The sequence below is a fragment of the Accipiter gentilis genome, chromosome 4 (assembly GCF_929443795.1).
Source record: "Accipiter gentilis chromosome 4, bAccGen1.1, whole genome shotgun sequence".
In the NCBI taxonomy this organism is placed as follows: domain Eukaryota; kingdom Metazoa; phylum Chordata; class Aves; order Accipitriformes; family Accipitridae; genus Astur; species Astur gentilis.
Genome location: NC_064883.1, coordinates 7,285,124 through 7,429,302, shown reverse-complemented (window position 1 = coordinate 7,429,302; position 144,179 = coordinate 7,285,124). Strand labels below are relative to the sequence as shown.

The 144,179-nt window shown below is 40.8% G+C and overlaps 1 protein-coding gene and 1 long non-coding RNA gene across 7 annotated transcripts; one reads left to right on the top strand and one right to left on the bottom strand.

Annotated features, from left to right (window-relative positions):
• Positions 1-43,686: 43,686 nt before the first annotated feature.
• SATB1 (SATB homeobox 1) lies at positions 43,687-120,041 on the bottom strand. Of its 5 annotated transcripts, none has more exons than XM_049798072.1 (13): positions 118,303-120,041; positions 118,141-118,210; positions 115,193-115,428; positions 111,226-111,402; positions 110,295-110,421; positions 109,439-109,562; positions 91,440-91,551; positions 88,255-88,709; positions 79,508-79,720; positions 70,934-71,089; positions 48,624-48,827; positions 48,026-48,121; positions 43,687-45,360 (listed from the first exon to the last, which is right to left on the bottom strand). In XM_049798072.1, the coding sequence occupies exons 3-13, from the start codon at positions 115,401-115,403 to the stop codon at positions 44,878-44,880; spliced, it is 2,358 nt and encodes a 785-aa protein (XP_049654029.1). In that variant the 5' UTR covers positions 115,404-115,428; positions 118,141-118,210; positions 118,303-120,041; the 3' UTR covers positions 43,687-44,877. The 5 variants fall into 5 exon arrangements, 4 of the variants coding, with proteins under 4 accessions (XP_049654029.1, XP_049654027.1, XP_049654030.1 ...); XR_007505771.1 differs by lacking the exon at positions 118,141-118,210 and adding an exon at positions 46,016-46,203 and having other exon boundaries at positions 45,281-45,360; XM_049798070.1 differs by lacking the exon at positions 118,141-118,210.
• Positions 120,042-120,096: 55 nt separating this feature from the next.
• On the top strand, positions 120,097-122,785 carry LOC126037621 (uncharacterized). 2 transcript variants are annotated; one of them, XR_007505773.1, is made up of 2 exons: positions 120,097-120,213; positions 122,477-122,785. It is a non-coding gene; the product is annotated as an uncharacterized LOC126037621 (long non-coding RNA). The 2 variants fall into 2 exon arrangements; XR_007505772.1 differs by lacking the exon at positions 120,097-120,213 and adding an exon at positions 121,040-121,312.
• The last annotated feature ends 21,394 nt before the right edge of the window (positions 122,786-144,179 follow it).

Genomic DNA, 144,179 nt, shown 5'->3' with positions numbered 1-144,179 from the left:
TTTCCCCGTAGTCACAGGAACCTGTGGGAGACATTTTGTTTGGAGGGTGGTCGCAGAACATCCATTTTGTTTCACAAGCTGCAAAGCCTTTCCCTATATCCTCTATACTTATTTAAAGGCAACATCCACAAAACTGGAATGTGCCACAAGGAGATCAGGAGAGGACAGGGACATCACGAGTGCACTAGCCCATTGGGAATGCATTTCTTAAAAGAAAATACCTCTGGAGGAATCTATATCTTACTATCAGAGAAAGAAATAATTCCTCCCAATTCTCTAACATAGAGAAAAAAAAATCCTTCCTGACCACAGATCAAATTCAAATTCTAAATTATGTAAATAGTGAATTATGTAAATACAGCCTTGTGTGTCCCTTGTCAAAGTTATTTCCTTCGCCTTTCTTTACAACAAGAAGCAGAAAGGGTTTGAGGCTTACAGTATTTCAACATGCTTCATTTCAGTATTGTCTGGAATGAGGCTTATGCTCCTAGACCCTTGAATTTCATCAGCAGCAAAGGGTAAATTTTTGCTCTTAAGCATTTATCCTGACTATGGTCTAAACTGTCAGGCGCTCGGAGGAGAATAAATAGAATATAAGAACAATCTGATCACAGCCCCCTCCGGATCTGGGGTCCTATGGGAACAGTGCACAAAAGGGAGAAAATCTGGCAGCTCAGTGGGGCCAAATAATTTGCCCTTCAATTTCAGTTGTGAAATTTATTTATTGTCTATGGCTCACTGGCCCAATAGTCCAGGATTAGAGGTTTATCTCCTGAAAGTGGAATGTTTAATTCTAGTTTTGATTTTACCCCAAGACAAAGTCTCTCTGATTCTGGTTTTATGATTTATTGGCTGCAGTTTTCCCGAGATGAAAGTAGGAGTTCAGCAATCTGTTCTTGGAAATCCAGCATTTTGCAAGGATTCTCTGTCAGCAAACATGTGATAAGCAAAGACATTTTCTTGAGTTTCAGGCCAGTGGCTTATTCACAAGATATTTTCCTCTTTGAAAACAGGTCTTCGCTCTTGCTGTGTTGCTCTATTGATCAATCTGTTTTGAGAGAGAGCGAGAGCTCAGAAAAAGGAAGTTTCTTTTTTACCACATTAAATCCACTGAATTTGCCTGAGCCAGACATGATTATTCTCCAAATGGAAAGGGTTTTACCCTAAGTATCTTGTAAGCTTTTCTGGATGCTCCTGCAACACACAGGGAAATGAATAAGCTAAGCTACCAGAGACTAACAACTTTGTGGAACAACTCCCTGTGGCAGAGGGAACACATTGCCTCCTGCCATAAGTCTTTACCCACATAACTGAATATCTTGTGTCTGTACTGGGAAGGGAAGTAGGGAAAATGACTGGGTTTTGCCAAGCCTGAAGCAAATGGAGTATGTGAAATACACAGCCTTCAGAGCGATCCCAGGGCTATTGCAGCCTTGTATTGCTGTCCGCATACATGGGCATGTTTATTCCCACAGCACTCAGACTAAGTGCCTACCCTTCAGTGGGGCAGGAATAGGGCTGGAAAGTTTTTTCTTCATCTATTTTTCCCAAGGAAATGACTTTGTAAAGGATTTTCAAGTCCTTGAGGCCTTCTGTGGAAAATTGATCCACATACAGAAATTTCCTGTAGGAATGTGGTATATGGCAATGGTGAAAGAACATTTTTAGCTCTGAGCTGTCCTCAGCTTCTTCTGGACTTTTGCAAAAGTTCATCTTTTTGTATCTTGCTTGTCCACACAGAATTAAAGCCACATTCATTTTTCATCCTGCTTGTGTCCATCGGCCTCTCTGGGGCTAAGGACTGAGAACTTTGAACAAATCTTTTCTTTGTTCTAGTTTAAAGAATTGCTTGATAGCTAGCCCGTGACTGCAAATGTAATAGCTTTGGTCTGTGGCCTCTAGCAGAGGTGCATAACATTGGAATTCTGGTAAAAATCCCCACTCACAGTGACAGTGCAAACGAAATAATTTAGTTTCCCACCTTACTCTTCAGTAACTCTGGTGTTCAGTACTAGCAAAAATCTTGCTAGTAATAGAGAAAAATCAGAAGAATTTTGATGCTTACAGAAGCCAGAGGTGCATTACCAAAACCTACTTGATCTTCAAAATAGTAATAGGACTATTTCAAGAACAGGATGCTTTTATGAGACTGGCAGGAGTTCTTTTTGCCCTCTGGGCTGGAAACACTAAACCAGTCGTACCTCTTTGTGCACTGGACAGCAACAGAAAGTCCAGAGACTTTCTGGGAGAAAGAATGGTGGTAGGGAAAAGCATGCTTTTAATCTTCCCTCCCCATTACCATTCACAATCCCCAGAATAACTAAAACTAAAACTAAATTTTCTACATTTAAAATTTTGTGTCCTATTTTCCCATACTACATTTTATCAACCACAGATTTATTTTTTTTTTTCCCTCCAAATTCCCAAGGCAGAAAAAGTAGGAGAGAATTAAATGCACTTGAGTATGTTTTTTTGGTTCAGCTTGCAATCCTGAACAGATTATTCTATTTGCTGTACTTCAACTTTCACTCTTGTGAAAATCAGAAAGAAGAGCTATTTACTGCAATTATTTCCCTACCCTCCATTCATGTCTAAAACAGTGACAAAAACATAATGGATCACTTTGTTCATTGAATAAACAACCCACAAATGCAACTTTATAAGGTACATTCCCAGGAAACAGATCTATAAACCTGGTAAATGCACCAAGACCCCATCAGGGATGTTTGAACTAAATCTTAATTTGTCATTCATGAACACTTCACATGCCCCTCTAAATGAGTTATGTACTGCATCATCGACAGGAAATATAACAGACTGCACATTGGAGATACCAAAAAGGGCTTGTGGGAGTGTTTTATTGAGCATTGCACAGGTGTTAACAATAGAGTGGGTAACACAGATCAAAGGATTGTGCAGAAGCCACTTGATAAGTTATAAACTGTTCTTCACCTACCTTGTCTGATAATAAACCTCATGTCCACTCTGGCTCCTCTGTTCACCCTGTGAGTGGTACCTCAACAGAATAGAGGTGAACAGCAATGATATCATTGCAAATGACTCCACAGCTTCAATCCCAGATGTTTTTTATGACAACTTAGAGCAAGTTTGAGGCTGACCTAAACTGTGCTGATGACAAGCCTGGCAAAAAAAAAAATAAGCCTGCTCTAAACCAAACCCAATATTTCCCACTCTCATCAGGTCTTCTGCATGGTGGGGATGGCACAGTGCCAGTGGGAGATAGCCCAAATGGACAACATCTCAGCATCACGGTGAGACTGTGTACTCGGGTATCTGAAGGACCTCCTCAGCAATGCAAACCAGCTCAGGCAGAGGAGTAAGGAGGGAGTTGCTCAGTTTAGGAGGATTGTTTCCAGGCCTCCAAAGAACATCCTGTAGAAAAGCTGAACAGTAGTAAGTTAGTTTTCAGATGTGGACTTTTCTTTGTAACAGGCACTGATTTATAAGAGGAGGGAGATTTGAGGTTACTAGGTGGCTCACATGACACAGTGGTACCCTAATATCTGGACATTCACCTTCTCAATCTTCCCTCCCTCCTTTTCCATCCACACTGGAGTTGTATTACCTGTCCTGCTTGTCAAATGAGGGTGTGAAAAAACGAATGACTGGGATCATAGTGTCTAGTTTGGTAAGTTGTGTTAGAACTCTAATTTAATCTGCTCTGGTTTTGTTTCAGTTTACAGGCTCTGTCCTCAGTTTTATGTATGCTTGAGAGCTTTGCTTCAGATCAGTAGTCATGGTGGCAAGTGCTGGGCAGTGGGCTGAAACAATTTTATCTTGATGTGATAAAATAAAAGTGCATTACAAATGGCAGCAACAAGGTTTTAGTATTGGCAGTCTCACTGAAAAAAGGATGTGAAAAATGTCTGCCCACTGGGCCCAGAAGTTGTCACGGTACTGACTGTGCTATAGAGGCACTTGTGTTTTTTGAGACCAAAGAAACAGATGGAGCCAGAAACACTGATTTCCATGTATACATTCTGTTAACATCTTCTCAGCTTAAAGTTCGCTTCACGTCCTTGAGTTTTCCAAATAGCACAGTAATGAATATGGAAGAAAAGTGCATGTTTTTGACTCAGCATCGACAGAGTACAACTCAATAAGCTGAAAAGACAAGTACAGTGAAAGAGCTCTCCTCCTGAAGGTTATTATTTTTGTGTGAAGAACAGAGTCACATAGCAGGCAAGGCATACAGTCTAGTGTGGTAGGCACTGCACTGACAAACATTAGGGGCAATTCTTACTCTGAAGACCTTGCAGACAACTTGGGATTGTTTTGCTTGTTTTATAAATGAGCAACAGAGGCAAGTAATGATTGAGGGACTGCATCCCACTCCAGTGTCCAAACCATGGGAATCGTCCTCTTTCTCATAGCTCCCCCCTGTAGGAAGTATTGGCTGATTGCTGACTCCCAGTATCTGAGCTGGAAAGAGAGGTGTTTCATTTGGAAAAGCCCAACCTACTAACAGACAGGGCAAGAAAATGAAAACATTGCATCCAGGCACTTGCATTTTGAAGTTCTGAAAGTGGATTTTTTTTTTTTTTCCCCCCCAGTCTATTAATTTGTTCTTCCAATCAGTCAGTCCCACAAAGACGCAGCTCCCCAGGCACACACCCTGCTAGCAAACCTGCATCAGCAGAAGGTCCCTCCTTACGCTATATGCAAATCCTTCTGGAAGCTGGGACTCATTTGACTTATGAGGTTCCTGTCTCCTATACCCAAGTCATTCATCTAATTTACATGTATTCAGCTGCTTGTTTGTTTGCTTAGCATGCTAAGTATCAGTTTTTAGAGAGATTCACCATCTATATATGCTCTTTACAGGATGTGCTCCTATGTTACACAGAGGCTGTTTCGCTGTTTACCTCCTGCTGACTCCCTGGAGAGGATTGCGATGAGGTCTCCTATGCACCATGTGAAGACTTATTTCCATGCTGTATAGCATGTGTGATATAGTGTGCTTCTTTATCTACCCTTGCTGTTGGGCTGATCCCTTTGTTCTATGGTCTTCTCTCTATTCTTTTCTTGGCAAATGGGATACTGAGATTGTTTTGCATTCTTTATGTTCACCAAAATAAACAAATTATGAGCAGTATGCACTACAGCAGGGTGAGTGGGGCAGAGAATTGTCTTATACACTGTTAGGAATCACTGAAAGAATGGCTTCACAAATCCTTCCAGGGAAAACTGGTCTCCAGCCAGAGCTGTGGCATAACCTTTGGTGACATATAACTTTCAAACTCAAATTCAGTCAAACAGAAAGTTGCCCTTAAAAAAAACCTAACACACCATCTAGATGGAAATTAAAGACAGACTGTTTCCTCTTTTTTCTCATAAAGAATATTTTTCAAATTTTCAAACATGGTGCTTCATGAACACTTATTTGTACTTTGGCACCTTGAAAAATGTGGCTAGTCTTTCAGAGATGATGACTCAACTTTCCACTGATGATAACGGGGTTTGGATCTGGCCCTCTGTTTGTACATGCCTTGTAGGTAAACAGAAACTTTAACGTCTCTTGCTTGTAATCCTCTCGTACATGTAGAGAACAAAATTCACCATGTGAAGTAAGGAAGGAATAAAATAAACATACAGGTCATGCTTGCCAACAAAAGCAAACAGCAGGCCCTCCAAAGCAGCCTAAAAAACCTGCCTGTGAACAGTTCTGAAGTCTCAGTGCCGTTTTAACATAACAAACCCCTTCTGGGACTACCATGGTAATTGCTGCAAGAAAAATAATTTTCATCTGGTAGCTAACTACGCTGTATTTCAAGCCAGTGCCTAGATTATCCTTAAATACCTTTGACCCCAGGGAAATTTAAATTTAACTTTTTGTATCATTGCATTTGCCAGTTCCAAATTACCATTACCATTATTTTAAGTTACAAGTTTGATAGAGTGTGTGACCTAGTATAGATAAGATATAGTTGAGACTGGTCAAAAGTAAATGATTGTTTCACAAGCTGTTCTGGGAACTGATCAATGTGTTAATGTCGTATCTTGCAGAGTTGATTGATCAAGAGAAAAAAAAGAAGAACAAGAGAGGTTTTCATCCATCTGCTTTCCTAGGGCACCATTTCAGCCTGCACCCCACACTCCTCCCTATTTACAGATGTAGATGATTCCTGGCTGATGAGAGAGGGACAAAAGGCTTTCTCCTGAAGAAAAGTTACTCTGCATATTGAACTGTAGCACATTCAAGATGAAAAAGACATTATCCACTCACACCCCCTTGAGATGCAGAGGGCAAAAATGAATGGTTCTTATGGTGTCTCTCCAGCTACTGAGTAGCATGTCCGAAAGAGTGTTGTCCACAGCGTAAATGTTATTTTTCACAGTGCTTTTTGGAAAGCTGTAGTATAAACACCAGAGTAAGTTCAATTACACTCATATTGAGGGTAATGAGAACTGGAAGAAGAAGACCTACAGCTTACAAAAGCCTGGAGGAAAACCTACGAGTTGTGTAAAAAAAATGCTAGAATTAGTAAGAATCTCTATTTGCCCTTCAGCTGTCCTCTCTTTTTTCTATTAAAGATTTGGGAAAAAAAATGACAACATTTCATCTATTTTATTAACATCTTTTCTTCCCAGGAGAATTAGATGGGTGCAGACAGCAAGGATGGAGAGGATTATTTTAGGCTAGTACCTAGGGTATTAATTATATACCTAGGGTATAATTAGGGTATGGCTAAGAATCCTAGGATAATTATAGGAAATGGAAAACCGAGGCTGAATATTTGAAAAAAATTCTTTCTGTCTGTACTGAGCTGTAGAATAGTTGCCCAAGAGAAATGTTCATTGTTTTGCTTATGTAAAAAAGTGATGGACTATAAATTGGGAAATATATCTTATAAATGTCTTTGCTTTCAAAACATGCTTCTCATTTTAAGTTCCAGATGATCCACATCTGTTGGTGTCCTCTCTTTTTCACTTGTGCCTTGTTTATATCAGAAATAGGAGATCACAGGATTGAGGTTAAAGAGCTTTTCATGTGCTTGAAATCCTGAATCATTTGCTTTTCCATGCATCCCTTCTACTCTTGTTACTGTTTCAATGACAATTGCTCAGCTCTTTTCCCCACATAGTGTCTAACCTGTTGCTTAGAGAAAATGCAAGCTCTGCTGGGAACTACATCACAAGGAGCAACCTTTCCATGGAAAGAAGATGGACAGGATGCAGGAACATGTCTCTCCTAACTGAAACCTTGGGGATTATCTGAAAATGATAAGAAAAATTCAAGAGGAGGAACAGGAGGAGGAAAGGAATGAGTACCCCCACTTTAAGCATAAGAAGACCAGCCAAAATGAAGCCACTACTCATTTGGCTGTGAAAGAGGTTGTATTCTGGCATGCCATCTACCATCTTGCTCAGCCAGTAGCATGGACATAAGCAGAAACTCTTCCAATTGCATTAGCTACAGGGAGTGAGGACTTAGAGGAGCAATACCATGGCAGCTTGGGTAAGTGCTTCAGTGCCTCCTTTTGCTGAACACCAACTCCAGAGCCCAGCCTACCGGTAAACTTTGCAATCCACTGTCTATCTGAACACCTCTGAGGGCTTTCCACAGCATCTGCAATCATTCCTTAAAGGTGCTCAGGAGCTTGCAGGCTCCAATCTGCCCCAGAGTGTGAACAAGAGTATCCAGGTGAAGCACAGGCAAAAACGTTATTTGAAATGTCCTTTTAATGACCATGGGCCTTTGGACTGTGCCACTAGTATTGACCAAGACTGGATTATTTGTGTACCTTTTCCTCTGGTGGTACCTGGCAGTGCACGCCACTTGCTTAATCTGAGCTTCTTGAGGGCAGAGAAAAGGGAAGACTGAAAATTACAACTAGTATTTTGAACTGCAGGAGAGTGTCCCTGTTTTTTTCTTGTTCTTTGCAGGAAGTTAATTGCTGTCATCTTTCTAGGAGAAAGTGCCCTTACAATTGAATCTCAGGAGTTTTATAACATGTCTTAAAAATGGTTTGTTTATTATTTTGGGTTTTTTCCTGTTGTTCCTCCCCTCTCTCCACTGATTTGCTTCAGAGAAGCAGAGTCTACTGTACATAAACAGCTACAGCAAAAACTACTTTTTGGTTTCCTCCAGATTTTTACATACGTTTTTAATGACTTCCAATCAGAGACAATCTGTACTTGTAATAAAGCAATGGATGTTTATTATTATTGCTATTACATTATTATTATTATACTGTACACTATTATTATTGAATTGTAAACTTGAACTCTGTGATGCATTTTTACAATTTCCTGTGATTTGCAAGTGTTTGGGGGGATTGTTTACATATAACACAGAACTGATGGAGTTTTCATGCATCCTGCAGTGATTTTCACTTTGTAGATTTGTTTTAAAAGAGCAACGTCACTCATTTTTGATTACCTTAGTAATTTGCTCTGCCTCTAGTTGGTCACAATTTTAATTTAAGGAAAGGATTTGATGTCTCAGAGACACTGGCGGATCCTGCCAGTGAATCCCACTGCCTGTGGGAAGTGCTGATTGATATTCAGAGCTTTAACACTTCCCATTTTGCTGAAGGAGGAGCTTCATCACAGACATTCTAGCTCTTCGGGCCCTATTTTTCACTTTTTTACATCCCAACCACGTGTCTCGTGCTGTGCCACAGCTACAGTACTGAATTCCTCATCAGAGAGCTCTCTGAAAGCAAGATAATACTCCTGCAGTCTCAGCATGTACAATATCCTCTGGGAGGTAAAATATCAGTTGTGGGGATCAAGGGGACCTACATTCTCCTTGTTTTGCGCCATTTTCCTTGGTGCAACAAAAAAACCCCAAACTTTTCTTGAAGATAGGGCATTTGTTTAAGGTTGTACATTTTGCCATGCCCTGAGACAAATACTAGCTAATGAACAGACAGATTTCAAAGCCATCTGGACATCTGTATGGGTTCCTACATGGAGGGCAGCAATCATCCCTGCTTGCAATCCCGGGTCGGTAGTGATTTTGAAGAGTTTGCAGGCACACCCACACATCTGTAGGGTACAGCAAGTCACAAGGCACATACACAGGTTATGGTTCTAGACATGAAGCTGATGGTCCTGTTCTTTCAGCACTGGGTGACAGATAATCCATTTTACAGGCATTTGCTGAATGGGATCGGTCAAGAGGATGTTTGAAAGCCTGGGATGGTTTGACCTATGATTGTCACCGCTGTGAGGAATTTTGTCATTCTCAACTGCTCTCTTGCTGCTTTATCTGCCAGCTTTTTCTCTCCATGTCCTTTTTAGTTGGGTGAAGTTTATATGTTTCACCATACGGTACCCAGTCATTGCTTACCTTAAAATCTTGCTGCTGAGCTGCGCAGAAAGCCAGTTGTAAGCCCAGAAAGTAATGCATGGACTCTGCTTTTCCCTCCAGCACCACACAGAAACATTAGAAATGTCTCCATCATGCCTATGTTTTCAGCAGCTTCCCCCCAGCCAGCTAAAGGCTTAACCTCAAGTTTCCTTCTGAATATGGCTGACACAGGCCATGACGAATGTGGCACTGGAGCCGTGACAGTTTCTGATTATCTCAGCTTTTTTTTTTCCCCTAAAGAAAGAAATTTATTTGTATTTTATCTGCTTTTGGCAAAAGCAAGCAAACAAACAGACAAAACAGCCACCATGGAAAGGTGGGGCCCAAGGCCTGCAGGAGCACAGCAGCTTCTGGCAAAGAGCTTCAGAAAAAGCCCAGAGGCCCCAGGGGTGGGAGTGCTCTTTCAGCATTTTTTGGAGACTTGAAAAGGAAAGGACAATGGATTTAATCTCCAGGTAGGTTATTTCTATTAAAGCTCACAAGACAGTAAAGGTAGGGGTGGCTCTGCGAAAAGCTTGGCCAACTTCATTCCCCCATTGTCCCCAAGAGGAGAGGCCACCACAGCCTGATGCCGCACGTGTGCAGCCTTGAGGTGTGGGGAGGCAAACGGAGCCCTGAAACCGAGCTCATGTGAGTTAAAGCAGTAAAGTGAAGAATCGCATTTGCCAGGACGAATGCCTGGTGGATGACGTGCTAGCAGCACAGGGCTCCCAGGGAGCTGTGTGGTGGACCTTGTGGTGACAGCGACAGGTAGCAAATAAGGCAAGTAGCCATAGTGGGAGTGAGCAATGGGATCATGACCAGTGGTTTCTTGGCTGAGGCAGGGAAGCCTGACACCCAGAGCTGCAATAGCTGTGGAAGTGTTGCACCTCCATGAGGGTCAGGGGGGCAGAGGAGGAAAGCAGTGACTTGTCACCCCTGCTGTCACTCAGCCGTGCCGAGGGAAGGCTTGGACTATGGCCAGCATGCTCTGGAGGCTGGTAGTTAGCCATAGGAGATTATTAATACGGTCTTATTTTCCTTCTATTTTTTGTTCCCCTCTCCTTTTTCAATAGATGTTCTGTCATTTAAATCAATGTGTTTAACTCATGGCATGTGAGGGGGGGGGGGAAGAATGCTCCATGTGCACCCAAGCCATGGTTTTCTCAGATTTCTGGGTTTGGAGTTTATGCCAGGATTTAAACCTTTCAGGGAGAATTCCCTAGAGGCCCCTTGTGGCTGCCAAAAAGCATTCTGGCAGATGGGTTTGCAACTCCATGACTTGATGCAAGCGAGTGGGAGGACATGCCTGCTCAGTGTGTCACGGCCCTGACACCTCCCTGCACTTCCATGGCTCTTCAGCAGCAGCTGTGCTGCTGGACCCACCCTGCCCGGCAAGGGGAATGCTCCCAGAGATACTCTTCTTGCATGCAGCTATTGATCTCACCGAGTGTTGCCGTAAATGATCACTTACAGTGTGGTCTGTAATCAGGATGAAGCTGCGATTTATTGAAGTTCCCCTCCTCAAGGGCCAGGGGTATTTATCTGAATTCAGTGGGTCCCCATTTGCGTGATGACAGGACTGTGCAGATCCTCAATCACCACCTTTTTATTTTCACAGGAGCAGATTCTTTTCTTCTCGAAGACTAGGAGGGCAAAGCCCTCCAAAACAAAAACCCTCGTCAAGAGGTTAAAAAAGCCCAAAACACTAATTAAAATAAATAACTAGGGACATAGTGAGAATGTTTGCCTACAAGGCAGGTTCTTGCAAGCTGTATTTTTTAACATTCCAGAAAATAACCACTGAAAAATTCACTTTTTTTTTTTTTTTTTTTTTTTTTTTTTGCAAGCATCTACTTGCAAAGTCCTTTCAGTAGCATGGTAGTTTCTCTTAAACATTTAGCACGTTGCTGTCTGCAAAAAGGCAGTGAATATTTTCTTAGCACATTCTAAATTATTTGAAGCTTTTTGCTAAAATAACAAATTAGTGCTCACCTTAGCCAAACCCACAAATATTTGTACAATTAAACAGCAAGCTTTGTAGTCAGAGTAGGAAAAGCATTCTCTTGTATTTTGTGGCGCCAAGCAGATTTTTTTTGTCCCACTAGATTAAGTTAGATTAACCAATCAGATAAAAAGAGCAACACTGAATGTATTAAACAATAAACTAAAGCCTTCTTTTTTAGGAATGCTTAATTCATTAGCTTTGATATTTAGAAAGACTGAAATGTTGTGGAGGTGGGAAGGAGATAAGGTCTTATTTGGCAATTATAGCTATGGGTTTTAGAGGATTAGAGAGGGTAACTATAGCATGCAGGTGGGTCAAAACCAACTGAATAGAAAGAAAGCAAGGTGGCATGCTACTCTCAACTATGTCTCTTAGAAATGTCTCTTTTTTAGGCCTCGTGTAAGTTATTGTTATGTAAGTAACCTGCACTCAGTCTTCCTTGGTTTTGCTTCCTGTCCATTGTGGGCTGCTGGGAATAAGGTAGAGGTGAGAATAAAACAGGCTAAAAAGGGAAAGGAGAGAGATGAACTATTTCCTCAACCCAGAGCAGACCTGAGAAGAGCTCCAAAGGTGAGGGCACCATGCCAGCAGGGAAATTTCAAGAGAAGACTGATATGCCAAGAAGTGCCTTGTAGGGAAACAGCTTTTGTGCGAGGATGGGGATAGCATCCGCTGTAGGCACAGGGCAATGTGTGTGTGGACCCTGCCTCCCCTGGTGTCTTGGTTTAACCCCAGCCAGCAACTAAGCACCACGCAGCCGCTCAGTCACTCCCCCCCCACCCCCCCAGTAGGATGGGGGAGAAAATCGGGAAAAGAAGCAAAACTCGTGGGTTGAGACAAGAACGGTTTAATAGAACAGAAAAGAATAAACTAATAATGATAATGATAGCACTAATAAAATGACAACAGCAATAATAAAAGGATTGGAATGTACAAATGATGCGCAGGGCAATTGCTCACCACCCGCCGACCGACACCCAGCCAGTCCCCGAGCGGCGATTCCCTGCCCCCACTTCCCAGTTCCTATACTAGATGGGACGTCCCATGGTATGGAATACACCGTTGGCCAGTTTGGGTCAGGTGCCCTGGCTGTGTCCTGTGCCAACTTCTTGTGCCCCTCCAGCTTTCTCGTTGGCTGGGCTTGAGAAGCTGAAAAATCCTTGACTATAGTCTAAACACTACTGAGCACCAACTGAAAACATCAGTGTGTTATCAACATTCTTCGCATACTGAACTCAAAACATAGCACCGTACCAGCTACTAGGAAGACAGTTAGCTCTATCCCAGCTGAAACCAGGACACCTGGCCTGCAGGAAACTCCTTTGGCAAAGACCCTCCTCACTGGAGCAGGACAGCAGTGGGATTTAGGTTGTGTGTCAGTGCCCGCTTTCCTGTGATGACTGAGAGGTGGAAAAGGGGATCACTGACCATCAGAAGTGAATGTGCTATTTTATGTATGATACATCATCCCTTTATTGATAGACACAACTTGCTTACTCTCTGTGTAATTCACTAAGGACAAGTGAAGGCCAAATATTTCTAAAGTAGTTTTAAAGTGATGCACCTTGCTTATAAAAAGGGTGTAAACCCTCCCCTCCAAAAAACGGCCCCCAAAGAAATACTGCTATTTTGTGGAAAATGTTGACATACTAGAAACTATTCCATTGCTTTAATATAGAATTTCAGCCTTTCTGTTTCCAGGGATATTTTCATAAAGACGTGGTCTTTATTGCTTGAGAGATCATCTGCTCCTGCTGCTTATTCATCACTTGCAGCCATATAACACACAGTCCTCTGTGACATCATAATCATCTCCAGAGCAACTAATTATGATGCCACAATCACAGGAGTGACTTCAAGTGAGGAATAAGCAGCAGGAGCAAATGAACTTGCTAAGTAACAAATAGTCTGTTTTCAGGCAAATGTCCCTAGTAATAAAATAGGAGGAAGGGGGAAACCTACAGAAAACATGACACATGGCCAGAAATGTTCGTAAATAGAACATTTAACAAAGTTTTTCACAAACGCCTCTTTGATGTCACATGCTGTAACTAGCTTCTCTGGGCCAAATTCTGAAAAACTGGAATAACTCCAGGGATTTGAGTCACTTGTATTGGCAAGGAAAAAAAAATGCACCAAATTACTTCAGATTTGCCCCAGTCCAACTGTACCTACTATGGAAATAGAATTAAATCAACATCACAAGGGGCTTTTACATTCAGGCAAAATCAAGAAAATTGATCGGAAGTGATAATTCTCAAGCAACAATGGTTTTAAAACTGATTTAGTTAGAATCTGGCTTTGTAGAGTCAATGGTTATGGATACATAAGCATGGAAGAGAAACCATCCTTTCACCTCTGTTACGAGGCTACAATAATCTTGAAAAGATGGCCCTAAATAAGAAGATTAAAATGGTAATGGTGACTTTGGCAAGAAAATACTATGACAAAACTCAGGTTTCTTGACAATGCGCTTGGTTTCAAATAAAGGGGAAAAAAAAAGAAAAAGATTTTTTGGAAACTGAAGACTGGGTGAAGAAGTAGTGTGGTTGTTTATTTTTTTTAATTTACAGAAAGTATACTCTATATTGAACAACAACAGATGTCCTAGGAGTGAATGCAGGGCCATAATTCACTCTCAAGGCTCTGCTGCTGTTCATAAACTGCTCAGGAGCTGTCTGACATCGGCAGAGTCCCGCAAGTGAATTACAGTCCCCTACCCACACTGGGGCCATACATTACTAGATGCAACGGGCAGCCAAGACACAGTTGGCTCATGTCACCAACTGGTTTGCAGGCAGACTGGTAGTGAAGGAAAATTTTTTTCAGAGGTATTTTTTCTAAACACCTTTGTGACTTACGGGAATATCATCTGAAGCGAGTGTTGGTATTGCAAAGTTGGCTGCATTAACTTTAGGATTTGCTGCTAGAGTAGAAGCAAGGAGCTTTGAGGAGCATGTTAAACCTCCAGGAGAACATGACATCTGAATTTCATTCATTTCTGCCTGTGCGACACCATGAGAGAAGGAAAGGACATTAGTGCCCACAAAATGGTCTGGGGAACAGGTGTTACAGCCGATGGCAGGTTAAAATAGACCTGGAGGCTCCAAGAAATAGCCATTTCCCAACTACTAGAGAATAGCCCAGATGGTAGATATTCTGATATCAGTGAATCTTTAATACTATCTCATAAAGATTTAAAATGCAGTTCAATTTCAGCACAGATATAAACTCACATCTTACGGCCATATCAAAAGCTCCCTTAATACAATATGGCTGCTTGCACTGAAAGCAACTTAAGCTAAGGATCACCAGTAAATCATTTGTTTTATGCTCAATTTCTCTGAAAAAGTATTTCCCAGATGTAGTAACTTTGTTCTCAGCATTTTTCTTCTGGGATTTAAGTAACCCACAATCCCTTTTCATCTTACTAGATACCTAAAATGCTACATATTGCAAGAAAATTTGGCCAGAATTCTTCACTTGAAAGGAATATTCAGTTTATTTTAGAATCCTTAATAACTACAGAAAACCTCCCCCACCCCCCAAAAAAGCCTTTACTACCACTCCTGTCCCCAAGTCCTGTTGCCATATCTCCCATAATTACCACCTCCCCTAGGCTGAATTTGAAGCCATCTATCTGGAACAGGCACAGCTGAAGGGAGTGGGAGGAGAGCAGTGACTCAGCACTACAGACTACAGTGCAATTTGTTTATTTTATTTCCACTTCACCATTGAGAATTTAGTCAGAAAGGTTTAAATGAGGAACATGGCAAGAGTCAGGGCAAAAGTCAGAATTGCAATGAAAATCAATGATTTTTTTGTTGTTTACTTATTTTGCGGGGTTTTTTCTTTTGCAAAGCATTGGTGAAGGACTGGACTACAAAAGCCTACCTTTTAGGTGAACCTATTAATATGGGCCAGGTAGTCGCTAGGAATAAATTAAGGAAATCCTGTGATAGCTTTTATCAACATGTTGAAGAGTTATATTTTAACTACTTCTTTGTTTTCAACACAAAGGAGCTGGTGTTAGGCATCAAATTTGGAAGAGGAAAGAAATAGTATGCTAATGTAATTCATGGTCAGATGATACAAAGTCAAAAGAAGTTGCAAATCTGAGTGAAGATAGAAAAATTACAATAGGCTAGAGAGAGGCTAGAAGCATCGGCAAAAACAGCATAAAGGGATTCAGTGTGGAGAAAAACAGTAGCTTGGATCGAACAATAGAGGCAAGTGATCCAGAACATTGAAATTCAATGGAAAGCAAAAATATGGAAAGCAATTGCTCTGTAAAAAATACTGGGCAGTAATTAGATATGGTTTGAATTGCAAATAAATCAGCCAAAAAAAAAAAAAAAAAAAAAAGGAGGACAAGCGCAACATCAGGCTATGTATGTCAAAGTGCAACATGAGCAGAGACAGTGGTTCTTAAGAAACTGTGTTTGGGTTGACTCTTCCTTTCTCAATGTCATGCTAGCAAAGGGAAAAAAATCCTAGCAAGCCATTAACTTCTTTGAGTCTTTTGTGAGGAACTTCAGATTTGTTTTACCTTTTATCTTCCGATGCCTTACAATCAGTGAGGGACTATTCCACTCTGATTTGAAAAATGCTTTTGCCCAAATTGAGTCGAATAGAGGCAAATTTGTTGGACTACCCCAAGGCCTGACTCTCGCCATCCACATGCAAGTGTCAAGTGTTCTTCCAGGTACCTCTGTTATTAACTAGCCTATCTGCTGACATCCCCATACAAACCATTACTGTAGGTTTTTTTCTGTCTTGAAGAAATACACTAGTCTCAAACCAGTCATCTGCATGTTAAGCTGTATTTAGAGCAAATCATTTTAAAGCAAAACAACAACAAAAACAACAAAAGAGCCATGCTGATTTTTTTCTAGATTTTTAACAAAATGTTTGATGTTGTAGAGATTTCCAAACAATTAATGTGAAATTGGGGATTGTTTTTCCCATGATTTATTTACCATCTATAGAGAACTCAGCTGTGGTGTTGCTGCTATTGCTACTTTTCCCTCTGCATTTAGAGTTGAAAACTGGTAAGTTCTTTTCTGGGGCACGTTTACATCAAATTAAAGTGTGCTGGAACTGCAAGGTTCAAGCTATAGCAGTGTAAAACAGTTGTTTCAATAAAGCACATGCAGAAGAGGCTGGCTTGGGGTCTTTTTTGCTTCTTTCTCTCCCTAATACATTGTGTAACCTTGGCAAGGCCTAAAGAGTCATGCTTTTAAACATGACTTGCTTTTGTGGTAAGGAAGGTAGTGCTGTTCCCAAATCAGGAACAGGCAGATCATCTTTATCCAAAGGCTGTTGCTTGGGGTCACTCTTCTCCCTGCCTGTTCAACACTCCCCACTTGGAGTTAAACAACTCATCCTCAAAGGTCATTTCCTCTTGTAGGCTTCATGCCCTCCCCTCTAGAAAACTGCAGTAGCGAACTTGTGACATGCTCCATTTGTGTCTAAAAAGTGCAAACCAAACAAAGCAAGGCAAATACCTGATTTTCTTTGGAGCACTGTGCACTTGCTGTCAAAAATGGTGCTTTTCCACCAAGGAAGAAAATGTCCAGGTTGCAGCAGATGCAAGGAATAATTTGCAGGATAACCTGAACTTTTGTTCTGTATAGCTTAATACAAAAAGAGTTGTGCCATCAATGATGCATTTAAAGTGAGCTTTAGTAGTGGGGAATATTTTAGCGTCCCATCTTAGCTGGATTGCTGTAATTTTGCCCCAGTAAACCCATCTCAGCGGCAGACGGAGAGAGGGAGGGTGGTTGCAGGTCTGTTGCAGACCATGCTGACCCTCCACCCTCACCTCCAGCAGATGCCCCTGGGCCGCTTCAGGTAGTAAATCTTTGTCCTGGCTTAAGAGACTTCTTTGGTTACTAGTTTCCTTACAACATGATTCATACAGAACTGCAAATGTTGAGCTGTTTTCACTGGGCTTTCTTTTCAAAAAGGCAGATCTCAGAGGGCAGGGGTAGCTACCAGGCCCCATCTGCCTTCTGCTTGTTCCAGCCAGAGTCAGGCCTTCCCCGTCCATTTGCTTGATAAGCACTCAAATTACCAGATTTAGTCCCCTCTACACTTTGCCGGTTCCCCGAGAAGAATCGGTTGACTGGCTGGTTTCTATCTATATATAGGACAGAGGGAAGCGACGCAGAGATTTTTGGCAGAACTTGGGGGGAAGGAAGACATTTTGTTTGTCTGTGCTTTCCTCAGCTAGAAAAACATCTTCCTTTTTTTTTTTTTTTTTTTTTTTTTACCACTGCTACTAAGAGTCCTATTTCCCCTGTCTCTTGTTTTAATACTGTAGGGCTGCTTTTAATGGTGGCAATGTAGCCAGAATTAGATCTAATAACAGCAATCGTATAGAGAATCCTAGGTGCAGCGCCACATAAATAAACCAGACTGGGTATTCTACAAAATTGTAAAAATGAAATAAGGAAGGTGTGAAGTTAGGGGGTTGATTTATATGTGGAAAACTAGTGCCAAGAATATTGTTATGGGCCTGGCTCCTAGAGGCAAGATTTGTTAGCAGAAACTGTCTCTAAATATTTATGCTCAGCTAAATAATTGCTAAATAATTCCAGTTCTCAGCTGGAAATTCAGGATCAGGCCTAGCCCGAATGGGTGGCTGAGTAGGATGGTATATTGGTATTTTATACAGCAGTCCTCTTACTCAATGACACTTGTAACTTTCAGGATATAATTAATCTCCTTTTATAAAGTGCTCTTCATGGTCTGTCATTGGAACACTTCTTTTAGAAGTATTTCTTTAAAATAAATGAAGCACTTAAAAGCAATATATTTGGTGTTATGTATTTGGGAATTAGTGAGGAAAGTTGTGCTTTTCTGCTCTGATTGTGTACTCTGCTTTACATGAACTCTATTTTTGTCACTTAACAACTTTGTGTGTGAGAGTGAGATTATGCTATTACTGTCATTATTTAGGCTTCTGCAGCTTAGGGACAAGATTTTTTTTAATGTTCTTTTTACCATGTTGGCTAATACTTACTGTGCTCAAGATTAATGGTGGGCTCCCTGTAAGGAGTTTTTTATGGAGAGACTCTAGGAGAAATTACCTCTTATGAACATACAGGGAAGAGAGAGCCTCATCACTCAATGCAGCTGGGAGACAGACATCTACAGTACAATATTCTTGTATTTTCCTCATCTCAGAGCAGTGTTACAGTGATGTGGCAAAGGGGACTATTTTGAGTTTATGATCATGAAACAAAGAAACATTTTAAAGGGACCTTGTCAAGATTGGGAATTCTGATATTGGTACAGGCCCTCCAACGGACTGGCTTTTGGTTACCTCTGTCTTCTCCCCTAGACCATCCCCTCCTCCCCACAAGACACCTTCTGTAAATCTGTTGAAATAACCCACTGTCGGGATTTATAAAAAACCTGATTGCAGCAAAAGGGAAAAGGATTGCTTTTGGGCAGTTAGCACATGACTACCAGGGCCTGGGAAGGTGCAGTGGGCATCGCAGGCTATTCTACACATGTGTTGTGGAATCTGAGGACTAGGGGTACCAGATGGTGTGCTCTTGACACCAATGAGTCAATGTCTTAGCGTTTTCGAGAACTAAGCCCTTACCCTCAGAGTTGAAATGGCGTTGATCCCTCCCGAAAGTCAGGTGCTAGGAAGGAGATATATTTTTCCCAAATAGAGGCTGGGTGATTTGTCCAGGCTTTCGCATGCTTTGATCTGTGACTCACTGACACCACCAGATTTTTGGACAAACCTGCGATGGGTTGCCACAGTAGAACCAAAATCTTTCCTTGTCTTCGCTTCTCTCAGATCCCTTTTCTGGAGTGCTGTACTGCCAGAAGCACTCCCTTTCCAAAAGTGGGAGAGACAGTTCTGCAACATTAACAAATGACTGGTCAAAAAATGCACCCTAAAAATTTAAGACTCTTAATCTTCTGGACTCTAAGACATTATTGGATTCATGGAAGATATCTTGTATCTCTTACATGTACAAAGCAGCACCTATCTTCTGAACCAGATATATTTTGAAAATTTATGCAGAAACAGCTCCTTTATGCATTTTCAAATGTTCCTGATCTAGTTTAATCAATTAAAACAACATTAAATGCATTTGAATATCTCAGCTCTTTCTCTTATCAATATAATTCTCAAATGTTTTCTTTTCAGAGCCTAAGGTGATGAAAAATAGATTCATTTACTCTATTACTTCTTATAATTGTGGCTCCAAGAATTTTTTTCCCTAATTTTGAAGCCACAAGAAGACTTTATGTGGCTCTAAAACTGCTGTTGGTTTTCATACCACAATACTCAAGGGCATATCTCTCCTTCAGGCTGCTATTGTTTGCAATCTGGAGATAAAGGCACACTTGATAAAACTCTTTTAATGATGTTAATATTAATACTTTGGTGGAATACTTTATCCTCTAGTAATAGCTTTAAAGAGTTTGTTGAGATTTTGTCATCTCATACATTTTAATAGAAAATTAGGTTTGTGATTAACAAGAAAAATATATCTACCTGTTACTTTATTTTACTTACAGTGTCATATAACGGCTGCCAGTGGAATAATGTATACCTTGCACCATATGTAGCTCAGCACTCATGGTGAATACTTGATGCTTCAGACAGAAAGCGAGGTGCAAACTAGTTCTGAGCATTAGCATAGGCCACGCTGTTCACTGTCAGTCCCTTGGGAAACTGCACAGAGGTAACCTGCTCTGAGGTCAGGGCATGAAGTACTTTTGTCTGAAGGAGGGAAAGCTCCCAATCTCATAGGTAACACAGCTGCTCTGATACTCCCTTTGCAGGGAGAAGGTCATTTTCCTATCTGTAAGCCAGCAGCTCTGTGTAGGCTCTGGAGCTAAGCCAGGAACTTGTAGTTTGTCCCTCTCTGCTCCTTTGGAAAGTGTTTATGCTTGAGGAAGTAGGAACAGTGGCTTGAGAGCACTTAACTGCAGGGCCATGATGAGAAGGGCAGAGGAGTCCCCAGCTGTGGAGGGCTTTGTTGGCTGGAAACACCACTGGAACTGTGCGTGAGTGCAGTTGCTGAAGCTGCACAGTGCCTCCATGGAAGGTAGCTCAGGTTACTCCCTGGGCAGGGAGGTCCCACGCTGGCTTCAGCTCCTGAGAAGCTTAGGCTGCAGAGCATCCAGCACAGCATGACACCTGGATCATTGCAGTGGGGTCGGCTCCATAGAAGCCAGGGTATAAAAATGGTTCGGGGCTGCTCAGTGCTTAGGGACGTGCCTTTACTGCTGCATGTCTAACAGCCATGATGCACACTTTGCTGACTCCTTTGGCTCCCGTTTCTAACCCACTTTTGCCATATTTGTCATGGATTTCCTGAGTCTCAGCCAATCAGCCAACCTTTAGGCTTTAGGTTCAGGTAGTCACAGTCACATTCCCTACATTTCACTATCGCTTTAGAGACAAGAGTATTGATGACATTAGCTGTTGAATCTGCATCCAGTTCTCCAGCAAGTATACAAGCAGGCTAAAGCAAAGGCTTCCCTCAAGGAACTTAAGCCCCTACATGAGAAGTCAGTCCTCCTATGGGCTGTAGCACTGCTCACTAACAGCGTTTGTTAAGAAATGTGGAAGCAGACCTGCTTAAGGGAAATCTTATCTGGACATAGTCAGCGGTATCCAGTGCTATTGCTACCGAACAGGAGGGAGGCAGCATTTGCCAAATAGGCCGAATTTACTCACACGCGGGAGAGTAGGCGACCAACCTCCAGTCCCCTTGGTGGAGGGCAGCGCTGCTCTGCCCAGCATGGGGCTGCATCACAGTGATATGAGCGATATCACTATCCTTGCACGGGTCAATCGCTTCAGATGCTGTTGCACTCCCAGCTGCATAATTTATTGTGGCTGCCACGTGAGGGCTAGCGAAGACAGCCAGAATGAAGTGCTGTGCCAGTAACAGCCTTGGTAGATTAAGTAGTGATGGGCCTGAGCAGTAAGATTTTGATATGGATCTGAATTTTGAACAGCTCGAGTTCAAGGGAGCTGGGATCCTGGTTTTGGGCTCTGTCCCATTTAGAATTACAGCAAATGAATCCATCACCATTTTGAACCCAATGTTTCACACTGTGATAGTGGCTGTGGGAACACTTGATCAGCTGCTGTCAGTCAGAGCAATAAATTGGCCAGCTTTGTGTCAACTGATGAAAACGCTGCAGGAAAAAGTGCAGGCTTTAAATGTCCTTTGGTCTTTTTACTCTCAGGCCAAAAAACCAAAAGATCTTCGTAATAATATAAATAAGAATGAATTCCCCAGATTCCCCTCTCTTTCAAGCTGGTAAAACAATCATCTTCTCTTCTTGCAATGCTCATCAGAGCTCAATTCTTTGTGTCGCAGCCAAGTATAGCAAAGCCACTGCAAATCAGGGAAAATAAACATTCTCTTCTTGCTTGTCATTTGAGGTTATCTTAACCTGATTCTGGCTGAATGCCACTTTGCAGAGCCTCATTACACAGCCCAACTATTTCTTCACCTGAAGGAACTTGCCTCCTCCTGAAAAACTTCTCAGAGAGGAAGACGTTCTCATCCCTCACATATGAAAGGATTTTAATATTGATACTAGATGGCGTGCAGGATTCATGCTTCATAATGAGCTTCTTCCGTGAATCAGGATGGGACTTTAAACCTGTTAGGGGTGGTGTAATGTGTCAATGAAAGACAATCCTGCTTGGAGTTCCCTAAAAAGACCTGACAACTGTTGGGCAAGCCAGTAGAACTGACTGTGCTGGTAGTTCAGCAGGCTCAGTCTGTACGAGTCTTTGGGCTGTTCTGAGTGCATATTTTTATCTTCCAGATACATTATCCAGTCTGTAACTTCCAGGTGACACTTAAGTGGCACGTTTAGCCTGAGAATAAAGCTTCACTGCAAAATTCAGTGTATGTTGGTTACCTTGCAGGAGCTGTAGAGAAGGACTGCCAGGGAGGGTAGCGTGGCAGGAAGTCTTCAACTTTCATTAAGAAAATACAATATAGACAACATGGTAGCCTTCTTTTATTTAGTGAGGAGCTGCACTATTAGTTCCACTAAGCTTGACAATCTCAAGTATTAACAGTCTCCTTGACCCCTGTTAGATGTCCTATAGTTATGTACATGACTACTAGAAATATAGAGCTAGCAAAAATAAGTGATTCCTCGCTGAATGCCCAGTATTCATTACACTAACTTTTTCCTTCCTCTTTCTGCTGCCATAGGATTAATTAATACTATTTTCTAGGCCTCTATGGCCAGAGAAACTCTATCAGTTCATTTATTGTTTGATTTTGTTAGTTGAGATGTAATCATTATTCCTGGGATTTTTTTCTTTCTTTTCAATTTTTCTTCCAGCATCATTTCTCTTCCAGATAGTTCACATTGCCGAGTGTAACCTTGCTATCAAAGATAATGGACTTTCTGAAAGACTCTTTAAGTCCCTTCTTCTATGAATAATCCTAATTGCCTAAAGAGCCCATATGGTTTCCATGAGATTACTTGTTTAACTAATGGTTTCTCTCTCTTGCCTTACTGTCTCTTTCAATCCATCTGGTAATCCAAGGTTATAACTGGTCACAAATACTTTGTTAATTTGGTTTTTTGCAATTCAAAAATGAAAAAAAAACCCACTGAATAAATGGTTCTTCTTTTTTCACCTTGTAAGACTATCACTCTTCGACAATTCAAAATTCTAATGAAAAGCTCCAGCAAAATTTTGAAATATTTTCATCTTCTTTGCTCTTCTGACTAGTAATTTTTAACTCCATTTTCCTTATTCTAAACCTACTGGACTTATCTAATGCGTATGCATGGCATTAAGTCTGACAATATCAGGCTACTAATATGATTTAGTAAACATGGTTATTCTGAGGAGGGTATTTCTGTCTTGATAGTACCATCATGTATTGTGGTCCTTCACTGTCCTACAGTGCCTTTTAAGCAGTCGCCTTCTTCCAGTCTCGGGAGAACTTTTCAAGTGTGACGAGGTGATAATCTGTAATAGGATTTCTGCTTACAGAGTACTCACAGGGTTTTGAAGCTAATAACTTTAACTAAAGTTATTAAGCATTCTTGAAGGAAGCATGCCCAAAGAAAGAGTAATCTTAATTCCGACACAGAACAATAGATCACTAACTTAAAGGCTAAGTGATGAGTGCAGATGTTCAGGGATCATGGCTAATTACATCAAAAGCTGGCAACCACTGGATTCTAAGTACCATATGTTGTTTCTCAAAAATAAGTGGTGCTGCTCCTATCCAAGAGGCTGCCACCACTGTCAAGAAGCTAATAAAAGAGTTTGGGGTCTCAGTGGATCTGCATTGGAGCCAACGATGTAACTTTGAAGCTGCCACTTTACAGATACAGCCTAATGTTTGTGTGCCCGAGACCTAGACAGTAGTGCTCCAGTCACAAGTGTGAGAGTTTCTACCTGTTCTTCTTGAGAACAATCTTGTTTGCTAGTATTTGATGGGAAATTTGGTAGGGAAATAGGTGCCTATGGTAATGGTAAAATGTTACAACATTATTACAGGCATTCTGCAAATACTTTAACAGTCCACTGTTTGTTCTGTGAAACATATCACCAATCAAACCCTGGAAGAGTTTCATCTGTTTAGTCCATTATGCACAAATATTCAGGATGTAATTCTTCCTCCTGCAGCAGCAGGGAGTGGATCGGCTCTGTTGAGCTCTGTACTCTCATCTGTGCCTGTCTGCAGGCAGGACTTGCTCCTCCACGTAGTTTGAAACAGTGGTACCTGCCCCACTGCATGGTCATGGCTGATGTTTCAGCTCAGCCCAATTTTCTGCCCTCTCCAGGGGTGAGGTTTCCCCAGGCACAAGGGTGACTTGTCTCAGCCAAGGAGTTAGACAGGATGGGCAGGTGGAGAGTCTGAGCTGGAGCATTGAGCTGGCAGGACAGTGTAGATATGTTCATGCTAGATGAGTTCCCCTTTTTTTCAGTGAATCTTGGAATAGACACCTGGACACCTATGCAAACAAAGGCTTGTGGGTATTAGCTGTGAAGTTTTACATTAATTTTTTTCAAGCAGCGCAGTTGCAACGATCTGTATTCTGAGAGAACATTTGTGCAAGAAAAACTGCATATTTTATATAAAACAATGACCATTTTTATTGTTGGTTGGATGTTCTGCTTATCCACACTCACCTTTTTTTGCCTCTTATATCAAAACTGATCATAGAAATTAAGCACCTAGCAACTGTAGTGAAAAAAACGTAGGGGAAAAGAAGTGTGAGTGCTGAGGGCTCTGAAGTTTCAGTTCCTAAACACAAGACCTCATCTTCTGTTTCATTACAGTAAATGGCAACTTGACCAGCAATTTGGGCTACACAGCCATTATGAAATGCAATGTTAAACATCCATTTTTAAAAAGTCCATTCCGTGCAGTTTTTACGATACATTATTTTCTCTGAATTTCAAATGTGTCAGCTGTCTTATGAAGGAAACACTTTCTTTGAAATAGATCTAAATGGAGAATAAAAAAATGGGGTTTTAGCCAAGACCAGGCATTGTAGAAGTAACTATACTTACCATAATAAATACAGTCACAAAGTTTCAATGAAACAACATGTAATTTAGTACTTAAAAAGGCAACCCCTTTACCTGTTACAAATTATGACAGTAATTTCTAGCTCATAACACCTCACATAGCGATTGCTATCAAGAAAATCTTCATTTGGAGTGAGACATGCCTCATCAGGTGTGCTGGAGCACTTGCTACACTTGCACCTTCCTGAAATTGCCTATAACCATGACACTTACTATCCTGCTGTTTACTCACATTTAAGATTAAGAAATTATTCATTGTTTAATACATCATGTAATGCCTCCCCTAGAAAACACCTCCTTTGTGCAAACATACCATGTATTTATTATGAATGAAACTCATTAATAAGTACTGCAATCAATATTTGAGCTCCCACAAATATCAAATGCTAGAGGTTGCCGTTTGGCTGCTATTCGTCTTAATGTCAGGATTTGGAGAACAGGTTGTACTTCAGCAGAGGTATCAATTTCCATAAGTCAGAATCAGAAGTTGTGTCACCTGTTTTGCCATCTACCTACTAAATCTTTCATCTGTCTCTTACACACATGCACACATGCTTCAGTCACTAGTTATGGCTGCAATACTTACTGGCTTCATTTTTACAGGAGTGTTCCCCACCACTGTGTTTATGCCCGAGTCAGGAAGATCTTTTTCAAATGACCCCCCCATTCAATCTCTTTCTACTCAGATTGGTTTCCTCCTTCTTAACCAGACTCTCATTGCCATCCACACTTCATCACGTGCGAGGCACTTCAGTCTAGTCCAACTCCCAAAAACTTAGAAAAATTTGAAAATGTAAGTAGGACTCATAAACTTTTTCAGCATAAACCTCTGTGTATTCTTCTCTTGTCTGTTTTTCTTCTGTATTTTCTATTATGAACTCAGTGCACGGAGACTGCTTTGTACATCCAGACAAATCCAGACCTGATGAACAAGCGAGGCTGTAACGTGAGATGTGAGTGAAGTGAGTACGAGTAAATGACTAAATCTGTAGGAACTGAGAAATGATCCCACGGGCTGTGCTATTGGCAAGGTGTGAGATTTAGCGTAATTAGAGAATGATGCCTTTAAACCAGCTCAAGCCCTCTCTGAATGCGGCTAGGGGTCTCAAACACCAGGTATGGTCTGAGGACCCCTAGAGCTGCTTGCTCTAGGGGTCCTCAGACCTTACCTGGTCTTTGCAGGTCACTGTGCAGATTTTGGTCCTCGACACATGCCCTGCACCATAGGGCAAAGCAGCTCCTGTGATGAGCAGTCCTCTGCCTTCCCCGTCCTCTGTTCCCACATCATCCTGGCAGGGACGCTCACTGCTCTCCTCTGCCACTGCCCCCTGCAAGAGCCCGTCCTCCAGTGGGCTCACCACAAACGCCAAGTGCCTCGTCCAAAGACTTCTGCTGCCCTGTTTTTTCTGGTGTAACCTTTCATGAAGAAATATTCACCTAAATAAATAAGCTGTACACTTTGCAGAATGTTTCCCAAGTACAGCTCTCTTGTACTATGGTACAAGGAATACTGAATTCAATGCAAAATTAATTCAGCTGTTTTTCAGTGTTTCTTGCATTTCTCCTGACAGGTCTTTGGGCTTTGAGTGATACCCTTTTGGCACCCTAAAAGATTCCTTTTTGTAACTTCTTCTTAACATTTAGAAGACTGGATTTCTTTTCTTGAACATGACATTGCACATATTCTGTTCCTTTTTTGTTATTTATCCTTACATGAATTCTTTTAAAATGACTGTTCTACATCTCTTTGTCTTTTTTTCTGAGAGAAGAAAACCCACTGCAGCAAACCTTATTCTACATAAAGCTGGGCTGGAGCCACTCTACTATTTGTTAGGGCTGATCAGATTATTTATTTTATTCAGTTTATGAGCAATGTAATACCTGAGCCTTTCACAGACAGACATCCAGGCATCAGGCTTCATAGCCTCACTACAAGTAGATATATAATACAGTAAAAACTAAGAATGTAGCAAGATCAACAGTGTAAGAAGAGTTCATAATGTCCAGCTGAACTCATTACTTGTATGAAGACAGAGACCCCAAACCATGACAGGAATATATATGCATGCAATTTAATTGTTACTCAAATATTTTAAAATGTCATTATGGCACCTTCTAAACTGAAATTTCAGTCTTTTATTGTGGGGCTGTTAAGCAGTAAAGTACCTATGGGTTCCTATAGGAAACATAGGTACAGATTTCCTGACTCGTTTTCTGCTATAGATCTAGAAACCTTTCCCTCTCCTTATTTTTTCACACTTTTTTTTTCTTTAGGTATGTAAGAAGCACATTTGCACAGCAGTCCAATACAGCCTGTGTAAATCAGTGTCACTCCATCCAAACAAGCAGAGCTACACTGATTTACACCAGCTGAGGCACCACCTGAAGATGGTCGTAAATTTTGTGGTGTTTTTTAACTTTAGACTTCCTCTTTTTTCAAGGATATGTGTCATGGGATGTCTCATGTAGACCATGGACAAGTGCACTATGCCATTCCTTTTGAGGTAGTCACAGTCACATTCACTGCATTTCACTGTCGCTTTAGAGACAAGAGTATTGATGACATTAGCTGTTGAATCTGCATCCAGTTCTCCAGCAGGTATACAAGCAGGCTAAAGCAAAGGCTTCACTCAAAGAACTTAAGCCCCTACATGAGCCCCTACTCACTCCTCCTGTGTGAGTTTGTGCTACATATAACTCCTAAAGGTGTTTTTAACTGTCCTTGATTCTTCTTCTACAAAGTCTGCAGTTAAGCATAGCTCTGAAGAGACACGATTTTCTTACTCTGGCTCTAGTTTTCCATGGTTCTTTTTTTTGAATATTGACATCCTTAATGCATGACATGTTAATCAAATAAATACTACTTCAAGCAGTGCATAGCAGAACTTAATTTTTAAACAAGAATATTCTCCTCTCTTAAGCATCACTGAAGCTTATACACAGAAAACAGAACAGTATCTGCTGAACTGTATCAGCGTCCTCTGATATAGCGATCTTTAAAGCACTCCTTTGGGTAATAGTACTAATTAAATCCTGCAATGCTTATTCAGTCTTCTGTCCATAAAAACTCCCACTGATGGGATCTGAGAGTCCTCTGAAAAGCAGGGGTAACTTTATTTACGTGTATAGATATGGATTCAAATGCCTAACATTACACAGTCTGTTGGAAAATGTTGGCATCCATGCTCAAACACCACGGAATGAGAGAGTTCAGAGAGGCACTGACAATCAAATAAGGTCTTTGTCAGCCTCCTACCAGTATAAAGGTGCACGGTAAACTACAGTGTATACTGCTGGGTAGAATTTTTTTTCATTCAAGAAAAAAAAAAAAGAAGCATTGAAATGATAGAAAAGGAAATCAATAGTGACTGATTCTACAGTATAGAAGGAATTTGTGGGACATGAGTTCAAGGTAATGCACAATTATAAGAATAAACTATTTCAACTATTAATACATAATGTTGTGTTCTAAAACATTTGTAACTGCTCTAGAGAAAAGCTCTAAACAAAGCCACCAATACCAGAAAAAGCAGTATGTTGAAACATTGTTTTGATAAAAAACCACAGAAAAATTAACTATACGGTCATGTGAGTTGGTCCTATTGTATATTGATAAGTCCTTAAAATTTTGTCACAGTTGGGTGAATGGCACATGACACAATGGTGATTCTTCTGTTAGCTATGCCTTGATATCTAACCACCTGTCCTGTCCAAATTTCTGTGATTTGAGCAGCGGAGTCTTTTTCCTTACTGAATTAGATCTTGTTAGGAAGGGTTTTCTGATCTGCCTGGGTCTTACCAGGTTTTGGGGGTGATTCCTATATTCTCCATTGCTGTTTACATGCCAGGTCATTGTGAATGCGACCTTCTTCAAAATGTCTTGGCAATTCCACTTGACCTTGCCGGACCCTAGCACGTCTGTTTTTGAAAATCTAATGGAAAGTCGGTGGGACTGTGACTTCTAAGACACGGATTTTCAAAGCTACCTGTTTACATTTTCGTGATTTGGATTTCTAAGTCCTGAATGTTAACCATCTAAATCCCTTTGGCCTTGCAAAGCTAAAAGAGGACTGAAGAGAAATGGGGATGGTTTCTGTATAGCACTTGGAAGAATATCAGGTAGTTTATTTTTGCCTGTTCATCCAGCTGCTCAGCCATTTACCATCCTAATAAGTCTAAGTAGGCAACCTTCTGTTTCCCTAAGGAGTCTAGATTGCCTGTGGCTACGTGGGTTGGTCTCTAATAGACAAAATACACTATATGCAGAGGAGATCGTGCTGGTGCATTGACATTTGCTCAGGGAGGGGAATTTGCCATCACTGTCCATCTCCTCATCTGTTTTGCAGGCCACTTCTGTCCTTTCTGCAAAGGCTGTGGATCCTGCGTGTCAGCCCCCCACCACCCGCAGAGGGAAGCCTCTCCCCTCTGTGGGCGTGTGGGCACTGTCCTGTCCTGGGATGTGGGAACTCTGCACACCAGTGTGGGATCGGGGCTGATGTGGCTCAGGCATCGCCCCAGAAAGCTGCTTGGCATGCAGTGTGCCTGCTGCGCTTGGCAGCCCGGTGTTTTGTGGCTAATCAGCATGTGCTGGAGCACAGACAGCACAGTTTAGAGTGGAACTGACCCCCAAATGTCCCTTTTTGGAAAAAAAGCAAGGGTCAGATTAAAGTAAATCTCATGACTGAGGTGGCTAGGCTGGAAGCTCTCTTTAGTCTTGCTCCTGGCTCCAGATGGCCCCTAGCATGACAAAGGCCAGCTGGGAGACTGCCCAAAGAGAAGGGCAAGACCAGCTTTGGACACCCCTGGCAGCCAGGCCCCACGGCGACGTCACCCCTGTCCGCAGCTCCTCTGGGCTAGCCGGTGGGCTGGCAAGCCCACGGGATAAACCACGTTCACCCCTCGGCCTGCCACAGCAGGCATTTATCTGATGTCAGGTGTATCAGTTTGACATTAATATCTCCAGCAATTAGTGCTTTTACAAATCAGTCATGAACTGCAGTTTTAAACTGATTTTAACAACCAGAGCACACTGCCACTAGGAAATGAAAGCAAGTTTTTCAACAGCTATATTTTAATGAATTGGAAAGAGAAACAGACTGTACCTGCTGCTGAGTACTTTGTATTGTGTTTTAAAGAAAACGAGAGTTTTGTTGCATTTTCTTTTTTTTTTTCTTTCCTTAGTAGTAGAAGATCAATTTTTCTGGCTGGACACAACACAGGAGACAAACTCTCAGGCTTGTAATTCCCTCGAACAGGCAGTGAGCTTGAAAAACAATTATGGGCTTCTGTGAATTAGGATAAATAACCTCTCTGAACTGTGGTGTTGCTACATACAAAACCAAAGTATATCCTACAGCAATCTCTGCTGTGTTTTCATCTAGCTTGAACCTGCCAAAGACTAACTTGATATATGACTTTCTCATAAGCTTAGCAATGAGCAGACATATTCACAAAATTTCCAAACCACTAAAGCAATGCTTGCTCTTCCTAGTCCTAAGGTACAAGCAAGCTCAGTGGTGCTGCATTTTCCTGTGCGGGGTTTCCAAGGAGATACTGGTTTAGCATGATGTTGTGTTCTCACCAGCACCCAGAAGGAGCTGGACCTACGTCTGGGGATGGCGGGAGACTGGCCAAGAGCAAAGCAAGAGGACATCAAGGATTCCTTTTCCCAATGAAATTTTGAAGGAATTTTAGGAAGACAAAAACCAGTCTCAGTATTTCCAGGAAGTTGCCAGGGTATGTGCTTGACTGAAGGACCGCTTGGATTGTAGGGATGGGTGGGTGCCCAGACATCATATCCTTGATTGCTCTTTACCCGTGCGTCTATCATGACATTGCTTTTATTCCCTGGCACAGAAAGAGATGTGCCAGTATCCTTGTTCAGGCTTTTGGGGGATCTCAGTGGTAGGGGTAGGAGGAAGGAGCAGATCCTGTGCTTCAGTAGTCTTGAGGGGCTCCTGGCCTCCAGACAGTGACAAAAGGAAGCAGGAGAATTAAAGAAGGCAGGAGACAGGGAGCAACAGAGTGCTCCTTAATGCACAGCTTTTCTCCCAGGATCAGCCTCCAGCCCACTGCTGGGGCTGCTGGGGCTGTGTGGGAATCCTGCTGCCTGACCAGGGAGCTTCATCTGAGCCCTTGTCCACTTACCATCATTAAAGAAACCACAATCTTTGAAATGAGACGTGACTTAGCCATTACTTTCTGGTTATGTTCCAAATGAGTAATCATATTTTACACAGGTTGCACACTCTTTGGGGAGAGTTTTTGATCTATTCTTAGGATACTCACTATTAATAATGGGGACCTTTGCAGAGGTAGGTGATAACTCATTAACATTCTTCCCAGAACCTTCTATGTTTAGATGTTGTCATGATAATGCTGTCTTCTGGTACAAGTGCTCAGAAATAAAACTCTAATATAATCGGCAAATTAGCTGCAGAATAATAAGCTTCATTACAGCTAGCCAGCTACTCCAGCCTTCTGCTTTTATCAATGAATTAAAAGCTCTTCATCTGCAGTTATTACTGTAACATGACACGGCAGCAATGCTGAACAGTTGAGAAGGCGATTTTGCTGTGATAAGCATGGTCCCCCACAGACTCTGTGGTTCTGTAGCATGCATCCCTAGCCATGGGATTGTTCTCCATAATCAAAGATTTCATTTAAAAATAAAACTGCATTACAGCCAGTGTGCCTGTAAAGGCAGCTTTTAAAATAGTCCTCCAGTGTAGGACAGTGTCAGGATGTCAGTCTGAGTCTGCTGGCAGACAGGAAATTATCAAGCCTAATTCAGTCGCTGCAGTCCTCCATGTATTTTGTGCAGGGGACAATGAGAAAGTGCTCAGGTCCCTGCACAAAGAATAACCGTAGTAGTTAATGTTTAGGAAAACCCTAATTTCTCTTTGGACTTCTGGATTTCCCAGGGGCTCTTTGTGGAGCGTAGGGTCTTCACTGTTGTCAGTGTCCTTTTCTGAGGCATTTGTATTTGTCGTAGGTAAAGACTGTAACTTTCAACCCTTCTCCTTTCTGAGACTTAGAGATCTTTATGCTGACACTTTCTTTCCATTATATGTTTCCTGTGATGTTTGCTAGAATCCTATCTGGCCTTTTAGGGCTGGTATGACTAAACAAAGGTATGATGAAACACAGCTTCAAAAAGATTTTGAAAAATAATTTAAAAGTTGTCAGCTCAAAATCTGATTGGACATCCCTACTGATTTCGGCAGAAATTACCCCGGGCTTACATCTCCCAGGTACCTAACTACAACTTCGCTCATTTTGAAAGGGATCTTGTCACTCCCTGGTTTTGGCAATAGCCAAACGCTGTCTTTTCAAGGTGGAAAGTCCTTTGAATGGTGCTCACCAGGCACAAGGACACAGAAGAGAGATAAGAGAGGTGTTACGTTGAGGCTGGACTGCAGTCATCCTCTCCCCACTGAAACTTTTCTCAGGTATAAAAAAAGTAATTGCTAAGTAGCGTAATAGCACACCAAGCAAGCAGGCATACATAATCTTTTTCTGAAGAGGAATTTCTCTTAAAAGCCTCATTCTTCCACTCTATCTCTAATAACTAGTAACAATATTTTTGTTAGTCTTCCCCACCTTCTTTCCTAAACTCTTCTGAAAGTGTTCCTGCATGGTACATTAGCTGGGGCACTGGAAGCAGCCTGTGTTAGCTAAGTACAACTTCATACTCCCTGCTGGCACAAATGAAGGGTTGACACGAAAGTGCAAATGAATATCCAGCAGATGCTTTTTAGGCTGCATTACAGTTCAGGAAAAGTTGTATGTACTCATATGTTACAAATTTAAAACTGTGAAAAAGCCATCCCTTCGATACCTAGAAAGTCCTTCTTCCTTTTTGGAAGTTTCAAGCCTTTAAGCTTCTTTCTGCAAGGATAAGCATATGCACTGAGTGCACCCTATGGAGTCAAGAACTTGGAAGATTTTTACAAAGTCCCTAAATCTTTTTTAAAATGAAAAACCTGAAAGCAATCTCAGCCTGAGTCTCAGTGGCTTTTGAATGCTTTAGACATGACTACACAGTTCAGTATCTGGAAAAGAAGAGCTGCTTTTTTTTTTTTTTTACTGAATATTGTATCTCTGAAATAAATGCTTTTGCTGAATTTGATTTTGTGTGTGTGAGAAAAGCATCATTTTCCAATGAAAAAGTTCAGCTGCTGTGCAAGAATGCTCAAAGAAAAAAAATTTTTTTTTGAGTTTGCATGACTTTTTTGTGCATGTATTTTGAAATCCCAGTTCAAAATGAAATGCAATTTTGAATTTCTTCCAGACTTGCCATAGGAAAACAACATTTTTCTAACAAAACAATTATTTTTGCACTGAATTTTTTTGCATAAGAAAGTGTATGGGGGTTTTGTTGTGTTTTGTTTTGTTTTAATCAGCTTTAATAATGATTAATACCAGAAACCACTTTATACCAAGTCTTTATTGGCACATGCCACAGGTAGCGTGTATATTATATGTTGGCTCCAAAAATAACCAAATCAATCCAGGTAACATCAGCCTTTGCAGGTGCTGATGGAAGGTAGGACAGGAAAAGCTCTGCTCCTTGGACGACTCAGCTGCTCATTGCCAAGGAGCTGGTGCAGAAGGGGGCCTGGCCAACTAGCCAAACTTCTCCTCAGCTGAATAGGTAACACTGCTGATATGCCAGCATTGTGGGCTTCCAGGTTTTTGGTGGCCTCCCTGGTCACTGACATCCTATGCTGGATGAAGGCCAGCTATTTTCATCCGGACCAGGGCAATAGTTTTCCAAGGGATGGTCCATCCAAGAGCCAGTTAATAGCTATTGTATTAACTCCGTCAAGGAATTTTTATTCAGCTTCATTGGGGCTGAATGTTGGTTTGATTTCTGTTGCACATTCGTCTCCGTGTAAAGATGAGGCAGGACTATTTCTGCGCCAAGGAGAGGCCCATCATCGCAGGAGACAAGAGAACAAACATTCTCACAGTATAATCAATCTTATAGAGCAGATGGATACAGTAATTAGAGCAAAAACAATTTTGCCAAGAATATTAACATTTCAACAGTTTATCAGAAAGGGGGTGTTGACACCGGTCAATAATTTTCTGATTATTGCAAAAACATCTTAAGTTGTTGACTATTTTGTGCAAAACAGGACAGACTAATTTTGGCCTCCTGACCTTGTTTACAGCAATGGGAGGTAGCATTGCCACCAAAATATTTTTTTTAAAAAACAACCAAACAAACATGTGTTTTTCCATGATTTTAAGGTATTGTAGGCCATAAAGATGTATGGGGTTTCCAAAGAGCATATTTATTTATATTTTACTCAGTCTCATGATACTTGGGTGCATGTTGCAAAAAAAATTAAACAACTGTTGTCAACAGTTAGCACAAGTCAAGCCTACCCATTCCTCCCCCTCTTCCCATGCATGGATGGGAAAACATCATGCCTATGAGCCCAAAAGGAAGAATAATAATAAAAAAGAACTTAGAAGAATCCAGGTCCATCGAAGTTTAAAACACTCCCTTCACTGGGGAGGAAATAGCTTCCATTTGGTTTCTACCAGCTGACTGAAGAACTGGCAAATCTTTGTGAGACATGGGAGGAAATACTGGAATAAAACGAGTACAGATGAGGGGTGGGACATTTTAGTGCCGTTAGTGTATGTTTCAGTCATCTATTTGTCTTTTATTTCCTTTTTTTCCCCTCCTCTCTTTATTGTTTCTTCCATTTTTTTCAGTATCAAGGCAATCCTTCCCATTCACGTTTCCTCCCCTGCACTGTTCCTCACTTGTCTCTGATGCTGTTCTCCTGGAGCACTTTCAGTGGTGGGCCATTAACATGCTGTTACACAGCCCCAGTGGATTGGATCATTACACTGTGCTGAAGGACCCTCTCATCTGCCTGCTGGAAGGGATCCCTCCACAGGGCAGCAAGGTGCCTTGATATTAACTGTTGATTACACAGCTGGATGTGAACATTTGAGAGAAGTCAGCACAAATCCCCTGAAACAATTTCTGCCCCTACAGGCAGCCCTATAGCTCACATTCGGTTATTGTGAAAGGACTGGGGCTGAGGATATGAATTCGCTTTGTGTCTTGCTTTCCCTTAATGAATCACACAAGCTGGGCTCTGGCAGAGCCCAGGAAGGAGAAATCAGCAGAAGCAGGGAATTTCCTTGATGCTGGGAATGCCCTCCAGCTTACCTGCCAGACCCCAGTGCTGAAGAAGTGGATAAAAGACCATGTGGCTGGGCAAAAAAACGCAGTTACAGCTGCTCATCTTGTGGGTTGCGTACAACTTCTTACTAGCAGTGGTAACTCTTTGCAGATATAACTTCATAGCCCTAAACTATGGGGGTACAGATGGTTTGATACTGATTAGCAGCGCTTGCAGCAAAACCAAGGAGGTGTGGAGTAGTATGGCCTTAAATCATATTTTTTTAGCCCCAGTCTCAGTGTTGGGCAAATACAAGGCCAATTCCTACCTGTCCTGGTTTCAGCTGGGATAGAGTTAACTGTCTTCCTAGTAGCTGGTACAGTGCTGTGTTTTGAGTTCAGTATGAGAAGAATGTTGATAACACGCTGATGTTTTCAGTTCTTGCTAAGTAGTGTTTAGACTAAAGCCAAGGGTTTTTCAGCTTCTCAAGCCCAGCCAGCGAGAAAGCTGGAGGGGCACAAGAAGTTGGCACAGGACACAGCCAGGGCACCTGACCCAAACTGGCCAACGGTGTATTCCATACCATGGGACGTCACATCTAGTATAGGAACTGGGGGGAGTGGGGAGGGGGGGGGATCCCTGCTCCGGGATTGACTGGCTGTCGATCAACTGGTGGTGACCAATTGCACTGCGCATAATTTCTATATTCCAATCCTTTTATTCTTACTGCTGTCATTTTATTAGCGTTATCATTGTCATTATTAGTTGCTTCTTTTCTGTTCTATTAAACCGTTCTTGTCTCAACCCACGAGTTTTACTTCTTTTCCTGATTTTCTCCCCCATCCCACTGGGTGTGGGGGGGAAGTGAGTGAGCGGCTGTATGGTCCTTAGTTGCTGGCTGGGGTTAAACCACAACACTACCATAAGTCAGAGCAACACAACAACTGTTTCAAGTTTTGTTTGGTGGCTCGTGACCTAAGTGGGGCCACAGCAGAACAGAACTGAGGGCTCAGGTAGCTGAGCCAATGTGTTGGCCGCACACTTTTTTTTTGCCCAAACAAAATCTTATCCTTGAGAAGTGAGGTGAAGAGGTACAGCCCAGTGACCATGAGTATTTCTTGGAAAGGGTGAAGGTTGGTATCAGATTGCTTGATTGTCCTCAGTAGAATAACTATTTATGACATGTGGAACATTTGCTCCTGTGCTTTTCTTCTTGACATTATTCCAATGGGTTTGGTGAAGCCATGCCCCAAGGCAGCCAGTGAAGTTCAGGAGACGGGTTTGAAAGAGCCTGCCATAGACCCTCGCTCAGCAAATGAGTTGGAAGCCAGGAGCTGTAGGATCCCGAGTCTGAGACTGCTCCAGGTACCTTTAGGTTGTAGGAATATCTGCCCCAATGCCTCTTTAACAACAAACTGAGGTGTGAAAACTGACAGGCAGAAAGAGCTTTTCTGCCATGTCTTGTGCCTCTTTCTTACTCATCTGCTGTCTGGGTGCAAGGTAGAGCTGCCCCAGGCTACTCTACCATGACCACACTGGGTGGGAGCTGGCTGCGGTGTTTCGCCTCCTTTCTTACAGTAGCAGCGAGTTAAGCTTTTATACTGTGATGTCTAGAAAAAAAAAGTAGTTTTTCCCCTTGCCCTAGCAAAGTAGCCAGAGACCATCAGGAGAGCAGCTCAGCAGCTGCAGTAGAAAAGGGGCAGCTGCTACTCAGAGCTCTTGCAGCTGCTCCATGCTGGACCTGGTGGGTTAAAAGTCTGGACTTAAAAGTCCTTGTGAGAATAATTGTCCCACTAGCTGTCTGGCAGCGGTTGTGATCAACAGCTGACGTATTGATTAAACAGGGGAGACAGTGGGTAAGCAGATAGACTTGCAAAAATAAGAGCAAGCAAAATTGAAGCTAAATCACTGGAAATCTGCCCCTTTGAATCTTTAAAGGTCAGGAGTGTGGATCAAAGATCAAGTAGTGCAGGAAGCAGCAGGGGAATAAATGCCCTGAAGGCCCTGAAACAGCCTGAATTTCGGCCTTCAAAGTTTGTGCAAAGCATCTCCCAAAAGGAGGTGGAAAGGAGGAGGGCAATCTGAAGCCAAGCCCTAGGGCAGACGGTGGCAGATGCTGCACACTGGAGCAGTGCTCCATGGGACACGATGCCAGCCCGAGGGTCTGCCTGCACAGGAATGATACATTGGATTAGGCTATTCACCCTGGCTTCAGGAATGAGCTGTAGCAAACGTGAAATGCAATCACACTGCTTTGATCTGCTTTCCCACGGTGCTTTTTTTGTCCAACAACGTACTTGCAAGCAGTGTCGTGCTCGTGTGCTACGTGGCGCCCCGGGGAGGTACCCATGGCTGCAGTGACCATCCGTCTGCTCATGGCTCCCCAGAGTGTGTTGCAGAAGGCTCGGTGATGACTGGAGGAGACCTGGGGTCAAACCAGTACTTTCCCGTGATTCTTCTCCCAGCCATCCTGTAACGCACCCTAAAAAGCTTGGGAGCAATGTCTCATGAGGGGACGATGCAAATATACACATCTACTTTTGTTTCCAGTCATCCTGGAAGCCCTCAGTTATCTTTCCTGGGTTTGAACCTTTCCAGCGGGCTGTTTAAGAAGAGAAAGGAACAGGTCAGCTAAACCTGAATGAAAGTGGGATGTGCACAGGGGAGGCTGAAAGAAGGGTGGTACCACATGATAAAAAATGGCCCAGTTTTGTAGGCAAATGGGGTCAAAGGAGCCTTACTTTGTTCTTGCTGCAGTTAGAGCATAGCTGTGAATAGTGATTGCACTGGGACCATGGCAATGGCCAAAACGATTTGGGTATAAATTTTTATGCTGGTGTGTGTGGGAGGGAATGCTTTGTAAATATGGGGTGACCTACTCCTCAATGAAATTACTCAGATCAGTTGTTTTAAAATCTGATTATAAACAAGGTAGGGAATAAAGTACAGAAACTGCATTTAGCATACCTGACCAAGAAGACAGTGCAAATTTCAGCCCATTCAAATTCATCTCACTTCTGACTATGGAGGGCTAAGGCAACCATGTCCCTGGCTGGATGCTGGACACTGTCCACATGGATACCATCACTGGGTCACAGAAAAAAACCAGTACAGCGTAATCTTCACATGTTGTCCAGCAATGCAGAGTGGAAAGCAGTCCTTGGCCTCTTTCACAAATTCTTTGAACATTTTTTAAGCCGTTTGTGCTTTTGGTATGAAAGGGTGTGTATAGCAGTGAGTTCAGCAGGTAAATGCGCAGAAAACTGCTCCCTTTTGCTGTTTTGTAATCCTGCTAGTTGATAATTTCAAACATTGCCTCTAGTTTTGTTACAAGGAATTTTGAATTTTCTTTCTGTATTCGCCTTCCATGCACCACTTATGATTCTGCAGGTATTTGCTAAAGAAGCAAGCTGCCGCTATCTTTTTGCAAGCCTTCTCTATTTAATCTTTCCTCTGAAATAACTCTGTTTATGTGTCCACTCTTCCTGCATTTTTGCAGGACGGCCAGTATGTGAACCACAAAGTGCTCCTCACTTAGTTTATCCTGGTGCCTACCTCAGATCTCCTTCAATTTAAACTAGTCTTGCAATCCTCCAGTCATCTCTAGGCATGACTGCCCCCAGTTATATAGATATTTCTTCTCACCTTTCCTCCTTCTCTGTCTCCTTCAGTCTCTCAGCTGACATTAAATCCTTATTAGGCTGGGGATACAGCATTTTGCCTACTAAGGCAAGCCAACACCACCACCTGTATTTACTTCCCAGTCCAAGCTGTCATGCTGATAATGATAAAGAATCACTTTTCCTACACTTCCTATACTTTTACTACACTCGTTTCCCTGCTGTGGTTTGCTCTAAGGTAAGTTGTTTTCTAAATTGCTTTCCCCAGGTAAAAACTTTGACTGCAACATGAAAGGCCGTGTTTAGGTTGATGATGGGAGAGTAAGGAAGAGTGAAGCCATTTTGGGGCATGTTACATGCAGGGGAGCCCCCTCAAGATGGGGCAAGAAGGGACACACAGCTGCAGGCACTGCTGCTAGTTAGCAGGACGGTGTCCTGCTTTAGCATGGATGTGCAAGAGCAACAACAGTTCTAAGGTTGGTTGTGCAAAGATGGCTTATTTTGTAATGCGAATAACAAAACAGAGTGCTCTTTGCTTTAAATTCTGTTCTGGGAGAAAGTCCCCTGCAAAGTTAGTAGGACTGCATGAATTTTTCTGGCCCCAACAGTTTCAAATCATTGCAACTGATACTTTAGGATGACTACAGCAATACGAAATCTCTCTCTGAACCCTCTTGGGGCAACTTACTTGCTCAAGAACTTTAGAACTGTGTGTGCTTATATAACTCTGTGTGCCCGCAGAGGTCATGTTTTTTCTGTTCTCTTGCACTATGATAAACATCTGGGCCATACAACACATTCAATTTTATTTTTTTTTAACTCCTGGGGCACGTCTGATCTGAGCAGGAGCAGGGCTGTAGGAGACAGCTCAGAAAAGTAGGTTTGAGGCTGCAGACATACTGCTTGTGGTTGGATGTGATCCTGGAGGAAAATTAGAGGATTTACAGCCTGGATGTTGTTTAAGCACATTGTGTGGGTAAGCGAATAACCTGGAAAGAGAGTCCTAACTGCATCTGCCACGGTAGCTGTCAGTCGAAAAGACGGAAAAAATCCTGCGTGTCCTACACACAGGGACTGTACAAGAGGACAAACTGTTAGGGGACCTCTTTTGCCACGGACAGCTGAGGAGGCTTTTGTGCTACCCTAGAAATTGCCTGCCAGCGCAAATCCCATGATTGGAGACCATTGTACATTTCAGGTCGGGAACATTTTCCATGGAGTCTTGGCAGTACCTTGAAGTATTTCTGAGTATCGCTGTAGCATGGCTTGCAAAAAGAGCCCGTTCCTCCCTGCAAGGGTAGCTATTGTGACTTCACCGATGCTCCCGTCTTTCTCTGGCACCTTCTTCTCTCCTTTTCCTGCTCCCCTCTGGGATGTATGTCCCCTTGCCCCCTCTACTCCATCAACTCAGAAACTGCTTGCCTGCTGCAAACTGGGTTTGCTCCAGTTGTCACTCTCTTTCCAATGCAAGTGGCCTGTTCTAGCAACTCTGCAGGGCTCACAGCGTGAATGGTGATGATAAAGGATAGGTGACATCAGATACATACAGGCCTTGCTGCCTCATATTAAACTGTTGCACATACACCAAAGTGCTGGCACGTAACCAGGAGAGATGACATTTGGGCAAGATGACCCGGAGCGGGAAGGGTGCCCGGGCCAGGCCAACACGAAACAACTGGCGTGGGATAGCGGGCGGACTGCCAGCAGCAGACCGGGCGGGAAGGCTCCCGTATGAACCTGAAAGCAAACAAACTCACTGCCAAGTAGCGCTACTCCTGCTCCAAGGAGGATCACTTATTGCAGTTTGAATTATTAGCTCATTTGTTGTAGTAAAACACTGTGCGGACAAAAGGCGCTGTGAGGACACCAAACTAAAATTACATCTGTGTGCAAGAAAAGGCCCGGGAGTATATTTGTATGCCTGCTTTGCTATGGAACTGTTATTCAAAGCACAATATAAATCATTATGTAAAAATCAAAATACCTTTGGTGTCTGCAATGTACCGGACATCAAAGCACAAGTTCAGTAAGTTAAGCAGAATTGCTAATACTTGATGCTCAAGTAGATCTTCTGTAGTATCTAACTTATACTGCTCTTAACATATGGGGCATTTGCTTTGGCTATTGAACTTAGCAATGTTTTGTGCTTTCCCAGCACACAACCATTGTACTGGCTCAGTAAATCACCGAAACAAAATCAGTGCTTTAGGGGAACCTTCCCTTCTTTCTCCATTTGCTGCTCCTTCCAAACTTAAAGAAAAATTAAGTGGAATAATTTAACACCTGGACATTTTTTTCTGCATCATCTGACCAATTTAAAGTCGCTGTACAAAACACTAATCTAAAATCCTCCATTGTAGGATAGGGAGTCTTGGTAAGTAACGATAAGCAACCTTTTTATGTGTGACTGGGTCTTGAGACTGTCCCCAAGCCATGGACTTGTTGGAATCTGGGGCCTCTTTGGTTTTCTTTCAGGCTTGAAAAACACACACTGGGGACTCTAGCATATACACATAAATCTTGTCAGTTAAATACAGATTAACGGGAATCAGCAGGGAGTAAAAATACTTCATTTTTTATGGTAAACACCATAAAACATGAAATACTTCAGTTTTATAGCAAAAACTAAGTCCTACCATCCCCACCCAGCACTCGGTTCCTTCTTTTTTAGGCATTTGGCTTTCTTTGCAGCTTAAGTATTACTCCTAGTAAGCAATATTCTTTCCCCATACTTCCCTAACTATATACGAAATACTAAGTTCATACGCGCTCAGTGAAGTCCTACTCAGTGAGTTTTACTAACAACTTCCCAACTAATAGTGTTTTAATGTCTCAGTTTGTGTTCTTCGTTACAGAAGTCCAGTCTGATTTCTTAATCTTTGCAGAAATGGAAAGGGTTTTTTTTTTTTTGTAGGATTACACCAGATGGTGAGAAAAAGGAACACAAAAGGACATAAGGTAATTTTCTAGGTAGTCTAACCAGTCCGTAAGTCAAGGTGGCATATGCTTGTAGTAGCTTAACTCCTAACAACATAAATCTCTCGCATCCACATAAAGTTGGGATCCTTAATACCCATATCACCTTTGAAAATGCTGCGAAGGATTTAACAAAAATGCTTTTGGTCACTTAGGCCAAGTTAAAAGATTGTACTCGCAGCCCGCCCACCCACTGGGACACAAAAATGCACTGCTTCAAACCTCTGTGCAGGTAATATGTGACTACAGAGGCTGAACTACTTGGAAGATAACCTCAGCTATGCTAGGAGAAAGAAAAGCAAAGATAATGGAAAAGAAACAGCTATAATAACTAACTGTAAGCACACGTGGCCTCTACTTCAGCACCCATAAAACTTAAAAGGATAAAAGAAAAGGAAATTGCTTTCAAAATAGCAAAGACAATTTTATAAACATTTCTTCTTATCCTTTTATAGGGTGTTGGAGTTGTTGCCCTGTTTCTGGTATTAGGAGTGCTGTGTGTATTAGCTTTTAGCATGAAGAGAGGTATACTCCAGGAAAGTCTTTCCTTCACTTTCTTTTCTAGCGTGCATATGCCTGCGCAGCAAAAGCGTACATTTAAAAGTGGGTTTTGTTTGGTTTTTTTTCCTTAAGCAGCCCTACTGAAATGGTCACTCGGCTCTTCAACCAGCCCAAGGGTGCCCGTAGTATTGTCCTGCACATAAAACCAGCTTGCGCTGCCTGGGCTACATTTCATCCTGTCCCATGGCTATGAACAGGGGTCTGTCCTCGTTCTGAGCAGCTGTGTGGCTGTACAAAGCAATGATCCCATTTGAAATCAGTGAAGAAATCCAACAGTGACCACAGTGGCTTCCCTGGACCAGGCTTAGGTTTTGCCCTTTTGCAACCAGCATAGCTTTAGGCTATCAATAGCTTTATAGCTACTGCAAGTTACTTAAGCGAGGGCATAGTTTGACTGTCCTTCCCTTGGAATGCAATGCCCAGTTACACATCCGTGTCCCTCCTAAGGCTTGTTTCCCTCCCAGAGTGGTATTAAGGCTCTTTTCTTTTAACTGGATTGGATCCCAAACCCAGATCATGGTGCAGCCCCAACACATTCCCAGGAGGAGCCAAGAGGTGCCGCAGCTGGGAGCTGCTCGAGAAACCCCAAGGGCACTGCGGCACCTGCAGCAGTTTTAAACATGTGGAATGAAAACCTGCTTTGCTGCCTAATGTGTATCTTCTTAAAGAACTTAATGGAACTAAAAGGAGGAATTTGCTGCAACCTAAGAGTCATTTGTGCCTTTGAAACTCATCCCGAGTTTTGCAAACTTTTAGTCATTTTAGAAGAGCTGCACTCAATTCAAATCCTGAATTGCACTGGCTGTAAATTGTTTCTCTCCTAGGAAAAGAGAACAATGGTGTGTACTTCACAACTTTCAGCTGCAGACTTCACCCTGGCCTCAACATGAGCCTTGTATAAATTCAGAGCTCACCAATTGTTATGGCTTTATCAAGAACCTTATTAGTGATCATTAAAAATAATCTTGCTTAGAAGGGGGCTGCTGTGTGCAAAGCCCATCTTTCCTATTTACTTTGTGACTATTAATGTTTTTTTTTTAATGTTTATACATTAGTGCAAGGAATAGTGTTAGCATAATTCTAGTGTAAAATAAAACCAGCTGTATCCATTATAAGTGCATTACTGCCAGGAACTGTAAATATGTTTATGCCTGATAGCCTTTTGACTCAATAATATCCTGCTATCTCTGTTGGGCAGGCAAGTTTTTAAACCAAGAAAAGACAGGTTATGATTTTCATAACCAAACTGTGTTTCTTTTTGAAGTATGTTATCTAAATTCAAATTTTAAGAAGGTCATTAAAAAAATCTGTCTGTGATTTTAAAGGAGAACAATTGAAATGTCATCTTCAAAGTGGTGGCAAGAAGGTACAATGTGCACTAAGAACAAGTAATTCCTCCCAGATATACACATACGCAGACAAACCCTGCCATATCATACCATACAAACAATTTTAATTGTGTAGTTACAGTCAATAACCACTCCTAGTCAGAACATTTCTGCATAAAGAAAATTGTGATACACTTATAAAAACAGCCAGCTGTAACAAAATAACTGGTGTTTTCATAGCAATAAACTCATAAAAAAGAAATACACCTTTATACAGAAAATTTATACAGCTGTAGCTTTAAAATTGATTGTAAACCAAAGGAAGACACATTGCAAACATCAATTATTTTCACATTAATTGCATAAGTTTCTAAGGTGATCTATTAGTTTTATTTACCTAAGCTTATTTGCATGATAGTAAAAATTGCATACAACAATAAGAGTGAAGCTTATAGTATGAATTGCTTGGATAACATAGAGCACTTTTTATAGGCAACTGTGTAAAGCACATTTTCTCTATTTAAAACTTTTAAGACACTTTGTTTTACTGCCCATCAAAATACATTTATAAATAGAAAAAAAAAATCAGTATGATAACAAGAGAAGCAATATTACATTTAACGGAAACTTCCAAAAAAATTAATTACAACATGATGCTGCAGGATCTACAAATAAATAATGAGGACTAAATTGTGTTTCACATTTTCTTTTTCATTTTCTTTAAAACCATGTAACAATGAGAATGGAAAAAAAAAAAATACAGTGACCTTTATTTCCAAAAGAAAACAAATCTGAATTACGGCAGTGCCATATAATACAAGGCATTTGTTGGCATATGTTATCTTTAAACTGCATTCCACAGTCTATAGTTCTTTTGTAACATACAATAGAACAAGAGTAACAAACTCTTTTTATTTTAATTTTTTAAATAAATGTGAGTTTCCAAAGATCAAGTGTGGAGTGCTACAGTAATAATTAAAAAACGAGAACAAAACAGAAACAAAAAACAGTAAATCACAAAAGTTGTAATGCTTGTCTGAAGGCTCCAGAATCAAAATCACTGGTATCATGCTTATTGGGTACACTCACAGTGTATCCAGTGAACACAAATTAATATCAAACAATCCTCAACGCTTCATCTGTTGCTGCGAAGCAGTTTGTAAAACAGAGTAAAACATCTAGTGCAGTCTGCATTATCCTTTTTTTCAACTTTTGTGCAAGTTTTGGAAGATTCATTGGCCAAACAATGAATAATAAAGGTTTTCGACAGAACGCAAGATGGAATTTTCATTTCATTAGTAAATACCAGTGGCACTGTTGAAAGAAAATAATACTTTTAGATCAGTCTTTCAATTCAGCATTAATTTCTGTGTTCCCTTCTACCGATAACTCTTCTTCTAGTTTAACTGAAAAAAGCGTGTTTGCATTTTTGTCTTGGATGCTGTCTTCTAAATCCTTGAGCAACTCTTCTTCCTTGTACTCTGCAACATCCACCTCCAAACCAGAATTGTCCTTCAGCTTCCCATGGTGCTTGAGATAGTATCGCTGGTTCTGAAAGAACTTGATAATGGTGTACTTGGGCAGGTCAAGCTGAGCGGAGAGAGTCTGGATTGCTTCTTCATCTGGATACAGGCCTACATCTTGTATGAAACTCTGTAGAATCCCTAGGGCTTCAACAGAAATCTTTGTTCGCGGTCGGGGTTTCTGACGATTTTCATCCTCAGATTCAGCTGGTGATGCTACTGTCGGTTGCCTTGGGGGTAGTCTGGGACCTGGTTGCTGTTGCTGTTGCTGTTGCTGCTGTTGCTGTTGCTGTTGCTGCTGCTGCAAGACAAAGCACAGCAATTTTTTTGTACGTATATTCTTGCTCAGATTTTGTGTTACCAAAAAATCTGGGGCGGGGGGAGTGGGGAGGAATTGCAAAGCTATAAACAAAGGCTTAGTAAGTTTAAAGAACAAAAAAAAGGGGGGGGGGGGGGGGGGGGAGAAAAAGAAAAAAAGGCCCCATTATTGGTGAACCAGAATTAAAATATGAGTTAGAACTCTCTGCATACCTCGCATGTGTCTATATGTGTGTGAGCAGAGACAGGGGATAAAGGGACTGTGGGATACGGACAGAGAGGTGGAAGGAACACTCTGGCTTTGTCTGACTGAAAGCGCCGATGACGTGACATTGGTGTGGTTTAGCTGACAAATTTTAATGAACATGCTCCATGAGTCAAGTGCAGACAAGACAAAATGCTAAGTAGGTGACATAGTATAGGATTAACTTGACCAGCTTAGCCAGAACTGTAGCAAGGGCAAAGTGAGAAAAGTGCCAGATGAGGGCAAATGCACAGGAGCTCTGCCAGCAGCAGCAGCTGCTGCCCAAAAACAAGGGCTGCAAATCTCTAGCAATAGACAGGCTAAGGGACTGGGGCGATCAGGGAGAAGGAGAGCATTTTAGCTAAGTGCGGAAATATCCCACTGCTGATCTGACCTTAGCATGCACTGAAGTCTTGTCAAACTTGCAAACGATACGACAGAATGCGTTAGCTGGAAGCACCTAACGTCACGCTGTCAAACCCGGCCTCGGCAAGGACAAAGAGATCTGGAGGTAGGAAATCTGTATTTCCCCTTCTGGCTCTGACCCGTCTTGCCTGTGGTCTCAGAGAGGGTCTGTCTTGCCTGTGTTCAAGTATCCCAACGTATAAATAGGGAACAAACATATTTACCTGCTTCTGTGTTTGTGCTGGGGATTATTTAGTTAATATTTATAAAGTGCTAAGATGCAAAGCTCTAAGTAAGTTGCACTATTATTATTAGCAGGGAACATGCTGCATTCCAAAAACTCGGGCAATAAAAATGAGCCAGTATGCACATCAGAAGAATACGATAAAGCAAATCACAATGTAAATAATTAACAAGAGCTTAAAATGAAGTTTTGCAAGCATGGATTCAGAAATGTTCTTAAAAGGTGAGGCACTGAGCCCTAGGGACAGAAATGTTTTTCTCATCTACCACCGGAGTACAGTAGACTATACGATCATGTTTAAAATCAAAAGTAAATTTATCAGCTACTGTTTTTGTTGACAATTCTTTTGCTTCATAGCACAGGAAGCACTGGTTAGTAAGATATTTTGGATCAGCAAATTTCTTGTCATATGGTACAAACCACCAGTTATTATTAAAAAACAACAGCAGCAAAACAAGCAGTTGCTATCACTACATTTCATTTCCCTTTGCAAGTCTCCCCTCGACAATTTTTTTTTGTGTGTCGGTAGTGGTTTCCAAGCTTCCAGTTGCAGCTCACTTGCAGACCCTAAGAAGCACAAAATACTGTACAAGTAGTATAAATATTGGAGGAATTATAATTCTGTCCACTTTGCAGTACCACTCATAGTTGTGGAGACTTCACATAGGTCTCAACACCCGGTTTAGAAGCCACTGCTTTAAGTGATCTTCTTATTGTAAGGTCTGACACAAATGCTAGTGGAATTAAGGCTCTTGCCTCATCCCTATTCACATCCTTTCATGTTTTATGGTCTGTGAGCAGCCCCATTCAAGGCTTCGATCCCAAAGAGATTCAGGACTACTCCCAGCACATTAAATTCTTACAAGACTGGAGGCTTTGTACGTACAGTTTGAAAACTTGTGTCTTAGCTACATGTTTATGCATCTACAACAATTACCATGTAGAAGAGTAGAGACAAAACTCAGGCCCAATCTCCCAATCCTTACTCTCTACAAGTCATATTAAGAGATTACAATGCAACTGCTTATGTGAATAATATTTGCGAGATCAAACACACAACTTTTATCAACAAGGCAAGAAAATCTAAGTAAGTGGCATAGTGGTTGAATGTTTATACTGTGCATAACCTTCTCCTTTTATCCCCTTAAGAAGCGATTTTATTAAAAGCAATGTACATTTTCAGACAAGTGCTGTTTTATTACTTAATATAGATCTTTTTCTCTCTTTTTGCTAAATCAAACAGCAAGTTTCCAGGCGTTCACAATTATTTTTGTACTTGATATCCTAAGGGATTGTCTTACTCAGTTTGCTTTATCTTTAATATACACTCGTGTTGTTCCTGGCTGCAAGATAACTCTATCCTTCCTAGCTTTGTAAATATTTTTCTGTACAGGTAATACAAACGATACACTGGGTCTCAGCTGAGGTTGGGAAAGGACAGGGTAATATCTGCCCTTTAAGAGGGAGCAGTTGAAAGGCTGACCTCAGGTCTTTTGTGAAAGGGGATTAAAGAGTCCCCAGCTCAGAGAGACAGCAGTCCGCACTGCTGACCTGGGCTACAATATTTAGCAAAACAGCCAGCCGCGCTCCCGGTTCATGGTGCCCGTGTGAGCAAAGGGTGGGTGCAGCCCCCGGAGGAGGGGGGGCACTGCTGGGGCTGCCCCAGCGCGTGGGGCGGCCGTTTCCAAGCCCCGTGGCGTGGATCCTGCATCCCCTCCTCTCTCTCCCTGACACGGTGCCCTTGTGCCAGCTCACCTGCGGAGCAGCACCCAGCCAAGGTCCAGCGGTCAGCAGGCCTGGTAAGAAAGCGCCTCTATGCTCTCCTTTCCCAAGGGTGGTGGGAGAGGGGCTCTGAAGGAAAAACAAACAAACATTGACTCATCCCAGCCTCGACTGGGGTTAAAGTGGGATGAGGAATCCCCTTCCCTTCACTCCTACCCGGGTGCGCCGCCACTGTTGAGGGTTCGAGCTTAGCTTTTGAACAGCAGCACAACAAGGTCCTCCCACTTTGCTGGTAAGGTGTTTGACAATGGGTGCCAAACCCCTCTGCCTTTCGGTCTTGATGCCTGTCTGGCCAGGGACAGCCAGCACGGAGGCCTGCCCTGCCCGGCACGCAGCTGCCTCTGTGCCACCGCGTTCACGCACATTTGCGAAAAACCACCGAACCGAAACAAAAACCATGGGTGGTTGCACGCTCTCCTTTGAACTCTGGTGGCGGACGGCAGCGCGCTCTTATCTCGTACCGGGAGACCTGCATTTAGCCTGGCCGGGAGGAAAGAAACACTAATTTCCTTTGCTCCGTTTAAAGCTTTATTTACTTAGCGCTCTGCGGGATTGGCCAAGGTAAACTAACCTGAATCTGTTCTGCTGGCACATGGATAATGTGGGAAGGCCTGTCACCATGGTGATGAACTGCATTGCTTTCTTGTTCATAAATGGCATCGCGTTCAGGCTGAGGAAGACTGAGGAACCTTCGGATCATGGAGAGATTCTCCCAGAGGGTCCTGTTCTCTGGTGAGGGATCTTCTTTCCAACGTAACAGCTCACAGAGCCACCCCTTGAAGATAACACCAGCAAAACATTAGTTTTTTTCCTCACTTCACCAGGGGCAAAACGAGGGTGAAATGTGTATTTTAGAGGCGCTGCATTCTCTCACACTCTTCCCCAGTAGGAAAGGGCTTTCACTGTACAGGCTGGGCTTAAAGCAAACACCGATACGCTGAGAGGCTGCTGCGTTATTTCACAGACCCTTGCCAACCACCAGCGTTTTGGAACGCACCTTCCCCTTGGTCCTGCACCACAGCACTGTTGTTTGTTTGCTTAGAAACAAACTGGTTGATGAAGGCGGAATCCCTTACACGGTCCCCTCCGCAGGACAGGGGTTTCACTGATGCCAGCGTATTCTCTGTGCTGCCTATTTTCTTTTATGCAAGGCTACACCCATCCGAGGGCTTCAACACCGTGTTTCAGGAGCCAGTAGCCTGTGTGCTGAGCAATTTTTAAAATCCTGGTACTACTACTCAAAACGAGAAAGTACTTCAATTATCTGCCTTGACTGTAGGGCTGCCTAATGTCCATCATAGCAGTAGAGGAGCTCCCTAATGTCCTTTAAAAAGACAGGAATCCTTTGATTAGATGCAGTCAAGTAATACCTTCTTCCTATCTGCTACAAGTAGAAGTGTCTCTGCAGGTGAACTTACTTCAAGTGATAGATGATTACCCGTTTCAGGATTTTTCTCATGGAACCAGAAAAAAACAGTCTCTCGGTTTTATGTACACTATTACGGTGGGGGGGTGGGGGAGCAAGATACATCCAAGATTCTAATACACCCTTTATACCGTTTCCACATCACAGGACAGCAAGTTGCCCAAGAACTTACCTACTCTAATTCAGACAGGGTTTTGGGATACATATTATCAAGTCACCTACAGAGTCCGCTGCAAGAACTGCAGTGGTTGCTAATTTGCTTCTAGACAAGACATACAAGTTAATCTTGAAAATTTAACAATTGTTTTCTTACAATTTCTTAAAATTTAATTGAGGATTTTTTTCTTAATTGTGCACTGGTAGTTTTAAAAGAAGAGTACAAACACTCTAGCTAGCACTGTGTGCATCAGCAGTGCTTTCTGTATATTAAAATAATTTAGAAACAAAATATTACATGTGTAAAACATGCATACTTCCTTTCTTTTAGCTTCAAGGATCTCTTTTCAAAACTAGCTCCATGCAATTTTATTTCTTAATGCTGTAGGAAAGATAATTTGACATTTTATTGAATCAACAAATAATATAAATGTACAGAAGCTTTTAGATCCCTTTTATATGTACTGGTAGTTGAAAAATGGTTTAGCTGGACTAGTTTACTACTAGATACAATAGATACATAGATACAATATAGATATGTATTTTCTTGAAGACATTCATATCTTTAGCTAACAGTTAATAAATGCAGTGTAAAAATATTGCCACAATAGGAAGAGGTGAAAGTAAACAAATTATCTTAATGCATTCATATTGTATACGAAAATATTTAGTGAGGTGTGTATAAAAATTTGAAGTATGTTCTCCTGGATATAAGTGGAAAACTGAACAAATGACACAGGAGAAAATGCCCCCAAGAAACAGAACCAATCAAAATGACAAATGTTAGAGAGATGGTGGTAGCAGAGCTGAGAAAGCAAAAATTTAAACAGGGCCAAAATCCGCTGGGTGCTCACTAGGTGTGCTAGGAAGGGTGGGGAGAGGGATGAGAGCAGTGGCAGCAGAAGGGGCCCCCTGCACCCTGGGGATGGAGCACAGCCCATTCCTTGACCAAACATTGAGGGTGGGTGCCAGGTAGTGCCTCAGGGTTTAGCAAGCCGACTGGGAAACGTGGCCAAACACCTTCATACAGAGCACATAACTTACAGTCTGTCCTAGCTGGAATCATATGGCATATTTTTTAAACAGTAGCAAGGGTCTGTGGATTCTCCCTCCCCATCGTAAGGTACCCTGGGATGTCTTAGCAGGTTAATCTCCTTGACCCTAACAAAATCAACATGTTGCTCATGGTTCTCTGCCCACCTTGCTTCCACAGGGATACGTGCTGGATTAGGCTCAACAGCAGTATTAGTTTTCTGCAGTGAGTTAAAAGAGGTGCAATCAGAAGGCATAGGTAGTTTGTTGGGGATGGAGGAGAGAAGAAGATGAAGAGAAACAAATCTAGATCTTTTAATTGAAATGCAGTTCTAAAATTTTTGATTAAAAAAACCCCCAAACCCACAAACAAAACCCCAGCCTGCCCCCGAAGCATAAAAATTGTCCTTTGGCTGTCTGGAGTCTGCACTGCTTCACACTGAAACTGTTGGACCTCGTTCTAATGGTAGTGAAACAGAGAGCAGAGCTAACTATCACGGCAGTTCAGTGAATGTCAAAAAAAAAAAAGACAAGACAACCTGTTCTCTCCTATGGCACCTCCCTAAAGTATACAGATAGACTGGAAAAGAAATTGCATCATGCATTCAGAAGGTGCACATATTTTGTCTGGTGACCACAAGAATCGCAGATCTTTTTGGAAAAAGGACAGTAGAAACTCTTTTTAAATATCCAGTAGTAAAAATAATTCCTAACAATCACATTTTATAATGATTAAACTTATTTCACATGGTTTTTCTTAACTAAGAATTCCTTCTCCCCTTATTGACTTTTCTGTTTCTGTCTTTACTAGATCAGACCTTAGTTTTATTAATTACTGATGGTTAATGTATTTCCAGTATTTTTCTATCAACTTTTGCACTGACATAATACTTCCAATTCCTTATCTAAAAATGATTTGATTAGTTGTAACCTGAAGCATGTCTCTGCTAGCCTTTCAGGGAAGCAGTGATTTTGAGATCCCAAAATCACATGCTTCCAACACCTTACACAGAATAGACTGCTATTCTACTAAAATGTCTCCTTTCACTGGGTTCATCAAGTTTTTAAAGAAGCAGACATACTCTCGTGAAACATGTGATGGGCAACATGGAAACAACCAACTGAATTATTCTAAAATTACAAGGATAGGAATAATTTTTTGGTCTTCATGGTATATTTCTGAAAATATTTACGAAAGCTGATCTCCAAATATTCTCAGAAGAGATAGCGAATGGGCAGTAACAGAGGCTGTAGGGGTTTACTTAGTTAAGAGACTAAAAACTTTATACCAATATGCCTTCTTTTAGTTCAAAACAAACCAACCAACCCATATGTATTTCATTTAGTTTCAGGTTCAGAATTCTGCATATGACACAAACCTCATTCATAAAAGTCAGCTAAATGAGAATGTATGAAATGTTTTTGTAAATTTCAGGAAAAGTGATCATACAGACTTTTCCAATGGTGAATTTTAAGTTCTGTAAAACTTGTACGTTTTGTTTCTGTTTGATCTAAAGAAGTAGGAACTGCTGCAGTTAATGCAGTTGAATTTATAAGTGAACATAACAAGGTTGATTTTTCTCCTCTTACACTCATTTAAGTCTAGAGCAATTTCTGCCTAGTTCAAACAATTTATTCTGAAGGAGGGCTTGGGCCACTGTTTTGGGGGGTGTGTGTGTGTTTGTCTTTATAGTCTTACAGGAAGTGGAAAGGACCACAAAATAATAAGGAAATATTTATAACTCAGATTAGATCACAACTGGTTTATACAGCATATATAGTACATAGTTAAAAAAAACAGCCTTAAAATAATTAAGCTGATATATCTATGCAGCAAGGCAAACCCCCCAAAACTCTGTAATGACATTGGGAACAACCTTGATTTTAAAACAGAGTAAATTTGCCAGGCAACATTACACTGAATATAAAGAGAGTACAAAGCAAAATATAAACATTAGCCACATGTAAATATGTTTGGAGAACTTTCAGGATGTTACTACTTTTCAAACTGACAAAGTTTAATTTGACACCTTCTGTTCTAAAACCTTTGTTTCTATTCAAAATCACGCCTTTAGCTGCTATCAATCACTGTGCTCTCCCTATTACTTAAAATACTGGCATGGGCCCTGGATAAGCTGAAAATGCCATGCAGATGAATTCTGAGATAATATGTTCAAACCTGTTATATACAACACAAATCCTGTAAAGTTATGTATTGTAAACCTACATTTATTGGGAACTAAAAGTCTTAAATCCATCTGCTACAAAGAAAATACTGTTATGCACTTTCAAGTAACCAAGTACCATCTGCAAAGGTCTTGCTACAGTAAGCAAGAAAATGGTGAAAAAAAAAAGATGCTAAACCTAAGATATTTAAAATAAATAAGAGTCTTCTGTCTGGTTTTCTGATAGGGATTTAGTAAAGAAACATAAGACATTAGAGGAAAAAAAACTGTGAAAGCCGAACTGCCAAACTATTGCAGAAAAAGCGCAAAGAGGATAACTGCCAAACATTAGACTCTGCAAGACCCATGAGCATGCTTATTTTAAAGAAAGCATCTATGCATTTTATCTATGTATCCAAATGCTATTTTATTCAGTCTGACCTGTACTGTGTTTAAATAAAATAATCTGCTCTTTCACGTAGAGTCTCTAACAAACCATTTTTGCATCCTGGTATCTTTCTTATTAAAAGAAAAAAAAAAGATAATTGAAATCTGCACTTAAGGTGTAAATACCAACCCTAACTAGATCAAAGACGGCAGCATTACAGTCATGAAAGATGTTCTCTGGGCAAAGCTTTCCAAATCAGTAACAAACACATCTAGTTTGGGAAGAAAGGGCTTCAAGGTGGAGCAACTGAACTCTTTTGTTTGGTGAATTTGTTACAGTGATAAAAATTTGCCAAATGATGAATATTTCTTACAGAATAACTAACAAAGACGCCAACATTTTTTAGCAGAGCTGTAATTTGAATCTAAGAAGGCAAAACATTTTAGAGTATCAATGCTAAGATATGAACAGTTTTTCTTTGGTACAGTATCTCTAAGATTATTTTGTATCATTCTCTGGGGCATATAGTGTAATAAAAATATATGGTGTTAAAAGAAATCAGTCTAAATAAGGAGATATTTGATACAAACATTTTAGCAGAAAGTGTGAATTGCATTTCAGCATCTATTGTGAACAAAGACTAAGTACATAATCCATTAAACAGTACTTCTAACTCAAAAAAATGAGTATTGTAGACTAAAGTAGGCATTTTGAATGAACACATTTTCAGCAAGTAACTCTAAAGCTAGCAATTTATCATTCAGCAAATAATTTCCTACTTTTAAAAGAATCTGTAAGTGTTACTTATGCTAATGAAGACCGTTTTTAATCTGCCCACAAACATGCTAATAGAGGGCAATTTTTTTTTATTTACAATGCTGAAGGCACTCCAGTTTATAGAACAGAGATATGAAATTACACTTGGTAAAATGGGCTCTTAATTGTCTGAGCAACCCAAATCCTTCACCTTTAACACAAAATCTTATAGACAAAACAAAGGAAAGTACTCATGAACTAAACTTTAAATATTGACTTTTTTCCCCTTTCAAAAGTCATCCAACTTGCTTTACAAATCTCACTTTTGTTCCAAATGGCTGCGTTCATCACAGATATTTCCATTTCTTTTCAAAACAAAATCCATGTATAAAAGAGAAGAAAAAAGGCTGACATCACCACTACAGTATATGCATATAGTTTTAGTCTTTAGTATTAAACTTGTAAGCTGCTCATTGTACAGAAAGGTTGCTTTTGGAAAAGTCATAATACTTTGAACAAGATACATAATGGTAGCAAAGGAGTACTGAAAGCATTTTAAATTATTTACTAGGTTAAAAGGGTGAAATGGTACTTTAAATACATCAAATTTCATCATCTGGGCCATTTTTTGGTGGCAAAGTGGTATTGATCTTTCCAAATGCTTAAAATTAACTATTTCCAGAAGGTCATTATTTGATTAAAGGCATTAAAGTTGAGGGCAAGAAATGATGCACTTTGTCTTCTTTCCCATTCAAATAATAATGTAATTTAATCAGAACTATCCTTTCATGTCCTGTAATAAAAATGTTTGTCTTAAGATATTGTTCTTTACCTAACATATTAACCTTTAAATGTTATGAAGTTCTTAAGAATAATCTCTGCTTAGAGAAGATTCTTCCATAATGCAATGAAAGGATCTCCAGCATTTAAATTGATAAGGCCAAATTTCCCCTACACATTGATTGGAAAATGCATTCAACCCTTCAACTGAGATTTCTCACAGTGTTCAACAGGATCAAAAAATTCAGAGTTCTGAATCAGTAAGCTCATGCATTGAGAAGCAAAATAAACAAACGTCACTTCAGCACAAACAAATAAGACAAGTTTAAGTAACAATGGACGCTGCTTTAATTTATCTGGGAAATGCATTTTGCATTACATTTCTATTAGCTGGAAAAATACAGCAGGGAACACCCACCGCAAGGTAAAAACAGAACATTTAACTCAAAATTTGTTTTCAGGCTGAGATTACTTAAATTTGACTTCTTTCTGGGTGAAATACCTGTGGGTTCAGACATGGGAACAAGCCTAGATGACACAAGCAGTCCTTTTTAGCTTTAAATGTTCTTCTGGAATTTCCTGACTGCAGGAAAATTTATTCTGACTGCAGGTTTATCTTTCCTAAAATACAAAAATTGTCCTGGTTATCTCCTATGCAAAGCTGAGTAGACCTAAATGCTTCACAGAAGAACTGAAGTCTATTAAAAGAAAAGCTACTGGATATTTTTATAAAATTTTAGGAAAACTAATAATCTACCAGACTTAGTAGTTTTTGATACTGACCAACACATTTGTTAGTGAAAATCTTTTCAGTTGAGCTTATATTTTCAAGTAATTTTAAGCACTGACTTCTGTGAGGCACATACTTCTGAGTAATTTTAAAAACTGCTGTGAATGTTCAGTACTTTGAGTCCCCAAAACCCATGTATCTTTAATTCAAGAAGCAAAAGCTGGTTTTCGGCCTGTTCCAGAAGATGAGTAGAGATACCAAAACACGAGTGCCTCTTCTCGAGACGTGGCCTGAAGCGATAATAAATGTCCCCAGAAAGATGGTTGCCTTAGTATTTTATTTACACTAATCAGCCTTAAGTTTTGGGCTTTGCCTTTGAGCATTCCCCTAAATCAGGGAAAGTTTGAAACCTGAAGCTGTCCTTTATCTCCAGATTTTCTAGTTCATCTATTTTATTGGCTTTCATTACTAGAACATTGAAAGGGGAAGCCAGATGTGAATTTTAAGCAAATCTGTATCTGCCATCATAATAGATGAGATTTAGCAAAACAAACAAACTGAAAACCCCACAACCTCATAGGGCTTTTCAGAAGAAAGGTAAACCTCACTAGCAGGAAAAACTTCCTTTGAAGAATACTGAAACAGATTATGCCATTTCCTTAAATTTCTTATCCAACGTATTATTCAGCTACACCATCTGCCTGGATGTTACCTCCACCTCTGCTCTGGGTTGTGAAAAACAACAGCTAGCCGTGGTACTGATAGTATTTCACTGCATTTTTTTGGTGATATTTTAGGGGAAAAGGATTCGTGATGTCTCTTCTTCTGTCTGCCTTTTCTCCTCTCTCGCTGTAGCACTTAAAAATTAAATATTTCTATTCTTGTAAACATCCAAACAAATAAATAGGAAAAGGAAACTTGCCTAAGCAACCTCTAAAATTCAATGACAATCAGCAACAAGTAGAGAAACAAAATGACCTGGAGAGCTGTGGCCCTGCTCCCACAGTCTCATCTGTCTTATTAGACCTCTCCTTCTACCTGGAGCCACGGTGAGTGGCTAAGAGCCAGTGCTACCAAAAAACTTGTCAGATTAAGGTCTAAGGCTCTATCAAAACTGGTGAGTGTATTCCCTGTTTATGAACACTTGAGACGTACCACCAGCTCATGGAAAGAAAAAACCTAACCCATAATTGTGACTGAAAACATAAATATCATTACTTTTTAGTTGAGTACAGAGCGAATTGAATAATCTAAATGAAGGGCTTCTCCCAGGCTTGGTTTCTCTGCTCTCAGCCTCCTCCACCTTTCCTTTCCCTTGTTCAAATGTATCTTTTTTACAGTATTGCCTTCAATCGCCTAGCGATGATAGATAGGCACAAGCCCTAATCAAAAACATAATATGCATGCCTTTGAAAATCTTACATAAAATGCAACTACATTCATATGTAAAAAGAAGGAAAAAAGTAATAGATGCAAAAAACCAGCGTGTGAAGCTTTATTCTGCCTTCTTCTACTCCAGATTCATCCTCTTTCACACACATGATTCAACCGTGAGATACGCATGACAAAAATGGACTTAACAATAAAAAAGAAGAATCTAAACAAGAAAAAACAACTGCTAATTATTAAATAAGTCAGTCTTGGTCTGGTACATTACTTTTTATAGTACAGTCATATAAAATGGGTCAGTGGGTTTCACAGAGGGTGACTGGTAATATATGGTCCTTTATCTTCTAAGTAGAGACAAGTACTGATTTCACTGCAATTCCGATGCTTCCCTTGAAAGTAAATCCAACCCTAAATCCAACCATGACCCTTAATAGCCCATATTTATTTATTCTTAAACATGCAATCAATTTTTGTATGGCAGCTGTATCTGCAGTTTAGTTAGAGTCTTTAATAGAAAGAACCTGGCAATTTTAAAAATCTTTTTTACTACTATCAATTTACAAGTGAACAGCAAATGTTTATTATTAAGTTGCTTACAGAGATTTAACATTTGCTTTGGGGAAAGACCTCCAGTAAAAAGGCCACAGGGCCAAAGTGTCACTTCCGTAATTACTTATACGTGTGTATATCATGTTGTTAGATGTATTTTTTTTTTTTTTTTTAAAGATTATAATTTCCCAGAAGGAGTAATTTAAATCCGTGGCTTCTTGTTTTTTTCTTTCCAGAATTCATTTTTGATCTGGGGACAATATACCACAAACTGAGGAATCACAGATATTTGGACTTCATTGTAAATTCAGTTCAGCTGACAAGACGTTCCAACAAGCGACATCATTCCAAAACATACACAGCTCAAATCCGTTCTCAGACATCCCTTCACATTTTTATGGCCTAACTAAATGTTTTCATATAGGTTTGAATTAGACGTTTAAATATTCCAAGAACATCTATTTTAACTTGCCTCTTGCAGTTCAGCTGGCTTCTGTGGCTCTCAGTTTCACAGTGAAGAACACTTAATGTTCTGATAATGCCAAGGGTGAGGGGAGCCTTAAGGGTTGAAAAGAAACATTTCCCTAACTTTCCTCCAGATTTTGTTAACCACAGAAACAGTCAGAAAATTAATAACGCCCATTACCTCAATGCAGTTTAAAAAAATCTTTAAAATCCACACCTGTGAAAGACAGATGCCACCCAGCAAATGAGAAGGGAGCCGCCTGAAGCGTGTATCTCACCCATGGAAAAGTAAAGGCAATGAGGCCCTTAGAAAGCTAAAATACCCTTACTTGTAGCATGGTTGCTTGGGGCATAGACTTAAAAGAATAGGAAAGCTGGATCAAAAGGGAAGCTGGAGAGACGCAGTTTCTCCCTCCTGGGTGGGAACCAACACAAGAGTGTTTTCAGGTAGTTTGCCGTCAGGATGGGGACAACAGCGTCAAGGGAAAAGCTCCTTGAGAGAGCAGTACTTAGTGTTAGACTTTTCCTCACCGGCCAAGCAAAGTGCCAGCCAAGCTGAGCCCCAGCCATATTTCCAGGAAACAGCTTCAGCAGCAGCTTCTGCCCTTAAATCAGGCACTGCATGGAGCAGGCACGCTTCTTCCTGCCCTGATCCCTTCATCGCATTCCCCAGGTGAAAAGGATCAATCCCTTTAGTTAGACTCTCTCCTCATATCAAATAAGAGTAGCAAATGAGTTCTCAAAGGTGAAGCAAACTGGCTGTCCCAAAGCAAAAATAAAAAGAATCTCATTTAAGCCCTTCATAGCTTTTTTAAAAAATAACTGATTTTATATAAACAGCGGAAAGTTCCTATATCTGTAGAGTTTCCTCTTGCATGTTACATTTACTAGAGATGGTAAGCACCAGGGTCAGCAAAATAACTAGTCACCTACGGAAGCCGGCAGACGTAACTGACACATGTGCAAATCCTGCCCAGTTGGGGTCCAAAATTTCAGGGAATTCTGCTAAGGACCACTCAGTCCAGACGCCGTTGCTTTACAAAGATCCTGAAAACTATTTTCATATGCTTCTCAAATGCTGTCCTGAAGTAAGGGAACATGATATTTCACAGGAATAAAAATGAGACGACCACTGAATAACAATGTGTTTTCGGGTAAAATTTGACAGATTTGGAATCAGATAAATATTTGCGAATTGGAATTTTCCCCCACTTAGCTAGCTGCATGCTTGCCCTAGCCTATTCATTATATGCTAACACTTTGGGGTAATTTGTAACCAAAAATCTGAAGCTTGACTTGGAGGTTACATTTGAAGAAAATAAAAAAATGGACACAATGAGAAATTATTAGGAACAGTGAAATTAAAAATTATCTGGAACAAAACATAGTCTCCTTTCTCACCTTGCACCTAGAAATCCTGTAACATTCTTTCAGGTGTAGCGTGTTTTGAATTATCCAGTTTAACATTAAGGGAGAAAACGCACATCTACTATTTCTTACTCCTTCCTTTGCCCAACAACCCTTCACCTGAATTGTAATCGGTCACTCCTTTAGCAAACCGCTTCTCGGACCGTTACTGTATATTTGTGTTTGCATAAGATGCCTTTATTCTTTCCCGTAACGTGTTTAGCAGCTCTCGTTTTTCAGGAGGAATTTTACCCTGTCATTTCCTGTTTAGTTACGGGTCGAGCTCGCTTTTGTTTTCTGCGCTGTTTACTTGGTACCCCGCTTCCCCCACTGCCAGGAACCATGGGCTGCTCTCTAACTACTCAGCCTCCTCCTCGGCTTTGGCACTACAGCTTTGTTTTCATTTCCGTACGTCATTAAGCCTCATACAGCTTGCTCAGACTTTTCGCACCACCCCCCCCCCCTTTTTTTTTAATAGGGCTTTAGTTTTGTGTTAAAACACCGATACACTGAATCTTCAAAAGCCTCTCGAATCAGTGATCTGCCCACAGCAGGCACGAGCAACCTGAGAAATCAAGAACATGGCTCTTTTCCCAGCTAAATCCGTGTCGCCATGCGGGCAAAGGAATGATGTTTCACCCACGAAGCCGGCCGCACTGGTGTCCAGCCCATGGCTCCCCACCACCCCCAAGGGCATGGGGTGCCCATGCTGTGCCCCACGCACAAGGGGATACTTGTGCAAAGTGACCGCATGTGGGGGGGATGTACCTGGGGTGGGATTCCGGCACGCATGGGACAGCGGTAGGACAGGAGAAAGGCAGACGGGGCGAGAGCGGATGGTGAGGGTGTGTACGGGAGAGGAATGGGGTGGGAAAAAGTCAAAGGAGGGCTAAGAGGAGAGCTGTAACAAGAGAAATTAGTGAAGGTGGCGCAAGGAAAACAAAACAGAAGGTGAGGATACAGAAAGCAGGAAGAGAGATTAAGAAAATCCATCCTGCCAGAAACAGCACCTCATGTCAGGCAGACAGCAGGTGCTGCCTAGGGAAGAGCTGATTCATGCATCTGGAGTGTAGGAACCGAAACACCTCGACCTAAGAAAGAAAAACTAAAAATAAAAGACTCAAAGGAGGTGGGAGAGGGTGCCACGCTTTTTTTCCTTTGGCAATCCGGTGCTTCCCGACTGCACAACATTTTTCAAATAGTTCTGTGAAGAAACAAGAGCTGGATTTCCGGACCCTTGCAAGAATCCTGACTGTTCATTTCAGCGTTCTCTCTTCCAACACAAGCCCTTCCTGCCCTCCTCCAGACTCCTTTTTGAGACATCTGCAGCCACAGCACCTCCAGGGCTTCGGCTGCACCTCCAGGACGAGATTTCCCCTTTGTTCGGGGTCTGCACGGACACCGGGGGAGTCCGTAAGAGAGGTGGCACTGCCATGCAGCGAGGGACACTGATGGCACACCTACAGTGACCTACACCAGCAGCTCAGCTCTGGGGGACTTGTAATGCAGTCAGTACCTGCTGGCCAGGTGGTAAGAGTGTGGGTTTTTAACCCTCTCTGCAGCAGTCCGGGGGGCTATCTGTGAAGCCAAATTTTCTGCTACAAGCTGTGCCTTCAGTGGCTTTCAAAAACTATTCTGCTCACCTTCTTCTGACTGACTTTGAACACTGAGTCTTACCTCCCCATCTCCAGCACTTTCAATATTGCCACTGCATCACAAATCACTGGCAACGGATAAAACAATCTCTTTCTAAAGCTACTTTTTTTTAAACCTCCCCTGGAAGCCTTATTACAGATAAGATTTGATGAATTCCTATCAGATGCACTGCACCACTCCTCTTGCCTGACAATACCTGCCACAGCTTTTGGGGAATCTGCTCAGTTGCCTTCTGCACAGATTTTTTTTCCTTGCTGTAAGAATTGTTTTAGAACCTTATAATGAAAACTTTCTATCAAAATTGCATTAATTTCTTCTCTGTGTAGGAAAAGTAGCCAACAGTGATCTACTAAAGAGTAGACAGTTTCAAAAAAAACCCCACCTTACTAAGTATTGAAGGCTGTTTAATTATGGCAAACTGAAAAATTCAACTAAAAAAATGGATTTATAAAAAAAGCAAAACAATTTACAGACAACATTTACTTTCCAAAAAACTAACCATAATCTGTTTTCATAAGAAATACTGGAGTGTTTTAATTAAAAAAAAAAAATTTGAAAAAACCAGTTTTCTATTTGCCAAAATTCTAAACACTTTGAGGATTCTTTTTTAGAAAGACTCTTTTCCCCAAAGGAAGAGGTAGAGGGAAGAGTTTGCAGTGAGACAAAATTCGTGGTGAAAAACTTTGGCAGCAAATTTTATTTCTGCTAAATTTAGGTAGCAGTGGAGACTACAGTTTTGGTTAGAAGCTCTTCTTAAAGCGAGGTGTTTGCTGGCATGTTATTTTGAAGAACAGCACAGTAGGATGACTTCTTTAATAAGTGGGCATAAAACCCAGAGATTAGAAAATCTCAGAGTGAGAGACAAAACCCCCGTGCAATATCTCATTCCTTTGCCAAAGCAAGGAAGGTTTTTAATAAAGGTCATGGAGAAATAATCTCCAAAGACAGCACTGTCTCCTTCCCTCTATATGTTTACTCTTTTCTTTCACTCCTTTACAGTGAAAGACAGACCTTAACACGCACGCACACACACACATGCACACACAAAAGGAAACGACAACCAAGGGGGGGGGGGGGGGGGGGGAGAGACTGAAATTTTAGTTACACCACATGTGGTTTTCATTTGTGAAAAATGAACAAGCTGTTTGTGGTTAAACTGTCTAATCTGCTGTTATCAATCTAGCGCTGCATTCAAGATTTACAGGATACATCAGCTTCTGTGCCACATTAGCTGTAAAAGGGAGAGGGGGTGGGAGGAAAAAGGAGGAGGAGAGAGTTTATCCTGAGGAATAATATTTCCAATGCAGCCACACTCACACTACATCTGGTTGTGCTGGTAGCGGCAGTTAAATTGAAATATTTCACAGCGTGTGTCAGAAACATGCAGAATGGTAATTATGACAGATCTGATTAAGCCTGAGTGCCACTAGCTCCCTGGCCAGCTCCGGTTGTGCAGGTGTGACCTTGTGCGTGCCTGCGTGTGTAAATAAAATTAATTACAAGCGAGAGGGCGAAGGCTTCGGTGACATCACAAAGCGGAGAAACTCCCAAGGGGGAGACCTAATGGAATATTTTCCCTCAGTCTAATAATACAGTTCATATTGACTTGAGGTAATTAGTGGGATCATTAAAGCAGTTTTCCCGGCGTATTTGGCTGCCTGATCAGATTAGTGAAAATGTTCTTCAGAACAAGCCCTGTGTGGTCTGCCAGAGAAGGAGGAAATAAAAAGCAACAAAGCATATTTTGGAATGATAAGCAGCACTGGACTTTTTGCATAGCATTTTGCAGGGCTGGTCTCAGGGGCCTGGGCACCCAACTCTCCTGACCGATTCAATCTTTCATCCCAGGCGCACGTGCTCCCGCTGCGCGTCATCTAAGACTTTTTAATTTTTGTTTCTCTATCCTTCAAAACTACGCCATCTCTATCCCTTGCTGCTTAAAAAAACCCGAACAGATAAAAGCCTTGTGGAAGCCCTAGCCTTAGAAGAATTGCATTAAGATAACTGAGGGAAGGAAGAAGAATAAATATGTGCTCAGCAATCCTCCACTTCTCCCCAAAAAGCTGTCAGAAGATTGAAGGCACTGGTTTGAGAATTAGTAACATTTTCATTTCCTAACAAGCTTACCCCAGCAAAAAAAAAAAAAAAAAAAAAAAAAAAGCAAAAAAAAAAAAAAAGGAAAAAAAAAAAGTTTAACTGTGATATAAAGTCTTCCACAGGAACAGAACACAGAGCCCTAATCAAGAAATGGACCATTTGTTTAAAAACAGTCTATTGAGCATGCTCTACCTTGCAAATGGAATATGCCAAGCTCTGTCACAGATGGCAAGCTTTGACAGTTCCCATCCGTAGCGTCGATACTCGACAGTTCAGCACAAGATCAGTGACATTCTGTCTCATTAGAGCCACGCTAATTATCACAGCTAGTTTCAGGGGAAACCATGTGTTGCAATGGTCAATTTGAAGGAGTCTGTGCATCAACAAACTGGTAATAAGGATCAGACACCTTATTATATGACAGCATGCTGCCTATGATCTGATTTACTGAATCAGAGGTACTGAGGCAACACTGAAGCCTGATGGGTTATGGAATCGCGTGTACACAATGCGGATCTGAAATATGCTTTCAAAATAAAAGGGAGCTATATAGAAACAATACAAATAAAATAATTTAAAATGGTGAAGTTATAATGAGGACTTTTTTCATTTGTGATTAAGACATGCAGAGATCTTCAAGATCTTGTCAGCCAGTTTTATCTTTAATCAAATAATATAAGATAAATAATTCAAAACGAAAACTGTAAAATTATGGATTATGCTAAATTATAATTCATTCCATACTCTGATTTTTCAGTTTCAATAACATGTACCAAACATTCCTTATGTTGTGCCGTCTTGCTGTTTTAACTGAATTTTATATTTTGTAAAGGGCTTTCTCTGCTTGGCTCTCTTCTTTCATTTGTATATTTAATGACTTAAATTTGTACTTCTCCTAGCTTCTCCCACACATCCCTTCCACTGGACAAAAATCACCCAACCAAGACCCCCCCTTTGCCATTACTGGCCACCTGCGGGGCTGCATACTGCCAGGCGCTCAGCAGTCCCAGCCCCAGGGACGCGCTGCAGGCTGAGGCCGTGAGAGCATTCAGCATTCACTCCCGACCAACGCAGGGCAGGTGCGCACCGCATCCCTCCAGGGAAGCTCTCCTTAGGGCTCAAACATACAGCGTTTCCTGAAGCTGCTACCAGTTCTTTAAACGGCCTCTATGCGGACTGTAAAGCAGCGTTTGCACAGCTCACGCTGCCACCCGCCTGGCTGGGAACCTCTAGCCGGAGCCGACTTGACCCCACGTGTAAAGCATGCTCAGGAAGCACGCTTTTTCATCGGTGTGTCAACAAATCCGGCCTTTTTGTGTTGAAAGCTCTGCCTGGCCCCAAATTGCTGCTTGAAGAGGCCAAAATAATCCCTTTACCAGTTAAGTATTTTCCATTCTGTTCCTTTTTCTTTGGCTTGAACTATTTGAGGTTTTAATGCTTTTTTTTTTTTTTTTCCCCTCTATGCAGATTTCCGTGGGCAATTGCACACTGATATGAACCACCTTGGAGATTTTAAGGCAGTTTCTCTTCAGTGCATCTTTGTTGATTCAAGAAGTTGCTGTCTACTTTTTACTAGCAGGAACCCCAGACTCACTGAAGTCAACCCAATCCACCAAGGTCACACCCATAATGTGGGATACAGCCAAGATCAGTGTCGGTCCTTCTCCATGTCTACCCAGATCAAGCAATAAGCGAGTTAACTGAACTCAATTTTTCTACCCCCTTTCTGAGAAAGAATTTAAAAAAACATTCATAAGGAAACTTCCTGAGGCTGTAACCTTTATTTCTGCAAAGGGATGTCATAAAAGAAATTAAGACATGGGGCAGAGGAAGGACCTGGAGCACTCTAAGCCCACATTTTGTTCCCACAATAGAAACCCGAAAAGCTCCTCCTCTCCAACCTGGGCGAGACACAACACACTATGACTCTGCAACATGATATTTTGTGAAAGAAACAAATCAGCTCTATCTGCCAAGTTTCACAGCTTCACTGAACGACATGCCGCTTTATGGGGCAATTCTTGATTGCACGCAGAAGCCCATCTTGCTTTTTCAGTTCACACTCTGCCTCTCCCATCCCTGCTGACACCCGATCCTGTCCTGACTCTTGCTGCTCATGGCACCTCTTCAACTGCCAGAGCAATCACCCCTGGGTAGCGGAGGGGGGAGGAAAATAAATTTAAAAAGTAAAATTAAAAAAATAGAGGCTGTTGTGTGGTATACTTCTGCAGCTAATGTTTTCTAACTACTGTATCTCTCACCTTCCCACAAGGGCGAGGGGTTTATTTCCAGGTGGACCTATGAAACAATGGCAGACCTCGGAGCACGTTTTGTTTCCACCTCGCGTCTCCCCATGCAGTATCCCTCCCCGCTCCACAGAGAATCCATTGTACGCAGAGGGAGGCGGGGGAGAAAGAAGGTTTTTAAGCCAAGATTTAAACCCAGGAAGTGACTCAGCTGCTCTGAGGGAAACAAAAGCAGGAGAGGACTTGACAGAGACATGGGGTGAACGGGCGAAGGACCGAGCCCCTTCCTGCCCCCCAGGCTGGACCCTGCTGGGGCAGCCTGAGGTGCAGCACCCTGAGGAAACAGCTTTGGGAATAAATTTCAAGCCCTCCCCCCCATCCCCTTCAAGCCACTTTGTTACCAGAGGGTTACTCTTGGTGATAAAAAGGTTTCTTTCCCCCTCGCTGGAAAATAGTTGAATAGATTGTTCTATATCTGCAGTAATGGCATGTTACATCTTCGTGCCAGATCCACAATACCGTGCTTGTTCAGTGTGGGAAGCTGTTTAAAAATGACTTTCCTATTAGAGTATACAGCTTAGTCTCTAGATAGAAAAAGCCAGATCAAAGATATAGCATTTATAAAACCGCTGGTTAAAAAGATAAAAGTGAGATAACAGACATCAATTTTTCACTATAAATCTCTGGGTTTACTACAACATTAAAATTTCCAGTAAAAGCAGGGTTTTATATACCTGAACTCTAATGGCCTATTCTGAAAATATTTATGTCAGGAAAAGCATGGTATTTGCATGCCAAAAGCAATTTTAGTGCCAATGTTTAGCATTACCTTCCCATTTAACTCCTTACCATCTACTCACAAGTATCAGATGCTCTGCCTAATGCCTGCTGGGTGCACCTCCCCACACAGCCTTTCGGAGGAGGACGCTCCAGGTGTGTACTAAGGCAAAAAGTCGAACACTTCTAATAAAATACAACTGCACAAAATGCTTCCCTGATGGCTTAAGATGGAGTCTCTAGCATGGTCTGAACCACTGATTTTACCTCCATGCCTTGCATGTGAAACTACTCATTTCCAAGGGGCTAACTGCCTAACCAAAGTGAAAGACGGGGACAGAAGGACAGGAAATTGGGCAACGCAATGCAACAGCTCAGAAGTAACGGGTCGAAACCCTCCGTAATTCGATGAGGTTTCTGGAGTTATGGGTAGTACTCCATTAGTTTTATTCTAAAACTAAAATTGGAGCATGGTTCTGTGAGAGCCAAGCATCTTGCCTTCAACATACAGGTATTTTTATTTGGTGAGAAGGGAGGGCGTTCAGCACCTACCTGGCCATACACAGCAATCAGCAGGATTGACGCTGCAGAAAAGTATCGATTTTACCTATTTATACTACTATTATTTAGGTATAATAATATGCGCTAACAGCCTTACACGGTAGTATATGGGACTCTCAGAGTACAGCAGTTGATATTACTTCAGTTGTTGCAACCTGTAATTTCCTAAATTTAAGAAAGATTTAGCAATATAAGCTGATTTTCAGCAAAGTTTTGTTTTCTTCCCTGCTTCATAGTAGCACGTGCAGACCACAGCTTTCCAGGATATGCCGATATGCCATCAACATAAACGTAACTTCTCAAAACACAGCAAACATACAGAAACACTACAAGTCTCTACTTGCCTTATCTCTTGGGGCTCTTACGTTTGGGGTTTTTTTTGTTTGTTTGTTTGTCTGTTTTTATGGAATAAAATTAGATTTCAGCATCTGTCACCATCAGGAAAAAAACTCATCCCTGGCTCCCACATGAAAACATTGTAACCAATGCACAGTTACTGAACCATGATGCCTTAATGATCATTACACAAATCAACTTTTTTTTTGTTTGAAATAACGAAATTAAGAACGTGCTTTCAAAATTACTTGAATCAGACTGTCAGGTTATAAATTTAATAGAAACCCAATAAGATTAAATTGTAAAAGTAACGTATACCACGCAAATTTATATATGCGTGGATTCTTTATATTTTGACTTATTCAGGTGTGCTGATTAAACGTTAGTAAACAATATTGTTAGTATTGCCGTTCTGCCACTAAAAAACAACAACCTGGGAGCAGACGCAAAGCATTTGGTAAACCTTTCTGTCTTCTTTTTGCATGCATTTTTCTAAAGCTCTCTTTTCAACATAATCTAACAAAAAAATACATAGACCTGTTAGGCAGACAAATTGCAATAAAACCGTAAGATATTAAATACCGACATTAGGTGTTTGCCAATTACAGTTCTAGAACTCCCCACAGATATGATGTATTCAAGCAATTTGAATTATAGTATCTTCCTTAGCTCCTCAGTATAACCATAGTAACTTTTAAAGTATGTATTTTGAATTTAACAGAATTTGAATTTATTCTGCAGATAATATATCGATTCTTAAAAACATAGGAACTTTAAAAATATACAGAATGCGTACATTCCTATACGGGAAAGGAATTCAACATTTGAAAGAATCTTCTAGATAAATCCCTGAACTCATTCAAACCTATGTGCCAGATAGTCCCTTTTCTTTGGGAAAGCCAATGAGCCGCCAGCAAAGTGCACCATGAAACTACAAGTACGCAAAACATCACTCACCTAAACCAGAGCACGATCTCACTAATATCCCTGCAATCTCTTCTTGCTCCCATCACCCCTTCCTTGCCCTGCACTATGACCTCTGCTGTACCAAGCCCCTGTAGCCAGCTGGTTTGTTGAGCGTCAGGTCCACATGCAGTCCTCTGTCAGTCAGATAACTCTTGCCAAAGGCACTAACACGGTGCAAGGGAAGATGCTTGGTTTTCTACCTCAGGGCTAGCTAAATAGAAACTTCTGTAGCGCATCATTTAATAGCTCTTCTGTACAAAGTGCTCTAGTCAGCAGAACATTATCTGCAGTCTCCTGGCTCAGGCAAGTCCGGCCACCTTGCAGATGCTGGCTGCTTAGGCACCCAGTCTAACGTTGACCCAAATCAGGTCCTTAAAAAAATAAAAATAAAAATAAGAAGGCCCTCCAGCAAACAACTATTTTTGTCCACTGGCAGAGCTGTTTTAGGTCATGTACCATTTTATACCCTAACTCCAGACTACACTCAGGAGATAATCAAGTTTTTATATCCAAAATAAGATAAGAGAAGCAATGTTCAATTTTAGTGATTTTAAAACCAAAACTGTTAACTATCGCATCATTTTCTAATACGTGTCCTCCAGGCTTTTCACTATAACTGGAAGTGGCTATCCCAGCATTTCCAGTTCTGAGCAGGAAACCAATATCCCCAAATTAAAAAAAAAACATCAACAATGGACCTCTCTCAAGAGAGGTTCTCTTAAAGAATATGTTTGAACAAGCCCCTTTTTTGTGCAAGGGAGACTTCTTTGCCCCAAGAAATATTTCTCTTTACTGTTGACAAGCTCCAATGCCGAATTTTTTACAATACAGATATCTCCTTTAACATACATGGCTTTGCTACATATTTAAAGCTTGTTAATTGGCCGACTAGTAGTCAACTGGCTAGAGAAGACCAAACACATCCAGTTTACCTAAGAGGTTAGTTCTGTGAAGCAGCTTTCTACTACTACAAGTGGTACTTTGGCTAACTACAGACCTGAAAGCTTGTTTAACACATAAATTAACACTGCATTGCTTAGACTGGGGAGAAAAATAACCTCTGAGAATACAGGCATAATCTCCACAATAAAAGGGAAAATAACTACGTGTTTGGTGGTTTTTCTTTTCTATACTTGGTAGCAAAGTTTGTGCAAGAATCTAAATTTTATACCAATACTCCAAAAGAACTGCACTGCATCCTCCAGAAGCTTTTGTGTTTCATTTTGATTACCTGTCCCTTTTAAAGTCAGCACTGGAAGAGCTGTCCCATCTAGAAATTTTAAGGCTACTCACTTAAATAACTATACTATTACAGAAATCAGATCAGATCAAAATTACGTGGACCAACAGATTGGCTTCATACCTTAGGTTTACGGAGAACTGCAATGGGAAGGGGAAGGTGTAGAAAACGGACAGTTCTCTAACCCTGAGTCTTGACATGTAAATAAAGACATCTGAGGAGCACACAGGTTGGAAGGGGCTGTAACATTCTATCATAATTAGAAACATTTCAAGAGCCCTGTAATTTCCAATCAAAATTACAGTAATTTCCGATATACAAGCCATGATTCATGACAGAATTTTTACATTCCATGGGAGATTATAGTGGCCTGATGTATGACACACTGAGTACAGCACTAACATAAACAATTCAGTTTAATGTTTAAACAGCACTTGGTGTTTAGAATCCCACAATAAAAGAAACATATTATTGTAGAAATTATCACTTTGACAGTGATTGAAGGGTAGGCAGGCATGTGGCCTATAAAGCTATAATTTTTACAGTCCACAGCTTGAGTTTAATCATTTTGATATAACATTTCCAAAATATCCCTTAAAATGCTCCTTACAGTATATAACTTAAAAGACAACATCCTTTCTGTACAATGAAATGGAGTAAACTCCAATATGTGAACAACACAGAAGTCAAAAGTTAAAGGCTGTTAAAAAGAAAACCAGCACTAAAATGCTGACGGTCCAAGAAACGTTGGTCTAACTGATCATTATCAGCTTTCCCTGCAAGATGCTGTATCTTTCTATGAAGCAATTTTAGAAAAGTAAAGGAATAGCAACTAAGTGGACTTAACATTTCCGCTAGTATGGAAATTCAGCGTTGCAAGTACTGGTGCCTTTACTATTTCCTTCAAGCGTCAGTATAACCGTGGTTCTAGCCTCTCCCATTTTTCTATGTTTTTCCTTTACTTGCTTCTTTAGTACATTCTCACTGAAATCAATGCTTTTGCATACGCTGGTGATCTTTCTCAGAAGATACGTCACTTATGATAATCACACCCGACAAGTGCTTGCTGATTTCCCTTTCTTGCCACTAAACTTGACGGAAGTTCTTCAGTTGAAGAAAACAGAATAGGAAACCACATAACAAAGGCTTAAAACTGAATATGCAATATATATGCATGCACACACGAAGGTAACCAAGCAGCCATTGTATTCCACAAAGATCATACATGTTTTCTCAGATGTAACTTGTATAACCATAATTTGTTGGGTTTTTTCTTTGTTTTTGATGAGGACAGTGCTGCCCCACCTCCTGTGCACAGTGGGTCTGACTAAATATTTTAGCAAAATATAGAACACCAGCGTTCCTTGTTAAAAGCATATGTAATTGCAAAACACAAAAGCCTCGAGATGAATTCGGCAGCAATACACAGAGCTTGCCCACAATTTTTGCCACGTCCATGCCAGCTAAGAACTGATGAACCTGATGCTTTCTGAGCTGCGCAAGACCCACGGGTGCACAGCAAAGGCATCTCGCTGGTGGGGAAGAGGGAGGGATGCATCTCAGGAAGCCGCTTCTCAGCCCTGCCTGGTCAAGGGTAACAAGAGGTTACCTTTGGACTCAGCAAGGAGCACCGAGCTGTGGTATTGGGCTGGTGTGCTAACCCAGCCGCTCATTGTAACTCGACAGAAACAGATCAAAACTGGGGGGAGGGGAAATAATCACACAGGACAGGGAGGCCATCGCGCCCTGGGAACTTTACCTGGCTTTTGGTTGCCGCAACCTTTGCAAACAGTGCTTGAGACACCTTAGCTCTCTTCATTTCCTGCTGAATCTCATCGTAAATGGAAGCATTAATGTTCATGGAATTATTTTCTGTTTTTCCATTCCTCTCTGTAGCAATAGTAGCAGTTTTGACCTAGAAAATATATTTTATGAGTCATTTTTCACTATGAAAAAGTTATATTCTTCTCTTTCCCTCCCCAAGTAGTTCCCCTTTCCACCTTATTCCTTTTATTCAATCTTCCTCTGATAGTCTTTCAGCTTTTCAGACTTAACGTTATAAGTTATCCGTGGTTCGTGCAACTGGGAAACAAGAAAATTCAGCATATTGTAACAGGTGAGTGCATCTGAAATATAAGTTATCATTAACTGACCACTGTGAATTTCAATGTCATAAAACAAATTAGGTGGAAACCTGTCAAACAGTCTTGTAGAGACTTGTGAATCCTTACATGATTTCTTTGCCCCACACAAATTAAGTCAAAATTGTAACTGTGGCATAAAAGAATCTCTAATGAAATAAAAAACTGAGAGATATATCTTGATTCGTGTTTTATGTCCAGTACACTCAAACGCATGATGACATAGAAAAGTTGTGGCTTTAGATTTAACTTTCTAAAATATTATCAGTTTAATTCTTAAACTGTTTTTAAGAAAGCAATAATTTAGAATAATGCACATTTTAACCACTCATTAAATCAGGATAGGGTTTTCTTAAAACTATTAATTCTAGTTGTACTTCACTTACATTCATGAAATATTTATTCTTCTCACAGTCCACATTAGAAAAAAACCACACATGAAAACAAGACAGAATGATTACACTACCACCTCTATGCTGCATCTGCAGCATTAAGGAAAACAACAAAAAATACATCAGTGGTGACATGATGTGCAGAAGACTATCCTTTCCTTCATCCTCTGGAAATGATGGAAGTGATGTTTCAACACCAAGAATCATCCCACCAAGGTTAGAGAGCAGTTTCTGCAATATCAGTTGAGAGGTACAAAAAAATCAGCAGGTACTCAGCTTATCCTACAATATTCTCAATAGTTAAGGATAATGTCTTTCTTTAGCAGCTACTCTTGCGATGCTTGCCCAAGATTAGTGGACCTAATGGAGCACTAATTCTAAAGCAGACCGGAAGAAAGGACAGACTGGACTTCTGCCAAGAACCCACAGGGTTGATGATGCAAAAATCAAACCTTTAGATTTTGATTCAAACCTACTAGTTCATACTGAGGTTGTTGAGAGCTGATTTAATTTAGCCATTTAGAAGTTACACGTCTAGTCTAAGTTAGTCATTCAGGCTACCTCTAAACCTAATGGACAGAGCTTGGCACTTCCAGAGGGTGACTCACCCTACTCTTAAGTATGTGTCTAAACCCAAACTTTCACTATCAGTTTAATCCAGTGCAAGTCAGCATCTTCCTGTGCTCTAAAGTCCCTTGAGGTTCAAAGGGAAATCTGACATGATAATTCATCTTCTAATCTCACTCTCTACGAGCTTTCATATGTCAGAGGTCTCACGATACAAGAGCCAAAGGGTTTAGGTGAGAAACGTACTTAGGCAATCATCAGCCCATTTTTTCCTAGAAACGTCATGCTCAATTTGTGTTAAATATCCTCCACAGTGTTTCTAAGATAAAATAATCTAGCCCAGAAACTGGGAGTGTATGCCACTTTTGCTGAGCCTCATTTGTCTATCAGGCTTTTCAGAAGCTGTGCTAACACATGCCCGTTAGCAGCAAGGGGCAAAACCCTAGCAAGAAGGCAGCGTCCACACATACTTTCCCCTGCCTCCTTCTGGCAGGCATTAGCACTTTCTGGTGTCTGAAAGCAGGAGTCCTAAATGAAAAGGGAAATGAAGAAAAATCTCAGAAAGCAGCACACAGTTTATCACATCATTTGCTTTTGTCTGAAAACAACTGGTACTTTGCAGGCACGTTGTGGAGAGCGAAGCCCTTCCTTTTCTGCAGTGTGCCATTTTACAGGTGACATTGCAGCAGAGGATGGCCAAGCCTGGGCCAACGGCTGCTCAGAAACATTTGAGGCACTTGGCAGCGGGCAGCGTGAGGAGCAGCACCATGAACCTCTCTTCTTCCCACCGCAGAGCAGGAAAACGCATACCTCACACTGGGCAAATCAGCATGGGGCCGCAAGAGCAGGTGCATCTCCTGAACACCATACAGTGAAATCATTTGAAAATTACAAAATCAGTGGCAATTTTATAACCTTTAAATGAAAAGGACTCGCTGAAGGATAACATCCCCATTGGTTGTCAGTTAAGTATACAAGTGGAGACAGCCTTCTCTGCTTGCATGTAAAAATCAGGCTAAGCTAAAGTAGAAAATGAAAAAGTGATGGCTTTGTCAACACACCTTCTTGGACCTTGGGCTTAAATTTTGGCAAATTTATTTCAGTCTTTCCCAAAGGAATATTTCTAACTTGTAACTAACTGATCTTGAGGGTCCTGACTGAAAGATGAGAAGATGAAGGTATTCAGCTAGCATGCACAAGTCCACGGTATCTTTTGGGAAGGTAACACTTTGCTCTTGTGATTCTGATCAAAATGTCTCTCTTCTGTAAGCACACTGCCTTTTTGATTGCTACTCAGCTTCAAAAGACAGCTTCACATTGTAGCAGTACTTCACAGACCACTTAACTGAGCTATGAACACTCAGATCATCAAAAAAACAAGACTCACACACCACATTGGAGACATAATTTAAACCGTGCATCTTGGTCCACACTTTTCAATGCCTAATTTAATAGGGATATGCATTTAATCCAGGGGAATTACTGAAAATCCTCATTCTGGTTGGCAAATCACATCTATCTTTATACAGGTACAACAAACTCAACAGCATCTAATATGTCACTGAAGTTAAAGCAAACAAACAAAATAAGTCCTACTGCCTTCTGTTGATATTGAATTAGGAAGTGAACAACAGAAAACACTAATATCTGCATCAAAAAGCCATATTAGCCCAAAGAGCTTCAGGAGAATAGAAGTCTTAAAGTTATAAAATGATGGGTTTGGGGATTATCAAGAGCTGTTGATCACAGCCATACCCTCTCCCTCTCCAATTCATATCACTGGCTACGTAAAAAAATTCTTCCCCTGCTTCTTAATAATTTCTCTTCAAAGATCAGGTATAGACTGTGGCTGGACTAGATGGACCATTGGTCTGCTCTGGTCTGATGAATTCCATGCAATAATGCTAATTAACCTCTTGGAGAATATCCATACATAAAACTGTTTCATAATTTATACATAGCAAGCATCTAGGCTGTTGTGTTGAATTTAGAATTGAGTTCAAGACAGAGGCTTTTGAAGCTGGGTTGAAAAAACACCCTCCTCCTCAAAAAAACCAACAGAAAACAAAAAAGCCCCCAACGGTGCAACTTCAGGACTTGGGAGAGGAGGTGGAAAAAGTATTCATTTTGAAGAGAAAAACAAAACAAAACATAATCTCTCATCTCATCCACACTTAAGCACAACCTCCCACCCCACCCACACTTAATAGCCACATTTTCTGTTTAGGAAAGAAACCACAGATCAGCTGAATTTTTTTGACAGTAACCAAATTTTGCAAACACTAACTGAACAGGGGAGCATTATTTTACAAATGTAACACACTGAGAATCAGAAATTCGTCTGGCCATCTTCCTATAACCAATCAATTTAGTCTTTTAAAAGTACTTGAAAAAAAAAATAACACATCCAACCTCTCCTGGCCTGCCCAGATATATCTTCTCATCAAATAAAGCTGATTACAGTAGCAAGAAGTTCTGGATCAATTCGATCTTCCTAACGAAAGGACAGCTTGCTATAGAAGGAATAACCAATCTGAAGAGGTTTTCATAAACATGGAAGCTCATTTCTTCCTCATCGAAACTGAAACAAAAAGATCTTTTATAACACATTCTCATAAGTACTGTTTTAGCTTGGGAATAAAAATCTTCTTTAATCCTGGTTTAGCTTTTAATATTACATCGTACATTAAAATTCATAAAGTAGTTCATTCCAGGCAAAACAAACTACTTTTCAGTTCTGCTCTGCAAATAGCACAGGAGGTACAATAAATGCTGTTGCTTTCAGAACAGCTTTTATCAGGACAAGGTTTACTACTCCATTATTACAGTGGCGCCTGGAAGTGCAGTTATAGTTAAGTGTCAGGGTTTCCATTAACTCTCCTCCATGGTGGTTTTCGTGGGGGTGGGGGGGCGGGAAGGCTTGCATTTATTATTTTGTTCATTTTTACTTTCATTAAAATGCAACTTGGCACAAAGACTATCAACCTAAATCTCAAATTTTGCAGATGTAAAAATAAAAATTTTGCTGGTGGTGAAGTATGGCATGTACGTGTGTTTGAACTCCAGGGCGCCACCATGAAGTTTCACGGGAGCTGCTGTTATCCAGAGTTCCTTGCAATGGAAGTTCACTGGTCCTCTAACACCAGCAAAGCAGTGTCCTCTTCAAAACTACTCTTTCAAGAGTGACATCCTATCTCTGGGACCCAAGCTGAAATTGCTTTAGCATGGAGGAACTATAATTTATCTGTAGTCAGAGGGAGGCCAGGATTATATTTATGAAAATGAAGGGTTTTGTCAATGGAATACCCAGAACCGTAACTCATGCAAGATTTATGATACTTCTTAAAACACTGTTAAAATTATATTCTGCTCTTGACATTGCACATACTCTGTTTTCACACAGGATGATGAAGGGCCCCAAGTGTCAGCAAAATTTTCTTTGGGGAATATGGGTGGTGAGAAGGATTTGTCTGGGATCTCTCTTCTGAAATGGGAATTATTTGTCCTGAGAAGGAAGTGTTCATAACTGCAGGATGGCTAACAAGCTTTAAGCAGATTATTTTGAAAAAGAAAACCTGTGACTTGGTCACCTGTCTCCATCCTTCCCCCAAGTTGCACTAAGGAAGAGGGAGTCCTCTTCCCTCCATACCCTGAACTGCCTCAATGAGAGGGAGAGGCCATCGCTAGCACCTCCCTGGGGAGCTCCATCCACCCTGAACATCGCTCCACACTCAGCATCCTCTGAAGTATCCCCACATCCTCTCATTCCCACACAACATGTAATAGACTCATCCTCTGAACTTGACTTAGGGATACCCAGAAAGGACCTCTGTGGTGTGGTCTGCAAGATGAAGGTGTTGAAGAGGGGAAAAAAAATTAATAAAAGAAATAGAACATGAAAGGACCTTTTTTCCCTCCTCTTAGGCTAGTGAGGTTAAACTATGTCTCCATGCGGTACCTACATGATGGAGATGCTAACACTTATAAACATTTATGCTAACATTTATAAACTCCACTGCCCCAGGAACGCCCCTGACCAGCAGGCTTCTGCCCCAGGAGGTGGCAAGATGAACAATGTCCAAGGGAAAAATTCTTGTATACACTGTCTCCTTGCACTCAGTCAGTCTGCCAGTGTGGAAGATAGCAGACTTTTACAACTTGACCAGCTTAGAGGGCTATACACATATCCCAAAAGCTCATGCATTAGAGGCTAATGATTTCAATTAAAAAAAAAAAAAAAAAAAAGTAAGATTTTGCTTCTTTGTTTAAGTCAGAGAGAAAGGGAGAAGTAAGGGGGACAAAGAGCTTCTTAAAGGATTTCAAAAAAGAATTGGAAACAATCCAGATCCTGGTTGCTACTTGAGCTAATGTAAGAATGCTGTAAAAATGAGATAAATTCAACACAGTTCCTTCTAACTCAAGCACCAGGGTTTATGCTTGGTGAGTTCCTACTATACTATCAGACCTCCAAGGTCATGCTTTCTGTTTTTGCATGCAACAGTATGCAAAATTCACACAGAACAAGCTCAGCTGCTAAATGGTTAAGTCTGCTCTACTGTCTGGCCACCAGTTGGCAACACAAAAATGCAAAATAGATCCTTTTCAGGATGTTTATTTTCACATCCTTCTGAAACTGATAACTTGCAATTGCAAAATAAACCTTCATGTGTGGCACATTAGCTCCCATTTTTCATGGTTTCATAGTTTTAATTGTTTCAAATGTTACACTGGTCTAAAGATTTAATATTAAGTATGTTGGCTCTTGCGTAAATTTCTGTTGTCAGGATAAACGGTCTGTTTTGTCTTTCAATAGTTATCCAAGAAGCTCACAGCTAAGCTAGAAAAATATTATGCTCTATCCCTGTATAGTGGACTTTAAATAATTGCTTATAATAAATTTAGTAGTAAGGACGCTAGTAGTTTTATTTCCTTAGTATCAAATATTCAAGAAACTGTGGACATTTGGGTAAGTATCAGAGTAGTAGTTTGCATTAATAATTTTGCAGTATCCCGATTATAATTTATTTCTGCTACGATTTGTAACATTATACTTGTCAGTGCAACAACTAGAACAATTTCATTATTTCTAGCATTAAGTATGGTACTTATGTTACCAACACAAATATTTCAATTTTCAAATTTAGGGCTCTGAACACTTAGTAGCAGGTGGCAAGTACTACATGTGTTTATAGGTGGGTAATTCTGGCAACATGTAAAAAAGTCGCATAGAATCCCAGCTCAGAGGTTTCTACATTCTAAGTCCATCCACTAGATAAAGTGCATATGTTTTGCTGAATGACAGAGAACAATATAACAACTAGAAAAATAACTTTTATTCTGTAGAGCTCAAGTATTAGTTTGTTAGGTTTCCTTGTTAACCTGTTTTCCTTTTGAAAAGGATCAAAACAGAACTGTGTGCTGTTTCCACTTTGAACTGTTGCAATTAGGTTAACTATACTCCTGACTCCCACTAAAAAAATGAAATGTAATTATGAACAAGAGCACAGTAGAGACAGACAGATTCCCCCCCGCCTCCGACCCCTAAATTTGGACTTACAGCATGTTTTGTCAGTTAAGAAAACCCCTAAGTCTCACTTTCTTTCTGGCTGCAAGGGATTTATAGTTTAAAGTGTGAATTAAAACCAACACAAGGACTACCTCTGACTTGACATCCTTCTGGAAGGTCCTGTAATTAACTCTGTTCTTTAGCTGTGAAATTGCCCAAGACCACTTGAGACAGAGCGAGACATTACCTTGGCAGAAAGGCGTAAGTTAAGAAGGAGGGTTAGCCTTTGCTCTGAATTACTTGGGCTGTGGGAGCAGGTACAGATATTAAAACAAACTCAAATGTTATTTTAAACACCGTTATCTATATTTAACTCTTTCCCACTAAAGCATTGCTTTGTAAATAGATTCTCATCCTTTATGTTTAAGAGTATCTATAGTGGATTTCACAGACTAAACTCAGTTAATGATAACAAAACTAGAGCACTAGCACAGTCTGTTCTTTCTGCTAAATTTTTTTTCTCTTGTGAAAAGTAATGCAGCAGGTCAAAGTGATCTTCTCTCCTCCCTTTTCCTACAATTTTGTTATTCATTAATTTAGTGTGGTCCTTAGTATCCATTAGCTGCAGGAGAATTAGAAAAATGATCTCAAGGAATTTATAGCATTCAGAATGGGTATGGAATATAGTCATAGCCACAAGCCTAAACCCTGTTAGCAAAAAAACTGCTCTGTGTTTATATAATCAACCATCACAAAATTCCCACAATCCCAGAGCCCTCCTTTATACAGCAAATCTGGACTGTGTATACAACATGATTCCCACATATCTGCAGATTGGTTTTTGTCCCTGCACAGGTACAACCTTGAGCCACAGCAATGCAGAGTATTTCAGAAAAGATACAGTGTTTTGGAGTGTTTCATTCACTACTGTGTTTCTTCTTTGTGGAAATCCAACACATTCCTATGGCTCACACTGGTATTTCTCATGTACCCTAAAACTAGCAAGGACTACCTTGAATTTCTTGATACCACTCTACCAAACTTCGTAATTTTGTGAAAATTAAACCAATAGTCCCACTAGATTTTACAGAAATCAACAGGAGTTTCTTTTGAACAAATACTAAATGAAGGTTTAATGAACATATCCAATCTTTCAGTGATGGATACAGCAACTCTCTTATGTTATCCAGTTAACAGTAGCTCAACCTGGTGAAAGCGTGCCCAGCATTTTGGGATGGAGTCGTCTTCCCCCCATCACTTTAGTTTTACCTGTTCATTTTCTGGAAGATAATTTTTAAGGCGATACGATGTACTCATACTTCTGCTTTCATTCCCACTCGGTTTAGTGGTCCAAATCCTTCAAAATCCCTATTTGAACCTCTAACATTAAAAACAACACCTGAGAATTATAGGAAAAAAGAGACAGCTAAAAGCCAGCATCTTCCCGGCCCAGTAAAGCTCGTATCTCAGTAAAATGAGCAAAAATACTCTGTAGGGGCCATAATGGATAGAATTTATCTTAAAACTAGAAAATAGGTAGTAGTAAACTGCTACTATCATCCATTATATTTCTTAAATTTAATTTGTGATATGCACTGCAAATAATGATTCTACAAGCATTTAAAAAAATGCAGCAGTAAAAGCTTTCTTCTTTTTAAGAAAGGTATCACCCAGCAGGACAGTGAGAAAACACAATGAGCAAATCTCAAAGAGAGAGAGTGGTTTACTTGTGGAGGCCGGCTAGGCGGTGTGCTTATGAGAGGTGCGGGGCCCATTGCAGAGGCTGCGTTCAAGCTCCTTTCCCTTTCGTCCTGGTAAATTCGATCTCGTTCAGCTTCTGGCAGCTGCAAGAAGTTCTGCATAGCCCGAAGGTTTACCAGCAAGGACTGCGAGGCAGTCTTGGGATCCTCTTCCTTTCGGAGGATTTCTGAGAGCAAGCCCTGTGGGGAGGGAAGAAAAAAACACGCTGCAGAGTTAGCCTAGGTGAGCATCTGTAAAACTGGGCTCTGCAAAGCCACTGCTTATCAGTCCTCTTTCTTCTTTCCCCTGGGCTGAGAACGAGAGCAGCAAATGCACTATTCACTCCACAGAGGAATATATTAATGGCATTTTAGGTAGCAGAGAAGAGAGCCTCAGTTATACCCTTAATTTTATTAAGCATCTGGTTTACATACAACATAAACTGAATCTGCCTAATAGGTCTCCTTCCTTTTACTGGCTTAACTTGCCATGAAACCTTTCACAGTCAACAAACAATCACAAGAAGTTAAGAATAAGTGAAATAGAGACAGTGGGGTGTTCTCAGGCTTCCCAGACAAAAAGCACAGCCAGCCTAAAAACCATGGCTTTCCACATTTCTAGCAACTTAGACAGCTCTTTGAAAAGAAATGATATTTCACAACTAATCTGATACGATAAACTCACAATGTTCCTAATATACTGCTTAACTCACTCAGGTCCACATTTTTTGTAAGTCAATATATTGTTTTGAGAGTTGTATACTGGAGTTTAACAATGAGTGAGCAAACTCACCATTGGATGCTCACCCTCCTTCACCTTCCTCCTCCTCCCACCGTCCCCCTCTCCTCACCAGGACAACCCCAATCCTCACCCAGTCCACGGCCTGGGCTATTTATTTGAGCACCTGCTGTACAGGTCCCATTTCCCAAGTCCATTTACCACTGTTGTCCTTTGACCACTTTCAGAGTCCAGCAATCATAGGTAAAAGCGAGCGCTGGGGAATGAGAGGAAAACAGCATACAGGGCATCCACAGCAGTGAGCCAGAGAAGGGCAGACTGCAGATGATAGCATGCTGCCAGCGGACAGTACAGACCACACCAGGTTTCCTATGTAATCATTTCATCTCGGTTCTCAGCAATGGAGTAGGCCTGGCAGTCTGGGACACCTAATTACTCTGGAAGATGAAATATTTATGAACCTGTGAGTGCAACTACAACTTTAATGTCAACAAGTTCTTGAAACCTCCCCCCTGCCAAATTCTCCCTTTAAATATGTCAGGCATACAAAATGCTCTACTGTCTTGAGGTAACAAGGTGATGATAAGAAAATCATAAGAATAAGATAAGAAAATCTGCTTTTGCAAAAGCAGATGTGAACTTTTTAGAATAAATGCTGTTGCCATGCTGGGACAAGGAGAGGGCTGGTATTAAAGGCTTTTATTCCTAGTGTAACAAGGGAACACAGATGTGGTTCTAAAGAAATAACACAACCCAATGTCTCTTCTCCTGAAGAACTGTTGTTATCTAGGATAATGGAGGCATGCATGGGTGGAGGGAGGCAAGCAATAAAAAAGCGCTAAAACTAAGAGAGGCAATCCTGAATGAAGATACCCATTCCTAAGGGAGTGCAACAGAACGCTACGGCCTAAGCACCAGCCTCCTCTGTATGGAAGTCTGATGCTCAGAGCACCTATGGCAGTTGTCGCCTCTCTCAAAGGTCCTATCCTTAGGGGCAAAAGCCCCATACGAAGGTGCTGCTGCAAAGCCACCGCCCTCAGGCAGCTGTGCTTAGGCAGGGTCAGAGCCCACCCAGTGCGGCTTTGAGCTCTGCATTTCCCCCATTGCCCCTCCATCTCTCAGGGGTGATGAGGACAGAGGTGCTAACCAGTACACTGGGGCCAGTGTGGTCCTCATGGCCCCGTCTGTGCCTGCACACATAAGAGGGAAATGGGATGGAAAACACAGTCTTTATAGCACCGAGCACGAAAAATAATTTGGAGGAGGATTAAAAAAATAATAATCCTGGGGCATACTTTCTTACCACTATTCTTCATCCCTCCTCTTTTCTGGTATCCAGGCAGAAACTACGCAGAAGGCAAATAAATGCATTAACAGACAAAAGTGGCATTTTGGTGGAGAGCAAGTTTTAAAATTTTTCTTAATGACCAATCTAATAATAAATTTACTTAATAGCAAATATGGAAATTAAATTCTTGTCTTCCATTTTTTCTACTTCTAAGTAGTCAAACCCACAGTTACTATTGTTTGTCAGTGGCAGGGTTACATGACCCATCCTCCAAGGGAGGCAAAAAATGAATTAGTGCCACTGGAGACAAGGCAAAGCTGTCTGCAGAGCACAGGATGTATGACGGAGGTGTAAACACATTTGATTTCTGACTGCTATTGTGCTGAAAACCACTGCACCAGGATTAAAAAGAAGAAAGAAAAACTGAACTCGGGTGGACTGATCATCGGCAGGAGAGGAGGCTCCTTACTAACAGACAGCCTATTGTCAGCCACAGGAAATGTCCCTGAAAAATACTTTAGCCCATAATAGAAAATATTTGCTCATATAAGCCTTTGCCACATAGTGGGCAGCTAAAAAAAGCAGAAAAGGCTGTTTTTCTTGTATAACTTTTCCCCCCTCAGTGAAATGAATAAAGAAAATTGGGTTTTGTAGTTTTCTTGCGTTTGTCAGTACAACCATTGCTGCAGGACACCTTTTGGTGATTAGATATGCCATTAAGTATTGCCCTCTCCTTCCCCCATCACTGCCATGACTCTTTGCATGAGCTGGGAGCAGAGCAGAGGACACAGATGCAAGAGAGATCAGAGGAGATGAGAGTGTGGGGAGAAAGCAAGGAAGAGGTGTTTTCTGCTAGGAGCTTTGAACCTAAAGGTCAGAATATGCGAGAAAATAACATGAGAAATAAGGTATAGTACCAGGTGCAGGCAAAGTCTTACAATACAGTTTGCCTGCTTCATATATTACTTCATTTCTACTATTCAATTTTCTGAGCACAAAACTTCAGCTAAAGATCGTTAGACAAGATGTAAAATGGGAAAATCCTAGAAAGAAAACATCAGCTCTCATATCCTGCCCCATGCCGATATGCAGAGATTTACCGTTCGTTTTACCGGGCCTGAACTGGTTTGCCAAGGTACAAGTCTTGGTGTGATCTCCTGATATTGTACTTCAGGTTGCATAAAAGCTAAATGCTGTTTTGCATAGAGATTATAAACACCGCTAGGCTCAGAGTTCTCCTCACTGTTCCTCCCTTGTATTCTTTTTGCACTGGAAATGTATTTTCTTAAAATGTTACCAGGTCTCATTGAAAAAAAGAAAGTTTACATGTCATCACAAGTATAATTCATTACTAAATGCACAAAAATGTTCAATAAATATTATCAGGGCTTTCAAAAGCTAATTATGAATTCTTTAAAAATGGAGATAAACGGAAGTGTCTGCCAATATGAACAAAAACACTGTCTGGCCCCCAGTTTGTCTCCTCTTTGAACATAATCACTGATTCAAATAGATTTTATCAGCCTGATAGAACTTCAAAGCTCCCAGAAGAAAAATGCCATTTGCCCAAACCTCCCCCAAAACAGGCAGAACATCCCCTCTCTGTTGCAGGGTGCTCCCATCCCATGTCCAGGTGGAAGATTATTCGCAAGCTCCACCCACAAGCCTGGATCCCTGCCAAGTAAGTTATAAGCAGACACATTTATCTGTGTCGCTTAGTAGCAAGAGGAGAGCTGTCATGATAGTGTAATAGCACCTTTTTACCTTTTATTCAATAGTGATATGGGTAGTGTGCTTTTTCTTAAATTACACTACGAAGAATTATATGAATACAGTGGCAATTTCTGTTATAGTTAAGCAGGCAAATTTCTCTCTACCACATAATTTACAGAACTCAAATTCAATAAAACATTACATGATGGTCCATTACTGTTATCAATTTTGAATAATCCATCTTCATTTTTCATTTTACTGGAAAATAAAGTGTGCCAAAGACAAAGTGGTGGGAAAAAAAAAGTGCCTGAGAAGGTGGTTTGTGTAAACTTAGATTTTGTTTTAAAACTACATGGAGCCGCTTACTGCATCCAAGTGTTCTCCCTCGAAATAGCAACTGCCCAGAATTAGCACGAGCACAGTCCTAAATACACAAAAGTTTTCACATACGAGAAAAGGCATTATACATGAATGAAAGGCAATGTATCCTGGCAGCTAATATTTTAAACAAGCACGGGGGTGAAGCAGAAAGGAGGGGGAAAGAAAAGGTATCTGGCAGAAACGCTGAGAAGTACTTAAAACCCTCAAGATGAAAAACTGTCACTGGTGGGAAGAAAAAAAATTAACAATAGTCAGACATGGCGAAAGCAGCAAAAAGCACTCCCCCTCCTTTCGCGAAGATGGAGCCGAGAGGTCACCTCTGTACAGCAGCACCCGAGTTCATGCGGCAAATGTTACGGTTGAAAGTGTACACAAACAGAGACGGGCAGCCCCAAGTTACAGTTCCAACCACAACCATGACTAACACAATTCCTTGCTCATGCGGTACCTACATGTCACCCTGCCATGCACCGGGTTAAGCTACGCCTTCAAGTCAAATGTCAGACTTGCTTGTGGGAACTTAAGCTTTCCGTTTCCTGACTTATGTTTACATTTACAAACAGACGACAGAAAGGGTACAGAAGTTTGTTTATTTGTTCAGGCCGCCAAAGGTGGTTCAGCTGAACAAACGCCGATGCTCCGCTCCAGCTCTCCTGAGAAGTGCAAAACAGAGCAGAGAGCCTCCCAGTTCAACTGTGAATTTGCAGGGGCAGGCTGAGCCCCTCTGCTGACGGGAGGCTCTGGCAGAGGCCAGCGTGGGCACCACGCTCTGCGGGGCTGTCCCGATGCATCGGCGCCGGCGCCCTGTGGCTGCTCCGGGCCACCCAGGCCAGCGAGCTGATCCCAAATGACATTTTCTCACCAGTGAAGCCCAAGAAAAGACTGAACTCGCTCTTTCAAGAGAGCGGAGGTGTCTGCATAGCGCACTGACGTCAGCCGGAAAAAATACCAAGTTTATTAATTCTGCCAAACGGCAACCAAAACGTAAGTGGCTCCATTTACCAAAATTATCCCAGCAAACAGAGAGACTGGTAGACACGCTTGGTAGCCATGCTTGAGGTGAAGCTCGGATGGACCAGCACAAATCCTGACTCAACAAACTTTTCCATGGTGCACTACAAAGAGGTGCTAACAGGATTCAATCTGTTTCTTTGCAGCCAGTGAGCTGGAATCGCAACTGCTGAAGGACAAATAACACTTCAGACCCCACTGCGCTCTGAAGCCTTCCTAGAAGGACTACTGTGAAATTTCTCATGGGGAGAGGTGCTCCACCCTCCGAAACTACTTCTGCTCCCTACAACAATTGTTCTATTGTGCCTGTATAGATGTCAATTTTCATTCAAGTTACAGCTTTCTGGACTCCTCTTTGATTAAACTTTGCAAGGCACATTCCTGAGAACTACACGTTTTTGAAACTACCATTTTGAAACCAAGGGTAGGGGGGAAGTTATCCAAGAAGATATTGAGGACACTGCTTCAATTTTCTGAGGTGTGGCGGGGGGGGGGGGAGGGGGGGGGTGTTCCACCTTATAAAGAGATGATAATTTTTTTAAAAAAAGACACCCTGCTTTTCAGAAGTAATTTTTCCAAATCCTTTCCTTTGAGCTGGGAAGAGGTAGAAATATTTCTACTCAACATTTTTGCCCCCAAACAAAAAATTTTTGAAAATTAGGGCCAAGTGTTGAATTACCACACTACGACGGTAGAACCCACCCTTCCCACCGAAACCTGCCACCAAATACTGTATTCACACTGTAGAGCACAAGTCTGTAAAAAAAGAGGTGCCAACTTCTTCAGACAATTCCAAAGTCCACTTTTATTGCCAAAACATTAAGGAAATTACTTTTAGTTTATAGTTCACTTCCTTCCTTAACTTTTATGCAGAAAGCAAATCTTTCCCCTCATCTGAGACTGTATCTCGACATCAGGGTTTTTTTGCACAGAACTCCTAAGCGATTTCAGTGACATCTTCTGCCTTTAGAAACTGATGGCATGATATGGTCCCTGGACACGGCTCAAATATGCTTGTGACAGTTTCAAAAATGTCAGTGGTAAGCCTGAGTTAGCTTTTTATCTCAGAAAACAGTAGATGAATTTAAACAAGCATTTTTACTTGCTCTAGCCAAAATAAAAAACAGACCCCCCAAAAAGACAAAAGATATTACATCAATATTAGAAAAGACCTTCTAAGTAGCAGCAGTTATTAAAGTGCTGCTCTAATTTTAGTTAAATGTGGTATATCCTTGAATAAGCTGTGATAAATTCTGAAGTACAGCAAGCAGAACAAATTTAAGTGTTTTCATATAAGAATCACAGGTATCTCTACCTATGTTTATACTTGGACATTAGCTGTTACTGTGGGTAAAATTGACAATTTTCAGTTTTGCAAAGGTGAAATGTGTCTACAAGAAACTCCTCTGGATTTCAGTAGGGCTTTGCTTCATATGAAAAGCATACTATTTCTTGGCAACACTGAGGCTAACATTGTCTATGCTCCTAGTATTTTTCCCTTCTGTTCCCTATGTCTGCCACATTACATAACAAATACCGCAAAATCTTATGTAGCTAACTGCAAATACTAATTTGATTAGCTAACACAGTTTGTAGGGTATAGGGATACTACCCTGTGTTATTTCAAGTTGATTTGGCTGAAAATTGCCAAAGTATAATACATATATATTTCACATCTCTTCATGGAATTTGTTTTCAACGTTCATTTTGGGGTTTCCTCCCAGTTTTGGGTCACTTTGAACACATTTTACCAAGATGGTTAACCACAACGTCTGTGGAAGAATTGAACTTTAAACAAATATTTAATAACATTGGTAGTAAGAAAAATATATAGTAATCGGGAATCAGTATTTGCCCTAGAAATCTGGTTCTACAGTTGCATTCACCACATCTCAAGAGCGTCTTCTCATACAGTGTCATATAAATTCAATGTCCAGTCAGAACCAATCATCCTTGTATTTTAGGTAACAAATACTGTCCATGCACAGACGACAGACCAAAAGCTGTAGGCAAAACTAGCTAACAAAAACTGAACAAATGACTTTGCAGGGGGAAGAAAGTTGAGAGAAAACAAGCTGCTTTTAGGCAAGTCTGAGAAAGAAATAAATATATAATAAACTAATTATTTTCTGAATTATTTGCTTGGCTGTTTGTCCAGGTAAGATAGCAGCTGCAAAACATTGTAACTTGAAGCTACAATTATTACTTCAATACTTTATCATTTCATGAGCTAAAATATTAAACATTGTATTAAACAAAACTCTATGTCATTTATTTGTAAATATAACAACTGACACTGCCTGGACTCAACTTACGTAAGTAATCCTTGCATGAGTTAATGTATCCCATGGAATTTAGTATGAAAGACCCAGATCTTGAAAGACTCCTCTGCTGTTAAGAGGAAAGACACACACACACACACACAGAGCTCTACAGAGAATTCACACCATGACTCTACTTTCTTTTAGCTAAAGGAGGATGTAAAAATTTTTACGGCAATAATAATTCAGAACAATTACAAATGACATGCTGATTCAAACCTGGTACCAGTGCATTTGAAACAGAATTTTTATTCTCTAAGCTATGCAGGGAGAAACATCAACATTTCAAGAGAAGCCCAAATTATGATTATTTTTTCTTTACTGTATTCTGCAGTAAACAAATACTTGTTCCCTAAGTTTAAAAATGTGGAATCCAAGGCAAATTTACCTATGTCTTTTTAAAATATTTCCTATTAAAAAAAAATTCCTATTCTATTTTCTGTTAAAAGAGACTTCTAAAATTTTGAGAGCGTATTATTTCCATTGGATATACTGACATTTCTTCCATAATTTCTGCTTGATTAAATTCCATGCAACATGGCATTAAGTTAAATTCATAGAGCAGAATAAATTATAACAGGGTTAGCTTCTAAAACAGGTGTAAAAAATAACACATTTTAGTGTTACTTATCAGCTTTGCTAGGGCTAGCTTTTTCTGCATTGAAGAGCTGAAGTATATGTTCTGACGTGGACATCGGCAATCTCAGCAACTACTGTTTTTGCAACAAACTGCAAAAATACATGAAAAGAGTAGATGATCTAAAAATAAAGCTTTTTTTTTTTAATCTTTTCAGAAGCCTGAAAAGATATTATTTAGACTTTCACTACAAAATAGTAAAAACAAATGTGAACAAGAATAGAAGACAATCTCCAGTACACCTGTGAAAGAAGACAAGTTGTTCAGTACATGCATGCTGTCAGGATGGGTATACCTTTGGAACACAAAAGGCAATCTGTTGGGTGACTTTGTGAATGGTTCTGCATAGAGCTGTTCATTTCCTTCCCAGGGAATATTCAGTTATTCATACACCATCACAACTGGAGAGGAACCAAGGTGTCTGTAAGAACCATGGGTATTTCCACAAACCAATTACTGAAGATTTCTGTATTTTATCAACATGGACACTGGTCCTGCAAGGAAGCGTGATTCCTTCACAGGAGCTAAGTGGCAAGGCAGAAATGAGGAGAGAGACTTAAAAGGTGATAATTACAAAATAGAGAGGGAAAGAAGGGACTCTTAGATTTTTAAAAAAAAAGAGAAAAAAGAAAAAAGATGACTGACCTGAGTTCGGTTAAAAGCCACACGTGCAAATACTGCCTGTGAGATTCCTGCTCGTTTCAGTTCATCACGGACCCACTGGTAGATTTCGGAAGACACCTCTGTGTTTGTTGAGACCTGCTGCTCCAACGGCTTGTTCATGGATCTACTGACAGGAGGAGGGTGGTTCAAGTACTGTTGGTTTAAGGACTGCTGGGCTAGAAGTCTGTTCACTGCATACTGCTGGTTCAGCAACTGGGCCATTACCAGCTGCTGATTTACCAGCTGAGGGCTAATGGGAGTAGATACAAGTCCAGGATGCAGGTTTGGAAGCGGGGTCCGAACTGATGGTTGACTACCATGAGAAAGCTGAACAGGGGATGGAGGCTGTTCGGCTGTGTTCCCTGGGACCGGCTGCTGACCGAAGTTGACATGGTTGGCACCTTGCTGGGATAGTTCAGAAAGGCTATCCATCTCAACTATGGTGGAAAAGAAACATTGAAAAAGCCAACATAAGACTGGAAATCACAAACTTCATGCTCCTTGCAAGACGTGCTAATAAAAATAAACAAATATAAAATGGCGCATTCAGGTTCAAGCTTACTGTGCTCTCCAGCCTAGATCAGAAGGCCTATAACATCACTGTTGCAGCTAATTTGCCTTCAAAATTTACGTACAAATAATGGTGTAGTGAATATTTAAAAAAAAAAAAAATAATCCAGCAAACTGCCCATCATCATCACTGGGCCCTTGGAGGTACCAGCAGAACATCAGAGGCAAAACCACACGCTGGAAACTACGTACGGCAAAGGAGTAACCTCCGGAGAGTTTGGCAAAGGCACAATGCAGCCAAACCCTGAGCGTTTTTGCAGAGCGCATCCCGCAGCAATGGATGTGGGGGACGTCAGACAAGGCAGTAAGCAACTAGAGAGGGGGCACAGATGAGAGACGGGAAACCACTCCGTGCGCTGCAGAAGTTGCAGGTGAAATGGTAAGTGCATCTGCGCAAACGGTAAGGGGGTCTGTCATGGGAAAGCACACCCCGACCAGAGAGGACCAGAGAGAAAGAAGACCGCGGTGACTGGTTTTGTTCCTCCCGCCATGTCTCTGCCATGACATCTGCAGTTCCCAGCCACTAGAAATCTGTAACAAGCAGGGTGGGGTGTGGACCTCCCCATGCTCTGCTAATTTCTAGATGCTGCATCAATTGTATGGGACTGCTAGGAACTAGTATAATTTATGTAAATTACACAGATGGGCTGCTTTATCTTGCAACCATGTATGCATGTTTTTTTCAGTGACTTGCAACATGGTTGAATTTTTTTCTTATATTAACTCATCTGCCTTGACACACCCTCCTTTTTAATTAACAACATAGTTTTTTAAACTACAAGAGTTCTTCCAGCTCCCCTCTTGTGCAAGATAAGACAATATAAAATAACTCTAGGCTGAAGTAAAGGAGTCTCCTTTTTATCAGTGTATGTCACTTTTTCATTTTAAACAATCTCAGTTCTAGAGCTTTAGTAATGCTGGTCTGGAAATAGCCTTAAGAAAATATGCTTTATTTGAAAACCAAAACTCCAGTAGCTTCACAAAAGTGTGGTAGCAATTTTTTTTCTTATACTAGTAAAGCATATTAAACAAATAAAAAGGCAGTGCCTGAGCTTTTCATAGTAATTATGATCTTCACTAACAGTCACTCAGTGCAAGACCACCCTTTCCTCCACAGGGGTGAGAGCTGGAAGAAGAAATCGGCACCTGGATTCCCACACGCAGCCCTGCCTTCCCCCTCTGTCCTATCACAGGCAGAAATTTAAAAAATAAAAAGCAAGCCGGTTGTTCTGCAGAGAAGTGTGGTGTGCAGAGCCGGGATCAGTCCCTCGGCAGAGCACCCGCTGCTCCTCACCCTTGTGGCTTTGGGGGCAGTGCTGCCTCTCCCCACAGCATTAGGTAACCCAGGAATACACACCACACCCCCCCACACCCCCCATGTTTCCTATGCACTGGCTTCATTGTCCCCGAATAAACGGATGGATGAACGGATGGCGAACCCGTCTTGACAGGTCACGTAAGGAAAATTTGGCAGGGGCTGCCCCATGCAGGAGCGCTGCTGCAACGGAGGTGGGAGAGGCTGCTGCAGAGAGGTCACCATCCCACGCAGGCACTCTGCTGCCTCGCGCACAGACCACCTGAAACCAAGCGAAGTCTTGCCACCGACTTCGGTGGTCTCAGAAGAAGGGCTCGGTGTTGCACAGAAGGTATATAAAGTAGATAAAGGAAAGAAGCTGCCTTTTTTCACTGGCGGAAAGTAGAGATCAACCCAAGTGGGCCATTCACTTGGAATAGTAATTCAAGCAATTATCACAAAAGTGATGCATTGTCTTCATTACAGCCTTAAGCTATAAAAGGCAAGGAACCTGTTTTGGTAGATGAATGATTTTCCTTCAAATACTGAAAGCTAAGTCAAGCTCAAAATTCAATCCAAATGGAGGTCCCATTTCTTTATTCTGTTGAAAACTACATAGAAATTTTCTGACATAAAGTGTTTAAAATTATGTTAACAGGTTTAAGAAATAGTTTTAAAAAGGGACAATACAGAAAGATGTAAGGTATTACAGAATTAGTATGTCCCACTGATGGATTTTTTTTCTCCAGTATTTTACTTGTACTTACTACAAAAAGCAAACAATTGTCACAACAACTATTTGTTAAAATGAATTGAAATCAGCGTCCCAAAGTTAGAGAAAGATATGAATTTATAAAATTATAGCAGTGTTTTCGGAAGGCAGTGATAGTTATAGAAGCCTGTTTCTTTAAATATACATTAGCCAGAGGAAAAAAAAAAAAAAAAAAACAACAAACAACAAACCACCAACAACCCCCCCAAACATTCAAAAAATTCAGTCCATCACAGTTCCAGGAACAGGTTTTTTAAACAATTATTCTGGGTGGTAGAAGATCTCTAGATTTACAGAATGACAGCTTTACATCTCTGGCAACCCAAGTCAGTTTGGCTGTTTCAATAGCAAATATTTATTTAAATGAATTCTTTCACTATATATGTACTTTCTACATCTACTCATCAAAAGCATCCTAAACTTATCATGAAGCGACCTGGCTTCCTTATGACTGTGACAGACCTCAGCGTGACACATAATGGTATGTATCCACCATCATGGCAAATTTTTTTAATTTTTTTTTTTGCTTACCCATCATATCTTTTGCCTTCTTGAAATGTTTATACCACCTTCCAAATTCCTGACATTTTGCTGCTGAGACATTTGCATAGTAAGTGCTGTTCACAATGGAAGAAATCATACTCTGTGTGAAAAGGGGAGAAGAAAAAAATATCTGTAATACAGAGCAGTACAAGTCAAAGCACAAATTACCTCAATTGTTGAAACCATTATATTTTTAGAGTTTGAGAACCATATTGCATTTTTAATCCTATCATCCAAAGCCTTTTAAAAAACTCATTAATTGAGCATAAAAACAAACCAAGGTGTATTGTAAATGGGAGAAAAAAAGCAGATGTACTAAGGGAAGAACAAAGTTATCGACCAAGAAACATCAGGCAATGGGATGTGCTCTGGATGGAAGATGTTAATCTTCGAAGTACATTTTGTTCGTACTATTTCTGCTTTGAAGTTTGATTGACCCTTCATGTACCCACACAAGTTTACAGGCATACAAATCCTACGCTGACGCTAAAAACACAAGCAATGCCCCAAGTTACCCATGCCCATTCCCTTTGTGCCACTTATCACAGGGCAGACACCAGAAAATAGTACAATGAAAGTTTATCTGAATGATCTATTAGTAGGATAAAATAAGAGGGTAAAATAAAATATGTATGTAACAACCCAAAACGAACAGACTTGCTTTTCCTAAACAGGGTATTTTAAGTGATTTGCAGAACAGGCTTATGAAAAGCTCTTATTGTCATGTCTAATTCTGTAACTGAATATTAGCTGTAAAATAGACCAAAGGATGATAGAGACAATTTTTTCTCAAAGGTTCTCGAGATATCAGATAGCTACAGTGAGAAATTTACCTTCTGCTCAGTTTTGACCAATTTTAAAATAGTAGAATTTACAATGCATAAAACTTTCAGTTCCACTACATTCTTTCACAAAATCAATTAAGACTAAGCCTTGCAAAATGAGATAATGCTCCAACTTGAAAATTATACTCAGTATATGATGTATGAACAACAAAATTAGCAAATGTAATTTCAATAGACTGAACTTTGCCACCCGTTAGATGTCTATGTGGAAAGTAGTTCCTTTTAGCTTAACTACAGGAATTGTCCAGCGTATTGAGAAGACAATGACAGCCAAGAAGATGAAGCCCTGATTATTATGTTTCTTCACTATTCAGCATGTAACATTTAGCTATATTTGTACTGTCATAAAATTGATGTACAGCATTAACCCTCTGTTACACAAACTGCAGTAACCACTGGAAGAAAGAGTTTGGAATAAAAAAGCAATAAATACTACTGTGAGTCTTCTTTTATAAGACTAGTTCACTTCTGAGTAAAAGTACCTTGATTACTGATCTTAGTGAAGTTCATTATAACCATTTTCTAATGTATTAATCAGTAACAAGCTGTTTGTGGAGGCTCAGAACTGCTAGAGTGAGGCCAAATGTGGATACCCTCTACTCACCAGGCAGCTATTTTAATGTTTCTCTGAATCACCAAAATTCTTACGATTCCTTGATATTAACCTGGCATTCTGAAATTAGCTAGAAGCCTTTTGTCAGTGGTATAAAAGGAAAATGAAATCTTAATAGACTACTGCAACTCTAGCCTGAATGACCTGAACCAAGCTCAGCTGAACCCAATTTCAATTTCCAATATAATAGCAGTATCATTAATGTCTAATACTTACAAAATTATTGTTTAAGCTCTTTTACAGATTAAACCATTTTAAACATAGGCACATGATACATAAGGCATGATTTAAAAAGTCCTTTGGATCTGAACTGGTAAATTATATACACTTACTATACATACAAAACCTGCAGAACTGCATGTGCAAAATGGAAACTGCACATGTAATGGGCCACCATCCCATATTAGCTTCTGCATATTTTGTGGATGTCATTTAGACTTCAGAGTGGTTTTCTCTCTTTACTTTGTACCTTTCAGATGTCTTCTCCTCCCCAAACAACTTTAGTAAGTACGAAAACATGTATATTAATAATAATTTTAATAAATTACCTATTATTGATGAAGATGTTTGTCTAGAATTTCCTAGTCCTCCCTTCCATGTCATTTTACAAAGAAGATATGCCAATGACATGACAGTTTGTGACTGCTTCTTCAGAAATAAATTTAATGCAGTTACTTTATTTTACAACCAAATAGGGGACTGGTCTGTTTAAATAACACTGCTAGGAATTTTAGCTTCTTTGACACAATATGAATTTCAGGCTCTGATGGCTAATACTGGGATTTTACTCCAGCTCTTCAAAGTAGATAAAAAAAAACCCCTACAGACATTATCAACACATTTTAAAATGAAAATTATCCTGCTTTTTCTTTGAGAACACTTCATGCAAGCATTCAAGTGATATTACCTACGCTAAGAATCCTCATCAGGAGGAATCAATGATTTATTTACTAATTCACTGAAGGCAAAATTTTACAAGCCAGATAAAATATTACTACCTTGTTAACTCAGAAAATAACTTGACAACATTGAATTTCATTGTTTCTATGCTTTATTTATTGTCATCAAACCTGCAGTCACGTCAGTGCAGAGAGACGCACTTTACTATAGAAATCCCTATATAATTCCTATTGCTGTAGAGTTCCTATATGTTTTAATGGCAATCTACATGTACAAATGCCCACTATACTTAGGGCCTAAAACTGAAGATTAACTCAATGAGTTAGTGGTCTTCAGAGATCCACAATTTAGACTGGAGGCATATTGAAGTTTTTCTTATTTCCTGGGTCACTACATGTGAGGAGCTCCCTGTGTCTTGGCTTATACTTATCAATAATCAAAATTATTGTATTTGGAGCACATCATATTCAGGTACTACTGTACATAGACATTCCTTATCTGTAAGACACAGAGGCAGATATCTTCCATATACAAGGATGACGAATATAAATATATCATACAAATATTCACATGCATCACATTCATCTCTCAATCTGATTTCTTTTTCGCACGTCACAAAGAAAATTGAAAGAACGCAAAAACTGGTCACAGAGCTGCAGTCTTTAAGGTATTTCCTAGAAGTTTATCCTTGAAAGTTAAGTTGCAAGACTTCAAGATCCCAAATTTCCCTCTTTGCCCTCTCTCCACGCCCCCTCCCCGACCACATCACTTGCAGTCCTGTTATGAGAATCAGAAGATCTCATCTGAAATGATGCCACCTTCACAGAAATCCCACTATTCTGGAATGATACCATCTGCTGCAGCCCAAGTGCTCTTTTTTTAGCCAAATAAGTTAATTATAATTAGGCATCCAACAACTGTGTGGAGGTAGGGGTGGAATTTGTTCTGAAGTTCAGCTGAGGTTCACCCAGCGTAGTTTGAACCAAATCCCATTCTCTCACGAAGATTAAATACCAGAGGTTTGAAAACCAGACACCATCATTTCTCAAAGAAGTTGGGGAACTCCCTGGGGAATATCTTAAATCTCAACCAGAACTCTTTTCATACACCCATCAAATAAAACCCGATAAAACAGTAGCATCAGACACCTTTCGTACTGTGCCAGAGTCTAATGCAAGGTGCATCCTGCAAGACATGGGAAGGACCCGAGCCTTTCATGCCGGCTGGGCGCCGTAGCCACCGCTGCAGGTACTACAAGGGAGACATTTCTGAGTCATTGCCTCCAACAGTGCTCTCCAACCAGGTGAAGTATTGTTCGAACATCGCTAAAAGTATACTGTTGTCCTTTTTGCAAAACAACAAAAACAATGTTAATCAGGTTAATTCAATCATCTAAACCAAAACTGTTCATGCTTTTCTGCCAAATCAACCAACCACAGCAAAATCTGTTATCAGTGATTGCTCAGCTTCCAGTCAAAAAAGCTTTTAACCCCCACAGTCCCAAAACTTCCCCTAAATAACCTTAAAATTATTTTTATATGGGCAGAATGAGGTTGTTTTCATGCCTCATGAAGGGGTAGTTGGGCTGCAGTATTTACACAGAACAAATACATGCTAACAGACTTAGCAGAGAGTAACAGACACAGCAGCTTCCTAAAACAACTCGGCTGAATTAGGTATCGGGGATTCCTTTGAAAATGAAACATTTCCCTCAAAAGGAGCATTGTAACCAAAACTTATTTAGGCCTTCCAGATTGTTTAACTAGGAGAAAAAAAAAAACAACCAAAAACCCGAGCTTTTTTGCAACTCATTCATCGGTGTTTAAAGCTTCAAGCCTGCTCAGTGGAAGGGGCAAGGGCTGCAACAACTTATTTACACAATTATCTAAATACGATTAAACAGCTGATGGACAAATATTAAACTGGAAAATGTATAGTCATTTCAGCTTAATGTAATCCTCTTTCTGTAAACACCCAAGATGATTTTTTTTCAACCAGAACAGTCCTGACATCTCATAAGCCTAAGGGTGAATAGCAAGAGATTGTTTTTGATAGTTATAAATATTCAAAAGACATGCAGACCATCTGCTTTCATAATACAGGTAAAGCAAGACTGAAATGGTGACTGCTGTATAAAAATGGTTCTTTTAACAAAGTCTTCCTCTCCTCGAAAACTATAAAGACAGATGTCAAAAACTGTTTACACAGGGTAATCAGGAGCGTGCAAAATGTAATATTCCTTTTACACACAGTGCTTGCTAAAGAGATTTTTTTTTCTTTTTCTTCCCATCTGTGTGTTGCAACACATTTCTACAAGTTAAAAACATTTTTTCAAACAGAGATCTCATGAATACCCAAAAACATGCTATCTGGTTTCTGAATGCTAATTAATTTCAACTAAGGAATCTGATTTTTTTTCTGTAGGAAGGAATGCATGCTTTTGAAATGGAGTACTTCAACAATAACAGGCACTGAAAACAGAACACCCCACAAGTTTAATTTTGCACTAGTTTGACACTGGCTATTTTCACAACTGTTTTACATTCAAACCCGCATCTGCTAAATCTGGCTATGAGACAGACAGCAACTATTCTCCCGCTTTTCAAATGAGATTTTATTTATGTTTTACCATTTATCAAGTTTTTCAGTATAAAGCCTTGTAACAACATAATGGTTTTGTCAAGTGGTAAGTAGAAGACACCTCATCTTCCAAGCAGAATATGAACAGTGCTGCCCATAAACCCTACAGTCAATTTTCAGAGCTGAAACACTAATCTTGACAGTAACCTTTTAATGTATTATATTAATGGCACAGAGGCGTTAAGCACCTTTTTTATAATTCTCAATAAAATGAACATTTACTGAACAATCTGTCAAACTACTGGCTCCATTTTTTAAAGCCAAACTTTTAAGGCTCTATTCTATTTTCTCTTCTATAAATCCTCCACTTTACATCCCTAGACACCAGCAGGGAAGCATGTTCCAATGCTGCAACCCTAACATGCCTTTAAAAAAAAAAAAATAGAAAAAGAAAAAAAAGAAAAAAAAAAGCTATGAGCCTTTGTCCCTAGACCTAGTTTGAATAGTGATAAAGTTGCAGCACAGAACAGAACTTAAAGATTGAGGGGGGGAGGAGGAGGATCTTTTCATAAAGGACAGAGGAACTTTGTTTCCCTGATCCTAGCCACTATCAGTGGCTTTTGTTTGCGTGGAAATCACAAGCACCAGTTTTAATACAAGCCGTACTCTTAGGAGTGCTTATTTCTCAGGAGGCTCTACGTTAACATTTTTCAAATGAGAAGGGGACATTCAAGCCCCAACCGGATAACACAAGATTATCCCCAAATCAAAAGATTTTTAGCCTGCCTCCGCCTACGCCAGCCCACGTACTGCAAAAACCCAACCAGGGCAAAATGTTGTTCTTAGTGTTCTGGTATGGCAGAGAATTATCATCTGCCACTCCGAATAAAAGCAGATCAAATATATCCAGCCACTAGCTATTTTTTGAACAAGGAATAACGAAATGGACAGTTTAATTGCATATGAAGAATTATGTTGAATTCCTTGGTCCGTTACCTTGAACTATAGCAAGTAATGCAATGGAATTTCTTGTCATATGCCCTATAAACATGTAGGATAAGGGAAAAACCCACAGATGGACAGAGAATAAAAAACTTTTGTTTGTGCCTTTGGCATTGCACTTGGATGGCTATCTGACCTCCATACTGTTGCCAGGGTCAGGAGAAGTAAGGATCTGCATGGCAAATGCTGGTCATATAAGTTAAAACTGCCTAAAGGCAGATTTAAAATGATGGCACTAGCTTTTCTTCCAATACATAAGCGTGTCTTTCCTCCTTTCTCCTATCCTTGTAAAACCTAAATTATCTCCTCCTCCTTTTCTGCCTTATGTTGTCCTTATGTATTATAAATGTACATATTAACGTAAACATGAAGCTACACTGAATGTAATGAGGGAAGACATAAAACAAAAAGAATCCCAATTGTATATACATACATATACACATATATTTATATATGTATAGAAATATACCCACACACGAGAAGATTGTGAAAATCAGAAATGAGGATTCAGCATCTGAAGTAACTGATCCTTGCATTATTTTACCATTTTGTAATGTAAATTCCCAGTTGCTGCATGACAGAGCAGCATTCTCCAAATGTTTTCCGAGCATCTCCCACTGACAGATATAAATAAAGCTCAAATAAAAAGCTGCTTCCCAAGATACTAGTCTTATATCTACAAAGGTTAAAAGCTTAGAGAGAAAGATAGGTAGGTGGGAAACGTTAATTCAGATTTGAAGAACTTCATAACTGCTTTACAAGCTTTATGGCAAGTGCTTAGACTTTAAAAAAAAAAAAAAAGAAAGAAAAAGAAGTCACAACCTCAACCTATAAAAGATAAGACGACATAACACATTTTTGCCTTCATTGACAGATGTCCAACATGAATCTTTTCAAGAATCCCAGGTTTTATTACACACCATTTGTAAATGGCAGGTACGTAGTAGTAAAAGTCCTGGCTAAACCCTTCCTAAAATCAACGTGGATAAAATATAAAATTCAAAATAATCAGTATTCAGTAAGTTAATTCTTGGTTTACTTCATGGAATGAAAATGGTCCTGTATTTTGAGGGGTGAATTATTACATCCTAAGGTATTTAGTCTGCAAGTGCCTTTGCCAGAAGAGCTCTGAAACCTGAAAGCTCCACGGGTAAGGAAAGCACTATCCATTTTAGCCAGCAAGCTGCTTGAAAAAGCTGTTATGAAGTAACTAAATTGCTTTAAACTGCTCTTTTAGCTTGAATTGGGAATGCATATTTTCAAGGGCTCTCCCCATTGCTCCTACTTCGATGCCCATCACAAAGCTATCTCGGGGTGTACAGGCAGAATTCCTGCTAGATGAAGCCAAACCCAGAAGCCATGCTCCAACTGTGGCTGGACTTCAAGTCCACAGAACCAGAGCTAAGCTACTCCAGGGTAAATTCCATCCTTCCTTCCCAGTCCTCTAACGTGGAGACAGGGTCCTCAGCCCCTCTCCAGGCTGCTGCTGCTCCTACACTAGTGCATTGCCTAAGAGCAGCCTGCGCGCCTGTGCTCACCTCTTCTCCTCGGGACACACGAGTGAGACTAGAGGAAGCTGGAGCCCAGGAGGACAATCCAGATCATACACGACAGACACGGACAGGGCAAACCAGCATTTCTTGTACAGGAATAAAGGTTGAGGTAGGTGGGGCCTTGGATATCTCACAGACTGATCTGGTGAAAATCTAGAGTAAGAGACACCTTCAGCCTTCCTCTCAGATAGATTGCTTTTATTTCCAACCACTCAGTTCCAGCCAGGTCAGAGTGCTTCTGAGTCGTTTCCTATCTAGAAATGCTAATCCTAAATGCACATGCTTCCAAATGCTACCCTAATGCAAATGCTTTGTGTTATAAGGAACATTTTAGATCTATTAATGTATTAAATTCAGCTTTGGGCACATAAAACTTTTCCACAAAAATGAAGTATATATACATTCTTCTGATAGAGATGTTGATAATTGCTCTACCTTCGACCAGCTGCAATGGCTGTTTTCACTACAGTTTTTGTAAAAGGCTCTTCAAAATTATTTAGCATTATCTACCACGTTAAGGAAGATTTCCTTGCTGGGAAACAGGACATGATTTTCAGCAAGTCTCTTCTCGGATTCCACTGTTCTGCTAGGCAAAGCATCAGATGTCTGGCATGAAGTTGAGCCCTAAGGCACAATGTCCAGACAAGAAGTCATCAGACTCAGTAGCACTAACAGTTGTCTTGCTGAATTTCTTCTGGTGTTTAGGATAAGCCTTTTCTTTGATCTCTTTTCCTTTTTCTACACAAGTTTTTGCAGATTTTTAAAGCCAAGAGACCATTTTGAGCATCTATTTGGACTCAACGTAAAAAGAGACCCTAGAAGTTCATCTAGCAATTTCTGAATTCAGCCAAGTTACCTGTGGCTGGGCTAGAGCAAACATCTGATATTGATCTGAAGACTTCTTGCGCTGGATCTTTCACCAAGTCCCATGGTAATCTCCCTCACTAGATATGTCCTTTTTTTTTCCTAAACGTCTGGCTAGCTTTTATTTTGAACTTCATTGATTTCCGCTCCTAGTCAGTGCATCTCTCATGCCTCTGATTGCTTGCTTAAATACGCCTCTAGTGCCAAACGTAACATCCCTTGCCTATCCTTTGTTTAAATGGTTAAGTGTCGGATTTATTGTTTCAGGCCATGTGCCTCTTTATGAGCCACCTGTACATCTGATGATTCTCAATCATATAGACCCAAATTCTGTGAGGATATTTATGCTGCTAAAAGCACATGAACAAACTACTTTCTGTCCTAAGAAAAATGTAAAAATTTGTCAGGAGAAAAATGAGTTCTAGTACGAAATGCACTGTGGATTCTTAACTTCTGTTAAGTAAAATTATATGAAGGTGACATTTTAAGCAGCTATGTTAGCCAAGAAACTAATTTTGCCTCTGTGTTGTTGCCTTTCACCAACAAGAGTTTGTGAAAAGTATAGATGCTCTGAAGAATTCATAAAAAGATGCAAGATTCAATGAAGGTATCTCGAAAGAGAAATGTTCAAGCTAGCTTTCCATGCGGAATATGCACATGCACTTTGAGGGTCTATTTATTAAAAATTTTTTCTTACTTACACCCCTTATATTAAAATATATAAATTAAAAAAAAATTAGCTAGATTAGGTTTAGCACACAAAGGTCCTCCTTGCAGAAAGTGCAGAATAAGGAACACGGCTTTAAGAGCTTGGGGACATACTAGCTGGCAAGTAAGTATATTTTGGTGGGATTTTACTGTGACACATCTATATACCTGTGTGTATATATATACATGCACACACACAACCCCCCACAATTCTGAGAGAATCTAGGTATACTGATTCAAATACAAACACAACAGGTAAACTTAGGGAGCTGAAACCTCCCCTCCAACTCTAGAAAGGCCATTGACAGTGATGTCCTTCGTGTGTGCCTCAGGTTTTTCATCATCACGAAACTCATCCTGCTCCATGACAGTTTACTAAAAAGTATCAAATCCTTCGGAAAGGTGGCACAGCCAGGCACAGGTTACGCTTTAGCGCAAATGTTCCCCCCCCTCTTCCAGCGCAAATTTATGGAAGAACTGCAACTCTCAGTGTAGGAAATCTTAGTACACAGAACTTTTTCCCTTTTGAGTAGTTTATTCCATGGCTAGGAGTAAGCCAGGTCTGACGTTGCTGCTGTCCTGAAAAACCTGCCCTCTGATCACTGCTGCAAGGCACCAGGGGAATCTAATATTATTTGTGCTGTTCTTAAAGAAGTGTCCAAGGAAAGAGAGTCAAAGCTCACCCTCGCCTTATTTTCCTACCATGTTTCTTGGAAATAAAAAGGAAGAACCTATTATTAATTTTAAAAGAAAAAAAAAAAGGAGGGGGGGGGAGCAAGCTTTGAGAGTTTTGCTCAGAGTCTGAGAAATGCATCTCTTTTCTTCTAAGTTACGATTAGAGCGAAAGCATGCAATGAGTCTGGTCTGACAAGGCGAGAGTTGCTCCTCTCTTAGCATTGCCTCTCAGTAAGAGGGTTCTACTTTGCTTTTATTCCTGGCAGGTAAAAAATTCAATTTTCTCCTGACGCATCTTTATGCCTACACCCCTGCGTCCCCTAACACAGACGTATCTCAGCTTTAAATCTGCTGACAGTGACGCTACAGCACCTACAGAATTTGCTCAGCTTTTGGGTAGGTTTTATAACCACACTGCTCTCTGTGCCTCCCACCACCGCTAGTAATAACTGAACCAGTCAAGAAGGTCTCTGCAAACCAGTTGCAGCAGTGATTAAGATGTAGACATACATATCTCCTCGCCCTTTAAATAGAGGGCTTAATTGGCGATGTGGATAGCAGCTTCCTAATGGACAGAAATTAAACTCCATTTAATTCCTGAGCAGACACTTCCAATGCACACGGTTTACCACACATTTGGAGCAGGGAGGGAGGGGGGAAGGAAGGAGCCGCACGCACAACTCGCTCTACCTCTGACAATCACCAAGGAAAAGCAACATGAGGACCAGAATGGCATAAGTGTGGCAGGTGTGAATTGACCTGCACTGGCAAAGCTGCGAGCTGGGAAACTTGCAAATCACATGATTGTGCAATACTTGGCTCCAGTCAGTGCTATCATGTTCTTTATAAAAAAAAAAAAATAAAAAAATCTTAAAGACATGTACATCAAGTTAAGGGATTAACTGTCAAGTGACATTACTGAAACAGAGACAATATATTTCTTTATTGGTAATGAAATTCAGTTAAAAGTGAAGGAAGTGATAAAGAAAGTACTGTTTTGTAATGTATTTTACATAAGAACGTAATATAGAAAGGGAAGTGCAATTAAATCTTAATGTGGACTTTTTTATTTTTAGTTTATCATCTGGTTTACATTTTGAGCCCCTTTGCAGCAGTAAATTATGCTGGCATTTCTTAGGGAATAACTGCCATGTTAATTTAGTTTAATAAAATAACTGACAGAAAAGGGGGAAAAGAAGCAAGAGACAGTACCCACACACACATGCACTCCTTATCTTTAGCTAAGTATTCAAATGCTTTCTATATGAATTGTCCGTGGTCCAACTCCAGCACCATGTAATAATACAATACATTACAACACAGTACAATACAATCTTGGGTTTCTGTAGCGCCCTTCATGCAAGCATCCCAGGGTGCTTTACAATCATTATGAGTTAAAATTAAAACTGAAGCACATACAATTCCTAATAGAATCATTTTAAAAATGCTAAACAGAACAAATAACTTTTAAGTCTAGATTTAAAAGTCCCAACAGCCAGAGCTTTCCTTACTTCAATTGGCAATGAGTTCCAAAGCTAGGGAGCAAAGCGACTAAAGGCTCTCTCATGTTATGTTAAAGGATCTCTCATGTTGTTTATACTTGTGCAGTACTCTACAGCCAACAATTTACCAATAAGAAGAAAAAAAAAAAAGACTTATTTGCAATCTTGCTTTAAAGAATACTGGAGGAGTGGCTTGTTAACCCTCTAATAAAGTTACGGGAAAAAAAAAAAGAATAAATCGGGGTTCACGCTCAGCCATGACTGCATTAAGAAGTACGCGAGAAACATGAATGAATGAGTACATAATTTTGTAGCAGTGCATTACTTGACTGCCACTTAACCCACTAAATATAAAAAGGAAAAAAAAAAGCATGGTTTTATATTTATAAAAAGCACATCACCGCAAATATTTAAAATACGAGTTATTCTAAATACCAGGACCACTGAGTGAAAACGGAAGTCGAGTAGGGCTCAGTTCTACAACACGTGCACATTTTAGAAGGAAAATGTATCAAAAGAAAATGTGCTGTGTTCCTTTTTTTATTCTGTCACTTCCCCAGAACTTGAAGTCCATACGACACAGATAATCATTCACATGACACAGTTCTCAAAACTGCTGATATACAATCCCAAATGGTTAGCACACAAAGTGGGGAGCACAGTCCCAAAAATGTTATTCTCTTAAAAAGCATGAATTTTGTACTTTGTTCACAGAAGAACCTGGCTGAAGACAGCTGCTTATATCTCCACAGAGTTGACTTCAGGAATGTATTAAAAAAAAAAAAAAAAAAAAAAAAAAAAAAGAAATCAACACTAGCACCATCCCTCTATTAGACTCTCCTCTACTTTTTCAAAGGCAGAAACACAAGACCTCATGACAGCACAGATACCAAGGGACTTGCTGACACCGTACAGACTCCCCTGAAGTCAGAAACTGCATTTATTTGAGAAATGAGGTATGTTTCCCTCCTCCCCACAATAAGTCCATGCCCCATTACTGTTTTGGAAAGGGACTTTTGACATCCTCATTATAGTTAATCCTAATGAAGAGGCAGAAAAAAATAGCTATATATTTTCTCCTTCAATAGGGCACTGCCCAGATAAAACAGTTGTAGATAGACTGACATAGCTTTAACACTGAGAGTGTTTAGATGCATCTAAGGAACATAAATCGGTGATCAAGCAATCAAAAGGTTGAGTATCCTGCGACTGTCCTCACACAGCCCTACCAACCTGCATATTTCATCTTCCCCATCCTGTCAGCAATAGGCTCTGTACTGCCCATTCTATCTGGATGACTAAAAATCACCAGCACAAATTTTAATAGTTAATTGAAAACGTTTTAAAAATCCAGATAGTACGTCAGCTTGAAGAGACATCAGAGTGAATGCTCTTGAGCAACTGAGGGGTGGGTTGAAAGGCCCTGCCTGCCAAAACCTGAGCCCAGGCCCTCAAGGATTTATTCCCTGAAATAATTAATGACATCTTTAAAATCTAAAGAACAGCAACTTCTAAAGTAGAAAAAGGAGCTGCATTCCTTACTCAGGTTATTAATTATTGGGGGAGGGGAGGAGGAGGAAGAGAGAAGGAGAGAAGAGAATCACAAGCAAAAAAGAAATCCTAGGACTTGATCTCAGGTCTAGGCAGGTAAAATTGAAAGGGGAGGACAAAAAAAACTCAGTTTTGTAAAGCAGGAATTAAAAACTGCTCATAAAAAGTATGTATTTTGGCAACTCTTAATAGCTCATTCCTTGGTTATTTATAGGTCTGGAAATTTTAATTTTAGCAAATGCAACTTTTTTTAGTTGGGATTTGGGGGGTGGGGGGAGGTGGTGTCAGAACAGCAGCGAGGAAATGTGAGAGGATTTCTATTACACTGCTTATTTGCTATGACGGCCAGGTGCCTTCAGATCAGGTGAACTGAGAAACACTGATGTTCCAAGCAAGCTTTCTGTCTGGTGTCTCTGCCAGATCATATAAAGTCTGCACGATGCCTGCATAAAACAGCATGCAAATTCAAGGCAAGATATCTGACCAAAAAGGAAAATATATGATCTATATTGTGCCCATGTCAGATGCAGACAATCATTCACTACAGCACGGAAGTTTGATCAAAATGTAGTCAGGATAGCTGTATTTATCACAAGTGCAAAACTATTCAGACTTCAGTATAATCCCAGCACTTGTTCGATGTGTGCATACGTTTCACGGAATGCAAGTGTATATCCCTCTAGCTGAAAAAATGCCACTCCCTTATCAACAAGAGCAAAATTATATTAAAGACATTGCAGGTGGTAGGGTGGGGGGAGGGAGCAGCACACACAAATATCTTCAAAAAGATTTAAAATACTAATGCAATGTCTGTGAATGACTATGTCCATAAGTGTCACACCACTGGATATATTCCATGGAAATACTGCATGTCCCCTACAAACAAAATATTTTAAAAAATAATAAACCACGAGATTCGAGATTCTACTATACATCAGGCCTGGAATTTCTCATCGGTAATGCACTGACTATTGGTTGTCCTGAGAGTCAGGCTAGATACAAGCAGTTTCAAAGGATGAGCAAAAGACAGAAAAAAACCAAAACAAACCCACCTTCACATTTCAGGATACTATGGGGGAAGAGAAAGAATACCTTGCTTCAGAAGTGCTTTTGCAGTGGTTTGACAAAGTGCCTGTTTGTGAATACTAACAAAAATAATTTACAAAATCTTCTTGTAGAAAAAAAAAAAAATCAGGTGAGATAATAGCAGTAGAAAAATCAATGTCCTTTGATCACTGCCATATTTTCAAAGCATTGCCCAGATACTAATTAGTCGCTACAATTTCTTCGTTTGGTAGGTAACTTGTTATCTTTCTTTCATGGAAAAGGTTACAGGAACTCAAGATAAGGGGTACATCTAAAAGTTCAAAAGCGCACAGTGAGTTTGTTCCAGAATTATCAAAAGAATTTCCAGGCTCTTCTCAGGCCAATAGCCCGTGTTCCTCTCCTCTCATAAAAAGCTTATCTAACTACATATATACACAGAGAGAGTGAATGAGAAACACAATAATTCAATAGGGACAAAAAAAAAACCCCAACAACAAACACAACCCTTATAATATCAGTATAAATATGGTCTGTAGTATTTCAGTTATTTTAACTGTGGAAGTAATAAAAGACTTCTCCACTAAAAACCAAAGCAGAGCAAAACTGTAAAAGTGAAGTATGAAAATGCTAGGGCTAAGGCTGAGTAGAGAGATGGAAGGACTAACATTAAATAAATGCAACAGGCCTGCCTGCCTGATCACTTTAAAGCAGCTCCCAACAGACTGAGGTAAAGAAGAGCTCCTGTGCAAGGGGTTGGAAATAAGAATTGATGGTAGAACAATTTCTTTACAACCCTTTGGAGACTGAAGAGCCAAAACAGAAGGGAAATGAGAACTAGGCCACTTGCAAGAGGCACCAATTTAATGGAATGCACAAGATGGCCCAAAATTGAGCCCTAGATAAAATTCCAAGTTGCCTTCCCCATCAAAAGAGGTCTGGAGAGGAAGCAGAAATGAAGCGAGCCATGTGCATCAAACGCGGAAAGTCTTTCACCTGGCATCCGCATATGCTGCTGATCTCTAGCAATAAAATCTGCAAACCTGAGGTAAAGCATGAAAATACACACTGCAGCGCGTAATTCAGAACAGGCTTGGCTTTTCTAGCAAAATTTGCAGCGTCCTTTTACCAAAAATTTGAGACTAAACCTCTGGACAGATACTTGCAATTCCATGGCAATTCAGAGCCATGCATTTGCTCTGTTCCATCCCAAGCACTCCAAGTCACACCAACAGGGATTCCCCGTGATGTAGACTCGTATACTGAGCAATAAACCTGGCCTTCAAGGGTGGCCACAGCAGTCACAGAGTGAGACAATTACAGTAGCTTCAAAAGAGATTGTGTATTCAAGTCTCCTAATGAGAGCAAGAGTCACAGTGGTATTTTACCAAGGCAGGCATGAAGAGTTCATACCTGTATGCCCCAAGGTTTTAGCTGGACAAGAAAGCAAATGGCAAAAAAAGAAAAAGAAAAAAAAAAAAAGGAAAACCCACTCAAGTAGACGATGCTGTTAAGTTTTCAAGACTCTATACTTAAGACAAGCTGGATCTCAAAGCTTGTTTGCTCATGTTTTTTCAAGCTATTATATATATCTGCACTATAAAAATAGTTTGCTTGTTTTTTTTTGCAGTGCATAGAATATCAGTATTCTGAATAAATATGAGCAATTTTTTAATACACAAAATGCAAAATTAATTTAAAAAATGCAGTAAATTCTAAGTAAGGATGATGATTCTCAGTTTTCCATGCTTAGATGGGGCTTCAGAGATGCCACACATTGAGCACAGAAACTTAAATGCTTTACAACAAATCCTTCCGTACCTACACAAAATAGAGTACTGCTAATGACAGTGACAGAAAACGATAGCTACTCTTGTTTCCACTTTGAGTCATTTTTCTGTGGTTAATAAATTATATCCATAACAGTGTTAATAAGTTATGGTACAGTGTCACTGCATTAGTTTGCATTTGTGATGAAGCACTTCATATGGCATTACCTATGCCCATGGAAGTACATAACAGGAGAGCCACTTCTCTGCTCTCAGAAGAATCTCCCAAGCTGGCATTTTGATGGACCCTCTAAGGAAACATTGCCTCCTGACCTCTGCCTTGCTCCTACTTCTCACCCCTGTTGCAGCAGCACACCACTGCAGGGCAATTCACAAACTTTAATGCGTTTAATAAGACACAGGCACTCTTAAACCAGTGTCCCTTCCATAGGAGCAATATACAATGAGTTATTAGTTAGGCAAATACAGGAAGCATTCAGATCAATTTAGTCATGTGAAAAGGACACCCTCAGATCAACGTGTTGAGATCAAGCTCCTGAAGGAAAATGGGAAGATTTAGACTGACTGATGGGGTCTTGATCAACCACTGTAACAGCTTGTTTTTCCAAAGGTGCAGAATCAATAAATGTACTTTAAGTTTAATGCAATTAGGTCTTTAAAGAAAAAAACAGAAGCTATCTACATTCTTGCAACCCAACTACCACAGCATTGGTGAAGATAGAGATGACAAAACTAATAAGCATGCTTTTTAACACCAGAAAGAAGCTCACAGCTTTTAAGTTTATTCTTTTACAAATAAAGAAGTGCAAAATGATAAACAGCCCCAAATCAGAGTTCTGTACTCTGGGGTTTTGGTCATCTCACGCACTAACTTCAAGAGGTGTTATTAGTCAAAAAGCTTTTTGATCATTAAAATTCTTAGATAAAAATTCAGTATAGTTTAAAAACAACTTTTTAAAAGAGTGTAATTATTGAATTGTCTCCAGTACCATGATACTGTCTCTAGTGAAGTATTCCTCTTAAAAACTTTTTTCTGCTTTATCATTGCATCATTTCCATATATACAGAAACTCCTATGTGAAACACAATGTCCAAACAGAAACAAAACATTCCATCTCAACAGAATTGACTTGCTTTCCATCAGTATCAAGTAAAAACTAGCACTATTAGGTTAAAATGGAGAAAAATCCCAAATTATCTGCAGCTTCCATGAGCCAGCAGTGCAAAAGCTCACATGCTTTTATAGTAGGTACGTACAAGATAACTTTGCAGACATATTACTGGAATGGTTTGCAACCAGTGAAGATAATTTTTATTATTTCCACTTCAAAACTTCCTATATTGGAGCCACATCACTGAAAACAATCTAACCATAAGGGAAAAAAAGTGATGGGAAAATAGCTTGCTAATATATCCGCTGGAAAGACAGAGAAAGAGAGTGGTCCTCTATAGATCAACTGAAGTCTTTCAGAGACAAAGACTCCAACATTCTGGGCAAAAGAAAAAAAATCCCTGTAAAAATACCTTGGCTTCCTTAACTTCTTTTTTCCCCCCTCCCTACCACAACTAGCATCATTTATTTGTATACTGAATTTTTCTGCACTGCACCACAACAAAATACCTTTTAAAATTAAAAAGGTAAAAATAAAGATGATGTTCCCACCACAGCATCATTGGACACGGTACTGCGTAGAAAAATAAGTTGCGCCTTCACAGTAATTTGATAAAAGAATGGCAAAAAAGAACAATACACCAAGGCTTGAGGAAAGCATCAGTTCAATATTTAGCAATGCATAAATTGAGATTTCATTTTTGTTTAGGTATATTTTGATTAGAACTAATAAATGACTGATTTTCCTTTGGTTGTTTGCAACAACAACACATCATCCAAAGAGCTTTATTCTTTATTCCCTTCTCATATAGCATGCCAAAGACTGTCTCATTTTATGAATTAGCATTTAAAACTACTGTAGGTTATCTAACAAGCATTCAGATTCAATAGTACTTTTGACAGCAGTAAGTAAAGAGCCTTTTAACATCTTGAACACATGTGCTTGAAAAAAGTAGTTGCATCAAAGCAGTTCAAAGACTGAAGACAAACACCAGTTAAAATCCAGTTTTCTGTGAGACGATTTTAGTGTGGTGTAAACAACCTTTCACGACTCCCCATGGGAAATGTTGTAAGACTATATTCAAAATGAATCAGGCATATTTATAAAGATCATGAAGTGGTCAAATGAATTTGCATTTTTGGCAGATTCACTCCATGGGTACTACTTGCTACAGTCTGTAGAAATCTCAAATCTCACATCAGCGTTGCCTATAGTGCTTTATTATTTATTACATGTTATGCTAAGTACCTGTGAAAGGGGACATTCCTTGGCCAATGAACTCTGGTTCATATCCTTCAGTAAGTCCTTCAGAGCATTTCTTACTGTTGTGTGAGACCATTGTTCAGGAGGCAAGTCTTCTAGTTTAGGGCAACTATTTGAAACACAGATTAGAAAAGGGATTATTACAAGATTGCATCCTGCTGCAGAACATTCCTTTAAGACAGACAGATTTCATTTCGCGCATCAAGCAGATGCATCTGGAGATTGCTCTCGGTCTCCTGATTGTTCCGATTAGTTAATTACTTTATACAACACATCTGCTGTATTGATGCATGAATTATACATCAGCTGCATGTGGCGACTATTTTTTCATGTTACTTCTACCTTCCTGCTCTGATGCGCTTGGTAAAACAATTTAAGGTGTAATGCTTTCTCACGACTGATCATGAAAAGCATTAATATATTAACTGTGGTTTTTTTCTTTTTTGTTACCGTGAAATTTAAGAACCTAGACAGCAACAATAAGTGTGAGCAAGTCATTCTTTTACAAAACGCACACAGATGGTATTGTTCATGATATGCAAAGATATTTTTCTCTTAAGTAAACTTTATGTAAAATGCCTTCTTGTAATGCATCATTTAATTGACTAAAATGCAATATAGTTTTAATGAGATATCAAAAAAAAAAAATCTATGTATCAGAGCTATAAAAGTTTTCTGCAATAGTATACTGTAAGTTAAAGAAGAATAGAGTAACTAAAAATTAATTTAGATAAGCTTTTGTACTTTGAGCACACACCACAGTAGGAATTAAATACAAGCAATATTAACAGTAAGAGCAGACAAGTAACAGTTCATGTCCCAGAACTGGTATGCAACTTACCTGTGTAACTGGATTTTCAGTGTGACCACATGATACACGTCTTGCAGCATGTCTGCTACTGTAGCATCAGGGGCATCTGTCACATAGGAGAGTGGAACTGGATTCCACTTCCCAACCTGGATAAGCCCTGCGGGATTTTTATTTTTTGATGGTAGGGGGAGTGGGCAAGAAGGGCCAGAAAAATTAAAAAAAAAAAAAAGAAAAAGTAATTTATCTGTTAATTCTTAGGGGCAAAAGAAATATCCGATTTTAACAAGATCACCACCTTTGTTTCTAGCCTCTTAAATCTGGCAAAACAAAAGAACACCCCCCCAAAAAACCCCCACCCACACACCACCAAGGATATTCTTCATCTACATTATGAAATTATACAAATGCATTACAGTAGAGATTTTTCAATATGTATAGAAGTATATTTTCCTAAGTTCCCATGTATTCAATAGGACATGATATAATAGTTAGCATTCCTCTTAATAAATTAAAAAGGATTTTGCAATGCAAGGACTGAGTACAAAAAAACCCCAACTTTGCAGTCTATAAAACCATCAGGAACAAAATAAAAGAAACAGAGCTGGATATTCAGTCATAAATGCAAGTTGACTCTCAACAGTCCATCTGCTCAAATATGCTTTACACTTCCTTGTGGATCCTCAGTGGAGCAGATTATTAAGGTCAATAAGCATACTAATGATTCAGTTGAAGTCTTTTTTTTTCTCTTTAAACAACAACAAAAAAATTTACCTCCACATTCCCCACGAACAAAACGTGCACTAACTAAACAAAAATACATTAAGGAAAAAAAAATAGAGACAGAATCTGCAAGAAGTTTAAGTAGTAAAACCTGCCTCGCATTCCTGAAAGAAATCCTGCCCCTCCCCCAAGACCCCACAAACAAACATAATTCATCATACAATTTTGTAATCTTATTTACCTTTTGCTTGGGCAGCAGAGCTGTGAGAATATCCGAGTGATAGCAATGCCATTTCAATCAGTTGGTTGAAAAGCATATCCTTCCTCACCAACACAAATTCTGCATGCTCCTCCTTAGAATCATACTCAATGGCATTTTCATAATGTTCCACTACACAGAAAACTGGAAGCATACTTCCTATTAAAAAAAATAAATTTAATGTATTAAACTTGAGTTATAGTAGAGTAGGTGGGTCTATACAGCATTATGTAAATAAAACCTGTACAAACAGGCAGAGGAGGCAACAAGAATCATCACAAATATTTGATAAACATATTCCCTGAGTCCTTTCCTCTCACCCTCCCCAAAAAAGAGAAAGTTCTACAAAACATACATCTCTCTGAAAAGCAGAAATGCAAATTTATCTTGCTTGATCAGATACAGCTTAAAGAATTACCTTCTATAGAAACAACAAGGTTGACTGAAGAGAAGTTGATTCTCTCTGTCCTGCCTGATTTGTTGTGAGAAGCAGGCAGCATGAGAACCTAAATACATACTGCAGATGTCTTCACTGTAAGCCATTTTAGTACCAGCTACATAATTTTGTTCGTTAACATTAAAACTTTCTTAGTCTTGCCAAAAATATTTAATTGCCTTCAACATCAACAACAAATCACCTTGTGTGTTATACATTCACTCTGAAAAGAGTACACAAGGAAACAAGGCAAAAGTTAACACTAATTCGTGCTTCGTTCACTGAGTGCACTTGAGCACTACTTTCACTCACATCTTTAAGAAACAAATCATGATTTCAATGCCGTTTTAAGAAGTGTACCTGCAGTTTGGGCTTTGTTGTTGTTGTTGTTGTTGCCTCCTGCACTTTACATTCCACATTTCTGGTATTCGTTGCTATTTTGGTATGCCTGAAAGTAATTACTAATTTCCAGTTTTGTAGCATCATACGACAAACCATTCCCTACGCTGCACAGAATATTAAGCAAATAACCTTTTTCCTTTCCTTTTTTGTTTTTTTTTAAAGATTTTTTTCCTCCCTTTTGACAACAGACAGAGAAGTAACAAATGACCCAAGCTGTTTTAGGGACAAAGTCTCTTCCAGCAATCAGATTCCTAGACTTTGTGAAAATCCCTCCCGGCCTCCCAGACGAACACAGATGACATGATGACCTCGGACCTGAGCTTTTAGGCCCCTGTCCCACCGTCTCCAGCAGCGCAGGTTAGGCTCTCTTAATGACAGAAAGCAAAAGGGTTAAAAGCAGATGTACAGAACTGTCTTATGGCAGCCTGCCAGAGGGGTATCATCTTTAGCATAAATGATGACAAGGGTTATTTTAACAGGGCACCCAGGAACTCCAATTAGTCCTACAATGTTAATGCCTCTATAACCACTGCCCTCTAGACTTACGGAAACCTCCTAATGTGCTAAGGTGCACCAGACATGCTGTAGTCTAAAAAGACAATTTACTCTTGACAATAGATAAACGCTTTAAGGCCACGTCTGTTGATTTGTGCTCTAACATATAGCAAGAAATCATGATAAAAAAGATACCTCTTAAGCACGTATGTTTAAACTACATCTGTTCACCAGAGAGTCAATCTCTGGCAAACAAACCCCTTCAGGCTCGCTTGGAAAAGCTCACAAACTCACTCCAGTTTGCCCAATAGGCTCAGCATGAAAGACAAGACTAAATGCTTGCCAATATTTATGTAGTGCAGGAAGGAGCCTTTTTTTTTTTTGTCTTTTTTTTTTTTTTTTTTTAATCTAGAGTGAGACTGGTCAGGAAGGGAATGAAGACCAAAGCAAAAGCAGTACATGCAAATTGGTGATTTCTTCGTTGGTTTTAATTAAGCTGTGGAGAGCTTTCTTAAACACACACACACTCTTCATCTGCAAAAGGTGGTTTGTTTGGGGTTGGGGTTTTTTCTTCCCCTTCCAGGCTCTCACAAATTGTTTGACCTACTACCGTCTGACTCAGAGTAAGGGCTCAAAATTCTTAAGTAGTTTCACCATTAATACCTGAAGATAAAATGTAAACAAAGCTTCATTTTAACAAACAGTGCAAATACACTCAAAACCAGCTAAAGAGTATTTGTTTTCCCCCTTATCAGTTCCTACAAATTAAGCTCTGATGAGACACAAAACTAGCAATGCACAGGTACTTCGCTGCATATCAGCACACTTTTTGCTGGGTACAAGCTCTCCTGAGTTGCAGCATTCTGGAAAATGTGGTATTTTAAACATCACAGGAAAACCTCCTGGCCAAATTTTGATGTACAGCGTAGATTATCAGAGGTGGATCCTGGTAGTGCGACACAGGTATCATCTGACTACAAATCAAGCCACTAAATCTTTTAGCAAACTGTCACTAGTGTCCTTCTGTTAATGTGAAAAATGTTATACAGGAGAGCACAATCTCAGCTGGCTGATCACTCCTGCTAGTACTTGGCAAGACCTCCAAGTGCAGCAACTTCATAACCTTCTAGTATTAAAGGGGAGAGCATTGGTCAGCGCTCACTGCTAAAAATACAGCATGATTTAAACCTGAAGGCAGTGTTAGAGCTTTTGCTGAAGGTTTACGAGTCTGTGTAAACAGCACGTCTGCCATAAGGAGCAGTGAAGTCTGTAGAATCCTTGTCTAAAACTGTCCTGGCATTAAAGTTTGCTGTGCAAATATCACATAATACCAGAGACAGCTGAAATCTCCTATTTAGGAATTTATGGAACTTATATGTTTGCAGGCGTCAGAAAGTCCTTTTTATATAGCCCCACTGCTTCACTGTACAATATTAATGCACTCTGCTTGAAAAGCCATAATAAATTATATTTTTAATGCTCTTACCCTGGCTTTCTTAAGATGCATACATTCTTGGCAAACAATCAATAAATAGGGTAATCATGAGCAGAGGCCAAAGAATTTGCTGAAGTGCTGTTTTTCCATTTTTAATAGATAAAGATCTAACAATACGGACTGCTGTGTCTGTTCATTTCAGGATCAATATATTCTTTGTTTTCACCAAACCGAGGAAAAAAATAAATGATTGTACGATAAATGTTATGCATCAGACACAATGAAATTCCTCTGCCTTCTAACTTTGTGCGTTTAATAGTCTTGGTTGCATTTTGCACTTTGCTTAGCAAATGCAAGACAAATCTGGATTATAAACATACACTGATTATACTAAGAAAAGTAGTCTGTTTTAAAACAAATGCCAAATTACATGCAGCATATTTTGATTTAAATTAGCAAGCCTGCAGGACATGGTCAAAAAGACTTACACATTTTGATAAGCAAAATTTATAGATTATTGTCCATTAGAAGTATTTTTAATGCAAACAAAAGCCATCCATATACAAACATCAATGATTCTAAATGTGCCTTTTCCTTGTGTAAATGTCTAATTACAGCAAACCAGCCACTGAAAAATATGACACCCAAGTTGTTCATTGTTCAATAATGAATTGTACTTAAGAAAATAAACTGCGAAGATTGACATCATAAATGACTTTTCCAATGTGATACCTAAAGATTTACACTCTCTCCTTTAAACCAACTTGCAACTGTTATAGAAATACTGCTGCCCGTCCAAGCTTGGACCATCATTAAGAGGAAAGGCGAGAATTTAGTTTGTGGGTTTGGTATTAAATAGTTTTGCGTTTCTTAACCCAACACTTACTCAAAGAAATAATGCATTATATTACTTCTATTTCAATGTAGGAATTTGCTTTTATCAGGGCAGCTAGCCTTTACCTTAACAAAAATCAGACTCCACCCTGTAAAGCAAGATGCTCCACCCAAGCATGAAGCTTACATTTCCCAAATGTGATTTATATCAGAGTTGGGAATATATAGTATTTTAGAATGGAGATTTAATCCTGAAATATAAATGAAGTAGAGTCTGCAAAAGTATGCTTTCCCCCCAAAATATTATAAATCATATTTCTCTAATGCAGAATTATCAAAAGTGTTACCTTTTCTAATATTAGTTTTCATCAGGTGTCCAGAGTGTTTTAAAGGCACTCCTTGCATTTTAGTTCCCGTACTTCCAAGTCTTCCTCTTCCTAATGGGCTCCCATTCTGTTCCAAGCGCGCAATTTTGGCTGGTGGACCCTTCGGATCGCTTACATTGTTAGACATTTCTGAATGTTCTTTCCCCTGAGTTGCCTCGTTCAAATGATCCATACTCAGTCCCGCCTCTAAAGATCACCTGCCATGATTCAAAAAAAAAAAATATATATATGTTGTACACGTGTGCGCATATGTATACGTACACAGCCTGCACATGTACTGAGAGAGAGATATATGTATCATAAGCTCATAAAGAAGAATAAATAACTATTTTAACTGGAAAGAAGATGCCTTTTTTAAAAGCAACAAACTTATTCTCCAAAAATGACCTCATACACCACTTTACAGAGAGATCGCATCATAATCTGATGGAATTATTTTTTAAAAGCCAATGAGAGTACCCCTTTAAAAAAAATCTTCAGAGATACTCTACTAAATCTGAGAGAGACTAAGACTCATATAAAAGATTATGATTGTCAAGTTATGTGCTCCAACACAGCCAATGTTACAAATCTCACAGAAAGGTTTGTTATTAATCCCGGGTGTTTTTATTGTGTTAGGAGAGAGACAGAAAGAAAAAGATTCTAGAGAAATATTTCTCAATCTACTTGATTACAAAAATGGATGCACAATAGATTGTTAAAACTTTAGTTGAAGTAGCAACAGATTTATTAGAGATGTAGAATATCGTCCATTTACATTCCTCCGCCCCCCCCCCCCCCCCCCCCTTAAAAATAAAAGTTAGAATTTAGCATTTAACTTCGGAAAGCAGTAGTGGAAGATGGTTGCTTTTGAGTTTCCTAAGCAATATTATACAAAGAGTTTATCAACTTTTGCTAAGTTCAAAATCTGCATATGAAATTTTTCAGATGTTAAGCTTTAAGTGTTAAATGGAGTAGTTTATTGAATTAAGAAAAATAACCGAGAAGAAAAAGTAGCATGTCACAAAACATAATGCTGGGAAAAAAACCCCACAATTTCTATAGTGCTTTTGAAGCCCTTAAATATTAAAAAAAAAACCCCAAACCCGGGGTGATGCTAAGTTATGTGCTGGCACAGCTATTTGAAACCAAAAACAGAAGTAATTTCAATAGCAAAGGTATATGTAAGGCATGCTTACATTTCCCTTTTTATAAACTTTCAAAACCTCCGTCCATGAGTAACAATTCCACTTAAATCACTAAAAATCTCCCAAGCCTAGAACATAGCGGAGTAAGTTTCGAGGATTTTTGTCACTCATCGTAATCTGTTTTGCCAACTATATTAAAAAAAAAAAAAAATCAGTTGCTGAGAATAGAGACATCTTTCTGGTTATGATTTCATTCATCAATACTATTGTGATTGTTAGGTATTTTACCCTACCTTCCTCTGAGAAAGGTGTGACTACACTGACAATTTTGTTATGTATATAATACAATCACTAAGGACAGGTGACTAGACATTAATTTATGTACCAGTATTTACATTAGCAAGTACAAATACTAACACTGGGGAAGTCGTATTTAGAAAGACTGGTGTGAATCTGATAATTGCTACTTTCTTTCAGTTGCCTAGTAATTCAATACATTTTCTGCACATTACATAGCAAAGCTATTAAAGCCTAAACATCTTGGCATTTTTTTATATACTACTATGTCATTGGTATATATGCCAGTGACAATTCTGTAAACTATTTTTTTTCTTGTTTGAACACCATGCTGCTTTTCCCGATATGGTGAAGAATGAGGCAATATATTAATCCGAACATTTACAAGCAACCTCAAGAATGACACTGAATAGCTGAAGTTCAGAAAATCGGGGGGGGGGGGGGGGGGTCCTTATGCTGTAAGGTGACAGGCTAAGGTTTACCATTCATCTCGATCCCATCTGTTTTAGGTCATGTGTCTCATTAACAGTAAATGTACCTATTTTAGCCACTTTTCGAAAAGATTTTTTTTCTTTTTTTTTTTACTATGTTAACTGCAGCCTAAGCATAGAAATACAGACCAAACCGTTAACATCTTCCGATGTTTCTGACGATGCTAACATACTATAGGGCTCCTTCTCTGAGACTGGTCTCTCTCAAGAATAAGAGGATTAACAAAAAAGAAAAAAAAAAGGGGGGGTGGGGGGGAAGAGTAAAACAAAACAAAAAAAAGCCTCGAACAAGAAAATCCTTGTCACTTTTGGCAACTTCAGAAGTACTCTAAGGCACCCAGGATCTTTGCTACGAAAAGTATCTAGTCATCATGAGTCAGAATCGCACTACATCATGTACAGTGAATAAAAGTGATAGATCGCAGTTTAGTTAATACACTGACTACAACCAAAACACCAAATGGGTCATTTTCACTTGGCCTGAGAATACCCACCCATCGGCATCCTTTCACCGCTTAGTCATCTTGTAAAAAGCTTTATGTTACAAAGCAAAATTACATGCACATAAAACACCTAATTTACTCATTTAAACTCCATGCCCAAGGCTAAAGTTCACTGAAACCTCAGTTTGGAATAGTGATGAGCAACAACCAGCGTGGCCTGCCCAGGGAGAGGGTTGCAAGGAAGAACTATGATCTCCGCCGGTTCCAGGCCGAGAGTTTCCCCGGGTTTCGCATTTAGGCATCTTTCACGACTACAAGTTTTAATCACAGGCATTGAGAGAAGAGCACAATTTCAAGGCACAGTTTCCCAGAGACAGCATACACGTACGGGCACACCGCGCAATTTCTGAATGAGAGTTGGTGCGGTATCTCCTTTTGTCGCGATGAACGCCACCGGTATTATATTATTTCTTCCTCTCCTCCTGAATCAGCCCCCTCCCCATGCCTTTCCCCTCCTCTTCCCTCCCTCCCCCATAAAAACCCATAATCACATTTGAGAGAGGCTCCGCACTTATCCGTTCCATATGGCTCTCACAATCCAGGCCAAGCTTTCCCTGTGACCTTTTAAAGAGACAAAGAAGCAAAGTACTTATCTAGAAACAGAAACACTGCAGTTTTCTGAGTGAAATTAGCAAAACCGACCCGAAACTCACCACTTCAAAACTTGACAGCATATAAATAACAAAAACAAAGGAGGTTTCCTTTGCAGCCCGAGCTCTTGAAGAGGAAGAAGTTCAAGACTGATGTTTTCTAGGTCCCCCCCTTTTTGGAGGGGGGGAGAGGGGGGGCAGCAGACCTGAGGACTACTTCCCCTAATATTCTCTTATTTTTTCTTTTTTTTTTTTTTTTTCTTGTTGCTATTTCCCTCTAGGCGGGGAGGGGCAAAAATAAATAGCGAGAAACAGAGTAGCCATGAGCAAAAATGGCAATGGACAAAAAACACAGATTAAATATCTTTTGAGAGCGCCAGTTTTCGAGGTTTAGCAACGGAAGGAGCTGAAGATCAAATTGATCAGACAAGTGCAACGCTCAAAACGAGGAATTCATAATAATAATTAAAAAAAAATACAGTAGCAGGTTTAAATTGAGGTGGAGGGTGACTTAACTCTAGCTATCCTTTCAAAAATAAAACCAATGCGTACAAGAGCAAGTGAGAAAGGGGGTTATTTTAAAAAAAAAAAAAAAAAAAGCAAAAGGAAAAAAGGCAGCTTTTCTATCTAGTGTGAAGAGCAGAAAGTCTACTTCTAGGTTGTCACTTACACTATTATTCTCCAATAGGCACCCAGAGGAGCAGCACACACAGAAGGAGCCCGCTCCCCTCCCCCTCCGCAAAAATACACACCGTAACAGCCCCCAAACTTTCTGCGGAAACCTCAGCCCCAGAGATCGCTACTGAAGATTAAAAAAAAAAAAAAAAAAAAAGTGTAGAGAAAATTGCAGGAAAAGGCACTAAAATGCCACTTTTAATCTCGCCTTTGCGGTCCGGGGAGGGAAAAAGAAAAAAAGAAAAAAAAAAAAAGGCAGAGAGGACCTGTCTCCTCTCATTTACCGGGGGCTGTTGTGCGAGTGAGGGGGGAGAGAGGGAGCGAGAGAGGAGGGGAGAGAGAAAAAGAACAGAGGGGAGGAAGGAAACACACACAACAAGGCACACCACCACCACTACAAAAAGTGACGAGGTTTCACTCCCTCCGAATCCAAAACCGGGAGAAATTATAATTAAAAAAACCCACCCAACCCTATTTAAAAAAAAAAAAAAAAGAAAAAAAAGAAAAAAAGACAAAAAACTGGCTCTGTTTCTGCAAAGAAAAAAAAAAAAAAAGAAAAAGAAAATCTGGGAACTCCGAGAAGAGTTGCTCGCAAGAAGGGATAAAAAATATAAAATAGAAAGGTTGCAAAAAAGCCAACAACAACAAAAACCAAGCCAGCAAAAAAACCCAATAATAATTGAAAAAGAATAATAATGGTAGGCTTTGTTTTTTTGTTTTTTTGGTTTTTTTTGTTTTTTTTTTTAATTCTCGTTTCCCCTGGCTGGCCGAGTATGGTTGTTATTTAGGCCGGTTTGGTGGTTGTTGCTGGATGTTACATGGATATATGTGTGTGTGTGTGTGTGTGTGTGTGTCCCCGGACGGAGCTGCCTTGCCTTGCTCTGCTCTGCTCTCTCCCCCCCCTCCCTCCTCCTCCTCCTCCTCCTCCTCTCTCTCTCTCCCCTCTCTCTCTGTTTCTGTCCCCATTAAATTATTAGTTGACTCATCACTACTCCTCCTCCTGCTGCTGCCGCCGCCGCCGTCCCCTGCTCAGAGCCTCCTCTCCTCCTCTCCGCTACCGCTCGCTGCCGCTGCTGCCGCTGCTTCTTCTTCCTCCTCCTCATTTTAATACAAAATAACACCGAGGCCACCGGCTTTTTTTTTTTTTTTTTTTTTTTTTTTTTTACATCCCGAGACGGGAGGAGGACGCAGCCTCCCTGCTGCTGCCCGGAGCCCTTCCCCGGCGGCCCCGGATCATCCGACGCGTCCTGGGAGAGAGAGAGAGAGAAAGTGGCAGAGGAGGAGGAGGAGGAGGAGGTGGTGGTGGTGGTGAAGGAGAGAGGCGTGGGGGAGGGGAGGCCGGAGTGGGGAGGGGGGGGCGGTCGGGAGAAGAGAGGTAGCAAAAAGGGGCCGCAGTGAGGAGCGGGAAGGGGAGGGGAGGGGGCGCCGGGCCGGGCCGGGCCGAGCCGAGCCGAGCCGGGCCGGGCCGGGGGGGGACGGCCGCCGCCGGCGCCGCCGGTAGGTGAGCGGGGGGGGGGGGGGGGGGGGGGGCGGGGGGGCCGGGGGAAGAGGGCGTGCGGCTTCCGGGCGCGCACGAATTTGCAGCCAGCTGGGTGCGGGTGAGGCGGCCCTGCCTGCGCCGCGCACAATGCCCGCCGCGCCGCGCCGCCCCGCGCAGGCAGCGCCGGCCGCGCGCCCCCTGCGCGCACGCACGCACGCACGCACATGGCAGATGGGGGCCTGCGGCGGAGGGGGCGAGCCGGCGGGAGCGGGGCGTGGGGGAAGCGCCGGGGGCGGGGGGGCAGAGGAGAGGAGAGGAGGAGGAGGAGGAGGAAGAAGAGAAGGGGCGGGGGTGAAGGCCGAACAATATCCTGCCGAGCGCGCCGCGCCCGCGCAGCCCCCCGCCCCTCCGCGCGGGGGGCTGCGCGGGCCGGGACGCGGCGGGCAGGTGCACGGCGGCGGCAGCGCGCTGCGCTGCGGAGTGTCCGCGCCGGGGAGGAGAGGGGACGGCCCCCCGGGGGGGGGGGGGGGGGCCGGCAGGCCACGTGGGGAGAAATAAGTTCTCCCCCCCCCCCCCCCCCCTTCCCCCGCCTTGGTATCGACAGAGGTGAAAGAAAAGCACCGGGCAGGTTGCAAAAGGGCGGCAAAGGAGGGGTGACGCAGCGCGCCCGTGTGCCCCCGCGGCGGAGGACATCGTCCGGCCGAGAGCCCCCCCCCCCCCCGCCGGGTTGCGCGAGGGGGAGGCGGTGGGCGCCGCGGCTGGTCGAGCCGCCCGGCGGCAGCCCCCGGGGAAGGGCAGCGCGTCGCTCCGCGGCCCTCGGACGGCGGAACGCCGCAGCCCCGCCGCCGTGCACGGGACCTTGGGGGACCTGGCCCTCCACCGCGTCCGCGGAGCGGGACCGGCAGCCGCCCGTGGAAGGTGAAAAGTGGGAGGTGGTAACGCACCGGCAAAATACATCACTGCGAGACAGACATAACTTTTTTTCCCATCGTGCACTTGGTAAAAAGTAACCCAACTAGACAAACTTGAAAGCAACAAGTTTGTACAGGCTACGAGATAAGGGAAAAATTAAACCTCTTTATTGATAAAATGCACGGTGTTTGGGTAATACTATGTCTAAAGGGAAAGTTGCATCATCAACCAAAGAAAACGTGAATTATGGCACAGACAGATACATTGCCAAAACGTTTAGGGTAGTAACTTTAAAAAAAAATAAAAAAAAAACCAACAAACCCCAAACCAACAAAAAACTCCGTACCGCGCCGCACATACAAACTTGAAGCAGCAGCAAAAGTAGGGAAGTGGGGAGGCTACTACCAGTTCTGTAATACACAAAGTAGCATGGCCTCTCAACAAAAAAAAAAGGTGAATCAATAAATCCATGAAGAGCGAAATTATCACTACACATATATTACTTCCTATAGAAGAAGAGGAATGCATTGAGACTAGGTGAAGAAACAAGCTGATGTTTACCAAAGTAAGCACGAACAGCACAACGGGGCATGCAGGAAAAAAGAAAGCGGTAATGGGGTGGAATACATGAAATATTTATCATATTCAGCAATGCACAAAATAGATTATAATCTCAGAAGCAAAGAAATGCAAGGCTCGAAAATGAATACACTGTTACATAATACTGTTATTCAAAACGGAGCAAGTGGAGGTGGCGTACAAAGGAAACATGAAAAGTTGTACCTATGTTGCGTGTCCTGAAAAAGGTTACTAAGATTGTTACCAAGAGTGCTGAAAAGGAAAAAAAAAACCCAGGCAAAACCCAAGAAACATGTTTCACAAAGAAAAACAAGGGAAAATGTAGGTGAATCTTCCATAACATATGATCAAGGGTTGTTTATGTCTAGCGGGTTGTTTATTTAGAAACCAATCTTTTTCCAACAATAGATAGATTAAGTATTATTCAGTCCCTCTGGAAAAAAAAAAAAAAAAAAAAAGAGCAAAAAAAAAGAATTCTTATTTCCCAATATGTTTGAATACTTGGAGGAAAAATGGTGTTAACTAGTTGAATTCAAACTTTGCGGGCATGATGGAAAATATCAACGTTGTATTGTTTTTCATCCTTTTCAGGAAAGCCTGCTACAGTAAACTTCAGGAGTGAGCAAGACTGACTAAAGAAGAAAATTGTGAAGGATGAGAGAGTTTCAGCTGGCAGTATGCTGCCTGCAGTATGATGGAAGAAAAGGACACTGAAGATAATTTGAGAGATGCAGAGCTGATTAGAATAGAACAGATATTTACAAATATGATTTGGAACAAGATTTGGGACTAAAACATCACCTTATAAAAAAGATTGCCAGATATGACAATAACAAAAAAAACCCAACCCAACCCCCCAAAACCAACAACAACAAAAGATTAAAATCTGTTCTAAAATAACTTTTGCTTTGGTGTTCGCAAACCGTTCCCTTCACGGTCGAAAAAAACTTAAAATGTTCAGCTAGAAACAAAGTGATTACTCCAAAAAGCAGAGACAGTGAATTAAAGGAGCAGGGAGATAACAATCTGATAATACAGGAGCACAGAAGGCCTAATAATGATATTATTATGCACACTAACCAAAAACTGACAAACAAATATTCTGTTAATTATATAATCATGCATATGCTTCCTATGCTTGAGATAAATGATTATGGAAAATAACTCTCTTCTTGAAACTGCATATATGTACTAAACCTTATAAACTCCCTACAACATGGATTAATCTAATTCCCATACGTCACTTATGCCCGGTAAAGTATTTACTACAGACTTGGAAGGCTGAGCGTGGAACCCTTGCTTTGACTAGAAAGCACGAATTACTGAAGGCTGCTACATCTTGACATACAGACAACAATCAGATATCTCTTATCAATACCAAACTACTTGGAATAAATTCAAGATACAGATATCTGATTTTCATTTGACCTATTCCAATTTGCACTTCACTATGTCAACTTTGATATTAAAATGTTCCACTAGAATAAAGATATTTACAATAAAAACATATATAAAGAACAGAAGATGAATAGATATTGTCATGGATACATATGCAGGCAATCATTTAAACGTGCGGCAGTAGTAACATCACATTTTTCATAGCTTCTAGTCGAACATACAGCAGACAAATATATGCTTAATAAAGCTTATTAATCCTTAATAAAGTTGTTGCACTGTGTTTATGATATATAAATGCATTTTGCGCTAGGTTGTGTTGAAATAAGACAAATATGTAAAAAGTTGGACTGCGTTTTTTCAACTGCATGGTGAATTAACTCTTGAACAGAAGTCTCAGTAGCTGCAAAACAAAACAAATTCTCCAGTGCGGCATGCTGCCTCGGTGCCTCCGAAGGTCTCTATTCCAATCTTTTCTTGTTCAAAATAAATTAGGAAATACGGGCCTAAATCTTGAGGCTTGGCTCTTGTGCAACGCAAACAGAAATGACCTGGCAGCAGAGCAAAACCAGCATGGCTGTGTATTCTCTTTTATCAGATTTCTTTGGGGAGATGAGGCTGATTGGGTTTTATACATACGTACTTCTGACAACTCTGCGGCCATTTGGGTAACTCGTCAGCACCAGCCAGCGCTGGAGGTGATGCAGAGCTGTGCAGCGGCAGCGGGACTGCCGGGAAACTCACTTCGGTGGGGATCTGAATGTGTTTTCCCCACTGCGAGGTCTGATGCGTGCACAACTATGACTGACGGTAACTGCTGGACAGCAAGGCAATGAAAATACCAATCCGTGGCTTTCTGAAGGTAAACGTCTACGGCCAAAGGAGGATGGCTCCCCACTGGGCTTGTGCCTGATTGCCGCATGGTTTGGGCAGGAGCGTGGGTTAAGGGGAAGGACGCGCCCCACTGTCCTTTCCCACGTCTGTCTGTGCGAGCCTCAGCGCGGTCACCGCTGCAGTCTGGACACAGTCCTGCGGCCCTACAAGTTTTGCACCTCTGACTGAAGTAGTTTTTCGGTCTCCTCAGACTGACTTGCCCTCTGTTTTGACCTGAACAGCAGTTGCTTGACACCGCTCAAACACTTTAACCAACCTGACTGCTGCAATCACAATTTACATACGACCCAAGAATCCGATGCGCACCGATGTGAATCACAGCGTTCTGCGACATCCCCCACGCTGAACTCAAAAGTTACATACCAACCTAGATTTTTTTTGACTGCAACCTGCCCCAGCCTGGATAGGATGCCTGTCAAAAAGCAAAAGTGCTATGAAATGAAATTCATAGCACCGAAAGGCATCGCACACAAGCTGTCGTCCCCTCTCACATTTTGCATGAGCAATTTCTGCTCGTTTGTGTTCTCTCACACACGATGTCCTGAAACAGTTACGTAAAATGAATATTTAACTTACGATAGTCAGCTGTATTGAACTGCATTTAATTGCTTATTAAGTGAAGTAAATTATCCTTACCATATTCGTCAGAGGTGAAAAACCTACATATATGCTACATGTAGTGCATTCATTAGTTTACAGACCCCAAATCCCTTGGAAAGTATCAGATATCTACACAGTGTCCCATGGTGCAGCGTTTTGTAGTTGGATGTCTCAGCTAGCTTGCAGATATGTAAAATCATATACAAACAGACATCTCCCTATTGATTGCCTCTGTGACGAGGCTCGTTTACTCCTGCAAACGTTTTCTGCAGTGTATTTCAATCATGGAATCTTTTTTTTAAAAATAGAGTTGAATAAGAACATGCAAAATGCGGTTTTGGATAAAATAAGTTACTTTTAGTCAAACTACTGCACCATTTTGCGTAAGCCCCTTTCATGGCTGTACATCTATTTGGACTAAGATGCTTGTACAACTGAAGTAAATACATTTCATTTGCTGATGTGGCCCCAACAGTCATTTCGGTTCGCCCCTTGGTGCCAAATGAGTCACAGAGAAGAGAAATGCAGGAAGAAAATTATGGAGTAAAACCCAATGAAACCGTTTGACATGATAAAGTAAAGGGTGAACATGACCGCTAATGAGAATAGAGAGTCTTTCACCTCTGGTTGCCACGAGAAATCCTAGCTGGTTGAAATTGTAATAGACAGGTGTCCGCTCTCCCATAAAAGATCACAGCAATGAATATTAATGGATTAATCACATAAATCTTACTCTGTAGTTGCAGGGTTGCCCACTATGTGGACAAGCTGAGTTCACTTCCTAAGTGTATCAGCATTGCAACTTCCACAAACACTATCTATATGTTATTTAATATAAGCCAGTATTTTTTATGACTATGGATTTCAGAACTACTTCAAATAAAAAGCTTCAACTTAAAATAAAAGCATTTTGTGGACCATATCCTCTTCCATCCTTAACAGTAGACCAGATCCTTGATGAGTCATGCTCATAATTTCCCTGTGGCAGGTACAGCCAACTACTTCCACAAAAAAGAACAAACAAACAAACAAATGCAACAGAACTTTATATAATAATATTTAATGCAATTAGGCAGCTGGAAGAAAGGAGGAAAGCTGGCATCTTAGGATCAGCCAAGTTACACCTATGTCATAAGTGTATGTTCAGCAGGTCACTAATTTCACAGCTTTCTCCCCAGAGGTATAATTTTTAGGCCTATCATGTGAAGATGTTTAATGTGGGACATGGGAGATAAAAAAAAGAGTGGTTCCTGTTAAAGCCTTGATCATCGCAGCACTAGATAACTCCTAGGCATGAGACAGGCATATAATTGTTACCTAAAAGAAGAGTTGGTTGATAAGCAGTTATTTTAGGGATGTGTCTGAATAGAGGCTCTATTAATTTAATAGTACGTAAACCATGATCATGGGACATACAAATCCACAGTTTCAGTTATTTTTACTTGTTAAAAGCAAAGTTACACCAAGTTCTCTCTGAAGTGGTTTGCAATGTTGTTGACTAATTCCCTTCTCTTCCCTTTCCTGACTACTTTTCCATCACCTCCAACCACTGCATTTCTTTCCCAGTCAAAAAAAAAAGGATGCTTTTAGAAATACAGAAGCTTGATCCAACAATTCTGGGTGAGGATGAATTTCACACAGCCCAAGCAAAGCTGTACATTATGGTAGAAAACAGCCTGAACCATTGCGGTTAGCACTACAGAGGATTATTCAAGCATTATTAGCTAGAGCTTGGATGCTCGTGCCGTCAAGCTCAAACCGCAGTGACTTGTTACGTGGGAATACTTCATCAACAGGACTATCATCTTTTTTTTGACCCGATAGTATGAATAAAATCTACTGATAAAAATTGAAAACATGGAAGAGTTTAAGTCTAAGGAAATGGTTAGAACTGATTGATGACTTGAACTATGTCAAACTTTCATTATGAAACCCAAAACCACATGAAATGTCCTGTTTCCAGTTTCACTGTTAACTCAGAACTCTGCCCAGGTTCTGCTACACTTTTTCTAAGGTTCAAAACCTTTTAAGTAAAACTGTGGATCTAATTATGGCCAAACTTGACAGGAGTCAATATTCATTGTACATAAAATACATGCAAAATGTGTGGTTTTGGTGTAAAACAAATTGAAAGTTGGTGGTTTTGGCCGAATTCACTTTTTGTTCTAGGGCTTGTTCCAATCTCAAACTCAGATGATTCTACAATAACAAGAACTAAATGAATGAGTTTTTCACAGTTCTTTTCAGGAACAATTAGCTGTTAATATTCACAGTTCTTTTAAGGAACAAGGTACCTGTTAATATTCAGGCGCTAACATAAAAAAGGTTTAGCATATGCAGTGTCACTAAGATAAAGGTCATTTTTACATGTGTCAGAGTATGCTTAGTTTAAATGCAGGTAACGTAAGGCAAAAGCAAGTCACTTCAAACTGTTACGCCAAGTACCCTGTAAATGTTCAAAATACTTCTCTTGATTTAGAAAAACAGCAAAAAAAGGGAAAAAAAAAAGGAGAAACGAACAAAAATGCATTCAAGTATTTAATTTATCTATTTGCTAAAACAACTACATTTCTGGATTTCCTGCTAAGTGGCTACAACGGAAAAAAACTGAGATGGAGAGCAGCAGTTGGCAACCCACTAGAATACAATATTTTTAGGGCAAAATGAGGTTAATATTTATGATAGTTCATTTATACTCATGCAAGGACTTGAAGGAAATGCCTGATTAATTGTGTAAAAATTAGTTCCTGCATTAAATACAAGAATTTTGGGGGAAAGTTTGTATTTTATGTTGACATAACAATAGGTGAATAAGAAGAAACTGAGGCATACACATGAAGTTTCCTAGTAGAGCTTCAGCTGTGATAGAAGAAATAACATTTGAAACTAATTATTTTCACACCGTCCGTGTTCATTTCCTTAGGATCTTTTCCATATAATTTGTTTCTGCCAGGTTATACTACAAAATCCTTCCCGTATTAGATTTTTTTCTTCACAAATGTTGGTAGGATGCTCATGAGAAATTTTGAAATATTCTGCTCATGAAAAAGATGCGGTGCATTCTCTCAACTCATTTTTCTTTTATAGGTATACAGATGGAAAATCTCCCTGCACTGCACCTGAAAATGTGCCACTTCAAAGGTGGGTGAAGCCAGGTGAAGAAGTGCTCCAAATTATTGCAGTCATAGAAAAGTAATGTCCAAATCAGCTTATCCCCGTCTTTCTGAAACATGGGCCACCTTCAAATACAAGAATCCCTCAATACACTGCCATGAATGAACTACACAAAAAACCTGTCATCTCACATCTAAGCCTGTGCTTAAAGCTCTTTTAGATATTTTTGTGGGAAAAGAGAAAGAAAACGTATTTAGCTCTTCTTTTATTTCATATAAATTGGTTGTTGCTGTGGGCATATCACAAAGGGTTATAATCTTTTTTGCTTGATTTAGGTCTGTGAAAATATTTCCATGACCAAAAGAAATATTATGCCCAGTCCATACTGAACTTTTTAATAAAAAGCAGTAAAACAATCTGCTTCATTGTCAAATGATTGAAAGAAATTTAATTAATGCCTTCGGAGGGAACACCTATATAAGTATCGCAATCACAAGAATGTGCGTATATGCATATATGAATACATATGCACAGCCACAGTCTACCCTGTTGCTTTAATGTCATAACACCATAGGCCATGAGCAGCTGAAGGCAGAAGTGAACTCATACAATTTAAAACATTGTCCTGACACAATTTTAAGGTTAAATGACATTGTGTAATTTATTAAAAGATTAAATGCTGGCTTCATCACAGGACAATTTAGCCCTAGAAAAGGATGGCAGTATAGAAATGCTAGCAGACAAACAAATTAAAAATAGTAAGTTATAAACAGGGGAAAATGAGTTTATGCCACACCAACAAAACCAGAAAGAAACAAAAAAACCCAAACCCCAAAAGCAAAAAAACACAAAGATGCATGAAAAGCAGTATGCTATGTTAGATGTTTATCTATACATAAGAGACAGGTGTCACAAAAACAAAACAAAAAAATCACGAAGCTAAAGAGAAACTTTAACTCACCAGTTTCCATCTGTTATATCTGAATTCATGCATAATTGATTATCCATGACTGGTAAGTTCTTTTTTTTCACTAGCCTAACACAGTTTTCTAAACATTATGTGTTAAATCACCACCAAAGTAAAGGGTGTTTGAGAAACCGTAAGGGCAGAATAAAAATTTTTTAATGAAAAATAACATGTCAGTTAATAATAGAACTGACCTATGTTTAAGAGAGAAATTTTAATCATGTGCATATTAAATATTAATAACCTATTCTGTTATTGTTATAATAAGGTTAAGTAAGCTTCTCCATGCTTAAGGAAAGAGAAAAAGTAGGAATATGTAACAGTGAAAAAAAGCGCTGAGAAGCAGAGACATAAGGAAAATGTGTCAACAATAAACAAGAGGAAATGAGAAAGAAGGAAAAGATGAAGGTGGAAACTAATCTCTATGTGTCATTATGACTGCCAGAGTACTGGCAAAGAAGCAGCATCCTTTTATTTCAATTTTAATCATTTCTGAATTTTAATACCCTGCTCCTTTTGTAATTCTCCTGGCATTCCCTATATGCATCCAGCCCAGCCAAAACACCAGTGTAAATTAAATGGCATGCAACCACACCACTGATGTAGTTCTCCCAGTAGAACCAATTGAGTGACCAAAAAGCAGAGAAGGTATGACTACTTTGTGTCCCTGTAGACCACCGGCCAATTAAGTGACTTAATGTTCTTCAATTTCTTTAATTTTGAAAAGAAGGGCAGTGGTTAGGTAACCCAGCAATATAGAGCCATTAAAAAAAAATAAAGCAAGCCAGTAGTAATACAATAATCAGTGACCATCAGGGCCTGGAAAAATGAGTTTGCTCTCACTGGCACTAAGGAGCATCACATGATTATTTAATTACAGCTCTAATTTTTGTCTCGTGGATGGCAACATATCAACAATTAATAGGGCAAATAGAGGAGACTGCATTTTTAAAGAGACAGAACCTATATGAAATACTGCTTGGAAATGCAATTTATCAGACAATCTAATGTTTCTTAAGGCATATCTGTCATCATGCCACACACATAAAAAAATTCTCCTAGTTCAATTTTCTCGCATGTTATCTATAAAATTATTCTGATATGCTTAGAAAATAATAACTACACCTATGAGTACGCTAACTGTCAATTTAAGTAGCAGTGCAGAAGTCAGTTTCTTGTAGGACGTATAATCCAAATAAAGCAAGCAGTGGAATCACAAGTTTCAAATGCAAAAATGTTATTATAGAATTTTACATTCTTTATCTTAAAAAGATTATAACAAAATTCTTCAGGAATGGCCAAAATGATTATGGTATTCAGCGAGTCAACTGAAGAAAAAAGAAAAAGAAAGCCAATAAAATACAGTCAATGGGACAGAGATTGATTTTGATTGATTGATTTTACTGTGAGATTTTCTTATAAAGCATAACAAAACTAAGGGCTCAACACCAATACTGTACTGTTCCTGCACAATACTGCTAGTTTAGAAGTGAAAAACAAAACCCGAAAGAGGACATACATATGATCGATTGAAAAGCTCGGCTCTAAAATGGTTGGATGCGGTTCCCATTGTGCCTTGTCCTGCAGTGACCGCAGTGCGAAACACGGGGAACTGTGGGAAGTTCAGTGTGCGGAGGAGCACTTTTCGCAAGCTGCAAAATTACAGGAATCTGCAAATGTATCAAAAGAAAAACTCTAATTTTATGCACCTGATCTTTCTTGCAAATGTACTGACTTTTCCACAGCAATGTGTGGACCGAGTTATGAACCCCATGAATTTACATTATCCAGAACATGTTTCAGACAATACTCAATATCTGACATGGGAAAGGTAAGCTCCAAATTTCCTCTAAATGTGAAAAACCTACCAAACTACTCCTAGAGATTTTTTTTAATCTTACTTCTCAATATACAACTTAAACATGCTTTTTCATTTGTTGTTCTAAAATCTATCCTTTGAACAAGCGAAGAAATGCTGAGTTTGGGCCCTTGCACAGAAAAAAAAAACCCAAACCTGCTAAACAACAGTTTGAGTATTATTGCAAAAATAAGTGTAACTACAGAAGAAATACTATTACAATAAATGCCCCATTCCTCCCGAAAATTGTGTAAAATTAAGTTGTTTTCATTGAAGACATGAACATTCTGGATTGGAGATCTTAATCTATAATCTTAAAAAGAAAGCTGGCAAGCAAGAGCTTGCATGTAAAAGTATATATCATTCTTTTTATGCACTAGTTACTATACAGATAACATGTCTCACAAAGACTGTAATTAAATGTCTAGTGCAGAAGTAACACTAAAAAGCACACAGTATTATTATATGACAATGAATCCTTAGAAGCTAAAACTGTCATTTTTTTTAAGTTTTAAGATGCCTTTAATTATTCTTGAGACTTCTTACATTTATCAAGGAAGCCCACCTATGATGAAAAGCGTTAATGATTTAAAATCTTTCTAATACGGCTCTCCACAAAAATATTAATTTAATCTTCGATTATAAACATTTTAAAACTCACTCTGCAATTTCTTTCCACTTCATTTTTTGCCTTTGGTCCTTCTGTGAGTTTGCGTGCATGCACACTCTCTCACACTCTTTCTCCCCTCCTCTCTTTCTGTCTTTTATTTAGTGTATTAGAATTGGAAATACAGGGCGTGTATGATATTTAGGATTTTTCTCCTGTTCATTGAAAATGTTTTTAATTACCTGGCTGCTACAAACAGACATGTATTCTAAGTGCACTTACTGAAAAGGAAATACCTTGGTCATACCTTTGCATGTGGGTTTAAGTTCAGAGCAGCAATTCTTTGCACTTGTGCTATACAATGTTTTCCACTCTAGGACTGATTTACAAATATAAAGAATTAATTAATCCTTCAGTGTTCTATGAAACATATATATTACTAATTTTATAGCTGCGTAAATAAACCAGGGGCACATTAAGGCCACATTTATAGAGGGACTGTGTGCTGCAGCTTCCTTTTCTTTCATAGAGAAGTTGCAAGTGCTGAGCATTTTCAAAATCAGGGTCACAGCGTTAAGGATTGCAAACATGGCATGGGCAGTTATTCACCCAAGATCACACATTTTTGTCAGGGCTGAAACCAGAACCACGACTCCAGACACCAGAAAAGATTACAAGACATGAGACAATCCTCCAGGTATATATGATCCGAGTGCATCACCACTTCTTCTAGCGAGCAGCAAGTGGAACGACACACAAATGATTGCTGCTGGCCAAATAAATCCTGTCAGAGCAGGATCCTGGGAAGACGAGATGCACTCGAGGTTTAAAGCACCTCCCTCATCTCCTCAGGTCATATCATGTCATAATGTGCCAAGGGAAAGAGATAGAGCAGATAGTTGCTGGGAGTTATGCAAGGCCAACACAGCTGATAGATGTGGCCCATCCTGATGTTCTGCACCCAGGTGCAGCTGGGGTGACTGAGGTCCATCTGCAGGGGAGCAGACCGGTCTGCCTACCTAACCTGCAGTTCACAACAGAAAAGCTCGAGGTTCACTCTTGCGAACCTCCAGCTGCGGAGATATCTTTCCGACGAAGCTTTACAACTGCTCAGGGAGAGGACCTAGTATGTGCTCCGGTGAAGGGAAGCCCTTCTTACAGCCTGTCCTACTCCCAGCATACACAAATGCACCCAAGTCTCACAGGACAATTGCTCTCCAAAGAGAGCGCTGCGTATTGGTGTTCTAAATAAATAGCTAAAAGGAGACTTCGGCATAAATACTAAGTGTTAGTGTGTCCCTCAGCCCGTCTGAACACCTAACGCTGATCCCCTACAAGAACTGTAGAAATGAAGGTCTACCAAACTCTGCAGTGATCCACCAGTGGGCATGGGAGGAAAGTCAGGCCCAGCAAGTTTAAAAGGAGATATTTACAATTCAGACAGTGCCTGAGGTATGTTACTATGCTCTACTACTGTACTTTACTATTACTATGCCATTCCTACTACACAGCACCAGATTACACAGATTAAGAGTAGTTTACAGCTGGTACAAGGCACGAGGACCACATCAGAACCTATGAGTGAGATCAGTACTGGCAAGTCTCTTTAAAATTAATCTCTGTCCAAGATTTATACCTACTGAGAGCAATGCAATGCAGAAATCATTAGAAAGTCAACATTTGCAAAGGAACAAAACGGATATCAATTAAGTAATGAAGTGTTGGTGATAACTGTGGTAAGCTTAGATGCCACAGGATGGCAAATGTTTGAAAACGCCTACGTTTTTGAAGGGAACATTATAGTATATCCTTTTTGAAGTAACAGTTACAAGTCGTGGTGGGGGCTGTAGGGAGTTCACGATACTGCTCACATGGGAACTGACATACAAGCTAGCTTAATGTTAACTACAATAATTTCAGAATCTGAGGAAAAAAAATGGACCTCTCAGGTAGAGGTTATTAATGGAATCCTCCGACGGAGAATTTAGAAAAGCTTCCTGCAAACCGTGGGTTATTCTGACTGTGGTTATCTGCAGTTCAAGTGCCAGCTGCGCGGACGCATTAGTCTAAGATTAAAAGCAACATCAACAGGGTTTTCTGACATAGACTGCATAAAGTTGCAAGATTTCAGTGTAACAAGCAATAAGAACTATAAGTTACTCTTTAACCGTCAAACTGTTTTACTTATTTTTTATTTTTTTTTTTTTTTTAGAATCAGTAGCAACTTTGTGACAACTAAAGTTTAAAAAATGCACTTGATTGCATAGTGACAGATTTGCAGAACATTTTTCATCACACACACATATGTGCTTTCAGTTATTAATAAAATGCTTCTGCCCTTAATCTGCCATTGCCTGAATATACAATTTCAGTGACTTGGATAGACAAATACTGTTAAGGAATTCTGTTTTCCCTGTTTGAGATGCAATTCAAATACATCAAGTAAAACTGAATACTATGTCTTTAAAACTGGCTTCTGCATGCCACAGAAAGGAATACCGATTCACTTTTCTATTAAGTTCCTCTTGGATTGGAATGATAACAAAACTTTCTTTTCTTCCTTACCACCACCCCCCGCTCCCCCCCCTTGCTTTTTTCCTCTTTTTAAACAAGGAAGAGCCAGCTGCCCTGGATAACACCACAGGTAGATATTAAAATGGAGACAGCCATTATTTAGTGGCGACAGGAATATAAATACATGCAGTAACCTATAAACTGGTGTTTACTTCAGGAAAGTAAGTCATATTTTTCCTCTGATTGCTGTGCTGTCAGTTTAATGCAGCGTAAATAAACAGTAGGTGCATGATAGCTTTAAGTAGAAAGTGTTCATTCCACAAGAGGAGCAGATTACTGAAGCCTGATGCCTATAATGGCAAAAGCAGAACTTCCATTCTACCTGAAAATATAGCCTCCCGTGCTAAGAGACTTGTGGCTTTTCTATTAAATTAATTTGTCAGAATTCTATGAAAAATATTACATACTCAAAGAACTTTACCAAAAACATTCATTTTTGCAGCCCTCAACTTGAACCATTTGAAAAAACAAAAGCCAATCACTCCTTTGTAATTTCATCATCCCATCGCTCTAAATGAAAGCTTTATATAATCAACCTAATATAACAGAAAATAAAATGATATATAGAATTGCCCATACTTTGAGTTATTTTGTTCTTATAAATATATTCCCTGACTGAAAGTAAAAAAATTCCCCTTTGGAAAAAGCAATGATTTCTGAGAAGATTGTATATACACTCCACATCTATTAACATAAATTATAAGAAAGTAAAATGTTCCAGATGTGTTTAAACTGTTGTAGAAGGAAAGTTTGTGGCTTCATCGGATATATACTAAGTATATCTAGAGAGAGCAATGGCAGTTATATACAAGAAAGCAATAAAATGCTTCAGTAGTATCTATGTTAAAATAGCGTAGTTCCTAGAAATATAACTAAAACATTTAAGACGTCATACTTCCTCCAGTTTTAATTCAGAAATCTACTTCTAATATATTTTTCTATATATTGCAAATTATTTTATTAATAATCTCCTTGATATTTTTTTTTCCCCAAATACAGCTGGAAACCTGAAAAAGGGCTTCACATTCATCTGACGATGCTTAGATTAAAAAATAGGAGACAACAAAGAGGTAACAATACTTCCAAAAACTGAGTGGTTGACACAATTAAAAGATTTTCTGGTTTTTTCCCCAAGAACACCTGACTTCAGCCGATCATCTTCTAAAGAGCGGTGGCAGGTGTTTAAACCCCTCTCTCTCTAGCCCAAACCTGAAATGTAAGATGAGTTAGTACTTATTCAGGACTTTCCTACTCTAAAGAGGTTTTTGTGCTGAAGGGGTGGATGTGCCCACATTCCCGGCAGGACTGAACGTGGCGGTGCCCGTGGGATGCTGGCAGGGCTGCAGGCAGGGCTGGTGCTGCCTGCCCTGCCTTGGGGAAGCACAGCAACAGAGGGCAGGTGCTCACCAGCTGACCCGCTGGGCCTACGCTGCAAACCAAAAAGGTGCCCTGCTCGCGTACAAGCTCGGGCTATCGTGGCAGACCCTCTCTGCTTCTCGTTCTGCCAAAGCACTATGTCCCATTAGCGAGTTACAGATTGACTCTGTCTGCTTTCCAGTGCTTTCTCGGGGGCGCGCAGCAGCAGGTTAGGGTCCCTGCGTCGCGAAAATAACAGGAGAAGAGAAACTGCGAGAGTTACTTTCCTATTTAAAGTATTAAGAGCAAAGTATATAAAAAGGAAACGGACAGTTTTTCAAAGTGTACACACAAAAAGCATTCCATTTAAATATTTTTTTGTTCCAGTAAACTCTTTTGCATACAAAGGACTTATTTATTACATATTTGAACTTGTGGGAAAAAGGGAAGGAATGCACTGATTCCTGAAATAACTCTACAGTCTTTTTGGAGACTTTACTCTTCTGTGCTCTTGTTCTACTCAGAACAGTTTTATTCCAGGGACGGAGGAATTCCTTGGAGTCAGTTGTTTCTTTTCTACTCGCTGTTTATATTCAAGAGTGGGCATACATAGCATACTAGCCCTAGTGATTTTAACGTCTCTTCTCTTGCCTTATTACGTTATGTGTGCTATCTGTTTAGATGCATGCTTGTACGTGAACACGTTCCATTTTCTGCCTGCTCGGTTTGTTACCTACACGTTTCTGTGCAAACCATTTGCTTCGACTTGGAAAGCAAGGTGATACCGGTAACAACCTCAAAAAGAAAATGAATTAGAAAATGAGTGTATGTATAAATGTATTAAAGAGCACATAGGAATACGGGGCTGAAAGAGCACTCTCAAATTCTACAAATAGTGCTGCAGAGTAATTAGGAGATACCAATTGCAGAGAGCATCCTACATTCATGTCTTTACACTCTACGCTTACTGTTTCAAGTTGGTTTTGAATAGTGCGCCTGACTTGACACATTTCTATCTGGTGATTGTGTTAAATGCTCGAAGAGATAGTGAAATATCCAAGCATTCCTTGTGCTAACTTACAGCTGAAATTTTACACTTATTGTAACCTTTTCTAACAATGTGAGAAAAACAGAGTAAATATATTAAATTTGTTTCACAACAGATGCTTAGGTTGTTAATATTTAAGATGCCTATTCATGCTATTCCTGTCTGCACATTTGTCAAAAATGTAAGCCTGAATGCTAATGTTTGCCAGCAGACTACAGCAGACAAATATACGAATGCACGGTACCAAAATAATATAAAGTAGAAGCAAGGGACTGCTGCTAACTCCCACCCCAGCAGCATGGACCAGAATGAAAGGGCGCTACCAGACCATACGCCCCGGAGTCTCTGCATCTGAATTTGTGAATTATTTCCACGGAAGCGCTGCGCTCAGTGGGACTGACTAAAACCAGCGGAGAGCTTTTGTCAGTTTAAACTCACTTCAGCTTAGGAGCTGGTGCAAAGTGTTTCGCCAAACTTGCATTTTAGCGAAGTTTCTCTCGCAGTCAGGGAAGCCCGGAGACTGGCAGGGGGAAAACTCCGGACCGGGCAGGTGCCCGTCAGGAGCGCTCCCCCGGGCAGCCAGCGGAGACGGCGACAAAAGGACGGCGGCGTGAGCAAACCTCGGGTGGCGGGTTTGGAGACGGAGCGGAAAAAAATAAAAAATAAAATCCTGGAGCGCAGAGGCGAGTTCCTGGCACTGCTCCCCGTGACCGCGGCACGGCCGGGTCGTGCCGCGGGCGGGCGGGGGGGGGGGGGGACGTGCCGCCCACCGCCACGGGCGCGCCCCCGGCGGGGCGATCCGCCGCTGCCCGCCCGCCCGCCCGCCCGCGCAACCCCCGCGCCCCGCCGAAGCGCCAGCCCGCGCCCCCCCCCCCCCCGCCTTCCCGCGCCCCCCACGCCCGCTCCGACCCGCAGCTTTGCCCCCCGCCGTCGGGGCTGCCGCCGCCCCGTCGCCCAGCGCCCGCCGCTGCCGGGAGGCGCGCGGGGCCGGGGAAGAAGTTTGCCAAACTTTTAGGTTTTTTTTTTTTTGTTTTGGTTTTTTTTTTTTTCCCCTCTGCCCCCACCCCACCCCCCGCCGCTCCCCCCGTATCGGCGGCGGGTGAGGCGGCGGCGGCGGCGGCGGGCAGGGGAGCGGAGCGGGGCCGGCGGCCGCCAGCGGCGCGGCGGCAGGTGTGAGCCCGTGCCGGCCGGGAGGCTCCGGCGGCGGCAGCGCCAAGCGGAGCCCCCCCCCCCCCTCCCCTTGCCCCCGCCCCGCGCCTCCCCCCCCCCCCTCCCCCGGGTCGGCACCGCCGGCCTCGGTAAATCAGCACGGCGGGTGCCCCCGGCACGGCCCCGACCCTCCCGTCCCCGAGGAGCGACGCCGAAGGAGCGGGACCGACTCACTCATGGGAGCGCGGCGGGCGAGGCCGGCGACACCTCCGGCTTCCGAGGCGCCGGCGAAGTTAATTGCACTGAAGTTCAAGTTGTCTTTTCACCCATCAGGAGTGGGCGTTTAAAGGAAGGAGAGCGAGGAGGAGGAGGAGGGGGAGGGGGAGGGGGGAGAGTCTCTCTCGCTCTCGCTCGCTCTCGCACACACACACACACACACGCACGCACACGCATGCACGCGCGCACACACACACACACACCACACACACACACACCCGCCCGCTCGCTCGGCTCCGCTCCGCTCCCGAGCTGCCTCAGCAAGGAGGAGCCCGGACGGAAAACACCAGGGCAGCAAGGTACCGGCGTGGGGCAGCCCTGCCTCTGTCTGTGTCTGTGTGTCTGTGTGTGTGTGTGTGTGTGTGTGTGTGCGCGCGCGTGTGTCTGTGTCTGCGCCCCCCCCCCCCCCCCCCCCCCCCGCCCGCTGCCTCGTACGGCCCCTTCGGGCGGGGAGGTGCGCGCTGCCCCCGGGGAGGGGGCGGCGGTGCCGTCGGGGCAGCGCGGCGGCGGGAGGCCGGCTGCGGCCCGGGGCTGGGGGGGGGGGGGGGGGGGGGGGAAGCTCAGTGCCGCCGCCCGCTCCGCGCCTGCAGCCTCCTGCCTGCGCGGCGGCGGGGGGCTGCGGGGGTTGGGGGGACACACACACACACACCGAGCAGCGACTGGAGCGCGGCGGCTGCGTGTCTGTGTGTGTGCGTGTGTGTGTGCGCGGCGTCTCCTCCTCTCCGCCCGCTCCCGGCCCCGCGTGGCGGTGGGCCTGACTTGGTGGAAGTGCCTGGGGCGGGGGGGGGGGGGGGGGGGGGGGGTTGTTGTGTGTTTCCGTGTGTCCATCCCTGCCGCCCCCCCCCCCTTCCCCCCCCCCCCCCCCCCCGCCCTGCGAGAGGGGCCGGAACCCTCTTCCGCCCCCGCATTGCATTCCCGGGCACCGCGCCCCCCCGGCCCCCTCCCCGCTCTCCCTTTTCGCTCCATCCTTCCCCCGCTCGTTTATTTCCACACCTGCCCCCGCGCCCCGTGGTCGCCCCCCCCCCCCCCCCCCGCCCCGCTCCCCGGGCCCCAGTCGGCGGCCCCTTTCGGGCGAGCAGCGCCCCACGGCCACCAGCGTTTTGAGGCAGAAGCTCCGCGATCGCGCTGGCGGCCTCCGCGGGACGGGGGTGCCCGGGGTGAGGACAGGCATCCCCCGCGGGTCGCTGCCCGCCCGCCGCCGCCGCCGCCGCCGCCGCCCCGCTGCCCCGTCGGGGCCGGGACCGGGGCCCGCCGCGCATCACCCCCGGTTCCTTCGCCTGGCGTTTCACCGGGCACCACGTGCTCCGCAGGAACGCTGTCTGAGAATTGCCTTTATTCGTGTAACTTCTCCTTGGGGAGGGACTTGTTCTCCCTTCTTTTGTTTTTAAGACCTTCTTTCCCATCTTTGCTGATGCAGGATTTGGAAGTGGAGTTCCTGGAAAGCGAACCTGGCAACGAGTGCAGGTTTCCCTGAAAGCTGAGGCTCTTTCTTATTCCCTAGGAGACCGAGAAGAGAGGGGACCCTGGATGTCAGCCCCATCTCCGGTTTTTTGTTTGTCTTGACTTTGAGGCAGATTTCCTCTTTCAGCTCTGGGAATCGACAGGTACAATTCCTGTAGGCACCTTTGCATGTCTCAGAAACAAGACCAAGACCATGAAGTTGATACGTCAGTGCTTCTCCTAGTTAACCAGTGGTACGCCCTTCTATTAATTGCTATTAGAAAGTGCAACCTTGTAGCACAGTTATTGAACAATTGTTAATCCACAGAGGATGCACAAACCCAAAGGTTAATAATAAGAATAACGATTAATAATATTGACCTTGCCAGTGGGGAGAGTATTTTCGTCATAGTTATTAAAAGGCACTCCTATTTATATGTCGTACAGTGGTATAGATTTGGACCCAACATGTAGAGTACCAAATTACTGCAGCAACACCAGAAATTACTTTACCCCATTATCTCCATGTTATCAAGCCTCTGACTTTTTCTCCCTTTAAAATGTATCATCCACTACACTCTCATTTTAAAGAGAAATGCTAAGTCTTTAATCAATTCTGACATTTCCACTAGAAAATAACATCGAGCTCTCTTATACAGATAAAAATTTATTTGCCTGCAGCTGATCTGTTGTAGTGTTTTGGACTTACTCATTTCTCAGAGAGGACTTAGCTTTTTATGGTCTTTAGGTACCGCAGGGTAATAAATAGGAAGGCAGTACAAAGGGGACATTCTCACTTTGTAGGTCCAGCTATCCGCTCCCTAGAGCTGCCTGCTCACACAGCTACTCAGACTGACTGACTGACTGACTGACTGACTGACTTAACCTTCCTTCTATTGTTGAAGACCCATCTCCTTTATTTGTATCACACTCTTCTGACTGGCTGGTCACTAAGCCCTAATAATAATCACATTTCATGTCTTAGAAATCTAATAGTCAAGTTACTCATTCTTATAAATTACAGCTAAGCTATTTGGGTTAGTCGTGTTACCCCCACTTTAAAGGCAGGGAAACTGAAACACGAAAATTAACACATTTGCCTGAGGCCACACTTGGATTTAAGAGCGGATCCGGGACTGGAACTGAGTTTAGACCAAGCTCCGTCTTAAAGATCCTCAAGCGTGCTATGGAAAACGCTTCTTTAAAAAAGAAATGTAATGTAAATGTTATTTTTCATCAATTTTGTATATTTGTCAAAATACACACACTTTATTTTAGATCACATTTCCTATTCTAAAGGTAAGATTTATCCAGCTTTTTAGAAAGTGTGGTGATACCTTTCAACTACATAGGGCTGTTTACTTTGGGAACAAGAAACATTTAATATGAGATTGTGAGCAGTAATGGGAACAGAATTGCTTGTTATTCGGTTACTGTAAACAGTGTTTGCTGCATGTTACGGGCCAACAAAATATAAAGAGAAGTCCGGCATTAGTATAGATAAGGTGCTGTTGCTTACCTAGCGTGCATCGGTTTTCATCATAATGCTCCTTCAGTGCTTTCAGTATCAAAATACTCAGCGTGGGTCTAAACACTGAAAAGCATACGGGAGAACCATTTACTGTGTTTGAGAGTTATGGTTTATGTCATTAAGCAGTGAGTTTTACCAAGTTGTGTCATTCATGTCAATGAAGCAAGATGTATATTGCCTGCCCTTTAGCTGCGGCATGTCATCAAAGCTGTATTATGGTATGACTGAGTGCAGATGGCATGCCTAAAAAGCAGGTGTACAATGTAACTTTCCTATTACTGACACGTAGATATTTCCTCTTCCTCAGTGTCCACCCCCAGATGTTTGCTTGCCCAACCTTCTACAGGAACTACAGAAAGTCCTGCTCATCCTGCTCATCCCTAATGGCTGGAATTGTACAGTCAAAACCTATACAGGATAAGTGTTCACATATATTTTTATGTATTTTATGTATTATGACAGCTCCATTCTGAGCTTTTTTAGAGTCCCGATCTGAGGGAAGTGGGTGCAGATCTCATTCAAATAATCATTCTCCAATGCCATTACATTACCTGCCAAAAATGAAAGTGGCATATGAATCACAATAAGCCACTCATGAGTTTGTGGATTTAGAGCCTGCCAAGGAACACCAGAAATCCACATGATTTCAAGGTCCCATGAGTTTTAGGGACTTTGAACAATGTGTAAAAGTACATTTATCCAAAGGCCATCTTATTGATGACCCATCCTATAAGGACTACAGACATAACCAATTCAAGTGAAGGACAACATTAACTGAAAATATTTCTGTTCAAATCTTTCAAGTGAGGTAGTGAAAGTGGTGAATCTGCTAATTGAAACCATGTCAGAGACCCTTCCTGAGGTGCCCCTTATTGAAGTGCTACTGTGACATAATGATGTGGAAATATGCTTTTGTGTGAGAAGAGCTATTGGATCTTCTGGGAAATATCACAGATGCTTTCCCGTTCCTTTCAGACATGTAAATATCTTTATGTTTAGACATGAGTTGAGCGGGGTGGGAAGTGAAGCCGAGTGAGGTGTGGAGTGGGGTTAAAAGCATCCACATAGATCCAGGAACCAAGTAAATACATGTGAGGGTTTTTTTCTGTATCTGATGTTAGCTAGGGCTTGAAAAGAAATGTCTATTATTAACAAGAAGCGCTGGCATGAACATATGCATACTTGAGAGTTATATTGACCCGTAGTTGATAGAGAAGGCCATCTTCTGCCTGAAATTACAGATGATCAACAGAACTCTCAGTAATGCTCAGATACTTAGGTTGTTCCCAAGTAATATGTACCTTATCAAGTATGGTTTGTTTCCAGCTTGTAGTATATGGCTAATGCTACCGCAGTGAAAAACACTACGTGCCACCTAGCACTTCTTACAATTGCTTGCTTTCTTCATGGTTTGCTTTAAGCTAAGCACTTCAGAAACTGAAAATAGCGTTTGAGTCTTTTTTTCCCCCCTTAAGATACAAAAACAGCAGCATAAGTTTTGTAATCTACTTATATGTTAGTACTTGTGAAACATAGCAAAAAAACCTGCTTACGAGCATGGTCTACACATAGCTGTCTCAGCAGCTTCATGAAATATGAAGACTTGGTTTGAGTAACTATGTTCCAACCGATATTAGCATTATCTGTTGTAGATGAAAATGGCAGTGAACAAATACAACCGTGCTGGAGTGGCCTTCTGTGCATATTTTAAATGCAAGTGGCCATTACCAGCTGTACCATAATCTTGTCTGATGTTTCATCTTGCTGGTGGCTCAGTGGAAGACACTCAGATGACTTTTTCTGAATGTGGTTGCTGCTTTCAGTGTATTTCTGCAGTCTTTCAATTATTTTACTCTTTGTTGGTTACACACTAATCTTCTGGGCTTAGGCCTATGCCGCCTCACTATCTGAATGCCTCTCTTGAAAATTTATTCACTGAAATGGGCATCACGTCAATAATAACAAATTAATCTGTCCATCTCCAGACTGGGTTAAGTTTCCTTCAATCATTCACTGAAGGTTCGTGTTTCCAGGCCCTGTTGCTACAGGTACCTCGATCCGTTCAGCTTCTCTCCAAGGTGATAACTACTTTCTGCTCCACATCTGTGTGACAGGAGATCTTTTGATTACCTATAAAAGTAAACTGCATCCTGTAGATTTCCTCTTAAAGCTTCTGCTTTACAGAAGAGAAGATCAACTTGTTGAGGTACATCAAGCTTGCTTCTCTTTTGCCTGACTGCCGTCTTCATCTTCTGTCAGTCTAAAATTATCATTTTTGAAAGGATTGAAGGAGTTGCATTAATATTTGTGTGAACCATTTTCTTGCACATTGTCTGTTCTTCTTTTCTTCTTCCCCTTGGTGTCTGGTTCATCTTGGCAGCTTTTAAAAATTCTGTTGCCTCTAGTGAGGGACTGCCAGATTAAACCAGTGAAGAGAAACCAGGTGACTGTCTACTTTTACAAATATAGGTTGTGTATAATAAATTCAGGTTTTACATCTATGCAAATTAAATCATCATATGATTCTGACTACATGCATTTTTTATCAAATATGGCATATATTTCACAAATTATATTTAACTTATAGTCATGTTGCTATTCTGAATACCTAGCTACGAGTTACAAGGTGTGCCACTAGATCTTAGTAAATAGGCTTATGAAAACAGAAGAAATAAGAGGAAATCACCTTTTTTTCTTGTATTCCTGGTAAGTCAGTGGAAAGTCTTTTCCTGCTATAGGTGATGATATAAACACCTCACCACTAAGCTGTTTAGAGACACAAGTACATCTTATTACTAGAAATGTAGAGATTTTGTAAAGGCCTAAACAGAACATGCCCAGAATAAAGAAGTTATAGAGCAATGTGTCTTTTGGTCTGGAGTTTACCACATCTAGTTAGTAAGGCCTTCTGCTAATGGTTCTGTCATGGAGTGGAAGACATTAGTCACAATGTCAAAATAAACATTTTACTTCTGCAAAATTATATTTGCACCTCAGGAATATTGTGAAGTGAAAATAGGATTTAGCACAATTCTTCCTTGGGGTTTTATTGACAGATGGGGCAGTTTTAGTGTAAGGCCCTAAGCCTTGCAATACGATCCCCAACCATAGGTGCACGATACTTTGAATAATCAATCTGTCAGCTGAGCTATGACAAGGATTATGCTGTGAAGGTAACAACTCAATGGTTTCACTGTTAATTGTCCTCGGCAACTGCTGCTGGTTTTTACATAAATAAAATGATATTTTGGTGAGCACAAAGATGTCTCTGTCAATACTTGTATTTCGGTCAATAAGAGGGTCTGGGTGGTGTGAAATGTGGGACTCAGTGGAATTTAAGCATGTGAACAAACAGGTGTGATTCGGAAAACGTCTGCTAAGCAGTTGCCTAAACCTCAAAGCGCTACATTTGCCTCTCATGATTCATGCCTTGGAGTTAGTTAGTTCCTTTTCCACCTGGGACTCCCAAGCAGCCTTTCAGGAGT

Coding starts and splice junctions, on each gene's coding strand:
- SATB1 (XM_049798072.1), bottom strand. CDS start 115,403: ATGGATCATTTGAACGAGGCAACTCAGGGGAAAGAACATTCAGAAATG. Junction 91,552..109,438: donor AGGAATGTCCCCTTTCACAG/GTACTTAGCATA, acceptor CTTTTCACACAG/AGTATGATTTCTTCCATTGT. Junction 48,828..70,933: donor TTGCGGCAACCAAAAGCCAG/GTAAAGTTCCCA, acceptor GTTATCTTCAAG/GGGTGGCTCTGTGAGCTGTT.